At 45.5% G+C, this 130,271-nt stretch overlaps 4 protein-coding genes across 7 annotated transcripts; 2 read left to right on the forward strand and 2 right to left on the reverse strand.

Annotated features, from left to right (window-relative positions):
• Positions 1–10,237: 10,237 nt before the first annotated feature.
• TDRD5 (tudor domain containing 5) lies at positions 10,238–23,964 on the reverse strand. Its single transcript, XM_058030382.1, has 11 exons — positions 23,924–23,964; positions 22,608–22,838; positions 22,029–22,270; positions 20,559–21,098; positions 19,670–19,800; positions 16,558–16,763; positions 15,704–15,910; positions 15,159–15,225; positions 14,024–14,224; positions 13,007–13,166; positions 10,238–10,295 (listed from the first exon to the last, which is right to left on the reverse strand). The coding sequence occupies exons 1-10, from the start codon at positions 23,962–23,964 to the stop codon at positions 13,011–13,013; spliced, it is 2,022 nt and encodes a 673-aa protein (XP_057886365.1). The 3' UTR covers positions 10,238–10,295; positions 13,007–13,010.
• A 1,224-nt stretch (positions 23,965–25,188) lies between these two features.
• NPHS2 (NPHS2 stomatin family member, podocin) lies at positions 25,189–30,869 on the forward strand. The gene is made up of 8 exons (XM_058030387.1): positions 25,189–25,465; positions 27,012–27,115; positions 27,988–28,060; positions 28,369–28,451; positions 28,719–28,922; positions 29,264–29,319; positions 30,132–30,210; positions 30,591–30,869. Exons 1-8 carry the CDS (start codon positions 25,189–25,191, stop codon positions 30,867–30,869), a joined length of 1,155 nt encoding a protein of 384 aa, XP_057886370.1.
• A 15,634-nt stretch (positions 30,870–46,503) lies between these two features.
• Positions 46,504–72,633, reverse strand: SOAT1 (sterol O-acyltransferase 1). 3 transcript variants are annotated; one of them, XM_058030524.1, is made up of 16 exons: positions 72,594–72,633; positions 70,043–70,176; positions 62,758–62,816; positions 58,909–59,057; positions 58,749–58,808; positions 58,325–58,432; positions 56,372–56,654; positions 55,220–55,298; positions 54,493–54,574; positions 53,793–53,838; positions 52,571–52,700; positions 52,080–52,177; positions 51,535–51,633; positions 50,906–51,041; positions 49,875–50,020; positions 46,504–49,086 (listed from the first exon to the last, which is right to left on the reverse strand). In XM_058030524.1, the coding sequence occupies exons 2-16, from the start codon at positions 70,164–70,166 to the stop codon at positions 49,030–49,032; spliced, it is 1,656 nt and encodes a 551-aa protein (XP_057886507.1). In that variant the 5' UTR covers positions 70,167–70,176; positions 72,594–72,633; the 3' UTR covers positions 46,504–49,029. The 3 variants fall into 3 exon arrangements, with proteins under 3 accessions (XP_057886507.1, XP_057886508.1, XP_057886509.1); XM_058030525.1 differs by having other exon boundaries at positions 70,043–70,172; positions 72,594–72,605; XM_058030526.1 differs by lacking the exons at positions 58,325–58,432; positions 72,594–72,633 and having other exon boundaries at positions 70,043–70,372.
• A 16,724-nt stretch (positions 72,634–89,357) lies between these two features.
• On the forward strand, positions 89,358–129,664 carry ABL2 (ABL proto-oncogene 2, non-receptor tyrosine kinase). 2 transcript variants are annotated; one of them, XM_058029851.1, is made up of 11 exons: positions 89,358–89,535; positions 118,761–118,931; positions 119,690–119,985; positions 121,217–121,489; positions 122,214–122,298; positions 123,885–124,062; positions 124,638–124,822; positions 125,086–125,238; positions 126,040–126,129; positions 127,301–127,474; positions 127,965–129,664. In XM_058029851.1, the coding sequence occupies exons 1-11, from the start codon at positions 89,358–89,360 to the stop codon at positions 129,659–129,661; spliced, it is 3,480 nt and encodes a 1,159-aa protein (XP_057885834.1). In that variant the 3' UTR covers positions 129,662–129,664. The 2 variants fall into 2 exon arrangements, with proteins under 2 accessions (XP_057885834.1, XP_057885835.1); XM_058029852.1 differs by lacking the exon at positions 89,358–89,535 and adding an exon at positions 115,223–115,328.
• Positions 129,665–130,271: the final 607 nt, after the last annotated feature.

Here is a 130,271-nt window from a genome sequence, read left to right on the forward strand (position 1 = left end):
GAGGAGGAGGAGGCCAGGAAAAGTGACAAAGTCATTTCCTGGGCTGCCTGGGCAGGATGCAAGGAGGTGATGACAGCCCAGACTGCAGGGAGAGCCACTTCTCCCCTCAGCAAGCGCTGCCAGGGCCACGGGAGGCATTATTACAGCTAATTCAGGAACCGACATTTCACCATTTCCATGGCTGGACATGGAAAAGAGTTTCTTTGGGCTTAAGGACCCGCTTGGCTTACACAGAGCTGAGACTGCCCAGATCCAGATGATGCTCCCCCATCAGCCCCGTGGCTCTGGCCCAAAGCTGGCAGGCACTGCAGGAGATCACAGCAAAGCCAGTGGGAAGCAGCATCGCTCCAGCGAGCAGGTTATCAGCTCGCCTGATTCCTATGCTGGTCTCATTTTTTCCCCCTCAAGCTGTCTTTCCTATTGTTGTTACATTATTTTTTAAAGCAATGCATGGGTGACCAAATAGAACAGAGAAGGTGGGATTCCCACTTTGTGGTGGCTGGGAAAAGCTCAGAAACAGAAGCGCCAGATGCTCCGCAACGGGGAAGAAAATTAAAGCTGTAGTTTTTGTTTTCAGTCGATATGGTTTTAAATAAAACACATGGTTTGGGAGGCTCAGCTGGCATGTTCAGAGTGTTTGAGGTTAGCACTACTGGCAAATCAAGCCGCAGTTTGGTACAAAATACTTGTCAAGTTTTAATTTCAGTTTGTTTTGGGGCAATAGCAACACAGAGCACCTGGAAAGCATCCTGCCTTGTTGGCATCTGGGGATCAGCTGCTGCCAGGCCCCAGGTACACAGGTACCGTGGCAATAGAGGGATCATGAGCCTGCCAGACCCTCACCCTCTGCTACCCTCAGATGTTGCAGTACCCACACGCACAATTGACTTTAAACCTTGTAAGTGTTGCTGCTAATCCTGATTCAGCACGGGAAGTACTTGGGGGTTTTATGAAACTCCATCTTTCCCGTGCTGGAAAGGATTTCACTGACTAGTTTTAAAACAAAACCATAAAATACTTTTGGTTCCTTCTGGGTTTTTCTCTGTTGTAAAAAAAATCTAAGCCCCCAGACTTCTCTTTCCATACCCTTATTCATGAGGATGAACATTCAGGTAAACAACTCAGTGAATCCTTAATTTAGGTGCTTCTTCCACAGCATCTGCACATGCAAACCCCACGAGATGCCCAGGTGTGTGCACAGAGTCCCAGCCCTGCTGCAGAGCCCTGCTCCTGGTGCCCTTGCCTTGGTACACCTCACCCCCTGCACTCCAGCACATCAATCATGTCCTTCCTGTTCAGGGCAGCATTTCCAGCAGCCCAAAACGCTGATGCTGGAGGATGCTCAGGAGCTGAACCTGCAGCTGCTGGCAGGAGAATTTATTTCTTTCTGTGCTAAATCTTGCTTTTATTTTCATTTTAGCAGAAGCCAAGGCTGCTGTATCAATCAGAAAAAGCCTGACAGTGCCAAATTCTGTCCTCACCTGCATCTAGCCTGCTCCTCACAGGTTTCAAACTCTCTAGTTGCCTTGTGCTCTCAACATCAGGGCTGAAAATGGGGGATTAACACATGGAAAGGTCCTCAGGAATCAGCCAGAGAGTGTTTCTGTGTTTCTGGTTGGGGGTTAGTGTATGCAATAGGTTACAGTGTCTTATCACGATCCTGTGCTATCCTCACCCCTCACTGGACCTTCATCCCTCTCATCCCCACCCAGGAGCATTTGGCCACAGGCTCCCAAGCCTGCCTGCTCACTGGGGAGAGCTCAGGGGAGCTAATAATGCCCAGCTTCCCCCTGCACAGCACATTTCCCATGCCAGATGTGCATTCATTAGCCATCCTGCACCTCGGTGGGTTCGCTTTGGCCTGCACAAACACTGAAAATCGAGCTCAGCCACACAAGGAACACTCAGCACCTCCCTTATCTGAGGGATGTGTCCATCCTGCAGCCCAGGGATCACACACAGCCAGGCACCAGGGTCACAGGGGGGTCTCTGTGTGGCTGCACTCCCCCCAGGGCTGATGTGTTTGGGGGATGCAGAGATCCCCTAATGCCAGTGGGTGGGGGAGAGATGTGCTGTGGCTGCTGAATGGGCAGGTGGTTGTTTTCCCCCAGGAGCTGGTGAAGGGAGGCTGCATTGCCCAGAAGAGAATCTTTTTCCATCACTGTAGCAGACATCTTTTTTGAAAAATCCTTTCCTTAGGATTTTTCCTCCTGAGAAGCTGGGAGGCCTCAGGAACAAAATGTAAACATTGATTATCTGCTGCTGTGGAATGCAACATGTGCATCTGTGATTGGTCTCATGTGGTTGTTTGTAATTAATGGCCAATCACAGTCAGCTGGCTTGGACACAGAGCCTGAGCCACAAACCTTTGTTATCATTCTTTCCTATTCTATTCTTAGCCAGCCTTCTGATGAAATAATTTCTTCTATTCTTTTACTATAGTTTTAATGTAATACATATCTTAAAATAATAAATCAGCCTTCTGAAACGTGGAGTCAGATCCTCATCTCTTCCCTCATCCAAGAACCCCTGTGAACAGGGTCACACATCACTGCAGCTATCTAGGAACTGCAGCCTGGTGTGGAGCACCAGGGCTGCCCACACTGCTCAGGGACACTCAGGGCACACAGGGCTGCCCATCCCTCTGAGCTGCAGGAGAGACAGAACGAGCCTTGGCTAATATGGTTAGCCAAGAGTTATGTTTTCTCCTTCCCAAAGATAAGTATCATTAAAGCTCAGGCTGGAGTGTTTTACTTCCAGAGCTGCAGTGATGTTCCCCCGGGGTAGGGGTTTAGAGCTTGGGGCTGTTATTAGGCAGCAGGATGGTATTAACCCCTCACACTCCCAGAGCATCAGCCTGGGAGCAAGAGCTGCTTCCCCTCTTCAGCTGGCTCAGTCTCCCCATCCCAGGGGCATGGGAAGAAGCTCAAAAGTCCAGGAGGATCAAGGGACAGGATTTAAAGCTGTGGAGGGTAAATCTGGGTACTTCACCTGTGTACTCCTAGACCCTGCTAAGAGCTAAGGATGCACTTTACCTTACCTTGAAATGGTTCAGATGTGGGGAAGATATCCCATATTACATTTTGGACTCTTCAGTCTAAAACTGGGATGTTTGCCCTGAGCTGAGCAAACACATCCCTCCAGGTTCATCCTCCCCAGGAGACACAGAGTGAGCCACACAAAGGGAACAGGCTCCCTCACATGGGGCCTGGGCAAGCTGGGATAAAAAAGGGGGAAGGGACAGCACCACCAGCTCTATCCACTGGGACAGCTCTGAGAATGGTGGTGCCTGGAGAAAACCGGGATAAATTAAAAAACCTGTTGATTTTCACCCTCCTTACCCATGAGCACATGTGAGGAGGGAGGGTTTTTCCCAGCCAACACAGGGATCCCATGGGTGTTGCAGACATCTTTTCATGAAAATCCTTTCATTAGGATTTTTTACCTGCTGAGAAGCTGAGAGGCTTCAGGAACAAATTGTAAACATTGATTATCTGCTGCTGTGGAATGCAACAGGTGCATCTGTGATTGGCCCATGTTGGATGTTTGTAATTAATGGACAATTACAGCCCAGCTAGCTCGGCTCTCTGTCTGAGCCACAAACCTTTGTTATTCATTCCATTCTATTCTTAGCTAGCCTTCTGAGAACCTTTTCTTCTATTCTTTTAGTATGGTTTTAATGTAATATATATCATAAAATAATAAATCAAGCCTTCTGAAATATGGAGTCAAATCCTCATCTCTTCCCTCATCCAAAGACCCCTGTGACCACTGTCACACATGGGGAAAGTGCTGATGCCCTTTCCATCACTGGTGGATACAGCTCTGGCATGAGGCACAGCTTTCCTTTTGCACACCCACAAACATGAAGCCTAAATATTTGATGGATCTGAACCACTTCTCCTGGCTCCAGGAGGGAAATGCCCCACCTAGGGGGCAACCTGGGGCTCTCCAGCAAGGAGGTTTTACCCTACTCCAGGGCCCCCTGGGTAGGGGAGATGGGCTGCAGGGAGGTGAGGCTCTCATGAGAGCCAGGGATTTCCTTGGTGCATCGATTGCTGAAGGGTCTCTGTGCCTGCCAAGCCACAGCCCTGCTTGTCTTGGCAGAGGCCCATCAATCACTGTGGGCACAGACACAGCACTGGCTTGGTAGGGAAAACATGCCCAGTGGGATTTGTGGTTCGTGTGGCTCCAAGCTGGGCCAGCAGCAGGCACGGGGAAAAGCCCATCCCAGCCCCAAAAGGGGAGTTTGGGTGGTGCTGTGCAGTAGGAAAGACAGAGCAGAAAATTAACTCCTTGCAGCCAAGCATGGCCTTACCACACACACACCAAGCACCTCTCCAGGCTCATGGGAACACAGGCTCCATGGTTTGGTTGGAACATCCTCCCAGGGACCATCCATGTGACAGGGCAAAGCCACAGGGAAGAAGTCAGGCTGATACTGGCAAGCTTCAGGAGCCACCAGCAAGGAGCAAGGGGTGCAGTGGTGCTACCCCAACCCCAACCAGTACCCCTAAGCCCCAGCACAGGGCAGGGCTAAGACCTCCTCTGGAAGGATTCCTCCGCTCTTTCTTTAGGCACCAGAGCCCTCTCCAACCTTCCTGGCTGCACAGGAGCCTTTCAAAGTCACACCCTGGCCATAATCAAGACAGCAGTGCCTGCCCAAACCTTGGCACTGGCTGCTAAGCCTGGCTCTGCTCTCCTTTGGCACAGGTGAGAGGAGATCAGGGAAGATTGAGCCATTACCCCAATGAGCACCCAGACAGCCCCAGGAGCCTGTATGGCTCTGGCTCTCTGCATTCCCACCTTCCCTGCCCTTCCTCATGTTCAGTGGCCAGGACAGAGATAAAGGACAGCACCTTCTCCTCACTCTGCAGAGCAGTGCAGCCCTGTTTGTGAGGCTGGGAAGGACTCTCAGCCCCAGCTCCCGGCCCAGCAGCTCCCCCTCCGCACGCAGCAGCAGGGCAGGGATGCCCGGCCCCGGCCACACGTGTGCGGCAGCAGCAGCGGGGGGAGGTCGGCCCCGGGTCAGCCGAATGCAGCTGGAGCAGAGCGTGGGCTGAGGCTGCAGCACCGAGAGCTTCAGAGCACCTCCAGTGCCCGGGGAGTGGCTCTCACCACCATCCCAGCTCCTCTCCATCCCGCTCCCAAAGCGGCCAGGCCACCACAACCAGCTGGTCTCACACTTCTTGCAGCCCCTTCCTGTGTCTGGAAGTGCTGGGGAGAGCAGTGGGGGCAGCCACGGCCCCTAAAGCATCCCTGGCTCCCGGCCCCTAAAGCAGCCCTGGCTCCCCGGCCCCTGCTCGCTCCAGCATAGCCCGGACTTGTCCTCATTTCAGGCTGGGCAAACACAGCCCAGCCCCAGAGGTAGGGAGATGATGCCAAACCTCCTAATGGAGCTTGACAGCAGTGGGATTAAAAGCACAAGTGAGATCACAACCCCTCTGCAATCAGCTGCTGCCCTGCAAGAGCTGAATCAGAAGAGAAACCTCCTGGCAGCAGGAGGGGATGAGGAGCTGCCCACGCAGGGTGAGGGCAGCAGGGGCCAGGGGGAACCTCGTCCATCCCAAGCCCTCTGCATTTACCCTGCCAACTCACTGTCAATGGGAAGGAGCCAATCTTCCCCTCCTGCAGCATCACCAGGAAAGGGTTTCACCAGCAGCAGCCCCAATTCCAAGTGGTCCTAAATTTGGAGGCAGAACAGCCCACGCCATCTGCCCCCCTTCTTCTTGCTGCCTGTGAGGTTAAAGCATTCCACAGCATCCACAAGGAGCTCCCTCCTTTCTCCCTCTCCTTTGAATGCTGTGCTTGGAGTGGTGCCACTGACACAGGAAGCACCTGAGCAGCCAGGTCCAAGATGGAGAGAAGATGGGAGACCTCACCTGGGTGCAAGGGGTGCTCAGGAGGACACCTACAGCCCTGTTTGTGTGGGACAGGGGGTGCACAGATCCTTGCAGCAAACCCCAACCCCAGAGCACAGCCCTGGTCCAACCAAAAGGAGCACTGACACATTTCCCACCTGAGGGATGCTCCAGCATCCTGGAATATCTTGGCATTTCCCCCAAAGCCACCCAAAGGGGCCTTTGCAGAGATGCAGTGGTGGCCAGCTTGCATGAGCCATCCTAGGGATGTCCTCCAAAAGGCCAGCAAGGCACAAGCACTGTCCCCATCTCTGCTCATCTAAAACCCAGCAGCCAGAAGCTGCTCTCCTGCCTGGCAGTCATTTTATCCCAGCAAAATGTAAGGCAAAACCAGGGCTTTTTACTGCAAAAAAAAAGGGAGCCACTCCAGGGACTGGTGGGAAGAGCTGATGGGTCTTGGCACAGCGCTTAGGCTGAAAAGCTCCAGCTCCAAACCTTATTTTGCAGTGACCTGTACCAAGATTTGGCTTTTCCCTTTTTCTTGCCAAATGGAAAGCAAAAGAAAGCCTTCCAGGTCAGAGGAAAGACAAGCATTTACTCGTGGGTCAAGTGAAACAATCTGATGCAGGGTTGAATGCACTTTTATCCTCCCCAAACAAGGAAAAGATTCAATTTCCATCTCAAAAAAAACCCCCCATCTAAAAATAAACCCACAAATGTTTTTAGGGTCAGAAGCACTCAATTTTGGTTTTCAAGCCCAGATGATTTTCTCGACTGAACCCCACGTTGCAAAGCATGGCTTGGCTCAGAAGTGCAGAGGGGTGGGGTGAGGCATCGATTTGGAAAATGCCACCCTCGCTGAGATGGCACAGGGTAACACAGGCACAGGGTAACACAGGCACAGGGTGACACAGGCACAGGGTAACACAGGCACAGGGTAACACAGGCACAGCGGCCACTGCAGGGCCAGCCTGGGACCACCCGTGTGCCCAGAGGGGACCCGAGCTCCGCTCCTGCCCCGCTGCAGCGCCGGGAGGGAGGGACGGAGGGAGGGAAGGAAGGAGGGAAGGAGGTTCGGAGGGAAGGACGGAGGTGTTTGGCCACCTCTGCCGCTCGTTGCTCACCCAAAGCGAGCTGTCACTTCCCATCCTCCTCGCCAGGCAAACCCTTCCTGACATCCCGTTTAAAACTCAAAGTACCCGGTTACCACTGCGGCCAGGCAGCCCGGAGAAACTCTTTCATAAACACCTCCCCAAAAAACAAAATCCCTGTCTGGAGCATCACTCCTCACCCTTCCCAGACCCACCAGGGTCCCTCTTGAGGTGGCCCACGTGTGGCTGTGCTGTCACATGCGTGGCCCCAGGCACAGGAACACCACATTTCCAGCCCCTCTTCCCACCGGCCCCACAGCTCCCTCCAGCTGCCGGGGCTGACCCCGAACCTCCCGTGCCCGAGTCCATTAGCAAATCCCCGGAGCACACATCGTGCTGCTGTTCGGCTTCACCCCAGCTTTTAGGGAGAGCTGCAGAGCTGCGTTGCCTTTCAATTTTTAATGTCCTCTAAACATTTTGGTCCTCCCCCGAGGGACTCTGAGCTGATCACCTCTGCTGGCAGCACAGCTGTGGGGAAGGGGGAAACCAGGGGCAAAGGAGGGGAAAGCAGCTCCATCCCAAGCTACTTTGGAGGGGCAGGACCCCTTTACATGCACACCCTGGGATGAGGGACATCCACACCAGGCTCCCCAGTGCCCCACGGAGATGCTCCACAAGGAGGAAGGAAGAGCATCCTCATTCTTCCATCAGACACCTCTGTGGGTCTGGCTTCCCCAAAAATTGACAAGAAGGTTTATCCCAGTGCTGGGCACAGCCACCCCTCCTTCCTCACCACCTGGCACTGGCACACAGCAGTGCCCAAGAGCAAGGATATGAATGCAGCATCACTTTCCAGTCCCTGAGGTATCTTTGTTCTTTTTTCCACTGCCTTAGGCAACAAATGTACAAACAGGGACCTGCTGGGCATGAGGAATGTGAGCTGAACTGCTCTGGGAGGGGAGATGCCAGCACACAGCTGGGAAGAGCAGCTCAGAGCACCCAGAGCAGGGGAGCAGCTCCAGGTGGGTTTTCTGTCCCTCAGGTGCTGGGGGTGGGGGGTTCCAGGCTCAGGGTTAAGGTTCAGATCTTCACCTTTTATCTTGATTGAAAGTGCATGGAAAACTAACCAAGCACTAGCAGACAACATGTGAATGGCAAAGCCTCAAAGAAAAAAAAATCCTGATCAGCATGAGGAAAGGTACATGGAATAGCAGCAAAGCCCTATGTCCCACCTTCAGCAGGTACTCAGGGTGCAAAAAGAGTGATATGCACAGAACATGCTCCTTCCATACTCAAACTGGGTTTGGGAGTTCCCGAAGCACAGGGATACTGTTTGACACTTGCTGGCTCCCTCCCACAAACTTGCTGCCACCTTTCTGCACACATGTAAGCTCCCAGTACCCACACAGCACCTTCCAGACCCCATGGCATCTCCCCACTCTCAATTTCCTGGGACAGCACTTCGGGGACCCACCCCCAAAGCTCCCAATTGTGTGCCCACGCAGCCTGGGGGCCGGGAGTGGGACAAAGGCAGCTCCTGCAGGGCACTGGGACCTGCCCTCTGAGCAGGATGTTCTTCAGCTCATCTCCCTCACCCTCCCAGGGCCCCGGAGGAGCTGGAGGCTGCAGGGAGCTGAGCTCTGAGCACTGGCCTCGGCTGCCACCTAGCAGTGACCCAGCAGCAGCAGGGACACACTGAAAGCTCTGCTGAGATCAGGCTCCTGCTGCAGCCCAGGGAGGTGGCAGGTTGGGGTCTGGGAGAACCCTGCACCATCTGGAATTTGAGGAGGTGGCAGCCCACTCAGGGCCACGGTCACAAACCCCAGCCCTTTCCCATGGGACACAAAACTCAGCACCCCAGTTTGCTGATGTCAGTTTGCAGGAGGCACTTGGCACTGAGTGAAAAGAGGATCTGGGGATCTTCTCAGGACACCCCACCGTGGCCCCAGGTGTCACCTCCCTGACACCAAAAGGGGTTCTGCAGCACAGGGTGAGCTGTGAGCAAGCCCAGGGATGAATGACAAAAATGTGCAGTGAGTGCCCCAACCCAAATGTGGCAGCAGAGAAGTGAGGAAACCTCTGCAGCTGCCCACAGGGTTGGACAGCCCCTAATCCTCAGCATTCTCCTTCCATCTCCTTCATTAGCTTTCCCAGCAGCTGCTTTCTGACCAGCCACAGATTTTTGGTTTTTAGCTGTTTCACATCCCAAACCACCCTTAAATGCTGAAAAAAAAAAAAAAAAAAAAAGGGGGGAAGGACTAATACAATGGTTTGGGTTGGAAGAGAGCTTTAAAGATCAACTAGTCCAACCCACAAATGTCTTATGCTGGGCTTTTACTCATTGCAGTATTGCTGCCAGTATAACTCAGCTTTTCTTAGTGGTTTGCAGAGGAAGATACCCCTGGCATGGTTCAGGTGGGCACAGAATGGCCCCTGAAGCCCTGAAGATGTGAGGAACCCTCCAAGCACCAGCAAAGCAGCTGGATGCCAGCATTCCTAACCAGGGCACTTCTGTTTGCCCAGCTTGTCTCTGCATTAACACCCTTTAGGATCACTTGCCACAAGCAAGGAGCTACACAAACATGGTCAAGCTTCAGGCTCTCTCTCACTGCATTCCTCACAGATTTTATTCCATTTCTTTAAGATGAGATTCCTGACACTTTGTACACATGACATCCAACAAATCACAGCATCTTCTTCTTGGGGAAGGAGGTTTCTTCAGCTGTCCTCACAGCAAGGAGTGTGCAGAGCAGCCACTGTATTAAAAACCAAAATCACATCCCCACACAATGTCAAAAGAGCTCATGCACTGAAGGAAGGAGGGATGGGCAGCCAATTTCCCTCTCTTAAACTTAAAGGATACATAACACAATGTGACACTTGGATGTTCTCCTGAACCATTATATTAAAGAGCAGTAACTCAGTACACCACTGGTACAACAAAAACTTTTACCTGAAAGCAAAACTAACATTTATCACACATGCTGGGCACACCTGAGATATCACACTCCAGGTTTTTTCAAGGATTAAACGTTTCTGAACAAAAAAAACCCAAAAAAACAAAAACAAACCCTGACAGCAGGGTCATACAGAGAGCCTGTGCTGCTCCAGACAGCCTTCCTTGGCAGCAGCTCCAGCTTGTCCCCTCCTATCACACCTTCCTCCTCAGGCTGGGCAGCCACTGAAGCAGGGAAGTGGCCAATCATGCAGCTGCCAACACTGCAGAGAGCAGGGCAGGAGGGACACACAGCTCCTGAGGTGGCCCTGGGTCACAGAGCCCAGAGCATGGCAGAGGCCAACCATGAGGCTCCTGGGAAGGTGTTGGTCTTCATGTTTGCTTCATCTGCATAAAGGAACACAGAAAAGAAAGATCAAAGCTACACAAGCAAATCCAAGAGCTCCAGTGTAGACTGAAATCCCTTCATCAGGCCCTGGAAATAAGATTTGCTACTGCACACCTGTTTGATGAGTCTGACATGGTTTAATGCCAGGACCCCTCTCCTCCTGCTGCTGCACCTCCACTTCCCCAGAGGTGGGAAATCAGATGTGAATCCAGCAGGCTTTGTCTAGGGAACTCTAGAGAGAAACTTCTAAGGCATAAACAGTAAACAGCCACTGCCTTTGGCAAGGCACTTAATCCACCTTGTAAACTGAGCAACTCTTGTATGGGTGGTGTAAATTCTTCCATCACTTGGAAGATGGAAGGCAAGCACCCACACAGGGAACTCACAGGGTTTACAAAATGCTATGGTTGAGAGACTGGAGATTCAGTATGAAATGAACACTGGAGTAGAGAAACAAATACTTCTGCATGCAAGCAGCAAAAAGCCCAGAAAAGAGAACAAAACCCAACAATAAGAGAACTAACCCTCAATTCATTTTGTTCCCATTACACAACCAGAAATCCATTTTGCTGCACAAAGGTCAACCCAATACATGGCATCCAGCTGTTGATTATTGTGGCATCTCCAGCCCACAGAAACACCAACATTTCCATCTGCTCCAGCAGCACCAGCCTCAGGATACCCAAGAGGGGCTGCAAAACTCCCAGCACAGTAACAGACTGCTCAACTTTCTGCCAGCCCCTTTTGACTGATGAATCTGTTCATAGTGTCAAGGGGGCACAGCATGAATGGTCCAACAGTGGGATGGACAGTTCATAAAGTTGGGCCCTGCTGGAAAAACTTTCTATCTGATCTGGGTCATCTTGTCTCATTTCTGCTGGTTGCCTGGAGTAAATAAAGGAGGTGTAAAGGTTTTTCACTGACTTGACTAAGACAGCAGACACTGAGGACTCTCCAAGGGAATGAGGTGTCTGCAAATGTATGTAAAAAAAAATAAAAATGAGAGGGTGCAATTAGTGCACACTCAGCTCATCAGCTGCCCTGACCTTAATTATCTCTCAAAATTTACAAAGAAGTGGAAGGTCAGCAAATGGATAATTAAAAAACCAGAACAACAAGACTACACAACAATAATCCCCCAGTCCAAAGGGCAGCTTTTCCTCCACAGCAAGCTGGAAGGAGCCACAGATTATTCCAAGATACAAGGCATTCTATCTCAGCAAAGAATTAACAGCTGTCTCATCTCTCAGCAGCCCCACGCACAACCAGTGATGGCAATGACAGAGGGAGTTCCTGCAAGGAGGCAGGAGCTGAGTCAGAGGAAGCCCCTCTGCATTTTTGCTTAAGAATTCAAATTAAATGTACATTTCAGGGCTGCTCACTCATGTCTCAGCCACAGATGGGAGCTGATGTTTGTATTTTTCAGCTCAGTATGGAGGAGAAAACTAGTGAAATGAGAGACAAGCAGCAATTCAAGCACAGCTGTTCAAAACCTGGGTACTTGCTGTCTAGGCTGCTTCAGCTGTCAGGGCACAAGGGGACTGTGAGGCACTCCTGCAGCAGCAAGGATGGCTGGGCAGCAGGAATTCAGTGCTGACAGCATGCCAAGACAGGCATCACTAGAGCCCAATTAGCCAACTGCTCAGCTGGATACCAGCAGCCCACTGAAAACCTCTGCTTAACATGCAGGAAAAAATATCAGTGTTAGGACAAGGCTACAAGACGATTTTTAGATGATTTTTATCTCTTCTTGCCACCCACACCATTCCCACTGAGGGACAGGATGCATTTACATTCCTCTAGTCTCCAAATCACCACCTGTGTCTGACATTTATGGATCTTGCTTTAGGCAGCTAGGCAAGGAACTCTCCAGATTCCTGCATTTGAAACACAAGCTCAAGATTTGCAGTCTTCCCCACATTACCTTCTTCCAAACACACACAATAACAGGATGCTTTGTGTCTTTCAGCTCATTTGATAAACTGATAGAGCAAGGACATTAATATCCAAGACAGCTTACACAGAGTTTCTCTAGCACAGAAACCTTAAAAATCCTAAAGAAAATGGGTACTTTACAAGTTACTAGCATTAGACTTGCTTTTACTGCTCTTTCAGAGCAGTGTCAGAAACAGCCCCAGAGCAGCCCCACTGCTGAACACTTCAACATTGGCTTGACATTGGCTTGAAAGGTGTTTTGGTCCCTGTAGTAAAAAGTCTCATGAAAATACTACAGTTTAAATAACAGAAAAGGGGAGAGATCACCTGTAGACAAGTGCTCCTGGTGTTTCAATGGTACTGCCCCAGACTGCACTCAAGACCTGGGGTTTACCCCCTGCTCAAGCTCTGTTCAGCAGCTGATCAAACTCATAAATAGCCAAGGGCTTCCCTTTGAGCTTGCTCTGAAACCCCAGGTGTAAAGCACACACTTATGCTGTACTTTCACCTTTAGAGTTATTTTTTTAACAAACCTGTAGTTGTACAGGACCTTATCCCCAGCAACAACCAGGACTGCAAATCACCTCCTTTCAGGTCAGCTTAGGATGAGCAAGACCCTTTACTGCAAATATTCACCACGGCACTTGTGGACTTTCCCTGCATTTACAGACTACTACCCTGAATTATTACACATCCTTTGCCAAGGAGAGATCCAAGAGGAAACTACACTGCTGAGCCCTGATTTCATGGAATGACAGCTGTGCCAAACTCTCACCTGGTCACAGCTCAGCCCCATTCAGCTTCAAGGTTGCTGTTTCACTGTCTGCATCTCGAGATTGCTGCTGCAAGCGAAGGTCTGGCTCCATCACCTCAGCATTCCCCTGCTTTCCACTGGGCTGAACATACAAGGCTGAAGGATTCAGTTCCTCAAATTCCTAGAACAAACAAAAACCACACCACAACAGTAAAAAAACGTCTCATTGTAATTACCATAGAGAATAAAAGGATGCAGCAAATCTCTAACAGGTCAGCAAATGGGTGAAGGTGCACAACACCCAAGAGTTAGCTCCAAATTCTTGCAGAAATGGCTTCATTAAGAAAATCAACTCCTCTCTTGTCAGCAGCAAAATTTCTCAGCAAAGCCCCTCTCCCCCAAAATTGGGCCTACACATACAAAGATACCATGACAGGATCTAATCCTGCCAGAACATGCATTCTGCATCTGCTGATTAAAACAGATTCACTCCAGGCTGTAATACTCAGCTTTCTGCTGAAATACAGAATCATGGCAGTTCCTTTCCAAGGGTTTGCACAACCCACACAGTTCTTACTAGAAGTGAGCTGAGACATGCAAACAATGCCACAGGTAAGCCTAAAGCACAAATGATCTGGCTTACAACTGGTGTGACAACAGGCAATTCCCATGGTTATGCCATCCAGCACTGTACATTTCACTGGCAAAATATGACAGTTTGTAAACCAAAACCATTTCCATATCAACTTTTAATCCATTGCTAGAAGACAGGCTGCACACAGTTTGTTCTCCTAAACAGAACATCTCTGCTGTACCATCAGACCCCACCTTAACCAAAAAGCAAGCTCTCCACATAGAGTTGGACACTGGGATGCAGTCCCAAAATGAAAAGCTACAGGAAAGCAGGGAATACCAGTTTTGCTCTTCACAAAACCACTTGCTTCAAGGTAAGAATCTTCTCATTAAGAACCTTTACAGACACCCAGCAGGGATCCTTCCCTTCCCCTTCCTTTCAGCAGCACTGGCCTCCTCCCTCACCTGGGAAGGGATGTTCTCCCCACAGACATCAGCATATCCCATATCCCTGAGGACTGAGTGGAAGTAGATATCCTCCTTGGTGGATGTGTCACACAGGAAGAGGTACAGAACACCATCCACGTATTCATCCACCACGCCCACCAGCTCCTTGAAGCGACAGAGGTGCTTGAACAGGAGAATTGCTGCACTGGACCATGTACCCTGAAGAGGAAACAGTGTAAAGTTACCATAAACAGAACAATATCCAACACTTGAGACTTCTCCTTGTGGTGGGCACTTGTCAAAAGCCAGCTGAGCTAGGGCAGGCTAGTGAAAAATACAGGAAAGTCAGACAGACAAGCTTCCCAGCATGAAACTAAACCAAACTATCCAAAGCCTGCAATTCTCATTGCACTGGGAATGCCCTTTCACCCAAAATACCTACTTCCAAACACAGCTCCATGGCATTCACCAGTGATTTTATCCCAATTGCCTAAAATACAGTTGTTTGTTGGGTTTTCTTTCCTAATTCCTGGAATCGCAACATTAAAATCACAACACTTACAAACATTAAAAGTATTAAAAGTCAGTAAGGTGCTGCTAAGCCTCACCACAAGCAAAACTGTGATTAACCTTCAAAACCCAGGGGAAATAACTTTTTAAAAGCAACATCCTTAAAAACACACACAGGCAGCAACTCTGCTCACATGCTTTCCTTCAGAGATTGTATTTCTCAGGCTTCCTGACCAAGAAGTTTTCCATCACGGAAAAACTTTCTTATGACCTCTGTAACTCTGGCTGTGCATCTAACCAACTCACTTAAAGCTCTGTTACAGAGTAAGTTTTTAAAACAGAGGCTTCAGAAGGACCTTGGGGAACTACTGGCAGGGAGAGGAAAATGTTTGCTGTGCTGCTTCACAGCAGCCATCTGTTTCTGCAGGAATATAAGCAGGAATGCTCTGATGGCAAGGAAAGCACTGAAAGGGTGATTGCTCGTAGAGCAGACACCCAGCACACTCTGCTCAATGTCACAGCACTAATTCTGCTGTAAATATCAACAGGACCTGACTTCCTCCAAATGAAGGAGAAAAAGACAACCTCTACTTGATAACTCCTCTACAGATGTCAAGAAACAAAACTGCATGTGGACACCTACCTGTACAGGTTTTACCCATGCCAAGGAACACGGGATGGCCTGAGCAGGGAGCTTCAAGTAGTGCCACCTAAAATACAAAGCAAAACCATTACAGCAAAAGCAGGGATCAATCAGCAGAGGAGCAGAACTTCCTCTCCTTCTGGGTTTTACTACCAGTTTAGGAATGCCAAAGCAACATCAGAAAACACTCCATACCCAGAGAATGGGCACAGCAAAACCAGCAATAACAACTGGTCCCTTATTCATTCCCTGGCCCAAGCACATTCCCATCAAAATCCCTTGTGGAGACAAAGTTACAAATAAAAAACCATTAATTTTGAACTAAATAATGCCAACAGCTAGGCACGAGGAGAGGCAAATGAGGGGGAAGACACAAATATGGAAAATATTCAAAAACCATCTCAGCATGGTCATAGGCAGCCTGTTCTGGACAGCCCCACTGCAGCAGGGAGCTTGGACAGGATGACCTCCAGAAGCCTAATCCAACCTAATCCAATCCAATCCAGCTGTTCTGTGATTCTGCTGCCCATGTGTGATTCACTTACTTGAGGAATCTCAGCCAAGACTTCTGGACAATCTGGAGGTGTCCATAGTCTGCATAGAACACCTCCACCTCGTGGTCATTGATCACACGGTGGATGATGACACGGTACCACCACTTGGAGACCATGACACAGCACAGCTGCCCAGGCCTCACTGCAGACTCAGGCATGATGTATTTATCAGAAGCAACTTTGTGTGAGTAAACATGTCTGGAAAAGATGACAGTGGGAAACCAGCCTCAGGAGGATGCAGGAGATGAAAAAGGACCAAAAGAATTCTGACTTTTTAAAGTCCCCATGACATGAATTTTCAAAATTTGTTTTAATAGACCCTTTATATCTCTGTTCTGCCACACTTAAACTGAAATGGGAATTAAATTGCAACCCCAAACTTTTAACATTTGAACAATACTCTTGGGGTCCAACAAAAAATTAGTTAATGGGTATTAATGAGAGGCTAAACACAGACCTCCTCATCATTACTTTTCTCCCATTACCTTGACACACCAGCATTTCTCATGAACCAGGTTCTGCAGTACTGGCCCAGGTGCAGTGTTGGAGGTGGAAGTGAAAGCCTTAACTGAGCACATTAGCAACAGCTGCTCAGACAAGGCAGGAACCCTCCAAGCTCCTTTCCATAACCCTTCCAGGCTTACAAAGCTCAGAACTGCCAGGACACAGACAAACCACAGCAACTGCTGGTGACCACACTTAGTGCTTGCTAGTTAAAAGGATGCACATTCTGAGCAGTGTTTCAGGACAGCATCTCTGTAGCAAGTCAGGAAGCCAGCAGAGACCATCACCAATGCTGGGTGCCCTGCTCCCTCAGCACAAACACTGCCACAGCATGCTCCCACCTCATCTCAAACATCAGATCCTGCAGTTTATAGGAGGCTTCTGTGCTGCAGACGTGGATGTAGAACTGGCTGGGAGAGACGACGAACTCCACAATGACTCCCACCAAGCACCTGCTCTTCAGAGGAGGCAAACTGCACAGGCTTCTGTCCTGGACAGCATCTGGAGGGATTTCTGGAGTCACTGGAAACTGCTCAAGACCTTGATGCTACAAGGGGATAAGGGGGAGGTGGCACTCAGATGTCTCATCATGCACTGAACACACATAATTGGCCTTTCCATTAATTTAAAAAATAGTTCTGCTTTCCTGGGGACTTGTGAATTACTGAGTATCAGAGAAACACAACAAATTGGGCAAACTTGGATGAAAACTTTCCCTGTGATAGAAACAATCATTTTCACACTCTCTTTCTTTCTTCCCTCCAGTGTTAAGAGGGGTGCAACAAAAATACCTTGCTCATACTCCTGCAAGGAATAAAGGAGAGGAATTGAAGTCAGGTCACATATTTAGACAAAAGCAGTCAATGACTATTGCCTGAAATGCAAAACAAAATCAAACCCCAAACCCAACCCACCTCTTAGATGGATTTTATTGAAAAGGTATTGTTTCTATATTCCATAACCATGAAAAAGTACATGATTGAACCTGCAAAACCATCTGAAAATGATTCTGAAGTGACAGAAGACATGAATACATCCCACTTTCACACTAGAGCTACTTCCCAAAGACAAAACCAGTCAAAATCTACAATTTCTGTTCTTCTCTCACTTTAGACACATTTGTACAAGTGAGCTCTTCAAACAGCTCTCAATTTTTCATTATTCTAACTGCTGAAAACATTCTTTCACTTGAAGTAGTATGGATGGGAGCCTTAATCCAACATCAGCTACTTTCACTGCCTCAAGAGCTTTCCTTTGTGCCAGCAGACAGCACTTCTCCAATGATTAGGGTCAAAACCACTTCAATTTTTACTTATTGTGAGCACGGTACAAATTATCACTGTATCAAACATCAGGCAAGGTGTGGGCAATTCATATTCCAGCACACTTCCTGTTGCTTATTTCTAAATTCAGCTGCAAACAACAGGGTTTTGCAAGGGTGGCTCTCTCAATCACTTTGTAAAGGTGCAGATCACAGAATCACAGCATATTTTGAGTTAGAAGGCACCCACAAGGATCAAAGTCCAGCTCCTAGAGCTGCAATGCACCACCCCAAGAATCCTAGCACGTGCCTGAGAGGATTTTCCACATGTTTCCTGAATTCTGGCAGGCTTGGTGCTGTGACCACTTCCCTGGTGTCTCCTTCTGCAGACTGAGTAAAGCCCTCAATTCTTTTGGAGCTAGAAATTTTGACTAAAACCTTTGAGTTAAACAGCGAGTTAACATTTTTGAGTCTAGGGGCAACTGGGGGAATTCTGGTCTGAGCAGCAGCATCACCTCTAAAAACCCCTTACAATTTCACAGATTTCCCCTTACAACTTCACAAATTTCCTCTTACAAATTTCACAAACTTCCTCTGTGCAGTCCCTGTGAATGGTGGCATTTTTAAGTGTCAGTTTTGCTCTGATGAAGCTCTTCAAGTCAGACTGTTAAGGACACACATGAGCTTTATATGCTTGCTCACATATTGTTAATGACAACAGACATTTATTTGAAAGACTTGGGGGATGTGCACTTGAAAAGAAGCTCACAAAATGCAACAAAGCTATCAAGAGAGAAAGCAAGTGTACACAGTGCAAAATCAGGCTTTGTGAGAGGTATGACTTGCAAGAGAGGCTGACTCCTTGCTCCAAGCTGGACTGGCAGCTGCCAAGAGTGGTGTGGGTGACACTTCTCATGGCAGCAAGAAAAAGCTCCTGAGAGCAGCAGCTCTGTCTCCTTTATCCTTCTTGGAGCTGAGCAGATGGACTCAGCCCTTGTGCCCCATCTGACCCTGAAAACACTTCCAGGACACCTGGCAGCAGGGCAGGGATCAGGTTGCATCTTTCCCCTCTACCTTGCAGCATCCTGATGAACAAATGTCCACTGCACACCCAAGCAAACACATTCTAAACTGCTTTCCTCCTCTTGAGAGCTTTTTAAAAAACAAAACAGCACACTTGTTGTTTCATAACAATGAGCTGTACAAACATCTTGCAAGTCTTGTCTTGACAGGATCTTTAAATGGTCTGCAGTACCTAGGAACAAAAATCTGGGGCTACCTAGACCATACCCCCTCTTTCACTGCCTTCACACAATCAGACTGGGGTTTGACCCAGGGAAATTCCCTGTGGACCTCATCTAAAATCTCTTTAAAGGATCAGAACAGGCTGCCAAAAATCTCACAAGTGCTACACAAAGTCCAGCTCCTAGCTCCAGGCTTCCCAGCTCATTAGAACACAAAAAACCAAAGTCAGGAAGAATCCTTGGGATTCTTTCCCTACCTCTAAGCTCCAGCTGCACAGCTGGGTATAGCCACAAGACAAGCTTGGCAGAGGAAACAACGCTAAGCAGAAGGATTTTCCTGAGAAAAAGAAAGCCTAAAGATGTTCAAAAGAAAAAAATAAAGGAGGGACAAACAAACTGCCAAAAAGATTTGGCAGTTCGAAGCCTCTGCACTGCTATTCTCCAGCCCTTTCTAAAACCACACTGCTAAACAAAACAAAATAATGATAATTTCCTACCAAATAACAGACTTGAGACTGCAAGAATCAAAGTCACTGAGGAACATTCCCCAGCTCTGTCAAACTGGCTGACACTGAAGCCCTGTCAACAGCAGCAGGGGAAATCTCACACAACTGGTCTCACAACAAAGTTATCAAAGTCCAGTTACAAGTAACTGCACCAAAAGGTATCAGCACTCTTGTAAGCCAGCAAGATAACACCTAACTGGCCTGGATGATCTGATAGACCTCAAGATCAGCAGAACACCAGAAAAAGACTGACTCTGGATGGCACATAAAGCCATCCACCAGGTAACTGTGAGTCTGCTTGCCTCCAGAGACATCTAAAACAAAAGTCTGGAAGCAGCCATGACTCAACAATGCAAACTCAACAGAAACAAAGAGAGTGAAAAGAGAATCACCCCTGGAAACTGACGTGAAAAATCTGCAGATCACTTGTCCAGCCACTTACCTGTTTGAGGTGATCACCCAAATCTACTGCTGGTGTTTGCACTGGCTCTGAATCCATCAGAGTTGCTGCCTGGCAGCAGCTCTTTGTCTCACAGGTGGGCTCCAAAGAAGGCACCTCAGCTGCAGATGCTGCTGCAAAGACAATAATTTGGTGTTATTCTTTGTTGGACTGATACAGTGTTGCAGATTAAGCAGAAAGGGAAAACACAAAAAATGGAAGTCTGAAAGCATTAGTGTTGTTTTCCTCAATACTTGTAGCATTCACAGCCACCACACTAATGAGGATTCACTGTGTCAGCAAGTTAAAACAAAACAAGAATCCTTCAGAATCCTCTTGTAAGCAAGCTGAAGGTTAAAATCCATTGCTAGAGTAATGTTAAAATATATTTTCCTTTCAAAAGCTGTGAATTTGGGAGGAACTGTATGTGATTATCCACCCTCTCCCATAAGCTTTATGGGAATGATGAGGGCATCTGCAGTCCTGTCTCTTTCAGGCCAGTGTTAAACCTTCAGTCTCAACAAGTGTGTGGCAAAAGCTTTAGCAGCCTGCAGAGCAGACATTGAGAAGATCCCTTTTCACCTATCACCTGGAATGACCAGAAATTCCTACACACACACTCAGCAAGTCCATACTCTGAGTGGGTTTATCAGCCCTCCTTTCACCCCACACCACAAAACAGTGCCAAAAACCTTCCTGGAAATTCTCTGCTACCAAGACAACTGCCTTGTGAGAGCTGCTTCTGCAGCACTCAACAGCCCTTCTGTGCCCAAGCCCAGGGGAATCAGGACTTCTGCAGCAACTGCAAATGCAGCAACAGAAACCTGAAAGGCAGTTGCTTGGTCATAGAGTTGGCAGAGCTGGGGGCTTTCATTTAAACACACCACCTCACCTTGCAGCATCTCTTCTTCCTGAGGCTCACCTTGAGGCCCCTTTTCCTCCTGAGCCTCACCTTGAGGCACCTTTTCCTCCTCAGCTTCACTCTGAGGCATCTCCTCTTCCTCAGCCTCACTTTGAGGCACCACTTGCTGCTCTATCTTGCTTGCCAAGTACTTCCTCAGGACCAGCAAGGAACCTGCCTTTGTTTGCTCAACAGCAATGGAATCAGACACGCTCCTGAGGACTTCAAACACGGACAGAAACCCGTACTGCCTGTACTGGAACGCCCGGCCAAAGCGTCGGAGGAAAGCCTTGTCCAAGTCTGCCAGCAGGAGTGGTGAGGAGCTCAGCAGGTCCTGCAGCTCAGCCTTCACCATTGCTGGCAGGACAGGAGTCCCAGCACTCAGGGGATGGAAACTCTGTGGATTTTTAGAGTACTTAGTGGGAAAAGAAGAATTTGCCTTTGTGGCGGTTTTCTTTGATGTCTTGCGTGTCTTTACTTTCTGGTTGGCAACCAGCCTGGCAATCCCTTTGGTGGAGTCATCTGCAATGGCTGCAACAGAAAGAAATAAACAACCAGAACAATGAACTGTTAAAAGCTCTACGCTGGCAAAGCTCCTCTTCATCCTCTCTTTCCTCCTCACCACACCCCTTCCAGAAGCACCTGACTCCTTCAAAAGCAATCACACTAAACCATGGCTGATTTCCAGCAACCTTGCCCTTTGCAGACTGGACTGAGCTATTTTTAAAAGCCAACAACCAGTTTGCACCCTCATCCCTAGAAATTCAGACCAGGCAGGAAGGCAGGTCAAATTCTTGGATGCAGGATCACAAACAAAACCAAGCTGCTGAGAGTTTTGCTGGGAAAGCAGAATTACAGTAAACTCTCTCTACAGAGCACCCCCTGCCCGAAGGTCTCCCTGCAGAACAGCTCAGGTCTTTTCCAAGCTTCTAAACAACTTTTTCTTGTGTTACTGTAGCACCCAAAAAGCCCCCAAACCATTTCACCCTTCTCAATCAACTCTTTGCAACTGCCACTTGTTGTCGCAACTTTTCCTCAAAGATAAAGAAAATGAGAAAGGTTCTTTGATACAAGCTAAGCTTCCTATGGGGTCAGGTACAGAAATCTTCACAGCTTCTCTCAAGAAGCCCCATCCCTAGTTTGGGCTCCTGCTGTAGCTTGCATTTACAGGAAAAACTGATACTTATCAGTGTACACATAAGGAAATGTTATGTCAGTTTCTAAACCAAGTGCAAAGTGAAAAAGTGTACAAAAATAACTAGAAGCATGGGTGACTTTTTTAGGAGGGAAGAACATCAAAGTCTTAAAAGACAGATCAAAATACAAGAAGAAATAGCAAAGACAAAAAATTAACCAGAGTCGTATGAGAAACAGATGAAGAGATATGCTCATGTGAACCTCGCTTCATTCCAGTATGAGGCTCCAAACAACTCTCCCACCCATTTGGAAACAAAAACTCACCTTTGAGGATTAAAGCACCATTCTTAGAAGAACAGATCTGGACAACTTCAGGCATTTGTGTCACCAGCTCCATGGTGGACTGGAAGCCCAGGTCACGCAGAGGGAGAGGTTTGCAGACCATGGCCATGTACTGCTCCTCCAGCTGCTCCGGCGTCAGGCCCGCCTTGGCAGCGATCAGCATGGCCCTCACCTCCTTCTTCAGCACCTCCATCAGCTGCGCCTGCTGCTTCGACGCCTCCGTCCTGAAGGGGAACACAAACAAGAGATGACAACTTGCACCACAGCTGTTTGTAACCACGTGCAATTTTAGCTTTTCCCACTTAGCCCCTGAAAGCTGGCAGCAGGTTGACGAACAACTCCTGAATTCACTCGCCGGCACCCCTGGAGTTTAATGCACCCTTAAACCTCTGCGAGCACAGACACCCTGCAAGTCCACAATGCTGCCTGAGGACACCCCACCCACCGCCGGCGACAGTGCTCCTCGCAGAACCCCCCCAGAAAACTCGGGGGATCGCCCCTCAGCCTCGCAGAGTCTCCATCCCCACAGACACCCCCGCTCCCCTCAGCCCACGCCCGCACCCCCGCGCCCACACGCACGGCGCCATCGCTGCGGCCTCGCCGTGCGCCTGCGCGGCGCCTTTCCCGCCTTTGGGGCGCGAGGGCGGGGCGGGGCCGCTCCTCGCCCCCTCACGCCGGCCGGGGCCGCCATTGCTGCGCCGCTGAGGGGGAGCGGTCGGCACCGCCCTCGGCGCTGAGGTGGGATGGGCTTTCCGCTGCCACGCCCCGGCCGGGGGAAGTTGCTCCTGTCTTCTTCAAAAAAAAGAAAAAAAAAAAAAAAGAAAAAACCAAATGATTGGAGAAGATCTCTGAGATGATCGAGTTCGACCCAACACCACGACGTCAGCCAGACCAGAGCACCGAGTGTTATGTCCAGTCTTTCCTTAAACACCTTCAGGTGATGGCCCCGCCTCCCTGGGCAGCCTGTTCCAATGTCTAACCACTCCTTGCCGTGAAGAAATTTCTCCCTAGTTCAACTCAAACCTCTCCAGGTGCAGCTGGAGAGTGTGTCCCCTTGTCCTGTCTCTGATGGCCTGACCTGGCTACACCCTGCCGTGATTGTGGTTGTAGAGGGTGGTAAGGTCTCCCCTGAGCCTCCTTTTCTCCAGACTGAGCTCGCTCAGCTACTCCTCATCAGACTTGTGCTCCAGACCCTTCCCCACCTCCATTGCCCTTCTCTGGACTTGCTCCAGAACCTCCATGTCCTACTGCTATTAAGAATAGTCTTGTATTTTTTAAGAGGAGTCTTGTAAGGAGTCTTTATGGGGTTTTTTGTCCCATCTAAGAGGAAAATCCACAGTGGAGACACAAAAACATGTTAGGAAAGAGCCACACACTGAATAGGACTAGTTCCTTCAACGTAACAATATTTAAAACCAGATGTGGTTGTTAAGAGGAGTCTTGTATTTTTTTCAGTCCCATCTGAGAGGAAAATCCACAGAGGAGACATTGACTTTCCAGAGGTTACAGTCTGTAGTTAAAGAGGGGTTCAATGGCTGTTTCCTAAGGGCTCACAGAAATCTGAGAAACCCACTCAATTGCACAGCTGATTTCCACATAGGAGTACTTTTCAGACTAAAACAGGAGCTGAACCAGTGAATTTTGGGACACTCATCAGCATGTGCTCTCAAAAAAATCTCCTTGTTTCAAAAGTTAGCAATGAAACACATCTGCCAGGCATGGTGGAGTCAGGACCCACTGGTTGAATAAAACATCAGACAAAACCAGCATGTTGCAGGTTTGGAGGTTCAACATGCCAGGGTGATTTTGACAAGACACCAACTGGAATCCAGAACGAGACCTGAGCTGCCTTTTGCTGTTGCTGCTTAAAACACCACCTGCCTTTTCTGCAGCTGGAGACCACCTCTGCCAGCCCCATGTTGGCCAAGTGATAAACACAAAGTGAAAAAGGGTTCTGAAGCACTTCCAAAGAATATATACTGTATGAAATTATTAATTACACCCAACTTTTCTCTGCCTTTCCCCTTTTCCATCCATCACTTCCCTGGTGACCTGCTGACACAGCACCCAGCCCAGCAGAGAAAGCAGGCAGCTGCTGCTCCTGCCCTCCCTGCCTGCAATATCCTGACTCCAGGTGGAGCACAAGTCTCCAATAAAACAGGAATCTGTGGAAAAACAAGATCAGCACCTCCCCAGCTGTCTTCCAGCTGCCCCCAGCCACTCCTCCACACCAGGGACTGGAATCCCTGAGCTCAGCCCTGCCCTGCTTTACGTCCCAGGTGTGTCTTCCTTTCTATAGTGTAATTTCTAGCCAGGTGCTGATTTCTTTAATAGTTGGTGACTTTTTAGTGTTTCTTCCACATATTTCTGCAGATGTCAACAGAGGCTGAGCAGCATGAAAAGAGAAAGCTCCTGTGTTTGCTCTGCCATGCTCCTGCTGTGGAAAACTAGGGAGGCATTTAGGCACCAACTGTTTTGGCAATTTACAGTTCAACAGCTCTAACTCTGTGATGGCCCCCATATTAATATGAGGAAAGCTGGGAATCACCCATTCAGGAAAGCTGGGACCAGTTCCTTTCCCTCCTTGCTAAAATGTGACCCTAGAGAGAGGGGGGTTGCTGCCAATGTCCCCTCACAGTGACAGTGCCAGCCAAAGGGCTTCTGGAGAGCAGAGCAGTGTGGGATGGTACTCACCCAAACACTCCTGAGTAAGCCACTGGCCTCACCAGCAAAGGCTTTCCACCCTGGTGTCTATTCTGGGCCACTCTCACCTTTTCATATCTTTGGGGCCACGTGCCTGACAGTTACTTTTAGGTTGTTTTTCAACAACTTTGCAGGAACTATCTACTAAAAATCATCAGAATGCTTCTGATTGCATTTTATTTCCAAAAGCACAGATGCAAACAGAATATCCTCCTGGGGTCCACCTCGTCCAGGTCTAACTTTCCTTCCCATGAGTGCATGATGAGAGCAGAGCAGCTGGAAGCAGCTTGCTCACTTCACTGTCCATTATGCCTGACAAGCCTGTGATGAGCTTGCAATGAGGCTCCTTGGTGTGGCACCTCCCCTTCTCTCCTCCCCTGCCTGCAGCAATAAATTGCAGCGGGTCTCCATCCTCATCCCTGCTCAGGAGCACACAGAGATGGGGATGGAGAAGAGGTCCCGGAGCTCGCCCAGGGAGCCCCAGAGAAGGCGCAGAGAGTCCCCGGCTGCGCAGGGCAAACGGGAGAGGAGGGAGAGCAGCAGAGAGGCTGGCAAAGGGAAGGGAGATGTGAAGCAGGAGAAGGCCAAGGAGACCAAGAGCAGCACGGGGAGCGATGGTAGGGTGCACACCTCCACCGTGGTGGACGTGGATGATGTGGTGTCTGAGGAAGAAATGGAGGCAATGGCGTTGCTGGATAGTGAGCAGCAAGAGGAAGGTATGGCTTAAAGAAGGGAAGGGGTTGGAAAACTCTGGGCTCTTTGGTGCTGTGTGGGTCGCAGTGTGACTCTGCTCTGGTGGGTGTCATCACACCCACCTTACACAGGTGTGGTTATCCTCAGGATAGGACATGGAGACTCCAGCTAGCCTCCCAGCCAGCTTCTGCAGCCTTATTAGCACCATCCAGCAAAGCAGTGAACCTGGATACAGGCAGTGACATTCCCAGCACGCTTCATGCTTCTGCTTGCTACTCCCCAGTTCTATTCATGCTCTGGTCTCTTCCTTTTCTTGCTTGGCCTCCCCTTTGGGTGGATGGCATTGGCCTTACTGGCAGCTCATAGCCCAAAGGACCTGGCTGCAGGGAAGAGCTGCCCTTGAGGGCACACTTTCCCTCACCTGCTGGATAACCTTTAAGAGCAGCTCCTCTCCACGTGTTTGTTAGGCACATTCCCAGCCTGCTACAATAGAAGGGAGCATTGTGATCCTTTGGGCAATGTAACTGGGCCTGTTTGGACCCAGCATCACCACAGGCATGGCAGGTGTCCATTACAAGAGCCAGCACCCCTTGTGCCCTTCCCTGCTAGCACCTCTGCTGCCCCAGAGTGCCACAAAGGTTCAGACTTGCTCCTGACTCCCTGGGAACAAGCTTTTCACAGCTTCATCCTTCTGCCTCCATTACAGGAATTACAGCTATTGGGCAGTGCTTAGGAGCTCTAGTGGCTACACAGATTCTTGGGATTGGAGGCTCCCTCAGGACCTGGTGGTTCTATAAAATATTTGAAAGGCAGAGGAGCAGGGATGGAAGGGTTGGAAGGGATTAAAACTGGGAAATCCTGACTTCAAAGCTGGAAATCCTGATCCACTCTCTGGCTCCATCTGTTTTCATGCCATACCTGTCAAATTTTCCCTCAGACAGGAGCACAACAAAGGGCAGCCAGAGCAAGATGACCCACACTCACTTTGGGGAGATGTAGAAACTTATAATAATCTGGGGTGACCATGCCAGTCACCCTCCAGCACCTTGGGGGGACTTCTTAGAACACAGGAAGATTTACTGACACCAGAGGCCTTTGGGAGCTGGGATGCAGCTAAAATCCTATTCCAAAACAACCTGAAATACTCTGATAGAGAAGGGCACCTCAGGCTGTGCATGTTTAAAGTCTCTCTTATTTACAATCTTTGTCTTTAGCTCATCTTTCCAGATAAACTTCAGGGATGCCAGCTCAGCAAAGCTGCCCATTCCAAAGCCTTCAACCTTGCTTTGTAACCCCAATGCTTCAAGATAAAGTCTGCAACCATGGAGAAGCATGGCTCAATTTTTGTCAGTAAAGCAGAGACACAATCTGTCCATCCATCCTTGCTACTCCTGGAAATCTGGAGCAGGGAGTGTTCCTTAACTCACCTCCAGAGAGAGCCAAGTGGTTCATTCACAATGAGTCCAGACAAAGGACAAAAGTGAAACTGATGTGTGCAGGCACTTGTCAGGCTCTCAGTATTTTGGGAGCAGTCCCATTCTAACACACTGTTGTTGGGTTTCTCCCTAGGTGTAAAGTCTCCTGGTCTGGGTGTCTGTGAGTGGCTTTTGACCATCTTCTCTTTCCTGTTCATCATACTGACCTTCCCCATTTCTGTCTGGTTCTGCATGAAGGTGAGAATTGCCATGGGGCCTCTCAGGATTTGCTGTCTGATTGGGATGCCACACACTGATTCAGCATGTGTTGGACATGAGCATAAAGGAATATAAGGCCCCTATTTATACATCTTCAACTCATCATTAGTTTTGATTTGTCCTTTATCACATGTTGCTACAGCACAGGGGTCCAACCATTGCCTATCAAATATTCCTGCTGAAATACCAGCAGAAAGGAAAACTTGCCATTTTTTAAAAACAAATTGCAAGTGTGTTCAATTTCAGACACGTCCCTCCAGCCTACCTAGCCCAGACATGGCTGCATTACAGCAGCAGGGTAAAGAGGCTTTAAATTCAAAATTTTAAGAGAGATTGATCTCTCAGTTAATAGCAGATTTTTCCCTCTTCCTCTCATTTTTATTCAGATTTATAGCATGGCCACAAGTAGGCACTTGTAGGCATTTGATTCCTGCTTCTCAGGAAATTTCACATTTGTCTTGTTATCAACAAGAATGTCAGTATTACTGCTTAGCTCTTAGGATGAGCACGTTTGCCTTGGAGGGAAACAAACAATGTGGAACATTTTAACTTGGGTTATTTAAGTTTGGCCAGGCTATAGGGAAGCAAAATGCTGGATCCTCTTGGGAAACCCTGGATGGGTCTAACATGGGCTGCTCTCCCTAAATCTGTCTGTCACAGGGCTGCTCTTATACAAGGCTGGCCAGCAGTTCTGGCCAAAGGGTAAAGTGACTCAGTGACAGGTGATGCCTCAAGCACTGCAATCCTCCCTTTGCAGGGCTTTTCCAGAATAAACTTCCTCCCGTGCTGGTGAGGCTGCTTTCCCCAGTCCTACTTCTTCCTCTGCAGCGTGGGTTTGTGTCCCTCTGCAGGTGGTGCGGGAGTATGAGAGAGCCATTGTTTTCCGCCTGGGGCACCTCCTTCCCGGCAGAGCCAAAGGACCCGGTGAGGTGTTCACTGAGCTCCCCCCAGCCCCTCTGCTCCTCTTCTGCCTGCCTTACCAGAGCTCACTTGCTGGTGCCCTCCAAGCAGACATGGCCAGGCAGAAGATTTGGTGGATTTTGTTCTCTTCCTTTTAAGGGCCAGTAGTTTCTGATGGTGTTTCCATTGCAGAAACAGCCTGAAACTTTGAGCCTATGCATTGCTGTTCTTTTGTAGTTCTGCATGCTGAACCCTCTCCTGTTCTCCAAAACAGAAGAGGTAATTTTTGTAGTTCTGATGATGAACCTGCTGTCTTTCTCTTCCTCCCACAGGCCTTTTCTTTTTCCTTCCCTGTTTGGACACCTATCACAAGATAGACCTCCGCCTCAAAACTCTAGAGATCCCCTTCCATCAGGTATGGCCGACACACCCTCTCTATATTAATTTTGGAATGTTAAATCTTATGCTTCCAAGATGTTAAATCTTATTCATCCTTGCAAAGAAAAATTTCAAAAAACATCTCAAAGTAACCTCTAGTTTGCCCAAGATCAGTCAGTAGCAGAGGTGGAAGCTACAAAGACAACCATTCAGCCAGTCTTCATCATTCTCTCAGTTGTGTGCTTTTCTGTGCTACCTTAGAGCTGCCAGAACCAGCTCCATCTCCCCTAATGTCTTTACTTAGGTGGTGACCAAAGACATGGTTACTTTGGAGATAGATGCTGTCTGCTACTACCGGTTGGAAAACGCCTCTCTGCTCCTCACCACGCTGACCAGCATCTCCAGTGCCATCCAGCTGCTGGTGCAGACCACCACCAAGCGCCTCCTGGCACACCAAGCCTTCTCTGAGCTTCTGCTGGAGAGGAAGAACATCAGCCAGGAGATAAAGGTGCTTCTGTGGGGAGGGAGAGGCAAAGCAAGGGGTGAATTGAGGCTCCAAAAGAAGCTCAGGTGGCCAGTCCCTCAGAGTCAGACAATGGTTTGAAGAAGGCTTCCACACTTGGAATCAGTGTGGGCTCCAGTTAAATCACCCCAAACCCCTGGGGTTCACACAAATGGGAAGTGAGGGCAGTTGGTTTATTTCTGAGGGGCCTTGCCCAGTAGCACACTGAACCTGATAAATCTGCCTTACAGTCCTGCAATTAAATCCCTGCCCTGTCTTGCTCCCTGTAAGGGGCCTAGGCCAGGGCTGCTGTTCTCCCCATGCTCTAAAAATATTTGTCTTCATAGGTGGCTTTGGATGCGGTCACAGGCTGCTGGGGGATCAAAGTGGAGAGAATAGAAATGTAGGTAGGAAGTGCTGGTGGAAGGGAATTGTCTCTCCCTTTGCAAGCACCTGTCCTGTGCTGCTTGCTGTTGCCTGCTCCCCTTCCTGCTCTGCCTCTGGCTCTCTCCCTGCAGATGTTGTGCACAAGGTAGAGCCTCACCTCTCACCTTCCTATTTTCCCTGCCCTCTTCAGCCTCTGCCTCATGTAAAATTTCCACATCTGTTCTTTCTCCTGCCCTGACAGCCAGAGCAGGATCCTTAGCTGGGATCTCATCAGCCTTTCACTGGTGCTGCAGGCAGAGTTTGCACCCAGTTCTGGTAGCCCAAAAGGCACAGCAAGGCACTGAACTCTCCATGTCCCACTCTAGACCAAAGGCCCTGGGGTCTCAGCACTGGTAGGGATGGGCTCATCACTCAAGTCTGTGCAGAAAGGGGGGGCTCACTGATCACACAGAGGGACATGGAAGAGAGAGCAGTGAATGGATAAATCTGTGAACAGAACATTCCTGTGCCTGTCTTGAGAGCTGTCTCCTTGTGGAGTCTGTGCTGCCTCACAAAGAGTGAGCTTAAACTATGAGCCTCAGAGCCACAAAGAGATCTCCCTGCTGGCTGCTGATCATGTCTGGTCATTAGAAAACCAGGCTGAAAGAGAAGTCTGGGAGTGGAGATAGAAGGCTGAAGTGAGACACACAAAGAGTGACACCCAGGGGCAAAGAATATGAACGAGCTGCTCTGCAGAGAGCAAGTGAGCCCATGGCAAGGCTCAGACTGAGCCTGCAGTGCTGCCAGCAGAGCCAGGAGCCCAGCTAATGCCTGTCTTTACTGCCACAGCAACAACGTGCAGCTGCCTGCTGAGCTCCAGCAGTCCCTGGCCGTGGAAGCAGAGGCCCAGAGACAGGCCAAAGTGCGGGTATGCCAACATCTGAACACTTCTCATCTCCTTCCAAAGCATTCCTCCTCCCTTCCCACCTCTGGTTTGAGGTCCCTGTGTGTGCCACACAGGCACACAGCTCTGGGTTGAGATGTTTCCTTTAATTCCTGAGCAAGAGCTGAGTCTAACACGGGGAGCTCAGTTGTGAGCTCTGATGGGCCTGGTAAAACATGCCAGACATGAGCTTCCAGACTTCTGGCAATGCCAGGAGTTAGTACATGCTGTGATCTTCAAGGAGCAGCAATGTTATAATCACACTGACCCCAAAAATTTCGTCATGGCAACCTTCCTCTGTACCAAGCAGTCTGTGCCCCTCACTCCCAGCCTTACAGAACCTTCCTTCTTCCCCTGCTTGGTAGGTGATTGCTGCAGAGGGGGAGAAGGCTGCTTCCGAGTCCCTGCGGATGGCAGCAGAGATCCTGTCCAGTGCTCCAGCTGCTGCTCAGCTCCGTTATCTCCATGCACTGCACTCCCTCACCACAGAGAAACCTGCTGCTTTCATCTTGCCCTTGCCTCTGGATGCCATGAACCTGGTCTCTCCTGCTACCCACAGCTCTCCAGCTGTGAGCAGCCTCCTTGCAGACACCACAAAACTCCCAGAAAATCCAAAAGACAAGAAGGACTCACCCATGCTCTGAGAGAAATGGTTCTCTCTCTCACCTTGCTCCTGCTCAGAAAGGAGCAAGAAGACTGGCCCACCATCAGGTTCTGACCTGGAGGCAGGAGGGAAAGCAGCACAGGCCTGCAATATAAAGTGGATTGTACACGGAAAAAGCCTCTACTTGTTTTGGAAAAGAAAAAATGTGGTGGTGTGCAAGGAGCAGGCCTGGCAAGTGTGTGAGCAGGGGGTTGAGGGAAGTGGGGTGTCATCCCTTCCCCTCCACAGAGCCAGATGCACCTTGACATGTTACAGCCTGGCTCCCAGGGTGTCATCCATCTTGCCCAACATCTTGGAAGGAAGGACAGACCTTCCCCTATGTCTTTACATGCCTCCCATCACAAACCAAACATCCAGGCAGGTGTGAATGGGAGCACGACAATCCAAGGGGGAACAGCACTCAGGCAGGATGCTGGGTGCTGCCATCCTGGTGGTCCTGCAAGGAGGGAAGGGTCCTTGTGGTGCCCTGGATATGGGATTTCAGCAACCACCCACATACATCCCCACAACCAAGGCGTTTAGCCCTCGTTCTGAAGTAGGATGAAAAGGAAGAAGGTGAGAGGGCAGCCTTTAAAGCTTGGTGCTTCCCTGCCGGGCACATCTGCTGTGCAGAGGCAAGGCTGTGCTGCTGCTCGCTTCCACAGGGTGGTGAGGCAGGACAGCGTCTGAGCTCCTAGGCACTTAAAAACATCAGGGCGAGGTGATCTGCTTAACCAACGCCCCCTGCGCTGACAAGGGAATCCGGCACCACTGGCTGGGAGCCTCGGGAACGGTAACGCCTTTGCCCGCCTGCAGCTGCTTTGGTAATTTTCACACATGGAGAACAAGCAAAGTTAGTTCTCATAAATCCTAGAAGCCACAAAACTCCTGTTTATCTTTCCTGCTGTTTTAAATGGCCAGGAACCTACAGGTATTGCAGTCCTTTCCCTTGGCAAAAATCTGGAGCACTGTCAAAGGAAATATCCCTGCAGTCAGATTTTTTGATCCTGGGGCCCTTTATGTGGACATCAGCTCTGCTCCTGCCCTTTTACTTGACCTACAGCATCTCCCCTTGCTTCAAAGCAGATCTCCCTGCACAGCCATTCCCAGCACCACTGTTCTGCTGTTGGTGTTCTGTACAGGTCAAGAGAGAGGGCACTTTGTTGTCTTTCTCTTAATTGCCCCACATTGTTGGTCATGATGCCCGTGCCTAGCAGGGGATACTCAGCCAGTCTCTCTCTCTTGAATTTTCATTTATTCACAGCTCTTTGCCTGCTGGTAACTCTAACTGCTCCCATGACTGCTCCACAGTCTACAAATATTTGCCAGCATTTTTAAGCAAGGACACCTGGCCAACCAGCTCTCTTACAAGCGGCTGGGAAGTGGGAAAAATCCACCTCTGAACTGAGTAGTGACCACACAAGCACCTGACCTGCAGGTGTAACCTCCCACTTACGTAGTTTGTCACACCAGGGTAGGGGGCAGCAGGATCACTGTGGCTCCTGCTGGTGTGGCTGTGGTACATCTCAGTGATGTATCTGCTTATGGGAAATTAGCTCTGGGAAGTTGAACAGCTCTGTCATCTTCCACTGGGGAACATGAGCTGTGCAGTTACTCCTCTAAAGCTGGTTCTGGTTATTTCTCATGCTGCTGGAATAGGCCTTTCTTTGCCAGACTCAAGGGCAAAAGAGCATAATACTGAGTGAGCTGCAGCTGATCCTTTCTCTGAACACTTCTTTGGCTGCATTTCTAACTCCATGTAAAATGATCCATCCCCACCAAGATTATTGGCACAGGAAGGACCAACAGCTTCACAGATAAAATCTCAAAGGAGCAACACTTAGCCCAAGAACTGATGTCAGGAGACACACAGCACTACGTCAGGGCACACCCATTACCCAGTTTGCATTTGAATCTGCAGAAGCCAGGCATGGGTTTTTCAAACATGTCACTTTCTTACAGAAAGGCAAATTATAGCTAAGAGCATCCTCAGTTCCAAAAAGCATGCCTTATTCCAGCAGGATCTTCTCTCTTTTACATGTACAGAGCCAGCAGAAACTTGTCATTTACCACCACTATGCTCAAAAGCCTTGCAGAAGGAAGACCTAGTTTAAAAATGTACTTAAGGATTAGTGATAGAAGTTTCCAAGACAGAATTTACTCTGAGGGAGTTGGCAGGTGCTGTCTGAGCCGATGTGATTCCTGACAGTTTCACTGCCTGCTCTTCCAAGCTGAGAATGGGTCAAATTGCAGTCATCCTAATTCTTGTACATTTTCCTCCTAATCAGTCAGACAGCTGGTAGCTGAATCATCTGAAGCTCAGAGGATGAAGAGGGTGCCCACTAACAGACACATAACCAGGCCATGCTGGCACTGAGGTAAAAAACCCTCTGGATGTGAGAGGGAAGAGGTGCAAACAACTTGCTTGCATGATCCAACAGGAATGAGAATGAAATAAAGCAGCAAGAAGAGAGTGATGAGTGCCAACAGGAGGGTCACAGGCAAGAGAGGTGTGTTGACTAGAAATTTGAAGTAGCAATTGTTTTACAAGGATGACAAACTACAGAACTGTGGGAGGAGGCAGAGGACAGGCAAGACACTTGTGGAAGTGGCAGAGGCGGGAAGAAGAACAGCATAAATGCTGAAATGGCAGAGACATATCAGGGTAGTAAGTAAGGAGTAACAGCAGCAGATCAGGGTGAAATGCTGCTGGGAATGGGTACTAAGACACTACTCAGTCATTGCTGTTCTTCAGTGTTTGCTTTTTCTGGATCTCTTGGGCTGGCCAGAGGTAGAAGCTTTGGGGCTTGAGCAGGCCATGACATCTGAGATATTTCTTGGAAAATTTTCAGGAAGGAAAAACAGCAAGCCAAAGCCATTAAAAATACCACAGAGTTAAAATACGCCCAAGGTATCACATCCTTAACAAACAAGTTAGCCCCTCCTCCTATTTTGAAGTCAAAGGGACAAGATATACTAAAGGACTAAGGGAAGAAATTTTAATTACCACTCTTTCTCCTTCTCCACATTTAAATCATGTGGATCTAGTTAAGAAAAAACACAAGGAAATGCTTTCATGCCTACTAAGCTTGTGACCTAAGGAACTCACTGCCACACCATGTGGGCAAGAACAGTAGGTAAGCAGTGTTCAAATACCTCCTAGAGAAAGCAAGAGTGTCATGCTATAAACACAAAAGATCTTTGGTCTCTGGAACATAATTTCTTTCTAATCCCAAATCAGTGATCCTAAACTGATCTTGACTGTCACAGGGAGCACTCACTCACAAGGAAGATGATGGCAATTACAGTGATCTCCTAGACCCAATGTTACCTGTCAAAATCAAAATTAGTTTCTCTCCAAACCAGACCATGCTCAGCAGTTTTTTCTGCCCTGATCTAGAATCATGTTAAAAGCCTCTTTGCTTGACCACTGACAGAGTTGAGACAAAACCCCAGGACGTGTCCAGCAGGAGAGGGTTCTGCATTAGGGTTAGATGAGTGAGGTGTCCTCAAAGATTGCTTCAGTCTCCAAATCTGGAAAAAGGTTCAGAATATTGATTATCCTGACTTTGCCTTTCCTTGTTTGTTGCTTTTTGGATGCCTTCCTTGTTTTTCTCCAGCTTGCTCTCTAGCTCTTGATGCCCTGCAGAGCTTCTTTCTGCTTCTCTCCAAGACCTCCAAATCTTTCCTCTGCATTCTGAGCACGGATCTGTTTCTTTGAAACACTGAAGCAAAGTCAATCCAAAACCATGAAATCTAAGGAGCTGCTGTCAGGAGACCCAAGAGAAAGATCTGGACAGCTGAAGAGTCCAGTGGGATTGGCTGACTCTATAAAAGATGCTTATGGTTTCAGAGGAGGGCATTGTTAAAAGAGCTAAATGAATTTTACAGCACATCTATGTAAACCTTGCAAATTTAATTAATTATAAAACTCAGTGTTTGCTAGCAGAGGGTGAGATGCTGATCTTCACTGTGAGAGGATAAAAACAGAGCAGAGTCAGTTCTATTATAGGGCTAATGAGATGGGGTTTCCCTGCTTAATGCAAGCTCTCAGACAAAATAAGCACCTGCCTGAATGAAACCCTGCCCCGCTCAGGCCTCCAGCACAGGAGCAGAACTCAGAGCAGCTGCACTTGCACACATTCCAGGGCTGCCAGGACTTCAAAGTCTTCCTGAGAAAAGGAAGTAGAGGACTTGTTGACAGTCACCTCCCTCTGGTTGGAAAGGGAAAAACCTTTTTTTAAGTGAACGTGAAACCAACAATGACACATTTCATCAGCTGCATGTGCCTGGTTTGATGCTCAGTTCACAGTCCCAACCCTGGCAAGAGCTCTGTGTCAGCAAAACATGGAAAACCAGAGGCCAGGTCAGGCACTGAATGCATCTGGACATTAAAAACAAACTAAGATCCTTTTCTGATGCAGATATGAAACTCTCACTGCTCAGTCTTGGATTGCTGGTGCAATCACTGGGTTACAGAGGTTGGAGATGGGTGTAGCTCCACCAGGAGTGAAAGAAACCCCAAAACACACACCAAAGTGTTTGGAGAACAGAAAGAAGCAGCTCCTTACAGGGTCCAACAGGCATAAATCAGCTTTCAACTATGATTTTTCAGCAAAAGTAACTGTTGAGAGGCTCCTGCTCTAAGCCTTGGAAGGTAATTGTGATTTCCAGAGATTTATTTCTGTAAAACAAATCAAATCCATAAAGAAATGTTCCTGTATCTTCCACTGGTATGCAGAACTGCTGCCCTTGGTCAGATAATTCATACCAGCACCTGGCTGCTGCTGAGAGAGAAAAAGAAATAAGAGAAAAGGAAAAAAAAAAAAAGTAGGAGCTACCACTGGCCTAGTGGCATTCAGGGCAGTTGTAGGGCCACATGTCACATCACACACTGTGAGTAATAAACAAAAATGTCCTGCTGTGAAGTAGCACATTGCATCTACTACAGTCACCTGCATAATATCATCTTCCTCTTTTAATCTTTCTTTCTCTGTTACAGATTTCCTATTGGTGTTGGCATCTTCACCTGCAAACTGTTCTTGAGTTGAAGAAATTATACTCCTTAAAGTCCCTGAAGTTCAGCTTTAGTTGCAATTCCTGCACTGTCAGAGTCAGGTTAGTGATGTGCTCCATTTGTCCATGCAAATAACCTAGGCAAAGCCAGCTGGTGTCTGAGTTTCTCTTGCACCTATCTAGACTTAAACTCCAGCCACCTAGGGAGTCCTGGAGTTTAGGGTATAGATATTCCTAGGGTGTAGATATTCCTAAACACAAATGAATAGGCTAATTACTCAACATTACATCAGCAGCAGGAAAAAGAGAGGCAGCATGAGAAGTGCAGCACTGGCTGTACACTGGAGTCATGAACAGCCTTGGGACTGAGTTCAGAACCAATGGGAACAAACTGTCCTGGACAATAAATCCAAATCCATTTCCTTCTCATCTGAATGTAACCTGCTTTTTCATGAAAGCAGACAGTTGCCAGGCCAGCCATCTATACAATGCAGCTCATTGTCACAGGCAGCTTCAAACATCCTTCCACATAAGGAATTAAATCAGAAGCTCAACCTGATCTCCTGGGCAAGGCAACCACCAGGATTGCAGCAAAAGTCCACCTCAGTGGGTGAAGCAAAAACCATCATGCACCATGGGGAGCTGATCTACCAGGGTAGCAAAACTGAGACACTCACAGGACAAGCAGACTGCTGTCACATCACAGCACATCCACCAGCCACAGGATCAGTTTTCTGTGCAGCTCAGTCACCTGCACAAGGCATCAGAGCAAACCTAAACCAGTAATGAACCACTGGTCTTGCCAAGTAAACTGAAGTCAGTGTATTTCACATAAATCAGTGTCCTACCTCGTTCAATTTGCAAACTGATCCAAAGACAGAAATGTTTATTTGTACTGTTTTTTCCTTTATATTCATTACAAACATATCTTTTCCTACTATGGATCTACCCTCCTCCCAGCTCTTGTTTAGGATCATATGCTGCTTATCAGCCATGTTCTCATGTCCAGAATTCAGCAACAAACCAAAAATCACACACCACACTGCAACCCTAGAGAAGCACTCCCTAGGAATCTACAGCCCTAGGAGAAGGAAGTTAAACCACAGAGAGCCAGCAGGCCCAGCTGCTCTCTGAACAGGAAACAGCAGTGTTATTCCAGAGGAAATGCTTACTAAGGGTGAAACAATAAATTTGTGCTTGTGCACTGTACAGGAGACCTTGCAGCTACTTTTAGAGGAGCTCTCCTCTGCTCTTTTGGCTGGCAGACAAAAACCACAACTCAAACAGGAAAGAAAGTGTCGAAAGAGAAACAAGTGCTCTTCACAACTGGCCAGAGTGAGACCAAAGGAAAGACTGGATAGTAGATAGAAAGCTCTTATCCCTAGCAACTGGAGTCTTGTGCTTCCTTTTTCAGGAAGAACATCATTAATTCAAAAATGAAACCCATTGCTGAATCATCTGAGAAAAATATCCCTAGGTACCACCAAAGGAAGCCCCAAATCCAGAAGCAAAGTGACCTCCAGACCTGAAGGATCTCCTGTCTCAAAGATATATTTTGATTCCCAGCAAAACCCCCCAGTATATTTAAGCACACCATATGCTGGAATTGACACAGGCTTTTTTGTTAATGCTCTAGTTGTGGGCAAACCTGGCATTCACAAGGAATCTTGCACATACACATTATGGGTGTGTTCTGCAAATTATTTATTTCTTGATGACATTTACCAAAGACAATGGAGCACCGTGGAGAAGAATATGCCCCCGCATATCTGACTCTGTATGAATCACTCATTTTGGTGGGTTTTTTTCAAATGTCAAGATTTTCAAAGCAGGTGGCAGTTCTGGGGGAGATGGGGGTGTTCCAGGAAGGATATTGAAATCTCCAACTGTTTCCACAGGTGTTGCCAAACCAAAGCAAATGAGAGGCAGTCACCAATCACTTTAACACTTAGGCTGATCACGTTTATCCCACTGCACCATGGGCCCCACAAAAGGACATTTTTCATGTGTAGTTTTCTGTACAAGGCCAGCCCAGATCCAATTAACACCTGTGTCTTACAGGAAGTGTGGTTTATCATCACTCTCAGCTTCCTGCAATGGGCTGGAGCCTGTACAGCTCCTCACTGCATCCACCTGGGCCAGTCAGGCAGGAATCTTGTGATAAAATGCTGGGAGCTTGGCTTTGTGCATGCCAGGACCTCACTTCAATTCACTCACTTGAATACTTCTGCCCAGTGCTGTTAAAAACCCTAGCTGTGCCTGCAGGGGAAGAAAATACAACCTTTAATTATAATTCCTTCAGCCAACAAAAATAAAACTGGATTCTGTGAGGGATGCCAAGAGGGATGAACAGCCTATGTGGAAACAGGCTACACTCAGGATTAAGAATGAGCTGTTTAATAAACACTGGATACAAAGCAAGCTGGAAGAAAATAGGCTTGATGTAAAGCCCTGACTTCTTGTCTTGGCAGATTCGGCTCCCTCATTGCACAAAGGCTTAATGCAATTCTTTTTAAAAGAGCCTTGCAGTCACAATCACATTCTTCAATGATGCAGGTGATGCAGATGTGCAAAATGCCTGGATGAGGCAGTAAATTACTTGTTCATTCACTTATCTAGCCATGCTGATGGATATTCCTGTTTCTTGGGGAATATGCTTGAGATGTAACAGTGCTTGCTTTTGATAGCCAATGTTTAACCTCAGTTAAAATCCTGGGGAGGTCTTGGTCTCCATGACATCTTGTAGCAAAGTTGGCACATTAAGCACGTGATAGTAAGGACAATTTTATATTTCCATGATTTTGATGTATGGCTTGGTTTCCCCTCTGCACAACTGTGGAGTAGGGCTGGTTAAATTCTCTGGTTTGGGAGAAGGGCAATGAAGGAGAGTTGGGATGTCCAGACTGGTAACAAATTGAGTCATTTACCCTCTGTAGGATGGAACTTTTTAGAATGCACAGTGGGAGCTGCACAACCAGGCATTAGTTTTGAATTATCAGGAGGCCAAAGAGAAGCAGTAGGAGTGATTTTTGTTTAAGTTTTCCTGCTGTGCAGCAGGAAAGATAAGGCAGGTGCCATGAGGGCATGGGATGAGGGAGAACAGTCACTTGGGCACACTTCCATGGGTTTGGCCATATTAGCACTTACAAGTATTTCATTATCCTTACTAAAAAGCAGCTAGCTTTGGGAAGGCTGTTTGTGTCATTACATTGATTTTAGCACTTAATTAAAGCCCAACACAAGAGAGACCTAAATGAAGTTCACTGGAGAGGTCACTCTAGTCCCAAGAGTAAAACCACACCTTGTTCTCACGATGAAGGTACTCTGTGAAGGCTTTTAGAAGTGATCAAGGAATAAAATAATAGCTCAGAATAAAAGCTCAGACCTCAAGACAAACCTTATAAATTTCCCATAAGTACTTTCTTACATGTCCTTTCTAAAACAATCTCATCTGTCATTGCTCTTTCTCCCTCTCTCATCCTTGAGATGTCATGTCACAATGTCATCAAAACATTTGTATTTCTGTCACATGCTGCTTGAGACCAGGTAATTGGATCATAGAGGATAATAAATACTTCAGGTAACTCAGTGCTCTTGTCTTACAGGACAAAATTACCATGTTCTCAGTATTGCCTCTTACCTATTCTTTATAATCTCTCTCATTTTCACTGTTTCTTACCAAAGAGCCATGTAAAGAGAAAGGATACCTTGTGTCTTCTGCTGAAAGGCCATTCATTACATTACAATGCAAAAATGCACCCAGGCCATTCAAAACTCGTTTCCTTGTATGGATCAAGAGAATACCTTGCCTGGGGCCCAGCTCCCAAAGTCTTTGTGAAAATGAGCTAAGATTCCTTTTTCTGGGCTCCACTAGCTGAGGCAATTTTGGATCAGATATCCATGCTGTGCCTGTGCTCAGACCATGGCTAACTATGACAATCTGCTGGTGTCTGGTCAATTCTGGCCCCATTCCTTCATCTTGCTCTCCCTTTCTTAGGACAACAACTTATTTCTTTCCTTTAGCTGTCTCATCTCCTTTTGTTGGCTGAAATATGGCATGTAGCATAAGCTAATGCAGGGCAAAGGACATGATAACTCTGAGTGAGAGAATAAGATGACAATATGAGAAGCAGCTCAGCAAACCTGAGTAACACACGTGCAATTTAGTTTTAGTCTGAATAAAGGAAATAAGATTATCAAAATAAACCAGCAGAGATGAAACAGTTTGGACATCAGGAACAAGTCAAGGTCTTGCACAGGCAAAGGGTGAGAAGGTTAGTTGCAAATTATTCAACAATTGTTTGTTATCTTACACAGTAGATGATAAATTTGATAAAGATAAGTAGATGATAAAGATGATAAACAAAGAAAACATTTATTGACATACTTTATTATCAGGATAATTCAGTATCTAAATGAAGATAACTTTGCATTACTGATAAGGTAAAAAAATATTACCCTCAGAGAGTGCTGTCAGGTTAATGATCTTCAAAGTGATGTTTTACTCTACATTTTAAATATCCATTCTTTCCTTTTATTTTCTTTTCCATAAATCATCCACATAATCACAAACCACACACTCTCCCACTGAACATATGACTTTCCTATGTCATATCTGCACTGATGTTCTTTGCACTGGATCACATTTAAAATTACAGGAATTCTTTTCACCTGTGACTGCAAATCAAGTTTCTTGGAGTTTATCACTGGAATGCTCTTGATTCTCAGCACATATCTGAGGGTCATACTATGGCTTTGGAAAAGGCCAGTACACATTATTAAACTGGTCCTATATTACCTATATACTTCCCTGACATCTCAAAGTAAAGACTGAGCTGCAAAATTGGTCATGCCTGACCATTCCCCTTACTTTTCCTTCTACTGGATTCCCAGTAATTTACATGCCCTTTGGCTTGTTTCTTCCAGGGCAGGCTGCCATGGAGACAATGCCTCCCTACTGCTCTAGGTCTGCTTGTAGCATCTGAAAGAAGAGCTCAGGCCTGCTGTGCCCCCAAAAGCTGGAGCAGCCTTTGGCTGTGACAGAAAGGTGATGGAAATCAGGTAAGAGCAGTATGAGGAATCCATGAGCATAAAGATGCCACAGTGAGTAGGTAGCACAATAAATCGAAAATCTGCTGGTGACAGTTCTGAGCATTTCTACAGATTAATGTAATTTATCAGTCACCAGAGCTTTTGATCAGCTAGTGCTCAAATGGGACTGAGTTTAATGCACTGCCTGAACTATGGCATTGGTCAATCATAATTTCTTATGTGGAGACTCTTGAGCTTCTGCACAAAAGGTTTGAGCTGAAGTGGTTTTGTTCACACTGGTGATGAATTTAGATGCCCCCTGGGGCTCAGCTAACATAGGTCAAACACTGCTTGATAATATGTTCAACCCCCAAAATCTTGCATTTATCAACTCCTTGATGTCTTGTAGGATTTCATCCAGTGCCTTTTCATCATCAGAGAGTAGCTAAAGCAGAGGGAAAGAAGGGATGAGAGCTGAGGAAAAACTCTATTAGTAGTCAAGGACTCTTCCAAGGATGGGGCAGCCACAGCTTCTCTGGGCAACCTGTGTCACTGCCTCACCACCCTCACAGGGAAGAACTTCTTTCTAATATCTAACCTGAACCTACTGTCATTCAGTTTGAAGCCATTCCCTCTTACCCTTTCACTTCATATCCTTGGAAAAACATGAAAGATGTGCACACACTCCTGGTTCCCTCCCAGAGAGGACACAGGTTTGGCAGCTGGGAGAGGGAAGCTCATATAGTGTTTTTCACTCTGCTTTTACCTTTCTCACTACATGATTCAGAACCTGACATAAACAATCTACATCTGAAAGCAGATGGAAACAGCCAACCCTGAACTGTGCCAGGGAAGCTGATGAGTTTTAGGATCAGGGTAACACTGGGACACATGTATGAGGCTGCTCCTTTTCCCAGCTAGTGATATCTTACCCAGAGAAAGAGCTGAATGACAGCATTATGGGAGTAAGTGTGACTCTGCAGCAAACCAGTCTGCACTCAGCCTGAGCCTTACAGCCAAGGCTCCCTCCCTTAGGTCAAGAAAGATGGATGAGATCATGTTTTTTAGGCAGATTAAGCTTGCACTGCCTGTGCTTGGCCCAAGAGCATTTTTCAGTCTGCTGCCAATGCCCTATTGCCTACAAACCAAAACATTCCTCCCCTCCTAGCACCATTAAACATTGCTTATGTACAAAGAAGTGTAAAGCTGTTCCCTGCTAAGTCAATTAAAGGCAGGAGAGCTTCTTTTCTTAATCATGGATCACAGAGCATCCCTGCCAGCCTGGCATCCTGTGGAAGGATGGTTCTAAGAAGTTGTCATTTAGCAACTCTTTTGTTGATTAATCCCAAAATGTCTTTCCCTCAGACCTCTTGACCCACAGTCCCACAGGACAGCTGGTCTGTCCATCCAGCCACATCAGGCAGAACAGCAACCTTACAGAAGAGACCTTGCTATGTGTTCCCAGCTCTGTCTTTCCACTGCCCTGGGCTCCTTATCCCTTCTTTGCCTACCTTCCAGCAGCCATCAAACTGACAGGGTGGTCTGTCAGGTACCTGAATTTGCTCCAGCGATTAGGATAATGCCAAAGCTGATCTCGCATTTGCAGGCAGCTCTGCACACAAGGCACACGTGGCTGTCACTGTTGAGCAAGAAACGTGTCAGGGAGTGGGAGAGGTCAGGGTGACCATCTAAACAAGCTCTGTGTTGTTATTTCTTGAGGCTAAAGAAACCAGCATGGACAAAACCTCAGCAAGGGATTGACACAGCACAGGGCGTTTCTGAGCACGTTTGCAGGGAGTGGAAGGGAGCACTTCAGATCTGAGTCAAATGGTGTGGTCAGCAAAGTGATGCAATATAGGAGAAACTTATCTTAGGAGGTCAGCAAACTTTTTGTCCAGGGAACAAACACATGCCCTAGAGAAGACTATTCTACACAGAAGAAAGACAGGAGATGGAAACATTCACCCCAAAACCCCCTGAGGCTCTGGTGGTTTGTGGGGATTTTAAGTACCCTGGGCAATGGAGAGAAGCACTAGTACAGGTCAGGCTTTGGAAACCTCCTCTGGAACAAAATTACTCTCCAGAGAGAAAGAAAACCCTGATGTGGTTAAGCACCCTGGAGGTATCCCTCAGCTTGGGGATCTCTGGAGAACAACACATCAGAACCACTTCAGCAGCATTTACTCTGCTGGTGAAAAGAGAGAGCAAAACTGATGATGAAAAAGGGCTGAGAAAACCTGTGGCAAAATTCCTGAATTCCTGTCACTCCCTTACCCCAAAGCAGCATCTAAACTACAGGCAGCTAATCCTACATTTAGTGCTTGTTAGATCTTTGGTGAGGCCTAGGACAAGTCACCTGCTACCTGCAGGAGATAAAGCTCCAGGTGCATGGACACCAAGGGATATTCTAAATCAAGTTCAGTCTGTGTGTCTGTAAAGCCATTTTCCTTCTAGTGGACTGCTAGCAGTCAGCTTCCTGCAGAGTTGGGAGTGCCCTAAAACACCAGCAATTGCATTAATAAAGGCAAAATGTAATGCAGGGAAAGATCTCAATACTAAATGGCTGCTGTAAGGATGGAGAGTCAGATGCAGAACTCCACAGCCTCCAGCCCAGAGCTACCTGACAAGTCCTCACCTTCTGGCTCCTCTCATCTTCCTTCCATTGCCTTTTGGCCCAGGAACAGGCATTCCACTTGTAGGCATTGTGAATAGATTTTTTTTTTTTAATGCTTAGCCAAGAAAATCTGAATCTGCAGTCATGAATCCAGTAGCAGAATTAATGTAGTAATGGTCCAGATGTAGAATTAAACCCACATTTGTACTTCATAGGGTTAGGGTGTTTTTTTTTTTTTTTGGTTTTTTTTTTTCTGTTATTTATTGTGGAAACCCCCCTTACACCAGACACTGTGCATCTGTTCAGGAGCCCCCAGTGCTTTGCTGTACCCTCCAAGGGGGCACTTGCTTGGTTTCCACCTACAAACTGCAAAAAGCACAACAGCTTCTTTCATAGATCTTACTGGGCCAGAGATTTAATAGATTTAATGGGATTTGTCACCAATTATTAATCTTACCACTTCTTCTCTTACTAATGAAAAAGAAATATATTTCTATTAGTCTCATAATCCCCATGGAATTCTCTTCTGAAGCTTTTCTCCCCCACCAACCTTGTCAATTGTGTAAGTTTTTATAAATGCTTCTACTATGAAGCATTTAAAAGCATTCTCCTTATCAGCTCTATCCCCATACTGTGGGTTTTAATTACATTAATTACATTTCTTTGCTTTCAGACACATGTTTGTGGGTGTAGGTATAATCTAGGAGTAGCCCTGACAGGTAGTTTCTTGTCTTGTTGTGCAAATGGTTCCTTGGAAAGAAAATACAAAAAAATTGCAAAAAAATCTTGACAGAAGTTTTGTTTTCCATCTCATGCCTCTTTGGCAGTACTTGATATTCCCACCAAACCATGGGAAGATTAATGGCCTTGTTCTGTAGCTGTTACAGCTTAAGGACACAGACAGGACTTTGGAGCATGTGGTACACAGCTGGAAAAGTATCACATTAAGTTCTTGGCTCACAAACCCTTTTTCAGGCCCAAAGTAAAGGCAGAAGTCACCACCATGATACACATTTGGCAGCTGCTCCAATTTGATCAGGAAAGGTGAGAAACTCTGGTCTGTTCCTGGAGCTATTGACTCCTTCCCTGTGTTCCTGTCCTGCACCTCAAGGATATCCTTTCCCCTCTCAGTGATGATGCAAAGTTTAGAAAACCCCAACTTCCCTTCTCACCTGGTACCTTGGACATTTCATCCTGGTTTCCAGGATCTCAGGAAGGGCTTGTGTAAAAGTTTCTCCCCACACACCCAGCCAAGATCTCTCCTCTACCATCCTGTGATCATGCCTGGTGCCTCTAAGCCTGGGTCTGCTATGGCACTAATATCTCCATCCCTCTCCCCTCCCTGTCCTTGGAAAGAAAGACACTTACAGCCCCAGCCAGGACACAGCTGTGGGCACAGGCAGCTTCAGGCTTCCCTTCCTTCATCTCCTCTCCTGGAAAAGGTGGCTGCTGTGGGAAACCCCACATATCTGACTCTGCTCCCAGTCCCATCCTCTGTGCCCTCCTGTAACTCCCCCCAAAACAGGTACCTCAGAGAAAAAAACAGGCCAAAGCCATTTCTTTTCCTCCCCTAAGAGCAAAATACTTTTAAACTGCTGTAATACAGTAGATTATAAACAGCTCTTGAATGTGACAGAACATGTACAGGTTACATCATGGAACAGCTGGTGCCAGCTCCAGGGCTAATGCTGGGGTGTCCCCTGCCACAGCCAGGGACATGCCACCGAGGCTGGGGTGTCCCCTGTCACAGGCAGGGACAGCAGGCCATCACAGCTGGGGTGTCCCCTGTCATAGGCAGGGACATACCACCACAGCTGGGGTGTCCCCTGTCACAGCCAGGGATGGGCCACCATTGCTGGGGTGTCCCCTGCCACAGGCAGGGACAGGCCATCACAGCTGGGGTGTCCCCTGCCACAGGCAGGGACAGGCCACCACAGCTGGGGTGTCCCCTGCCACAGGCAGGGACAGGCCACCACAGCTGGGGTGTCCCCTGCCACAGGCAGGGACAGGCCACCAAGGCTGGGGTGTCCCCTGTCACAGGCAGGGACAGGCCACCACAGCTGGGGTGTCCCCTGCCACAGGCAGGGACAGGCCACCACAGCTGGGGTGTCCCCTGCCACAGGCAGGGACAGGCCACCACAGCTGGGGTGTCCCCTGTCACAGGCAGGGACAGGCCATCACAGCTGGGGTGTCCCCTGCCACAGGCAGGGACAGGCCATCACAGCTGGGGTGTCCCCTGTCACAGCCAGGGACAGGCCATCACAGCTGGGGTGTCCCCTGCCACAGCCAGGGACAGGCCACCGAGGCTGGGGGCACCTGGAGAAGGGACAAGGCCAAGGCCAGGCTGGCTGGGAGGTGTGTTGGGAGCTGGTTCTGATGCTGAGAGCCCATGAACTCCTGGAAGCTGCTGTCCCTCTGGCAGCTCTGGGTTCAGCTCTGCACTCAGAAGCAGGAGCTCAGCCAGCTGAGCTTGCCTTCAGCAGCTAGGCCAGGTGCAATCCACACAATATCTCATTGAACAAACCCAGCAGGAACCTCCCCAGCTCCCTGTGACAGCAGTTTACAGACCCAGAACTGCCTCACACCCCAACAGAAAGAACAAACTAGGCATGAGGACTCCACAGAGCTTTGGTCTTCCCAGGAACAAACAGTTTTCTGCATGAAAACCCCAGGATGCATTTTGATGGAGTAACATTGATTTTCATCAGGTTATTGAGCAAGAAGCTGCAGCTGTACTGGCTGCCATTCCAAAGCTGGAGGCTTCCCACCTCACAGCTCAGGGAGTTACCATGGAAGCAAGCTGCACAGTTCTTGTGTTGGAAAGAACCACAGGAAACAGTATATATTGTATTACATTATATTAAGAGCTTGTAAAGGGCAGGTTAGGAACCTTCACATCATCACCACTGACCAGAACATTGCACTGTTCTGGTCAAGTGCTCTGGCACTTGCAGTCTAAGAAACTCAAACGTGGTGTAATTGACTTTTAATTAAATAAGCAATGTGCAAAAGACTTAGTATTTCCCCTCCAGCACTCTTGAGAAAAATGAAAATAAGCCCACATTCAAAAGCAATTAAAAAACCCCACAAAATTGAAAGTAATCCAAATTGTTAATGCCCTGACAGCATGGTTGCCAGATGCCTTGATCTACAAGGCTGAAAACCTCAACTTGTCAAAAACTAAGATAGTTCCAACAGCTGAGCATCCCTTTCTGGTTGCCTTTAGCTTGCCAGATGCTCAAGCCCTCAGGCTTCAAACAGTGATGATGCTGACACAGTAAATGCTGATATTCCTTCTGGGCACACAACAGTGCCAGGTGTGAGGGAAACACAAAAACAGGGCACAAAGTGCCATCCTTTGGTCTCTTTTTGAAAACACTGAAACTGTATCAAGACCTGCCATGGGTTTTAAGATAGCAAACCAAGTCCCAAATCCATCCCACTCTCTTTGAGTGCAGTAACCTCTGTAAGTGTTCTGAGCACCAGACAAAAAAAAATTGGACTGAATCTCATCCTGTACTTTGTCATCCTATACAGGTGACAAAGCTGTTTGGCCAAAAGGTGCTTTTTTTTGTATTTTTGACTGTTTTCTCAATAAGAAAGCTTAGTTGTTCCAGAACTTCTATTCTCTCCTCCCACAAAAGGTATGAGTAATCTGAAATCTCTCACCAATCTGAATGATGATAAAGTAATCCATTTAATTCTCAGGATTTTATATATGAATACTGCCAAATTTGAGCATATAGTTCCTCTGAAATTACTTCAGTTTCATCAAACAATTTTTAGCAGGAAGTGTTGTCAGAGGAGAACCTCACAGAGAAACACTATTTGGCAAATTTGACCTGGTACAATGTCCTTTCTCAAGAGCATCACTCCTTACTGAAGACTTGGAGGAGTTGAAGTATTCCCTAGCTTTCATGAAATTACTTCTGACTGAGCTTAGTGAAAGCAGAAGCCCAAAGGAGAGTGTGAAGTGGCTTGGGAGACAGTTCCACCAATGGTCCCAATACTGCTGGTATGAAATACCCAGGGCTGTAGGTAGTAAGGATATGCTGTTCTCCATTGGCAGTTGCTGATAACATTTGAATAATTCCAACATATTTGTCACCAAAGTTCTGGTGTCTCTATCAGGTGGCCCTTTTCACCCCAGTTAAGGTGTGTCCATCAGGTGACTCTGTCTCCAATAAAGGGAGCTACAGTTCCAGTAAAGCTGGAGTGATGTGTACCCAGACACTCTGCAAGCTCCCTGTTCTGCTTAGCACCTGACAGAACAAGGGAGCTGAAGGAACTCTGACAGGTTCATTGCTATGGAAGCACCAAACTCACACAGGGCCCCTGTCTTTCTTGGTGTGGGTGGGAGGATGTCCTACCTCCTCACCAAGAGGGCAGTACCCAGGAGGCTGATCTCCACCTGCAGCTCCCTCTGGTGTCAGGGCAGACACAGGCAGTGAGAAAGCAGCTCTGGGCCAATCCCCAGCAGCACTAAAACTTCTCCAATACACATGGACAAGGTGTGCTGGCACACTGAACTGCACATGGCCATTTCAAACAAGATCATGCTCTGTACCTGTAAAGTTGATGATCCCATTTTCTTACAGTTTGGTCATATTATTTCAAGTTTTTCTTAGTAAAGAAACCCTTAAGAACCTGTGTACCTTAAAGCACCTGCCAAATCAAAGCAAAAGCTCTTTTACAAGTTAATCATGTTAAAAGAACTGATTACCTAGAATAGGAGAAAGAAAGAACAAGAAGAAAAAGAACTCCTCAAGTCACAAGGGCCATCAGAGAACAGAAATGCTGTAAGGCAGTTGGGATCAAAATGAATACAGAGAAACAAATTTTTGGTGTAAAAAGTCACATAAAGACTGCACACACCATCCTCTGCTTCTGAACCTGCCTCAGCATGGTGACAATCCCTCTTCCTCTGCCCATTTATATCTGTTGGCATACACAGGATGCAGCTTGAAGCCAGCCAGGAAAACTTTGGCCATCTTCAGAGCAAGGAGGTAAACACCCTGTGGCTCTGCCACTTGTCCATGTCACAGTGGCAGGCAGGAGCATGAAGAACAGTAGTTTTGTAGACATCCCATTACCAAAAAAGAGAAAAAAAAATTGCAAATGATGGCTAAGAAAGATGGACGGATACCAACAATGAGCTACCAGCAAATCTGACTAGCTTGCCTCTTGTCCAGAAAAGCAGCAACTTGGGGGGGATCCCTGGATGAGTAGGATTCCAGTAGACTCCACCTTCAGCTCAATGTTTTACTGGCATGGAAATGGCTCAAAGTGGGACAGCATGTTATAGATGCTGCCTTTGAAGTCTGTTGCAATCCAGGTCAACTGGTTTGCTCCAGCAATGTTTAAAAAAATTACAGTTTCTCCCCAATAATGAAGAGGCCCAACTTCCCTTAGAAAAAGTCTGTAGTAAGTTAGATCATTGGTCCAAGTACTTGGAGGACACCTCTGTTTTTCTGTGATGTCATGGCCAGAGCACCCCATTTCACATCTTCACATGACAGGACCATGAGCGTGGCTTTAAATAGTCCAGGAATGTGGGCTGCAAAACATGGAGAGGCAGTAAATTAATCACAAGCCCATAGCACCAGCTGTGGTACAAGCTGCTGAAATCAAGCTTCTCTAACAGGAAAGATCAAACCACATGTCTGCACCCTAAAACCCTGTTCCTTGCCTTCACTAAGCAGGTGACTGAAAGTGTAAGTGCAGCCATAAGTTCTGTTACATCAGGCAAACACTGTGCCTAGTAGCCTGCTGTATCAAGAAGCCAAGTAATTAATGATGGCAAACTCTTAACTGAGGAGAATCAAACTTAAAATAGAGGCTGCCAAAGGATACCTCTGGTTAAAACTGAAATCACCTGGGACAGCAAGAAGTTCTGTCTAGAACAGAATCTGGTACCAAGAAAATGAGTTAGAGAAAACAGCACCTAAACCCCAAACTATTTACAGGTAACCCCTTCTCACCACCACCCACTCTAGCCTGGGAAAGGCATAACAGGCACAGTTTTTGTGGGCCTTCTACAAAATTTCTCCTGACTTCACTGGCCAAGTGCTGCAGTTCCACTGCCACAGCCTAAATGAGGTCTGGCATATCCTCAGAAATGGGGTAGCACCACCCTCAGTTTCAAGCACTGAAATCCTACCAAGCACAACAGGACCATTACTGAACACACTTCTGATAGGCAGCTCTAGGTGAAATAACTCCTAAAGAATGGATGTAGCACACTGCCAGAAAGGTTCATGCCCTTTAACTTCCACTCTTCCTGCACAGCAAGACAGGACAGGCACTCCCAGAGCTGGTTATCCAGGGGAACAACCAGGCACTCACGTTTTCCACGGGGCAGTACTGGCGGGCGTACCACTCCTGGCTGTAGAGGCAGATGATGACTCCTTGGCCCAGGAACAGGGAGGTCCACATGATCACATTCCAGAAGGGCCCTTTCCGACTGTCATTCAGGGTGAAGTTGAAGACCACTGAAAGGGGGAGGAATGAGAAGAATTTCAGAAACAAACTCAAGATTCAAGAATCAAAGATCACCTGATTTTACTGGATCTTCCCCTCCTTTCTACTACTACTTTCTACTTCATCTACTGCATGAAAATCTGATTGTGCTTGGCAATAGAGCAAATACTCTGAGCTGATCCTCACATTTACTTCCAGTAACTTTGCCAACAAGCTGTGTGCCTCTGGGGAATCAACATTATTTCTCTTACACTGGTCACCAAGGCATGGCAGAGGTGGCCTAGAGTTTATTAGAGCACTCTAAAACACAACAAGAAATCCAAGAGCTCTGATTTCTAAATGGGCTCTTCTGTTAGATTATACTCTTTTCTGACCCAGAGATGGGGTAGCAGAGGTGTTTTAAAAATTTTTATTCTATTTTCAGACAAAACAGATATTATAATTCATGCCATCATAAATCCATTTCCCACACTCTTCCTCACTGCAGTAGTGAACTAACTAATAGTTTCCTTATACTGTGAATAGGGGAAGACTGACAAGCTGCTGACACACAGTGATTCAACTACAGCTTGGCAAAGAGGAGGCAGTGCTGTTAAACTCTGTGCAGTGTCACAGGAACAGCAGTGTATAACACAGATCCCTCTTCCTCATCACCAAGACCTTGATCATCTAAGCCCCAAGCTTCCAAATCCTCTGTGTGTCCATAGGTGTGTATCTCCTGAGCTGCAAAAATCCATTCACAAAGCTTGGACTCACAATTGCAACCCTTGGGCAACAATACTGTGTGTTAGTGCTGAGGGAACAGCTGGCATCATTATCAAAAGCACAAAGCATGCTTCTCTAAAAAAAGCCACAAACCCCACAGCCACTCCCACACTCTCCTCCTTGGAGCTTACCTCCAAAGCATGAGAACAGGCAGAAGAGAACTGGATAGAAGAAGCCAAAGCAGATGCTGAGGACATACTCGTGCACAGCAGCTGACACAGTGAAGACAGACAGCATGGCTGCTGCTCTGAACTTCTTCCCAAAAAACTGGGAGAGACAAGAATGCCAAGTATTAGGAGCTACTCTGCTGTGGTTTTTGGTTGGTTGTTGCAACACAGTGAATTTTCTTCCCTGAGCTAAGAAGGTTCTCCTCCAGCCAAGAGGCATGTGTGAAATGCCAAGTGCCTTACAGGGCACCTTGGCCTTTAGGTGTTTCTCTTCAGGTACATTTCTGCATAGGTACTTGTGCTGAGCCCACTCATTAAATACCTCCCACAGCTCATGGAAACAGTGCAACATGAGTTCTGACTGCTCAGGCAGTCTCTGCATTCCTACATCTCAGCCCCACGTTTTGCACACATTAAGGACTTGGAAATGAGTAATGGATCCCTCTAAAAGCACAGTGGCTCCCCACAACAGCTGACATGAAACATTTTTATGCTTCTAAACATTTTTATGCTTCTGCATCTTGACAAATGTACCGTTTTGCCCAGTAGTTGAATGTTTAATTAATAAAAGAATACATCAGCTTGTTACTCACCCAAAGGAAGTCCCTGTAGGCATAGTAATAGAGCCAGTCATGTACCACCACATTCCAGGTTCTGTAGTAGTTTGCATAGGATGTGGAATTCCACCAGTCCTGAAAGCACAATGGAAAGACTGTAAATCTAATTAACTATAAAACATTAAAGAGGGATTTTCTAGGATATCAAATTGAAATATATTCAGCAAAATAATACCAAGCTAACATAACAATTTGACCAAGCTCTCCATCACACTTCCAAAATTCTACTTAGAGTATCAAGGTCTGGTTTTACCCCAAACTGCAGTGGGTGATGTGATAAAAGAACAAAAAGAAAGCTAATGGAGCTATTAGATAGATCTGGTGGCTGCTTCTGTTTGTGCACAGGGTGTTTTACCTTAAAGCAACTCAGACTGCCAACAGAAACCAAATCTATTCTACAGCACAGCTACAAACTTAAGCCTTAACAGCATAAACCAAGCAAAATACCATCCTTGCTTTTTTTTTTTTCATTATCTCAATGACTTTCAGAAGCTTTATAAACTGCAGCTCCTGCTTCTCACCTTGTAGAACATCCTGTCTGCAAAGCGCAGCATCTCGGCAAACGCGTTCAGCCAACAGTGAAGGAACGCAAAGAACACCAGGAAGAGAATCAGGACACCTGGAAACAAGGACAGCCACACCAGTTTGGTAGTGTTTGCTCTCAGCCACAAGCAAGAGCACCTAACACAGTCAAAAACTTTCTTATAGGCAGTGACAGAGATGAGCTCTACTCTTTTGTACAGACAGCACAACAATATTTCAGTTTCTCACCACACCAGGCCCTGCTCTCCCCAGAGGGCAACAGCAAGGCTGCCCCAGAGCTTGCAGCTCGATTTGAAGAGTTAAATTCAAAGCTTTTATTTTGTATTGCTGATTTTGAATTTTTATCCCTTAATGCTGCAGTCTGCTCACAAAATCTCCTTTGCTGATCTCTGCCTGTCATGAATGCATCTCAAATGAAGCACTTCTCCCTTCCACAAAGATGGAAGTCACTCGTGGATCTGGGCCTTACCTGGCAGGATGGAGTTGAAGATACAGAGGACCAGCCCTCGAAGGTTGAAGGTTTCCTGACTACTGTTGCGAAACAGAGGAATGCAGAGTCTCACAAAGATGTAGTAGGCATAGAAAAGTGAGCCAAGCACCTGGAACAAAAATACCCCAAAACCTGACTTCATAACAGGAACACACAATTAACACATCACCACTTGCCAGCTCTAGGAGAGAATGGCAGCTGCCAACACAAGCCAAAATAATTTATTTTACATTGCTGCCAATAAATCTCCCCCAGGATCCAGGCAGAAAGAAAGCCACAGCAATCCCTGGAGCATGCTGAGCAGCCAGCAGCAAAATCAAGTTCTCTTTTCTACTACAGCAGCTGTCAGTTTTTCCCTTTCCTATCAACTCACACATTTTGACAAAAAAAATCCATACTACTGTCAAAGTGGGGAAGATACCCTTGATCTGCATCCAAGGTAAGGGCAGAAATAATTGAAAAATACTTACTGTAGTTAAACCTAATATTAAAGCTTATTTTTATTTTATTCCAAAGTTGACATTTGCAGGCCAAAGCACCTCAGGCTTTCTCTGACTTATGAACTGATGTTGTGGATGTTGAGGTCAAAATGCCAATGTTGAAATACTTGGATGTAAGGCAGGTGCTGTCCTCCTCTTTGTCCAACAGCAAGCAGCCAAAGGCTTGTTCATGCTGCCTTTTTTTTCTTAATTGTTTTGCTTTTTAAAACACAAATGCATTGTGTTACAGCAAAAGTTTCAGTCACACAAATCCATTACTTGGAAACACATCCACAAGAAGCTACTGGAGCTCATGGCCACAAATGTGAAGAATCAGTCAATCTTGAACTCAAATAAGCACTGGGGATTTGGACCCCAGGCCTCATTATTTCAAAATTGCTTTGAATAACTGCAGAGAAGAAGCTGTGCCCCTGCACTACAGTCAGGGTGAAGAAAGAAGGCATTGCTCTACACACAAAGATATTTTTTTTTTATCTGGAGGCTTGTTTAAGCAAAGATTTTTTTCTTTCTTTGGCACAATCATTAGTGCAGCAAGATTGTTGTTAGTCAATGAAAAGTTAGTCAGTTTGTTAGTCAATGAAAAGTATTCTTTATTGGTAAGGCCATGCCAAGTGGAGTGATTTAATGCGAAAGAGAGCTGTTGGACAACACATCTTAGATGATCTCCAAGAGTGTATTCTGCAGAAAGCTGCACCACTCACCTGTGCAAATTTGGTAGCTACATAGCCCCATCTTATTGTGGGATTCCTAGAAGGAAGAACAGGATATCACAGTTAAATAGGACCTCAAAGCAGCAAGCCCCTCCCTTCAATTACTTGAAGGATTTTACTATTTTACTGACGTGTTCTCTGAAAAAAAATAGCTTCTGAATTCCAGAATTCTTAATCTCCTGATGCCCAAGGGATGTCTGCCCAAATTGCTGGTTCCCCACTTTCAACTACAGCAGAACTCCAGCAATTCCATAAATGGGAAGGTATCTGGAGGGCAGCACTGTACAGTTCTGTAGGAGGTGGGAATCTGCAGACAGTTGTGTGAAGGACTGCTGACTTCACACAGCCAAAGTGTCACCCAGCAATGCACAGAAGTGTTTGGGAGTTCCCACTCATAAAGGCTTCAGCCTCAAACTCAGAAACAGGGCTGCTTATTAGCACCACATAAACACACAGGTTCCTACTGCAGGAACTGTCTATCACTACATGATCTGTAGCAAGTTCTTAATTAGTTCAACTTCAAGTGAGTTTCCCAAAGAAATAAAAGCAGAACTCCATGAGCAAGTTCTGCCCTTGCCAGCTTAACCACATCTTTGTGAAAGCTCCAACTCATAAATTGATCACACCCAGGGGTGCTTAATGTTGGCTTCAGTTTTCAGACTGCTTAATGTTCTGTTGTTGCTCACATTACCTGGGATAGTTGTCTCTGTAGATGAGGGTGGGGGCAAAGAGGAAGTACAGGTACTGAGAAATTCTGGGAATATGTACTGTGCCTGGGAAGAGGGGGAAATAAAAAAACAAAAGCAATCTTTTTACTGACAGTTCCATTTTACTGACAGTTCAGTCTCCCCCAAGAAACAGAACGCTTCTCACCTGAGAAACCTCAGTCTGGAACTAAAAGTATGGGATTTGCAGAGAATAAAACAAACTGGACCTTTCAGATGGTGTGCATGAAGGACAGTTAGCAAGTGAGGGTAACCAAACTATCTGCTAACACCTTGCTATCACATTTCCTGTCCTATCAACACATGGGTTCAGTCCAGTCAGCTGCAGCATGCCTTGCTTAAAAGATCTGTTGTTGTTCTATGATTGCTGTCATTTCAACTACAGCACTGAGCTGGAGGTCTGCAGGCAACATCTAGACAACTTTTACTCCTAAAAGCAGAAATAGGAAATCCTGGAGAACAAAGATTTAAGATCCAGAGAGGACTTAGACCTGAACTCCAGTCTAACTCGTTGTCTAATACAACTGAAAACAAATGAAAAGGTTCAGGCTGAAATTATGATGCAAAACCTTCAACCTCCCCATCCAAAGTCACCAATTCAAATCCCACCTCTCCAGCTCATGAGAGCAGCTCACAGCAATGGAAGGAAAGCTAGAGCTGGCTATATAAAATGGAGCAGGGCAAGTTACTCACCAGACTTGTCCTTCACTGAGGACAGGACTCGGGGTACGTTCTCCCGGATGAAGGAGTGAGCCTTCATAACAAGACGAACCTGGAAGGCCAAGAGAAGAGCAGCTCAGTGCTCTCGTTTTCACAACCTTCCAGGGAAGACTGGATCCAGCATTTTACAGCAACTCCTTCAGCATCTTGGTTTCTTTCCCATTTAGCCCTTTTACAAGCAAAGGGCTGCTTCCTCCACCCACAAGCCTGTTTAACTGACATGAATTCCAAACAGCAGCAACTATGGCTCAGGAGACACATCTCATCTACACTTGCAGGACCACCACATCCACAAGGACTGTGAGTAACACCAGCAACTCACTAATCAGCCAACATTAACTTAAAATGGAAGGGAAACCCCTCTCCATTTCAGCAGGCCAGGATGTTTCAGAGTCTAGGTGTGTCCTTGAAGTTACGTGTGTTGAACAGCAATTATCACTACCTGGGTATAAGGTGGTGCCCCACATAAACAGTCCACAGCTATCAAGCAGGTTTTTCTTTTAGTTTTGTTTTAATACTGAAGAACCAAAAGTAGAGCCAGTCCGAAGTTAATTCTTAAAACTTATCCCTGACCATCCTTGTTTTAACCTGATGGACTGACCAGACCTCCACTCTTGCACTTTTCTGTTCCCCTCCACAAAAAACATTCCATTTCCTAGCAAGTCCTGATTACAGAGCCAAGAAATTTACTTCTTGAGAATAGAAATGCCAACAGGAACCACTTCTTGACCACTTACTTGCTTTTTTGGGTTTTGTTTTTTAAAGATGAACATGACAGCTTCCTTACGGACTATGGCACAACATGTTCTTAAAATTAAATATCCACAAGACAACCAGAAATAAACAGAGTTTCAGTAAAACCCACAGTAAAATCTTAAATATTGGGTAAAAACCCACAAGTGGTTTCCAGGTCAAAATGAAGTTATTCTCTACTCTTTCTTATTAGACTTGCTGCATGTAACTAACTGTCCTCAAGTCTCAGAGATGCTGCATCCACAGCCTTGGCTTAATTTAATGAATAAAAACAACATTTGAGTTCTTTAGGAAAAAGGACACTTTCCATTTTGAAAATAAAATGCAATTCAATGTATCCTAGGGTCCAGAGGATGCAGGGTAGGGACTCACCTGTTCCAGAATTACAATGAAGCGGGAAGCTGGAGGCAGGGCATAGGCTACAGCAACATAGGTTGGTCCAAACCCAAGCCCAGCTATTTGGAAGAGTGTGAACAGCATCCCATAGAAGAAAGAGTGGACTGCACGATGGGAGGAACTGGAATAGCCTTGGGCCCACCACACAAAAAGGTTGTATGGAACAACTACTGTGGCACTGAACATGCACAGCCAAGTACAGAAGACAACTGGGAACTTTCCAAAAACAAAGACCAGGAGATCAAATCCAAGGACCAGCCTAGAAGGCACAAGGAAAGAGACAATTTTTGAGTGTCCATTCTTTGATTAGAAATACTTCTACTCCACTAAGTAGCCACAAACCACAAAGCTTCCAGATCATAACTGTTTGACAGTCTGGAGAGAATTGACTGTGGCAGTTTCAGCTCAGGGCTGTCTGTGGCAGCTTCAAGTGGCCACATTCAAGTATCCCAGAAACTAAGAGGAGGACTGATGCCATTAGTGCTGGCAGGCACAGCTTACCTTCAAATCCCACAGGGCTTAAGTGCATCTCTAAGATCAGCATGTGCTTTAAGAGCAGGCTCAAGCTCATCCTCCCAAGAACAAGCACGTGACTGAACAATCCACTGCTGGACGAGGGTCCACGAGAGCTTTTGGGGAACACCCCCAGGACATGATCACTACTGCACTGCAACTCAGCTCTTTCCAGGGGTTTAAGCCTAAAGAGGCTTTTCCCCTGTCTCTATAGTCATGGGGTATTTTAACATCCAGCACTCAAAGCTAGTCTAATCCTTTTCTGTGGGCATTCCAGACATATTCCGTTTAGAAGTTCTCCAAAAGGATCAGGGTCATTAGAAGGTCAGTCCAAATAAGAGCAACTGGTGTGCACCAGGTACTTTAGTCCATTAATCAAGCTTAAAACATAAGGACATAAACAAAAGGTTGATCAACTTCACTGCCTCTCACACTTCCTCAGAGCTTACTCCTACTCTTCTAAACTAAGACCAGAAGACAACAGAACAGAATACACCAACAAAAATTATTCCTTCTCAGGTGGAGGCTCAATTGCAAACTGGATCCAAATTATCAGATCTAGCTAAGACCACAGATATTTTTAAAGTAGTAAGGGTATCCAGCCCTAGCTGATTTTAAGGTAAATACCCATTGTCCCCCAATGTCCATACACAAGTAAGTTAGGATCAGCTAAACAACATTCAATAGCACACCAGCCTATTCTTATAGCCAGACTAAAGGGACAATGATTATAATCAAGATACAGTTCTGGTTTTGTACACTGAAGAGCAGATAATCAGCAAGATAAACATGTAATCCTACTTGTGTACATGAGATACAGCTTGCCAAAATATTATTTAAGCAACAAGTGAGGAAAGCAGTCTTTCACAATCTTATTCACAACTGGCTACCTGCAAAGCACTATCTTAGCAGAGGTTCTGCCAACATCCTTGAGATTTTTCCCCAGGAAAAACAAAGTTCTATTTTTATTTGAGTACAAGTACAATGTTCCAGAACTGTCATTTTTAAACAGAGGAAGGACTGCTGAAGTATTTAAAGTTTTCCTTCTTCAAGCAACACAAGCAGCTGAAGCTGCTGTCTCATTAAAGATACTCAACCAAAGCATTCCACATTCCCTTTTGCCAGCCTCGTGATGAACTAAGCACGTTAGGGTGAGCTGTGTGGCCACAACTCTCCTGAAACACATCAGTTAGCAGTGTTTCCTAATATCCAGATTTCCAATTTGGAATGGTCATACCCTCTCAACAGGAATTCCAGCACATATTCTAAGTATGCCAACTTGAAACCCACACTCCCAGCAACACCCCAAGAAGGAACTCCCCCTTCTTTCTGCACCATTCTGCGGTTTCATGTGCATCTGGCACTCTGGAAGAGCTACTCCCAGCCCTTATCCCTGTCTTTGCAAGGCATTCTTACCTTCCTTCATCAATGAAGTCTACTAGAAGTGTACTGAGGATGAAGACGATGAGAAGGGCGATGAACATGTGGTAGATTGTCGTGATGTGACTCACTTCAAACAGCTCACTGAGGGAGACACAGAGTTAAGGTACAGCTGGGGTGCCACAGACACAGACACTTCCCCATCTTATCCTCAGACAAAGGATAATTAGCCACGATCCCAGTGGCACTGAGATGGCTGTAATTAAGGTTTATATTTGCAAGATGTAGTACAGATATTTTAGGAAGAGAGAAGCTTGAACAGATTAATCCCCATGGATTTGAACATAAGACTGTGGGTGGTGGCAGGGAAAGTACCTCAAAGCACAGGCTCATTAGTTTGCTATCAAGGGTATTTTCAGTGAATTTGATGAAATTACTTTGAAGAAGTTAAGTTACTCACTCCAAGAGGGACCTCCTGGCAGTAAAGATTTTCCCGTGTTCTGGAGGGGCCCTTGAATTCCTGCAAGCAAAGAATATTTGTTTGACATTTGAGCCAAAAAAGGAAATAAGGCTTCCATGAAACACAACCTTGTTATAGCAACAGCTTAAAAGGAACTTACTTAGCTTTGTGCAGTTCCTTCTCTGCACAGGAAGCTGGGAAAAGGGAGGCTGCAGATGAGGAATCCAGGAGTGCCGATTTTGCCACCAAGCTGTTCACAAACTCTGTGAAGTGACTGTCCACCTCCTTCATGAAAGCTGGCTTCAGTTGCTGGCAGAGTAAAAAACACAGCAGCAAACTGTTAACTTGCTGGATACATTTTCATAAAATATTTATATTCCTTTTTATCCTGGAGCAGGACACAGCAAGGCATCCAAAAAACATTTTTGTGCCATGTACCAATAGTTGGAGCCTACTTGGATAACCTGGGGCTTATCCTGGCCTGTTCACATACCTCAGGTCAGAGGACTTTGAATAACATTTATCTTCTCCATCAGATTCAACACAGAATTGCTCTGGCCTTTTAGAAGACTTATCTGAGTTCTGAGAATTTAGTTCCTTAATGTTTAACCTTCAAAATGGGGAGCCAAGTGATGAAGCAGAGCTGAGAGCCAACCCCTGAGCTCCTGAACACTCTGCCAGCCAGCCATCACCTTCAGCACAGGCAAAAGGCAAGTCTCAAAAAATTATTTAAAATCTGATTGCACATTATGTTTTGTTTTCTTAATGCAAGTGTTTACTAGTATGTTTGTCTGACCATCCTTTGCCTGGGATTTTTCCAGTTTGCCTCCAGATTCAAGGTGCAAGTCTTCCTACATGACATCCCAGATCAGAATTCCCAACTTCTATTTACTTTCTCATCTTAAAGGTTGAAAAAAAAAAAAAAAGAAAAAAAAAACAAAACACCCTGTTTTCAAGGAGCTTTCTGGAGGAGAGAGGGTTTTGTGGAGACCTCACAGCACCTGCCAAAGTGTGAAGGGGACCTACAGGGAAGTCAGAGAGGGACTCTTCATGAGGAACTGCAGTGACAGGACAAGGGGTGATGGCTTTCAACTGGCAGAGGGTAAGTTTAAATCAGATATTAGGAAAAAATTCTTCCCTGTGAGGGTGTGGAGGCCCTGGCACAGGGTGCCCAGAGATGCTGTGGCTGCCCCTGGATCCCTGGAAGTGTCCAGGGCCAGGTGGATGGGGCTTGGAGCAATCTGGGGTACTGTACTGGAAGGTGTCTCTGCTCATTGCAGGAGATGGAACAGGATGATCTTTAAGGTCCTTTCCAACCCAAACTCTTCCATGTTCCTATAAAATACATGAACTGATGATGATTTTTACAAAATGCTCCTATTTAATGTGACAACAGCCAAGTAAGTTTAAGTCTCTGGCAGAAAATACAAGGCAATCTGAAGTGAGACCACATACAAGCAGGAGACCTTGAAGTCACAATGGATCAGAATTCTACATTCCTCCCATTTTATAGTGGTCAGATCCAGAGAGCTCTCTTGAAACAAAAACTGCAGTAGGAGAAGGAGCAGATTAATATTTAACGGTAAAAAACATTTTTCTCTTATTTGACAGCTTCCAGAATAGACTAAATAAGCTTTCCCAGTGCTTAAGAAAATTCTTAGGATCTGGCTACTTTTAGATATTGCTTTTCTGGGAGGCAGAGGATCGTCTCTGCAAGAGACATAAACTTGTTCCTTTCAAAACAGGAGAAAAAATATAAACAACAAATATTGAGTACTTGTGAAATAACCTGTAACAGAAGACACTGGTGCTCTCTGATACAGCCTAATTTTACAGCATTTATGCACACATCCCTAAAAAAAGTCAACTAGAAATTCCTACTTCTGTTGGAGTGCTCACATTTCCATGCTAAACAAAGCACTATTCATTCCCATCCAAATATATATATATATTTTTTTTTTTTTTAATAGTGTCTCTCCATTTTTAGCCTAATCTCTCCCCAAGTGAGGCTTTAGCAGATGATATTTCCCTAAAGTACCTCTTCCCTTTGGCTGGCACTCTGCTGAGATTGCCTCCTCCTAACACAGCCCTCTGGGGCTGATACCAGCACGTGCATGTTTGGATTGGGAGAGCAGGACATGAGTTCTTAAAGGATTAAATCAAATACAAACCAGAGTATAGACCCTGCAGTAATTGTAACTAACAGTAATTACAAACCAAAAACCCTTGAAGGAATGTTATGCCATTACAAGCAGAAGTTGGCCAATAATAAAAAATTGATGGCAAATCAGAAAGTTGAGGGAAGTAACCTTTTACTTATAAAGTTGTAACAGTCCCCCAAAACTTCACTCATTTTAAGAGATTTAGTAATTTTTGTCACTGACACCTGACCTAGTGACAGAACACACCATTCTCAGCTCCTTTTAGAATAAATAAAGGACTGGACTTTTAGACTGCAGATGCTTGAACACCTCTTATGCAAGAGTAACTCCCAGCTCAGCTCCTACAAATCTCATTTGGCCAGGCTTTTCACAAGTCAAGCATCTGCCCACAATTTAGATACCCATCACAGAAAAGGCAAACTGCAATCCAAGCCTCTGTTCAGTGGATCCCACAACAAAAGGGCCCAGCACTCCAAGAATTCTCAGGTATTTTGTAGTAGGGTGCTTTTTTTTCCCCCCCTCAGCCTTGAGGCACCTGAAATAAATCTGCAAGCTGCATAACTCAAAGCTTAAAATCTGAACTTTGTGTTTTGGGAGAAAATTCAGCAATTTAAACACCACTGTTTTTCTAGGATTCTCTTTGTGGGTAAGAAAACTTTTTATGAAGCAGTCTCAAAACTGGTAACCAGAAAATAAACAAAAGTAACAAGAGACACTCCTGGAGAAAGAAATCCAAGGTCAAGTTGTCCCTTTGCACCCAGCTAGTGCTCCCTGGAACTTCCAAAGCTACTTGTGCTTGTCCTGCAAACACCCACTGCCAACAGTGATTAGCAACGACTGTTCTGTCTGCAGAGAAGTTACCAGGCTTGATCTCCTGTTCTCAGTAAGGATAAACAGGATAAGACAACATCCAAAATAAAATTCTGAGCTGACTGCCCCTCTAAAGGGCTGAATTTAAGGAGTTTCAGCAAAAAAAAAACAGCACATCTTTTGCAGAAGACTATTTAAATACACCTTAGTTATACCTGTTATAAACCCCACACCACCTATAAAGGTAGGGAGAAAGAGGAAAAGAAAAGTGAAACAGGAAAATATCTCAAAGGTGCAAGGTATTTTTCTCTAAGTATCCACTCCCTACTATTCATGTCAAGCTGGCACAATTAGATTACTTCAGATTAACCACAGAATTTTCTGCAATAAAATTATGCAAGAGTGCAGGGCAATTTGCCCTGGAGAACACGGGTGCCACAAAACAATGGTTAACAAGGAGGGTGCAGTTCATCCTTAGCCAATTTCATTTAATTTGTGCATAAATCACCTTAACATAGCCAAAGACAAAGGCAGCCCACACAGATGCAGATGGTGCCAGAAACACCCAGTGCTATTTTCTATGAGGACATTGTTCACTGACAGAAAGAATGAGACCAAAGCTCAGGAAGGTCATCTCCACAGCCAGGGCAGCAGAAGCTGTGGGGTGCAGGCTCCATGCTGCCCTTTATTCAATGGATAGCAGGGCACAGAGCATTTCAAAGGCTCAATATGCAAGCAGGCTGGCTAATCATCACACTGCCAAAAGTTAGTGGTAAGGCAATTTCCATTTTATTGACAGGTTTCAAAGTTCATTCTTATCTTTGGACTTCAACCTATTGGGGTCAAGCAAGACAGAACCCCATTACATAAGATCATCCCTCTTGTGCTAAGTGGGACAGAGAAAGAGGGCTGGGGAAAAGTCACTGCACTCAATCTAGGACTGAATAGGGCTATTTGTGTTCCAGGGCTAGTGACTCTCCAAAAGACTTCCAGGGTCAATTGTCCTGCTCCCCACCACAAGCAAGTATTGTGTTTACCTCAGCTTCTGCTATGAGCTGCATTTTCCTCATTATCACGTGGTCCACATCAACCCAGCCTAAGGAAGGAAAGCAAATATTCAATATTTTTTTGTTGCATGTCTGAAAACACAAAAGCACAGCATACAGTAGTTCAGACACCAATTTTTCAACAGCATTTCTGACTTCTAATAGGGTCCCACTAAACTCAAATCAAAGCTGCAGGAAGTTCATAAACTGCAACCACACAGTTTAGAACAACAGCACTGTAAGGCAGTCAACAGCTGAGAACATGCTGGATTTTATTTTTCATCAACAACTCTGCAAATATTCCCAAGGTCCCTAAACATATTCAGCCTTGAAGCAGCAATCAGAATGACCCTTAGAAGGTCATTTCCAAGTGTGCTGATTTTTTATCAGGGCTTTATCTTAAGCAGACATAAGCTTAGTTTGTCTGGAGGCCTCTGCATTGCCAACAGACAAGGCAGTCAGCCACAGCTATTAGTAAAATACCATGATCAGCTCTCAGACAGGCTAAATGGCAAGTTGGACAGTTATCCTGTGCTCAAACCTGGCTATTCCCACTCCTTTTATCCCCCAGGAGAAGTGCTAGATATCAGTGACTGTACTCCTCAATATGTTGGACTGTTAAGTAAACAGTCAGGTTTAACATGCCATCAATATAATCTGACTTTTGTCATTACTAACAATAGGTAAAGCCTCAAATGCCACCTTTCTTTCACATTAAAAGCTACACATCTGAGAGGCCTCTGTGACATCAAGAGGAACAACACCCACAGGTCAGACATTTCAGACTAGCTGTGTTTTAGGACAAGCACCAGCTGATGTTTCACTTCTCCAATAACAACAACACAGAAGACAAAGTTACTTAAAACAGAGAGTCTTGCACATGAAGGAAAGTCAAGATTGAAGCAGCAGCATCCATCCCCCTAAAATACCAGTCAGAGTGAAAAGATAGCAGCAAACCTGGCCTTGTTCTTATCCTTTGGCATTTATAGCTGCAGCACCACCTTACACACCAACACAGCCAGCATTACAACTTGCATGTTTGGTTTCTAAGACAACATTACCACTTTTAGAAAAAGAAGGTACTGAAGTGATTCCCTAATAAGATTCCAGAGCAGCATGAGCTATCAGATTTGCTGTAGAGGTGCCAAAGTTGTGCTCCTGTGAGACAAGAAAACAGACTGAGAGCTCTAGCACAGTGCATAACGTGGCCTCTACACACAAAGCAGTTTCATTTTCAGAGCAGGAAATGCTTCTGTGCTGCTCAGGAGCCTGTCAGCTTGTTTGAGCAACTGGCTTTAAGTGTTTTAGGTAGGCCTGCTTGAGAGGTGACTCCATTCCAGTACTGGAAGAGAGTACAACAACACAAGAAACACTATCTTCAGTGCAGCTAAGATCAGTTGTTAGCATTAATTCCCCTTCCCAACAATCAACCAGGAATTTTGATTTTTGTCTGCAGGAATTTTGTTTATTCCTATCTGCTACACAAGCTGTAGATTTAAGGACAGAGCAGCAACAACTGCCTATCACTTAGCAGACTTCTGATGTAACAACAAACAAGGAAACTGCTTAACACCATTGATTTTGGCTGCATCCAAGATCCATTTTTACAAAAATAGAACTCCTGGTTGCTAAGCATCTTACCTCCAAGACAAAAATAAAAAACGACCAAACACCTCAGCATTTAAGCTCATTGTGCTGTTACATTTGCAGAACAACAGCAGTTTGGAAAACAATTTGAGAAGAATGTAAGATACCAGTGACCCACTCAGCTCATGTACTTTGCTGGTCTCAAATAGATTCACCTCCAAATATAAAAAAAAAAAAATTGTTCCACAAGCAGCAGAACTGTATCCCCTTCAGGTGTTCTCAGGGGCTCTACTCCCTCACTGTGCCACTCCAAATTGTATTCCTGGCCCACTCCTTCTATTAGTACAATGGGAAGAACCACCTTCAGCTGACCTGCTAGAAAGCAGAACAGAGCTGCTGAGCTCCAAGAACAACTAACCTTTCCCTTCAAAAAACTAAGAATTTGTGTCCCTTACCCAGCTGCCAATCTTCAAGATGATATCAAGTTTGCTTGAAGCCACCCAACAGCAGCCAAACAGGACACATGGGAGTTAAGGAATTGCATTATCTCCTTTTAAAGATAAGCTAAAAATAAAATAACCAGTTCTTGGACCATACATTTCCTGTCAGATCTTGCCTCTGAAGCCTCAGTCATTAAAAACTCACATTAGAAACTACCCAGGCACAGCTCACTTTGGAAATAAAACACCCTTGCAGACTACAAGGCCTTAAAACTAGGTATAGCTTTACATATACCAAATGTCCAGCTTTAATGGTTGTACAAGAAATGAGGACAATCTCTGACCTGCTGATGCTGTAATTGCTAAATTGGAATTTAAAGTGTCCTCCTGTCACTGTAGTTGGCCTCATATTAGTGTGCATGCAGAGAAAAGATTAGAAATAGGTTTTAAAATCAAGATCTCCATGGTGTCAGTCAAAGCAACTCATATGACAAAGTAAACTCACCTGTGAGATTGTCTTTCTCAACACAGCCTCTTCTGTAGCAGAAAACTCACCCCAAACCAACCCATTCTGCTGTATTGCATCACCCCATAAACCCAGCAGTGTCACAAGGCAGATACCAGAGAAAAAGCACATCATCTTTAATCACTCAACTTCCCTTGCACAAGACACCACTTATGTTCTGTCAGGTCACTGGAGAAGAGATTCATCACATGATTTTGAGTCTAAAAGGAAATTTGCACTGCTGAGAAGTCCAAATCTTCACTTTCCTTTGACCCTGCAAAGGAAGCCTGGATCCCTCTGTATCACTTTGGCACTGCAACAGCATTACAGAAAAACAGACTCAAGGCTGCACATCTTTGCATTTAAAAGAAGTTGAGATATGCCTTAAGAAGACAGAAAATATATTTAAAGTCATGAGAAAGTTGTCTTGAAGACACAGGTATGAAATAGTGGCCAATTTCAGAGGAGGCTTAAGCAGGGCTTGCTTTGGAAGAGCTTTGTTCACAGGGAGAAATTTTTTTATTTAATGGTCTTTGGTTCCCTTCCCATCAGCAAGGACATTAACAAGATCTTTAGAGGCCCACTGGTCTTGAGCTTGATCCTTTTAGAATGTGACTCCTCTGTACAGACTGAATTCCAAGCTGGTTCCAAAGTCAGAAGAAAAAAAATCACAGAACAATTTAATTGTAAGCTTTGTTTCTCTTTGAAAACCAAGCCAATAAAAAAAAATCACCTGAAGATTGAGAAAGCTTCTTAATTGTTGAGAAGTTGAGCAACTAAAATTTCACAAGATTGACAAAGTGCCTCTTCTAAAGGATCTTCTTGTCCCTTTTTCTACCCACTCTTGCACATCTTACAGATAAGTGACATTTGAAATGGGTAGAGCAGAGAATCACTCACATGATGTTGGGGCTGCAGCCTGGGATCCAAAAAAAACCAGCTTTGTCACTTCTTGATAAGACAACTTCCCATTCAAGAAGTTAAAGCAACACAAGAAGAAGGATTTCATTATTGTCAGTCACCTGCATTTAAAGGCTCCCTCTCCAAAAACATTGAAGATGTTATCAGAAGCAAAGCAATATTAAAGCCAATCTAGTTCAGGGCTACTGTAAAGAGGGGAGGAGTTCCATATTGCTACAATACAACACACATTAGTAATTTGAGCTAATGAGCCCTTATTCTTTCTTATGGTAATTTATGTGGCCACTCAGCAATTAGAGGCAAGTTATGAGTAGACTCAGATGGTCTGTTTAAAGAATTCACAGGCCATAGGTGACTGCGCTGCTGGGCAAGCATTTAGCTTAAAAATTCAGTTCTGCAGGGACATGGAACCCAAACAGCCTCTTCACTAGGAAAATCAGCATTCTCTATATTATGCACCATGTCCACAGGCTCTTCACAAGAAACTGCTGAGCCTTTACCCAAACCACAGGTTCCAAAACATGACAGCTCCTAGAATTATCAGAATCCATCTAGACAAAACAGCTTTTTGATCTATCTCTCAGAAACACATCCCAGATACTCAATTCAAGCAGCTGAGTCCACAAGAGGCAGCCTGTTGAAACACTGAACACTCATTGCTGTGAGTCATACAGCAAAGGCTAAATCTCTTTCCAAATTGCTCCCCCTTGGAGAGCTCTGTCCTCCTCCATCCCTCTGCAGGCACACAATTTGTGCATCACCATGAACTTTTGCACCAGGGATGATCGACAGTAACCTCACTGAAGATAACAGCCCTTTTCTAAGATCAGCATTACCAGCCAGGCTTACTCACAGCAAACAGATATGCCACCAGCTTGTTTGCAGATCAGCCTCCAGAGACACTTCCAGCCCTTGCCTGATATCTGGGCAAACAAGAACAGACTCCAAACCCATCTTTTTACTGCTCTGAACACACTATCTGAGCATTTTAGAGGCACTCATGTGCACACTTATGATCCATGTCCTCTCCAGCCTTTTAAGATCTGCCCATTCCAGGTGACTGGTACAGTCTGATACCAATATCCCATCAGGCAGAGCAGTTTTCCATTTCTTTATGTATCTCCTGCTGAAAACATATAAGACTAATCTTATTAAGGAAGCCTGGCTTTTGACAGGGGATTATTGCCACCTAGATCATCTGCTGACTCTAAGCCAAGACCAAATTAGTTGTTTAATTACAACTCTGGAGCTAATTCAAGGAAGAGAAATGATGTAGAGGACTGAAGTTCAGCTACGCTATCAAAGTGAAATTGCAGGCTGAATAATTACAAGACAGAAACAAATCAAGGCACAGAAGAAATCTTCTGGCAATCTTCAAGTTATGAGTATTTCCACACTTCTATAAAATTGGGTATACCTGAGTAAAAACTATTTGAATCTCAGAACCCAAACAGTGTGACCATTTTCAAAAGCACTGCAGAACCAAGAAAAAAAAAAATAACCTGAACTGTACAAAAGGAAGAGTCAGACCTACTGTAGCTCTAAAGCCAATACATGTATTAAAATTATCCCTCTAAGCAATTTCAGATCAGCCAAAGGATTTGAGTTTTAATAAAGAAAGGATTAAGGGCCCAAAAGTTTCTGTAGACTTCTGGAAACAAGTCAGCTGGCCCTTGACACCTCCACTCTTACTGCAGAAAGCAGACTGTGTTTGCTATAACCAGAGAGGATCAAGGGTGGGTAATCACGTTGAAGTTTAGTTTTTCTATGGCAATAACTGCCACAAACACACTACATATTCACTTCTGTACATTCTTGGCCTGGCTAGAACCCCTTGACTACAACAAAATGGATTTTGTCTAAAATTCCTCACAACACCCAGCATGAAGTTGTTACAATACAAAAAAGCTGTTGCCAGACAGCAGACCATTAGCCTCACAGTGCCTTTGTGCCCATCAGCACTAATGCCTTAGAAACAGCTATTCAGGAGAGAATGGCCCGGACAAAAGAAAGAGAAAAAACATCTATGCCTGCTTCTCCTGAGAAATTCTCCCACCTCGGCCATCAAAGTCCTACCTAGTTACACAGGCACCCTGGAGTACCTGAAGAGGCCACTGTCTGCAACTCAGCAACACTTCAGCTTCACAAACCTTCAACCTTTGGGTCACAGAGCTGCTGATTCAACTCCCCTGTACAGAGGAATTCCTGACCAGAGGGATCCATCTTTCTCCCATGCCTCAAGGCATCAGATTCATTCCTCCTACCTCCCTGTGTTATTCCTGTTGTCACCAACCCTGAGCTAAGAAACACTTTGTGACACCTCTGCTCAACTGGCAGCAACCTTGGCAGGCGAGATGCACTCAAGTCTTGACTAACCAGGATTCCTCCCTGCTGTCCTTCACTGCAGTTTGTGTGGGAATTAAACCACATTGCACTGTTCCAAGCCAACCCACCAGGCTCATGGACACTTTCAAGAGATCAACCCCAAGATGTTGGTTTGCTCCACACTCACAGCATCTCACCTGCAGTGAGGTTTTGTCACATCTCAGAGGTGTTAAAATGAACGGCCTGTAAAGACAGACACACCCCCCCATCAAGGCCTAATTATCACTGCTCTATTTATTACTTACCCTTCATTTATTACAATTAAGGAGTTTCCACACATGAAAAGGTTAAAGTGGTAGAACTCTACTCCCAAGCCTAGCATCACTGGATTCCAGTAGCCACCAACTCCCTGCAATTTTCTAATACAGTCCCATTTGATCCAACTAAAATTGTGTGCCACCAAAATCTTAAAATCCCAGTTCTCCAAGCAGTTTGTAGGATGGCTTTCTCTCCAGTGCATTTTATTTATGATAAGAAATCTGACTTGTCCTAAACTTAAACAAGCTCCAACTTCCATTTTAGTTGAAAGAAGTTCTATTGAAATTGTGATGAGATCCAGAAGCATATCAGTGAGAATTATCTCCTTGAATCACTGGCACCAGGATTTTGGATCTTGTACTCACATGGCACATTGTGATAATCTACTTTAGCTTTTTGCTTAATCTATCTCACAAAGAGAAAGGAAACAAGCTGCAGTTTCATCTCTAACCTCCTTATCATGGGCTGGAATGTGGTACAGCATAAACCAGGCATTACAGAGGGTCACACTCATAGTGCCACACAACTGTCCCTGCAACCCAAGGGACAGGGCATGGCAACACTGACCCTTCCACAAAGCTAACTTTAGGCCACATAACTTCTAAGGTGACCACAAAACAAATGAACAGACACAGCAGTGCATTGTTCAGTTTTCTGGTAGCCAAGATTTAGTCTGAATCAAAGGGAGCTCTCCTGACACGAAGAGAATCCCTGGGTGCACCCTACCTGCACCTGTCAGGTGGACACAGCACCTTAGCCTGGCATGTTAAAGACCATTTTCCTCCACCTTGAGAAGTCACATACTTAAAGGTTGTAAAGGAAGTGAGATGAAGTCCCAAAACAGCATTTACCAGGATTACTCAAAAGTGTTGCCAGGAGGCATTTGCACCATTTACAGCACTAATGAACCTCTTCCTCCTGTGACAGTTAATCACTGTTTTAGATCCCTGCAAGCACTGCAGTGCACAGCTCCTGAGGGAAAGCTCTGCAGGACAGCACCCCAAACAACCTACACCTGCTGAAGGGGTGCAGCTGGGACACAGGGAGCTCCACCTTCAGCCCTCCCAGAGACAGCAAAACAGAAATGAAGGAGCAAAGAGGCACAGCCATGAATAAAAAGGGCACCTGAAAGGAAATCACATGCCAGAGATGCAATCAGTGCTGAGCCACTGAGTCTCACCATTGCTTGAGTTTTGAAAGGACCTCTCACTCTCAGGTCTCCTCTGTGTTTCTTCATTCTCAGGGGTCTTGGAGGCTGCAGTGGAGCCAGCCTGGCGCTTCCTTACACAATCATCACCTGCCATGGTTACCTAGCTAGATCTGAAAAAGAGAGAAATCATGAATGACAAAAATCTCATTTATTGTTCAATAATATATTTACATAAAGTTGGACTTTCTTCCCTTCATTGTGAATTCGGAGCAAGAATAAAGGAAATTCAGCACATGCTTGAATTAGTCACTTACTGTTGATCACACTTCCTTTCCCTTACCACAAGGGGTACAGGAACAAAGTAACCGAGTAAGTTCCCCTACCAAACTCGTTCCTAGGACCATCTCAAAACATCTCCTTACATTACCCTCTTTTCCCTACAGATTTTAAAACTACTTAAAATAACTTAAGCTTTTGCAAAATCTTTAAAATGACAAAAAGCCCTTGCAATTCTTTCTGACAGCCAGGTGGACACCAAGACTTGTCTTCCATGAGCTGTGGCAGGTTTCCTTTGTGGAATCACCTGCAATATTTGACCTGAGCCAAGCCCCTTCCTTGTCAAGTTCTCAGCTGCTGCTGGAGCAGCTTCCTCAATGGATCCTTGTCGTTCTGCTTGACCAGACAATGGTTGTGTTGCAAACCAAGGAGAAACAGGAAGAGAATCAGGTTTGAACTACACCAGTTCCAATGACAAAGGTCACTGCTGAGGATAGAGCTGCCAGCAGGGAGCACCTGAAGCACCACATGCAAGTTGGAAACAGAATTTTCAGCTAATGAGAAATGGACAAAAAGACTCTAAATTGGTCACAAAGTGCTATCCCAGAACACTCTCCATAAAATTCATCTCAAGATCCTCTTGGCAATGTAGCTACAACTAGGGACAATTTGCAGATTTTTTCCAGAAAACCTCACAGGCATGTATGTAACCACATTTTCAAGCTTGATATATTTTTTCATCTTGGCACAAAGTATGCAGCAGATGTGTTTAGCTGCTAGTGAACAGCATACGTGCACCAGCACATATGAGCTGTTACAGACAGGCCAGGAAAACTCAGGAACTGGTGAAAAAACAAATTAAGGATGGATTACCTCAGAATAAGGAGGCTGGCACGTCTGCAAAAGGGAAATAAAACTATGACCAGAGCTTTACAGAACTCAACTTCCTGTGTTCCTCCAATAGGAGAGTCTCCTGTTCTCCTTTCAGACTACACAGCATACAGGGGAGAAACACCAGCCACCGCCAAACAACAAATCAGTAATTGGGTGAGTTTTCCAGCTCAAATAGAGGACTAGAAGTTTAACTCTTGTCTCAGGACACTTTTCAGCTCCTTCTTCGAGAGTTTAGGAAGGCATTTCTTCCTCACCGGTGCAGAGTACTTCCAGTATCTAACTGAAAGCTTAACAGAAAGGAGTTAAAAATAACCAATCTCGGGACGGGGGGAAGGAAAAGTCATGTTCGGCATGAACTTTAAAACAATTAAAGAGTTAATAATTCAGATAGGCTAAGTATCACAACACAGCCTTTTTCACACCGCAACTCGAAATCTGCTAGGGGGAAATCTATGAAAACAAATATTTTCCTAGTCTAGTTCCCATATGAACAGAGGTGCAGCATTACTGTACCTAAGCAATTATCAGCACATCAGAGCCTAAAGGACATCAGCCCTTCCCGCCCAGCTCTACTAGAACCGAAACATTCAAGACACAATGCCAGGATAACTCCAAGATGTTCACCACCCCCGTACAAGAGGAAATCGCTCCTCACAATAGTAAACACTCTGAGGTCATCCACAACTCGAAGAAGTTCGTAGAGCTACAAACCCATTAACAGATTTCCGAGCAGAAACTCCCTGATTTCACTGGCACCTGATTTACGGTGCTCGCAAAGGGCTCACAGACCTTGAGCTTCTCCGCCTTCCCTCTGGACAAACTGATAATTAATCAGAAGATGCCTTGGGAGAAAAGCAACACTTCATAGTTCATCTTTGCACTTCAAAAGGCTCGGTGAGGAAAAGCTAAGAATCACGGAATGGTTTAGGCTGGAAGGGACCTTCAAGATCACCTAATTCTAAACCCCTGCATCCAATGCTAATCACACTAGACAACAACCTTAGCCCAAAGAGTTTCATCTCTAAAGCTTCCCTTCAAAAACTCTTGGCCCTCGGGCATAGCCGCATCCCGCAGACCCGAACCCTCGGTCCCTGCAGAGCGAACAGGGCAGCGACCAGAAAAAGTTAAGGTCACTCCACAAACCAAAGTTAAGGTCACCCCACAACTCATCCGCAAGGCGCACGACAGCCGGCAGGAAAAGGGTTTGCGGACACCGCTGGGAGCTGCCCAAAGCACTGCCGAGGCTCCGAGCCAGCCCCTGCCCCGCTACCTCCCCGCACACCCCCGCGCCTCCGCCGAGCCCCAGCCCTAAACAGTTGCGGGAGCTGCTTTCCCCGGGGGCGGGGCGGCGCGAACACGTTCCCGTGGCCGGTGCCGCGGTCGGAGCGGCCGCCAGCCCGCGGAGCGTCACCTCAGGGGCGGCCGAGCCGCTGCTGCTGCCGCCGCCTCCTCCGCCGCCGTTCCGCTCCGCTCGTCCCCGCGCCCGCCGCCTCCTCCTCTTCCCGGGGCTCGCGCACGTCACGGCGCAGGGGGCGGGGCGAGCGGCGGCACCGCCCATTGGCGGAGGAGGCGGCTCCGCGGGGGCGGGGCGGGAGGCGCGCGCCGGGTGGGGAAATTGGGGGGGGGGGGGGGGCGGCACGTGAGGCGCACGTGGGGCGCCCCCCCCCTCCATTCCCCTCACGTTTCCCGCCTTCGCCCCCCCCCCCCCCCTCAGGTATCGCCGCCTGCTCCGGCGCTCCTGAGGCGGGAAGTTGAGTGAGGGAAGAGACGCCAAAAATGTGGTGACCCTGCGTTAAGGGTGAGGGAACACCAAGGTTGGTAAAAGCTCGCAATTCAAAGGGGCCGCGCGAAATCAAAGTTGTATCACTAACCTACACACTTGGCGTGGAAATTGGTACGCTGGTACCTGACCGGCTGTGGGAACAGTGGGTTCTGGATAAAGCAGTTGAGAGTGGGTTTTAGATAAAGGGGTAGGGGAAAAGGAAAGAGAGAGAGAAAGAGATTAATTAAAGAGAGAGAGAAAAATAAAAAGAGATCACTAGTTCTGGTTCTGGCCTCAATCCAGCTGAGGGAATGTCAGTCCTGGCTCCAGGGTGTCGATCCCAGCTGTGACCACCCAGCCCAAGGTCCAGGTGGGCAAGGCCTGTCCTCGCCCTGAGGGCTCCCCTCCACTCCCCACACCCCAGGCACAAGGAAAACTTATTTAAAGGAACCAGGAGGACACTGAAGTCAAGGCTGGGACGTCCCAGTGCTGTTATCTGTCCTTGTCCTTCAGCAGGAACACACAGGTTGTTCAACAAGTGCTTCCCCCAGGCTCAGCACAAATGTGTGTCCTACCCGCTGAGGTTCTTCCAAATAGTAGCCAGGGTAGGTATTTTTACAGTGGAGTAAAAACGGAGTGCCCCCCAATTTGAGTCATCCCCCAAGAAGTGCTGTTTTGTGTCAAGGGGTGCTCTCCCTCACAAATGTTGCCCTGAGGAGTGGAAGCTCAGCTCTACAGCTGGGGGGGAGCTGAGAGCGGGTTTGGGTGGAGACCTCTCCTTTAAGTCCCGGCTGTGCTCCACAGGGACAAAAACTGGGACAAAGGCTGCTCCAGAGGGCCGAAAACGGGCCAAAGGCTGGGGTTTGTACCTTGCTTTCTCTCTCTCCCCAGACAGACACAGGCTCGTGATGGAGGGTGAGTCACAGAACACGTCACCAGCAAACAAACTCTAGTAACCTTCTGTGAGCTGCATTTCACACTGCAAATGGGAAAGTTTTCCCAAAGCGAGGGGAACTTATCCACTAATCTCTTACTGGCGAGTACACTCTCTCCTCTTCCTCCTCACGACATCAGGGCTGTGCTGTGCATGATATGCCCCCAGGTGCACCTTGAAAGGTCACCTCAAAACTAGGTACAAAGTTCAATGCCGTAATAAAACATTTCTGTCACTTTTGACAGGTGTGTCAGACCTGTTACTAAAATTTATTTTGATTAACACACACTTCAGACACACATTTAAATTGTAGCTGCTGAAACTTTCAGAATTTGTTTTAAATATCTGTGGGGACTCTTGAGCAGAGCCACTGAGTGAAAAAGTCTGAAACTGATTTATTTTGCAATGTGTGTTCACACTATTATCCCATCACTCAGCTTTCATGCTGCTTAATAAGAAAATTCTTAAAAATGAAAAGAAAAAATGAAAAGCCTTATCACTGCTGAAATGCAATGGGTGAGAGCAGCAGGAATTTTCACATAAACTCATCCCTGTTCTTAAAAAGTTGACTTTTAACACAGTGCTGTTTAGAGACACTTTCAGGTCAGGCTGTATGTGATCTGTGGTGCCCTCACTCCAAATGTGCTGTGCCAGCTATTTACAATGAACTTGTGGGGCCAGCATTGGCTGGGCAAGCAAGTGTAAACAAAATAAAAATCAAAACCCATCAGAATACTCAATGTACAAAAATATCTTAAGGTTCAACAACTTCTTGTTGAAACTGTTTCATCCAATTACTAAAAGCCTGACTCTGGGTGGTAGAAAAATGGGGTTACTTTAATAGAAAGAAAAGTGCAGCTAACCTTCAGAATAAATTTGCTTTGGTGATTTTGCCCCAAAGAGGCTGTACAGAGGTGCCACCAGATTTATTGGCACTCTTGACAAATCTGTCAGGCCTGTGACAAGCCCTGAGCTCCCTCCCTGCTCTCTGGGATTTTCCCTGGAAGAGCTTTTTCACAGCCTTCCTTCCCTTCTCTTAGAGGCTGTTTGCCTGCAGCTCCCCGAAAAACAAAGTGCCTGCCCTCCTTACCTTCCTTCCCACTATTTACAGGCAGCTGGGAGCAGCCTCTGCCTCCTCTGCTTCCTGCCACTCACGCCCATCATCTGCTATTGTCTTTGCCACTCTAAATTGCTGCATTGTTTCATCGGCGGCGTCATTTACCCCGCTTGTCACCACGGTGCTTGTAATCCTGATTTTCTGGAGTGTTGTACATTAATCCTCATTGCGTTGCTCAATGATTGCCCAAGCGCAGCCGCTCTGAGCACTCCTGCCTGAATCACCGCGTGGTCGTTCCCATTGTTGACACGGGAACCTTGGCTCTGATACCCCGATTTCCTCCCTCAGCTCCAGGCAGCAGCTTGACTTTAGCAGCACTGCTTGTTTCCTTATTTTCCTTTCCTTTTTCCTTTCCACAATGCTCTCAGGCACAAGGTGTGATTTTTGGGGATCTCCTGTGCATGGCCAAAAGTTGGACTCGCTGATGCTTGAGGGTCCCTTCTAACTCGGGATATTCTATTTCCTTCTTTCCTTCTCTTTATTTCAGTCCTGGGTCCTCCTGTCACTGGAGGCACTACTGGAAAATAGATGTGATTAATACTGCCTGCTTTTAATTCTGAGTCACTCGAATTTATTTTCTATTTTAAGAATTTTGGGATCAGTCAGCCTAGGGAGTGAGCAGCTGTGGCTCTTTCTGCTGCCCACATTTATTGACCAGGATGATTAATTCCTTTAAAACTTCTATCTTAGCTTTAAAATCAGTCACTTGAGATCCTCGATGGCTTTCACATATGTCAGCAGATCCTACAATTAACTGTTGCAAAGTGTGGTTTAGAATTTCCCCATGTGCAGAGGCAATGGGAACATCCCGATAGATAAATGAAGGAGCTCCCTCAAGTGGTGAAAAATATTGTTACCTGTTCCACTTAAATGTTTTCCTTTGAAAAACATTAAGAAAAGGACAGCAATGTCAGATTTAGAATGCAAAGCCAGTTATAAATGCAGCATTGAATGAGCTTCCATTTTTACATAACCAGAAACAACGGTGTGCATGTAAGACTGAGGCCAGAACTCGGTCAGGCAAGTGCTACAGTTAGAAAGGAAATAATTCAAGAACCTGTGGAGGACTTCAGCCTGATCTGATAATGCATGACTGAATTTTGGCAGGAAAGCCAAAAAGTAGCTCCAGCAGATATCATATTTTTGAGGATGCCTGAAGTGTTTATAAATCATAAAGTTTGCTTTTTAAAAACTCAGGCTCAAGCTTTCACAGTTTCTGCTATCATCATGTCAAGATTTTGTCCATAAATAGCCTTGCTCCTGTGTGAGGCATAGAGTTTTCAAAATATTTGGTGTGAGAGATTCAGATCAGCAAACTTTGAAGAAAAGGCAGAAGCAGCAGCAGCTACACTCACTTTCCCAGCCACAAAGGTGCTGGTTTTGCTGGCAGATGAAAGAAAGAAATGCCCCCATCTCTCTCAGCAGAGGGCAGTGGTAACCTTACTCAGAATCACATTGCTTGTTGCTACTGAACTGAAATCATCCTTGGAAAAAAAAAAAAAAGAAAAAAAAAAGAAGAAAAAGAAAGTGAAGCCCTACTGCAAACCATCGTGGCTTCCTCTGCCAGCCAGGAATTCAAGTGATGAACTTGCCATGACCAAGCAGGAGGTGCAACAGCCAATTTAATTGCTGTGATTCCATTGCTGAAAGGGAAACCTGCATTGTTTTTTTTTTTAGGAGTAATTAATTTTGCCTTTCCCTACCATTTTAGGTAATAGAATGAATCTTGCCAGCTGGGATGGTGTAATAGCTGGGGTTATATTTGTTTAAGTTGAGGAGGTTATTTCTTCAGAATGTTTAAAAAGGAGGTGATCCTTCTAGTCTGGCTAAACATCAAACTATGAGAGGTATTGAACCTGTATAAATACTGTCTCACCCCACTGAGCTGAACTGTGCTCTCTGAAGCTGTTCTTTACCCTCTCTGCCACACCAGCTTTCTCTTTCTGCTGGGCTTGGAAACAACTTCACCTGGGTCCCAACCACATTATACAATATCATTGCTCTCCTTGTGTCACCAGCTCAACCCAACCTCAGATTTATTCTGCAGCATACTCTGCTGCTTATTAAAAATGCATGAAAATATTGAACTGCCTCAGTGAGAGGGTCTCTGAAGTTCTTTCAGCAGGAATACATGGAATTAAATGTGCAGTCAACCCTGGAAGGGTGACTTCAGAGAGATGCATTCCAGAACAAACAGATCTAGTTACCAGTATTGACTCTCCTGCATATAATGACTTTCTAAATATTTTTGTGGAAACAGGGCACTGGACTTGGCCAGCATCTCCTTCCCACTCCTACAGCAGCAACTGTACATGCTCCTTGTGACTCCACAGACTGCCAGCTGTGCTGCACACCTGGGACCCTTCCTTGTGAAGGTCAGACATTTTATACCTAATTTAATGAAGGCTTACTGCTCTTGTGGCAGTAAGGCAGTAAGCCTTAATGAAGGCTTACTACTCTCTGTCTCTCCATTTTTCATAAGCATGTGCATCCTTTCTCCTTTTCCTAAATAAATACAAACCAGTTTGCTATTGCTCTCCCCACAGCTGCTGAGGTGGAGAAAACAGAGTATGCCAGTATTTTGTGGCAATTCTTTGTCTCCCATTTATTTGCTGCAGTACAAATGTGCTGACTGCTGATGGACATGGAAGAGAATCCTTATGGAATGAGAGATCCAGGATGATTCCCAAGACTGCTGTTTACAGGTAATCATGCAGTTCTACCTTTTCTGAACTTTGCAAAGTGCAGGTTCTGGGGACAAATAACTTTTTGTTTGCAGTAATCAAGTGGGAAAGATGTGAGACAAAAACCACTGATTTGCTATGGTGAGACTGGATCAGCCTTTTTGGGTATGAGATCCTGGGGGTCATCAAGGAGAGACCTTGCAGAGAAATGTCAAGCAGGGAATGTCACATGGGGAGAACCATGGAGAAGTCCAAGAGCATTGAAAAGGCAGCTAGAATCAGAATGCCAAAAGTGATTGGTGAAAAAAGTATAAGGACAGGGGAAAAAAAATAATCTCCATCAAAACCAGGATATATTTCTCAGAAGAGAACAAATATCTCCATTAAGCCACAAAAGATTGACTCTGCTGTAAACTACAAAAGAAAACAGGTTTTTACTCTCAGTATCAGACATTTCCTCTTTTCCACCTTGTTTTAATCTCTGCAAAAATAGATGACATGTACCAAAAGTCGTCCCAAGCAGGACACATTTCTAAATCTGCCCAGCCAGCTCTTTGGTTGTCTCCATGGCAATGAGGCAGCACATCCTGCTGCTCTCCCTTCTGTGAGTGCCTTTCCCAAGTTTGACACGGACTGACAACACTGTGCCTTTGTAGCTCCCCTGCCAAAAACCTCCCTTTTCTCTGCTCAAGGCCTGTCCCATCTGTTCCTTCCTGCTTCTCCCTCAGTTTAGAAACACCTGGCTAGAGGGGAATCCATCCATTGCTTCTCTGCTGCAATGATTCAGGCCAAGGAGGGACTGGAGAGGGCAGTGCTTTCCTGCTTGGGAAGAAGTTTTGGATGATGGTAAGGGAGAACACTGCAGGGGCCAGGAGCATAAACAAAGCAGAAGGAAGGAAAACCCAGAATAGTCTCCCAAAAGAATGTCACTGAAACTTGGCACCATGGGCCATAGCAACAAATAGAGCAGTAAAGAATGTACAGGCTTGGTACAAGGCAGTGCTTATTGAAGGAGATGACAAGCGTGAAGGAACACTTCCAAACCTCTGAATTCAGATAGATCTGTGTCACAGCTGAGTCTCTGGCAACTCTCAGCAGCATTTTGCTGCAAGTGGAGAAAATAGGAGTTACAAAGCTGAAAGAGGCATTTTTGCTATCAGCTGAAGACTGGCAGATATGGGAGGTTCTAACAGAACTACACCAGGAGGTGAAGCAATCTGCAGGGTTTGCTGCAGTTGATCTGCCTTGGGCTGAGTTGATGTGGTTACAAAAACATCTTTGTGCTCAGCACTATTCCGTTGTTGGCCTAGTGCCTTGAGGCTTACAAGCTTTGGAAATATGGATGAGGAGATGAAAACTTGAGCTTGTTTAAAGGATTTAAATCTGAAGATGGCAGGCCCAGGAGAGGGATTCTGAGTTCAGGCATGTAGGTCATGCAAGAGAGGTCTTGTCTTCACCAGAAAGTTAATGTGAAATATAGTAAAAGTGTTCCTGTTAGTTCAATCCTTGCCCACACAAAAAAATCCCTCATTGCAAAAAGTGGCTGGAGAGACATAAATTGACAAAGCAACCAGAGAACAAGGTAAACCTTGAGTGAATTCACTTCATCCTTTACCACTGCTGTTTCTCTACAGTAGGAACCCACACTTAGGACCACCATCAAAACATCCAGCAGTGCTCACTCCCCACAGTTTTTCCACTTGTGCTTTCCTTAGGGGCTGCTGACTCTGCTTTCTATTTGTGAGGTGCAAAAGGCTTCCAGTGTCCTCAGTACAAGTCCCCATCCTCAGCACAGAAATCTTGGGTTTATTATTCTGCAACTGTGTCTAGCAAGACCTCAGCTTCCTGTTGCCTGCTGATCAGACACCAAGTTATGGAAGAATCTCTGGCATGATGCTACTGTAGTCTATGATTTTCAGAGCAAGGATCCAGGCTGAAAGCTTTCTGGTGACATTCCAAGTAAGCTGTCATGAGAAGAGAATCCAACACCCAAGACCTCAGTGCTTAGGGAAAATCAGAGGGTTTCATCTACTCCGAAGAAAAGATTAGAACTATAAATGCTAACTCAGTAACTCCCCAGGAATGAGCATGTGCCATGCTGAGACTGAATGCATCATTAGCAATTCCCTGGGGCCGGATGTCTATTTCAGACTGCAGAGTATAACAGCTCCAGGGAACATACAACCAGAGGATGCTGATAATTTCACAGTTTCTGCTTCCCTGTGAGGCAGAAAATAGAAGTGCTCTGAAGCTCTTTCCCAGGAACACAGAAGTAACGTTTTCCAAAGCCATCAAAAGCAGAGGAAGATAGGTGTGTTCTCTGCAATCTGGGAGAGAGGGAAACAGAATAATCTGCTGCTCTGGCTGCTGAAGGAGGCTCTTGGCTGATCAGCAAGCTGTGTGGACTGAAGTTATGGAACCTGGCCCTTGCAGAAAAGATTTTGGGAAGGCATGTAACGTTGGCTCAGGTAGATGGGTATCTCAGAAGCACATAAGGTCCACAGTGGGCTCACACCACACCAGTGCCTCCCCTCACAGCACAGATTAAAATGCTTCTAGTACATTCATGCCAGGATGACAGTGGAGGCACAACCACCCCCAAAAAAGGCTTCAAGCATCTGCAGCTCTTTATTGTTCTACAGTACAACCTTTTACACTCTTCATCTTACATGCATTACAGCTGTGTGCCCTCTGTACACCATGTCTCATTACCTTTAATGCTGTTCACCTGCCTGTCACAGCTGTACTCCATTAGGGATGAGGCTCAGCCACAGCCCCACTCCCAGTTACCACAAACTGTGTACCTACAGCACATTCACACTTTATCACAGGCAACCCATGGGAAAAACTTCCAGGACAGATGACTCAAGGTAATTTGGTAGTGTGACTGCATCCTCAGAAAGAGCAGACAAAAAGGGAAAGGCAGACAGCCAGGCGGTCTCTAGCACGCTGAGGTCAAATTCCCCTTTCTGTCACTCTCGGCTATGGGAAAGCTGAGGACTACTGAGAGGTACCAGCCACACTCCAGTGTCTGCTGGCAGAGATGGGCAAGGCCCCAGGCAGACTGAAACAGCTCCTGTGAGCACAACCATGCAATCTCTGCCATCAGAAAGATGATGCCCTGGTTTTAGGGATGCTCCTGAATGTCTCAACTTCTCTGCATAGTTTGGATTGCACAGTAAATGCCTCGGCTGCATGGGATGTGCTGTTGGCTCTGGGGAGGCATTATTTCAGGTTGGCTGCAGCTGGGAGTATGTAGCATGACTTCAGGCCTCATTAGATGCACACTTGACAATTTTCTGCACTAACATAAAGGGAAGAAAGGTTTCCTTAACAAAACAAGGCTTGTACAGTTGTCCTATGTGTATGAGGAAGGGCGTGTCTGTCTTTCTGCCCCAGCTGTCTTTTCTCCCAGTAACTTTTGAACTTCTTGGCCAGTTTTATGCAAATTGGATAGAGAGATGAAGATTTAAGAAATATTCAATTCCAATGGCTTTTGTAAAAAATACAGCCTAGTTAGAGGACAGACTTTTAATTAATGCCCTGAATGGAGGAAACTTTTTTTGGAACAGGAATTTCAGTTGGCAGCAATCGCTAGCCCAGTCTCCTGCTGAAAGCACAGCCAGCTTCAAAGTCAGATGAGGCTGCTCAGGACCTCATTTTGCAAACCTCTGAGGTGTCAGGAATCTACTCTGGACCTCAGCTTCACAAAACAAATATACTGAGAGCAACACCTTTGGCTCTGCCAGTCAGAGAATTAGTTTCCCCCTCTTTTAAAGGGGGTATAGAAGTGGCAGCCCATACTAAAGCCTGTGACAATCCCCACACCAGACAGTCCATAAGGCTCTGCTTATGTTAAATATATTTAAGCAGCAGCTACTTACTTTATTTTGGCATTGTGTGGTAGTTAATGATTCCAAGTACAAAGGTCAGGCTCAGAGACACAAGGCTTTGTGTATCCCATTGTTTGATTTAGCAGAAGCTACAAGGGAAGGAGTGCTGCTCTGTATGAGTGGGAACTACAAGCTACACATCCAGCCTGACAAGCTAATGAGAACAAGTCATTCATTAACAGGAGACTTGCTGCTAGGCAAACACACACAGCTGGTATGGGAGAAGAATTTGGATGTGAAATGAGACAGTGTAGTTGGTTTTTTTTATAAGACATTTCCTATTTCAGCAAGTTTACAGTCTAAATAAAGACCACACAGAACACATTAAGCGCCTGATCAGAGTAAAATTTGGGCTTGTGTCTTTTCTAAAAGGTTTGGTAATGAGCAGAGAGGCAGAATTTGCAAGGAAAATGGAAATATTTGCATGTTTAACAGAAGGAACAAGTTTTAGATTTAAGTGAGATTTGATTATAAACGTAAATCCTGCTCTCTTGAGTACTAGTCTATTCTGTACACACACACACACAAATGCATTCACAGAAGCATCTTACAAAACTCTGGTGCCTTCTCCTGCTTCAGTGCCTACTATTATTTTTTTTTAGAGTTTCACACTAGTAAGCATTTTTTACAGGATCAACATTAAAGTTGGAAACTGCAAAGCATGGCTATGTAATAACTGTTTGAGGAAGGAACACAGTGTCATTTATTTGAAAGATAAAGTAAGCATTTACAATTCTTGCATAATCAAATGAAAAAGCTTGTCAAGGAAGAATCTCTCCAGACTTTGTGGAATGAAACAATAACAACATTTTAGAGCATACTCTGACTTTCAAAGTGATTTAACTGTTTAGGAACATTGCACAGAGCATGACACCATCCATGGCCAGAGCAAGGCTGGATCCCTGCCATCCTAAATGTGTTACACAGAACAGCAATCCTGCAAAAAGCTGTATCCTCAGGCTTCCTTATGAGATCAAAGGTTATATTCACAAGTGTCTAGAACTGAAAACAATACTAGGAGTGCAGTCACTGTGGGATTCCTTATTGTAACAAAGGCATCTTCTGAAGATGTGGTTTTCAGCACAACTTAGAAAAGGGAAGTGAAGGTGCTGGGCAAGATGGAGGGGAAGGAGATATCAGGGGAGAAACAAGAAGCAGAGAACATGAAGAGGAAGCACTGCTGACTCCAGAGTCTAATGATCTTTTCCAGCTAAATGGCTCTGATTCTAATTCCATCTTATTTTAGTTTCACATCTTGTTTTTAATGTATCTTTGTTTTGGACTGCCACAGAGGTTATGCTAATGGAAAGCCAGCACAGCAGTCATCAGAGGAATCTATGCTGGGACAAGGCTGCTCTCCAAGGCACTGGTGGAGGAACTGCAGTACAGCATTGTGCTCTGAAGCATTTGCTATCACTTAACTAAATGTCAGCTCTCTGGATACAAACCTCTCACTGAGGGGAAACAGAAAACACATGAAGAAAAGCTTCCATCTGCAAATCAAGAGAACCCCTTCACTGTCCAATGAGCTACTAAGATTTTAAATTAGGAATCATTAAAAAATAGGCTCCTAAACATAAATTAAGGCAGTGCTAGAACTCTAGTGGCAAAACATTCCTATTGACCCACCTGCAGCTGAATGCCTAAAAGCCTGAATCATCATCAGCACAGTCGAGGGACCTCACATTACCTCAGCAAATGTACTTTATCAGTGATCATTGTGCAAGCTTAGTACTAATTTGCAATTCCCAGCAGATGCAGAGACTTGTCATCATTTTTGTTTGGTAGAGGCAACATGTTCCACAGAAAAAGGCAAACAAACAACATTCTTAATGTTCTTATTAGCATACTCTTCTACAGCCTTTGGTGCCTGGAACAGATGCTTGGGAAGGGTGGTGCAGCTGTAGAACTTAGAAAAATATATTGGACAGGAAAGAAATTCCTGAAGAAGTTCTATAATCTCCTTAATTCCATCTCTCCCCACCTCTGGCTCCACTCTGCTGGAGGCTGTGTGAGGTTATGTGTGGTACCCTGATGGGCACAGCTCCTGCAGAACCTCAGCAGGGGTAATGTGCTGCTGCTGACAGCTGACAGATACACGCACAAGCTCCACAGTTCTGATCCGTGAGGGTGCTTAGTTACCCAGCATACCTAACCCCAAAACACAGGGCCAAATAAAAGAAGAATGGGGATGCCTGAGATGCTGTGGTGAGCTGGCTGTCTCTACACACTCATCTTTTCCACTACAACACCGTGTGCCCAGTCCCTTTCCCCCTATGCATGGAGCCCTTCCTTTGCTGGCTCTCCTGGCTGGCATCAGTGTTTAGACTTGTGGCAGTGTCAGAAGAATGGTTTGAATGAAGACAATGCTAAAGCAGCAGAAAAGACAGAACAAAAGGCTGTCTCCACAGAGGAGGGGGATGATTTGGGTGGTGGGATACACATTTGTGGGAGAGTGTACGTGTAGGTTTTTTCATCTAGGGTGGAAGAGAGTTATTGACAGAGGAATTTCATCTGCCAAGGGCTGCATGTGAACCCTTCTGTACTATTGGGCAAAAACTGTTACTTCCCCAGAAAGCTTTTAACTTCATAGACTCTCACTGAAGAGGTATGAGACTACCCCAAGCTCTCCTGCATGCACTGTACATAAACGCTAATTTAAATCATAGTACTGATTCAAAATAACTTTTAAGACAACACTGAAACACTATCTATTGTGCCAGGACAGATCTGGGCAGACATTTTAAGAGCTGTCAGTCAGAGATGAAAGGCTGAGCATTTGAACAGGTTACACCAAGAAACAACACCCTCCTTTGATACAACTCAGCACTTACAAGCTTTCAACATTTACTGCAGAGTAACTAACCTTGTGTCACAGAGCCTTTATCAGATTCTTAAATCGCTCTTTTTGGTTTTAAAGCCTTTTCCCAGAACCCCATGGTGGCTGAACCCCAGAAGCCAGGTGGCTGCCACCTGGAGGGGCAGAGGGACACAGAGCAGCACTGCGCTGGGCCGTGTGGTGGGCAGTACCCATTGCCTTGCAGACAGCCCAGGGGAGCTTCCTTTGTTCTGGCACTGAAGAAAGTACAAAAATCCTGATGTACACAAATATCCCTCAATCAGGCCTCTGCTGTTCTACTCACTTAGCAAACACCTTAACTAATACACCTGCATCTTAAATACCCATCAAATATTTCACAGAATCACAGAATTTTCAAGACTGGAAGAGACCTATAAGATCATCTAGTCCAGCCGATGTTCTAACTGTTCAACTAGATCATGGCAGCAAGTGCCACATCCAGTCTTTTTTTAAATTCTTCAAGGGATGATGCCTCCACCACCTCACTGGGTAAATGATTCCAGTTTCTGACCACTCTTTCTGTGAAGTATTTCCTTCTTACTTCTAACTTACATCTACCGTGACGCAACTTGAGACTGTGTCCTCTGTTCTATCCGTTGTCGCCCGGAGAAAGAGGCCGACCCCCAGCTCACTACAGCCACCCTTCAGGAAGTTGTAGAGAGTGATGAGGTCACCCCTGAGTCTCCTTTTCTCCAGGCTGAACAACCCCAGCTCCCTCAGTCGCTCTTCATATGGCTTGTGTTCCAAGCCCTTTATTAGTTTCGTTGCTCTCCTCTGGACACGCTCAAGTAACTCGACGTCCCTCCTAAAGTGAGGGGCCCAGAACTGGATGCAATACTCTAAGTTCACACACATCTGTTTCTCTGTACAGCTTTGGTATACAGAAGGTACATGATCAGGAAGAAGAGCAAAGATTACTACTGGAATTAATTTTTAAGCTGCCACCAGCATCCTTCTAGCTAATTTTTCCTAAGTTCCAAATAGAAGCTGCCCAGTTAACACTCAGGCTCAGGAGTCTCCAGTTTGTCCACGGGCTCCTTCTGGCACAGAACCCACACTTCAGGCAGAGGACAGTTAGACTGTCATGCTCAGTATGATGTAAGACTGCTCAGCCAGCAATTTTTTTGAGTGTGTGATTTTTGGAGCACATGCATTGTCAGTGCTTATAAGAAGCTTTAAGAAATGGATATACCATTAATATTTAAAGTCAGTTCAGAAGTGTTTCTAGAAATACCACATTTCTTCTCAGGCACATGACTGTAACCTCAGTGCTGCCTTAGTGCTTTTTACTCCTTACTTGAACAGCTCATGAATGGCAGATTGACTGGAAACCCAAAATCACCAGGACAGTAACTGTTACTGATGCCTCACTAACACATGGTGCCAGACCTCTTCACAAGAAATTACCCTTGAAAAACAACCTGTTCCTGATGCTTTATGAGGCTGATAAAAACAGACACATTGGTGCAGGTCTCACCTCTTGGCTTTGCATGGTTAATAACTGTGACACTCTGTGAAGTAAATACTTACTTTAGCCTCCATTTTAACAACAAGGAATGGTGTGGCTCAGTGTCATCAGTAACTCAACAGCACAGAGTCCTTTTCAGTTTGGGGAGTTTGTTGTTTATATCCCCATTGCTCTTCTAGCAGGGACCAGAAGAGCTGTCACCAACCAGGGCATCCCCTGTTTATATGACAAAGTTAATGAGGGGATTAGTGAACCAAGGGGACCAAGTGGGGTGTTGTTATTATATTGTTGATATCATATTTCTAGAGCCCCATACCTTCTGGGTGGTTTTCTCACACACAGCCCTTCACAGCAATGTTGTCCCTGCTTCTTCATCAGGGCTCCTCCAAGGGTCTCCCTGACTGGCCAGCCCACCCCCTTTTATCCCAGTTATCTTCATTAGCCACAGCTGCAGCCCATTTAGAACAATTAGGACTGGGGCAAGGCCACTTGTACAATACATAATACATATATTTTGCTAGGACTCCTATTACAGTGGGGCACAGTCTGAGGGTTTAGCTTGTTTAGAACACATCAACAATTGGCTGAAGCTCTGGGTTTGCCTCTTCTACAGGGTACAGCACGATCTTTAAAAACTATTATACAGCAGCAAAACCTCCATGCTGCTACCCTCTTCTCCTTGCAACAGGCCTTCTTAAAAAGGCTCTGCCTGACCCCAACCCCAGAAAAGATGGTTTTGTGTGTCAGACAAGTTTCCTGCAGTTGGGCATTAATGTAACCCACAGCAAGGTGTTGTATGTGCAGAAGGTGCTGGGAGAGAAAATGAGGGATTTCATGAGATCTGAGGAATAAGAACACTGCTTAAATCCAGTTCTCCTTGGTGCACTTGCATATAACAATCTCTTGGTACTTGTATCTTCTTTTAAAATACTAATAACCTTCCTCTGGATAGTTCTTTGTGATCAGCAAGTAAAAAGCATTAGGAAAGAAAAACAGTATTTCTGTAGATTTTTAAAGAGTGGCTCTATGCTACGTGGCAACTGCAAATGGCACGAGGGAGTTCTGTGTTTGTTGTCTCTACAGTCTCCAGAGAACATATATTTTGTTTACAAGGCAAACCATTTATAAATGCCAAATCCTGCAAATTCTAGCTGGAATGGGACCAGGAAACAGCTCCACTGCAGAGTTTACCATGGGCTGGTTCTGCCCGAGACTGCCCACTCTGTAGGAACACCCTCTGCTCATACCCACATAACCATGTCCGTACAAGGTCCTGGACTTGGCACCGTGTACCCCGTGCTGCACCCTGCATGTTCCCAGCACTATTTTAAGAACTGTTTTGTTGTGTGTTATTAGCAGGTCTGTTTGGAAGTCCTGATCTCCCAAATGTTCTTAGTCCATTAATTTAGCAAGTTAAGGCATTTCTGGTTCCTCGTGCTCCTCATTCCCGTTTACTCCATCCAGCCTGTCAGAGTACACATCAGTCCAGTGGGATGAGCCACCCCTATTTTAGGCAGAATTATTATTGCAGCAGGGCTCAGTTTGGGTTCATGCACCACTGTGAGCTCCCTGGAAGGTAGAACATGAGCTTAGATTCCTGTCACTGAAAGCTGGCTTTCACAAAGCTCTGAGAGAAATATCTCCTCACCTTCCCATCACAGGACAGCCACAGAGGTTGGAAGCTGGTTGGCTCTGAGTGTTACTAAGCCAATTTGTCACTGTCACATCAGTTCTCAGTGGTAAAGGCATCCGAGGGGAGCGGTGCTGCGGCTCATCCAGGATGAAACAACATTACCAAGACGTTGCTGAAATAGTTGCTAGCATGGAGAGAGAAAAAATTCCAACTGCCCAGCTCCTCTAAACTGTGATGAGCACCATTATCTTTCAGGACAGAACTTCCTGCCTTCTGCTTTGACTGGAGCACCTTATGCTAATATTATAAAAGGCAAAAAAAGTTGGTTTACTAATTAGTTACAGAATTGTATGTTCACTCAACAACAAGATGCTGCTGCCAACCACTCCTGATGTTATTCACAGCAGTACTTTCCTCCTTGGCCAGGACAAGTCTAGATGGGAGTGGAATCAACCCAAGGAATCAGCCCGAAGCCTGGCAACCCACGGAGATCAGAGAATCAATTAGGTGGGAGAAGACTCCTGAGCTCATCGAGTTCAACCTCTGACCTGACACCACCATGTCAACCAGTGAGTGGTGAGTGCCACATCCAGTCTTTCCATAAACACCTCCCAACAGTGACTCCACTACCTCCCTGGGCAGTCCATTCCAATGTCCAATCACCCTTTCTGTGAAGAAATGAATCCTAATGTCCAACCTGGCCTTCCCCTGGCACAGCTTCAAGGCTGTGTCTTCTTGCCCTGTCCTTGGTTACTGGGGAGAAGAGGCCGCCCCTCACCTGGCTACAACAACCTCCTTGTGCACAGCTTAGTACAAGCCCATGGTGGCTCCCTTCCACAGCTAGGCACACGGCCCTGGCTTTACCCTCATGCCTGCTCAGCTTTGTAGGCAAACCAGCCCAGCTGTAGCCTAAAGGGACAGTGTTGCTCAGACTGGGGCAGCCTTGAGGCCACGGCCAATGCTTGACAAAGTTCAAGAAGTATTTTGGACGACAGTCTCAGGTTTGGTTCTTGGGGCTGTCCTGTGCAAGGCTGAGAGATGGACTTAAGAGGTTCTTTCCATCTTAGGAGATTCTGTGATTCTCCTGGGCTGCCTTCATGGCCGGGATGAGAGGCCTCTCCTGGGGTGACCAGGCGAGTCACCCGGGTGGCTCTTGCCCCTCAGCCTGTGCCCATGTGCATTCTTTCGTGTGCTGGTCCCCCCTAATGTGTCTGCCTGTGGCAGTGCCAAGAGGACGGTGCCATACTCTTCAGTGGTGCCCAGAGACAGGAGGAAGGAGCAATGGCCATAAACTGAAGCACGAGAAATTCCACCTCAACACGAGTAAGAACTCCATTACGTTGAGGGTGGCAGAGCACTGGAACAGGCTACCCAGGGAGGGCGTGGAGTCTCCCTCTCTGGAGAAATTCAAAACCCGCCTGAACGTACGTGTTCCTGTCACCTGCTCCAGGTGACCCTGCCTTGGGCCTGGCTGATCCACAGAGCTCCCTTCCAACCCAAACAATCCTGGGATTCTGCCGCGGGAGGGCGGTCTGGGCTGCGGGGGCAGCCGCCCTCCCTCTATCCCAGCTTCCCTTCCTCCCTCCCTCCTTTCCTCCCTCGCTCCCTCCCCTCCCTGGGCGGACCGGAGGCGGCTGCGGGAGCCGCTCCGTCCCCGCTCCGCCGGCGCTCTGTGGTTTAAGATGGCGGCGGGGGCTGCGGGGGCGAGCCCGTGAGCCCCAGCCCGGAGCTCCGCGGGAGCCGCCGGGACCGGCCTCGGGAGAAGCGGGACGCGCCTGCCGGGCCGGCAGCGGCGGCAGCGGCGGGATGTGAGCGCGGCCCGCCATGGGGCAGCAGGTGGGCCGCGTCGGGGAGCCGGGCGCGGGGCTCCAGCACCAGCCGCCGCCGCAGCAGCAGCAGCCGCGGGGTCTGCGGGGGAGCAGCGCGGCCAGGCCGGCGGGCCGCCGGCGGGAGGCGGCCGGGCGCTCCGCAGAGGGAGGATTCAATGTCTTCACCCAGCACGGTGAGCGGCCGGGGCGAGGGCGAAAGGGGCGCGATCGGCCTTCCTCCCCTCCCTCTTTTGTTGTGGTGGGTTTACTGGGGGAGGGGAGAGGCAGGCGGGGGGAGCGGGGCAGCCACGTCCCGGGGGATGCTCGCCCCGGCCGCCACGTCCCGGGGGATGCTCGGCTTCGGAGGAGCTTCCCCCCGACCCGCTGGAGTTGGGGATCGGGACTGCCCGCCAGCCCCGGCGGGAGCGAGGCGGCACCGCCGGGAATCGGGACCTGCGGGGTTCGGTCGCTGTCACCGCAGCGATTCCGAGCTCTGGTTTTGTTTACAAAGGTAAAGGTAACATGTGCCTTGTCCGACTGCTTGCCGAGGCGTTTGTGACTTGCCGTTGTACATCTGTGGGACTGTCTAGGTCCTGACAGAGCGAGCAATTTCGTTTTGACTGGGGTATTACAGCTGCCATCTGATTCTAGGTTGAAGTTTCTACCTGTCCACTTCTATTCTTACTGCTATGAACCGAGACCGGAAATGTTTCATGTACACGTTTCTGTAACCTCGCTTAGAAGGACCCACACACCTTCAAATCTCCTTTGTAACCATGTTTCTTCTTTTTTTTTTTTTTTTTTTTTTTTAATATATATATACTTATTTATGCATTATGTTAAGATGTTGCCAGGTTTTGGAAGGAAAGATCAACTGAAACCTGTCTGCCTTGACAAGCATGTTGAGAGTAGATGTGCGGATGCATCTCAGATTTTAAAGACCTGAATCAGCTCTGGAGAGCTTGGCTGGCTTGGCTTTAAGCGGAGAGAGAGTTGTCAGTGTTTATAAAGTAAGGCTGCTTCTGACAGTACACGTTTTCTTTTGCTCAATAGAATGAGCTCAAGCAAAAAGATTAAGGAACGTGCAACCAGCAGTCTAAAAGTAAATATCATCTTCTGTGACTGCTGACCTGTAAGTATCTATCAAAACAAGAGCACTCCACTAAATCTGGTTCTTAAAAATCTCAGTGCTATCACAGCTTTTGAGTTCAGGGAGCAGTATCAGCTTTAAAACCAAAACAGCACATGCTTGCCGAGTGCCTGACCCACAGTTAAACTAAGAGTTGTTATTTTATTGCAACTTCACGTTTTACTCTTTGTATCTTTGTACGTTAAAAGGCACTTTGGCTAAAACATTGCTATCACAGACTGCACACTCACAGTGTTGAGGACATCTCAGAAGTCATGCACATCCCCAGAATGCTGTAGAGACTGCTGTGTCAAACTGTCTTCTCATGCTTTGGCCAGGATGACTCTTTGGTTCCTGCTCCTACAAGGCAAGGACAGAGAGGACGTTTGGGGAAGTGCATTACAGCATGTGGGGATGTGTAGTGACTTCCCAATAATACAGTTGACACTGACTCAAGCACTTCTTTTTGTTGTTGCTGCATGTTTTGGTAGTAATTTAGTTCAGCATCCTGAACAATTCCTTCTAGCTCCTCCCCATACCCTACTAAATTTCAAAGGTAGATAGTAGGGAGAATTATTTACATGTAGTGGCAGGGAAATGGAGAGGAAAAGCTTTCTGAAGCATGCATGCATACTAAGAAGACAAATTATGTGCCCTGCCAGCCCTTCTGCTCTGTCTTCCATAGAATGAGAAACAAGAATGAGCCTGGAAGGCCAACACACTGAATAAAACTGTTAGTGCCACATAAAAAGAACATTGCTCTGGGATAAGAGTGATGGTATCTTTCAAAATAATTTCACTACTATTTATATTGCTTAGGTTATCTGCTTCAGTGCTAAGGTAATGGATGTAGCTTTACTTAGGGTCTTTACTTAGGATTGTTTTTGTTATTTCCCTTGTAGACTGTTGAGGAAGGTGTGACTTAAAAACAAGAAACAGCTTTTTATTCTGTTAGATTATGTAGAAGGGGGGGACTTTTTGGCAACCCAGGTTTTGAGAGTTTCAGAGCAGGTTTCAAACTTCTCTTCCATCTTGGTGAATGCCTCAGCTGTGTTAAACTGTTTCCTGATTCCATTCACATTTTACAAGGAATGAGTTAACAAGTCAATATTAATAATCTGTAGCAAATGCTGATAAAGTTGGGTACCTTTTTAAATACTTGTCTTGGGCAAAAACTAAAATGCATGTAGTGTTCCTAAATCTGGAGTCCACTTCCTTTGTCAGAGAAACTGTTTCCTGTGATCCTGACTCTCCTTGTCTAAGGGAATTTTTTATCATCAACTTGTATTCTTATTTTTCATTTAATGACCTTGCTCTCCTGTTTTACTTAGCCAGCAGCAAGCCAGGTTTTCTTTAAGTGAGTCATATGCTTCTGCTGCTGAGATGCTCTGGTTGCTGGTGGCGTTACTTGATCCAGATGCCTCTTTTCTAGTAATTTCTCTCTGAACTCCACCTTCCATCCTTTTTCTGGGACATATATTCACAGTGTATGGAAAGTGATGCAAAAGCACAGGATTGTGGGTTAGCGCTCTTGGACCAGTGGCTAAACCAGCCAGTCACAGGATGGGGCTGGATTTTCTCCCTTCCTTGGTGCAGTCATGGATGTGAAGAAGACAACCTGTTTATAAATCCCTACCTCATGTTGGCAGCTTTCCTACTACCACATTGTGCCAGCAGCAAACCTTGCTGAGTGCTCCTGCCAAGCTTCATTTTGAGGAGTTGCTTCTTCTGGATTGTTTATGAAAAGGGTGGAAATAAACAATGTTTTCAGCCTCAGACCTGTTTTGCTACAGAATTTTGAAGAGCAGTTTGACTCAAATGGGTGAAGTGTAAAACCCTCTTTGCTAAGCTACTGGAAATCTGAGACAAACATTTTCACCCAGCTGATTTGAACCATAGATGTCCTTGAGAATCAAGAGATTGAGTAGAGCCAGTCTGTTCCATGATTATTTGCTGGGTTATGGTTTGTGTGACAGAAGCTCTACAGGAGAGGCACTTGCAACAAAGAATTTGAAGATGTTTTCTGGAAAGAGCAAGGATCTGCACTGTGGCACCCCACTATTCCATCATGAGAACAGACACCTGGGCTGCTGGGGCTTTCAGCTCACTGTGCTATTGAGTTCTGTGTGTGACATTGAGCAGAAAAGTCCTAAGCAAGCTGATACCCTCATGTGATTCCATTAGTTATGGAGTTCTCCAGGATGCAAGAAGATAATAATGGAATTTGCAATCTCCTGCAGTTAGCCCTTTAAAACACCCCTTTGTGAGCATTGCTGGCATGTTGTCAGTGACTCACAGAAGCAGGCTATGGATTGTAAGCATGCTGGTTGCTGTTGGTGTAGTAGAAAGGGTGAGTGTGAACATGAGGATTGTTCAAACTGGTGTTTCCACGTGCACTCCACTGGAATTCATGAGTGCCACAACTCCAGAGGGAAGAGCTGCAGTGAGCAGTACTTAGAACCAAATTCTTACAGATCAGTGCAACCAGCAAAGACAAGAAGTGCTTGCATTACAGGGTGAGCTTTCCCTTGCAGAGAAGGCTCAGGAGAGTGAAGAGGGAAGTCAGTTATCTCCTTGTCCTTTCAGAAATTTGTTTGAGGAAAGGGGAACCAGCAACAACAACCAACAACCTCCAAGCTGCACGGACTCTACTGAGCTGCTTTGACCTTTGAACAGTGACACTTGTAATTTTCTTTCAGAAGAGCACTGATAACAACCTACTGTACCAAGATACTCTTTGGAATGGTGTTAGCATGCTTTTCATCTCCAAAAAGACTTGCTGAGTGTTGTAGAGCACATACTGCAGGAAAATCAGATTATTTAAATCCTGGCTGGGAAGCCTTTGCAATACCTGTTTGCAATACTGCTACAGTTGCCTTGGTGATATATTTTGGGGTAGTGGAAGGCTCTGCCACACTTGAGCTTTTGATCCAGCAGGCACAGGACATTTGTTCCCTGTTTTGTTTTCTAGAGGAGGAGTTTAGCAACCTTTTATTATGTGCATCAAGGTCAGACTAGATAGGCCTATACTTTTAAAAATAAAATTATCATTAAAGCTCCCCTAAGGCAGTCAGAGTGCTATGACACATGATAAAAACATTCTAAAATAGGAAGAAGCATAAATAACACTGTCCCTTTCAAATTCTGAAACTGAAAAGCTGGATGCAGGAAAATGGAAAGAAGGAGAGAAAATAGGGTCAGTTTAACAACTGCACTTTGTGGGCTGCCTAAAATGTTCTTTATTCTTCATCCCAGTGAAATGCAGCAAGCTCAGGCCAGAGCTACTTGCCCACAGACTTTCCTGTCAGTAAATGCCCTGTGCAGATGGAATATAATCACTGTATTCAGTGCCTGGCTTTTTGTACTCTAAATCAGAAATCTTGTGGGACCACAATATATAAATAACTCTTAACTAATTATTTGGGGAATAAAGGACAGTTCAGCTGAGTGTCTAGGGGAACATCCCTTGTAGAACATGAATTTGTAGGCGTGTTCTCTATTGCATCCTTCTCCATGATAACTAAATTATTCCTGCAGATCCATTGCATTAAATATTGATTTTTATACCTTGTGTTAGTCTGGGATTTTTGTATAATGAATTTTGCAAAAGAGAGGAGGCTACCAGCTGGAAGGGACAATATAATACTGACTACTGATCTAATTCTTTTCACATAGACAGGGAACACAGTCTGAAGAAGGTAGGACTGAAATGAAGTTACCTCAAAAATTTTTTTACTCAGAATCAACTTAAAAATCAAATTTCAAAGCCCAGACATATCTCTAACTTCTCAGTTCTCCTCAAGTAGCAGATGGTGTGGTACAAGTTGTTCTAGCAATATTTCACAAACTTGCTATTGCTTGCAAGTGCAATGTTTTGCAAAAAAAAAAAAATTGCGGGATTTTTTTTGGAATTAAGGACATGACCAAGTGAACAAATCGGTGGAAAATGAACAGGGACACTACGAGCAAATTACTGCAAGTGTCTTAAACCATCCTATTTTAATCTAGTGGCATCACCAGCTCACAGAATTAGAGTGGAGAGAGTTGGACTATCTCCTGGAGATGCTCTAGCAGGCTTGGCTTCAGGAATATTTCATGGCTGGTACTTATTGCAGATTCTGGGACAGTAAGAAAACCATGTTTTCTCTGGTGTTCAGGAGGAGTGAGCTGCTCTGTGACCCACTTCAGCATACATCATGTTTGTTTGTTCCTAAAGCAGGCCAGTCCTTGCCCAAGTCAAGCTGTACTTTGTAGATCTTTGCTTTACAGCTGAAGCCAGAGATCCTTAGCATGATTTATTCTAGCTCATTTCTCTTAGTTGTCACAACTTCATGTTTCCAGGATACTTACTATCCATAAACTGCCTTCTAAGTGCTGCTGACAGCTGGCTGATTTACAGCCATAAGAAACGATCAAAATCCAGCTAATACAAACCAAGAACTTTGTACTCACTCCAGTAGGGATGGGTGGGGAAGTTGTTAAAAGTAACAGAGCTGGGTTTTGTGTGGTGGCTTGCAGAGCTCATTTTCACCTGGTTGTGTTTCAGAAAGCCAGGGATGGGTGGATGGATGGATGGATGGATGAGCACAGACCAAAGCCTCAGGTGCATCCTGTGTCCAGCCTGATCTCCCAGATCCCCAGTCCGTTAGCAGTGCTTCAGCAGCCTGTAATTACAGGTGACACAAGGCTTGCACTGCCAATGGCCCCAGGGCTGGCTCTGCAGGTGAATCTGCAATGTAGGCATAGAGTTTCCTTCATAGCAGCCTTCAGCACAGTATTGACTGGTAAAGAAATACTTCTCTTGGTTGTTTGGGCCAGTGGCAGCCTCTTTCCCTCCCCACAGCAGGAAAGAACACTTGTGCTGGGGTGCAGCAGCATTGACTTGCTGGCTCTGAGGTCACGGATTTCTCACCTTACTGCATCATCCTTCACATTTCTCTGGCTTTGTGGTTATGAAATACTTTATTTTAAAGTATTTCTTGGTATTACCCATAGAGATTGTTCTCTCTGGAATAAGTGACACTTACAAAACCATTGAGGCTTCCTGTTGGTAATGCTGCAAACCACAACAACAAAGCTTCGTTCTATTACCCATATGTGCTTAGGAAGTTGCCTGTGCTTTGTGGGCTCTCTGTAGAGACATGAGCATCTCTCACTATGATTACTTGTCTGCAGCTGGGTGTAAATTAACTTCTTAATAGGTGGCCTTCAGTACCAGTTAATTCAGCAGAACAATTAAAAAAAAAAAAAAACAGCTCTGAAATAACTTTGCCTTTTTTGAAGGGGAGACAAAGATGTACAGAATTACTTCACTAAAAATTAAATTAGTTTTATTTCAATCTTCTGGTGCTCTTTAGAGGTCTGTTAAACATACTTCTTTTTCAAGAATTTCCCCTCCTCTTCTACCATTAACCTTAGAATCTTAATCTTACTAAAATACTTCAATTAAAAATAACTACATGTATTAATAAACATGGAGCTTCACTTACAATAATTTGAAAGTTTTCTGTGACAACAGTGATGCAAGAATTGGGACTACAGTTATGTAAGAAAAGTAGCTCTTCAATGAAGGAACACTCATTTTTCTATAGGACAGCATGCCTCATCCTTCCATTTATAATGCTGCTGAGTTGGATCTTGGCCTCTTTCCTGGTTTATTTGATGTTTTCTTGGCTTTATTATTTATTATAAGTGAAAAGGATGTAGCTGCTTCTTGTTATAAGCTATATATGGCAAAGGCATAGGAACCATCTCCTGCTGCTTCTGGGTCAAGTTAGCAATTGAATTATAGGATAAGAGGATGAGAACATTCTGGATTTGTGACCCTGTGCACCTCCATGTCCATTTCTCCTTTGTTTCTTTAGTGATAATCCCAACAACAAAGCATCAAGCATGTCTTGGCTATTCCTGTTTGTTGTCATCTCAGCTGAGATCAGCACCATGGCTAATTTTGAAACAGGTTTCAGGCTTGCTTCTGGTTGAAAGAAATTGGTTGAATATTGGCTAAATTATATAAATAATAGACATTTTGGAGCATGTAGCATAGACTATGAAGTGTTCCTGTTTTTCAGATTGTGTTTTCAGTTAGACTAATTTTTTTTCAAAAAGTTAACTGCAGAGAGTGGTGCTCCTCAGCAAACACCCCAAAACCTACAGGAACTGCAAAGTGAAGAGACATTTCCCCATCACAAATCTGGCCTGGGCTAGGAGCTTGTTTAAATATTATCATATCCAAGTAGATTGGTATTACCTCCTACATTAACCCTAAATATCAGAGATCTAAAAGGTGTTTACAGAGCACAGATCTGTTTTCTAGACAAAACCCCAAAATATTTGCACATTTGAATTTCATATCCCCTGGATTGTGGAGATAACCCTTCAAACCCAAGCTGGAGTGTAAATTAATATAATGAGGCCTTCCTTAGGCTGCAAGGGCAGCTCAGTTTCTCAAGATGATTTCCAAGCCTTTTCTGCTCAGGGTTGCTTTTGCTAACCAGCAGTGTCACAGAGTTAACAAGACTGTTCAGTTTTGCTGCTGCTATTCAAAAACCCGTGGGAGGCTGCACGACTGATGAGAATATCAATTTTGGGCTGCTGCTTAGGAAAGCCAAGAGCAGAAGCAGAGCTAAGGTACAGCTGTAATGGTATTTCTGAAAATTGCTTAATAATAGAAGGAAATTGGAAAGATTATTTAGATTAGCCTTAAAGGGTTTTTTTAAAAAAGAAATTTTAAATTGTTGTTTCCCACCCAGCAATCTGTCAAAACTGGCCAATTAATGAAAGTGTACTGCTGTTTAGCAGTAAAAAAGCCTATTTATGCCAATCTTTTAAAAACTGATACAAATTGGGTCATCTAGGAAGAAGGAAATGCACTCTAAGAAATGTGAATAACCTTGAAGATGTTTTGAACAGTGACCTAGCTTCCTTCTTCCATTAGGTCACTGGGTGCAGCAGAGCTCAAGGTCATACAGGCCTGACTGGTTTGCATAAACATGGACTTAATGCTTGTGTTTAATGCAATTTTTTTCTTAAAAGACAAGTTTGAATTATAAGGCTTTTTCTATGTTCACCATTCCCTTCAGTACAAGTGAAAGAGAAACAGCATCCATTGTCTGAGAGCCGATTTGTGGTTCATTTTATCTTGTAAATTTAGTTTTTTCATCTATAAACTGACAAATAAAAAATTTCAGTCTAATAAGTGGCAGCTCTCAGGCTCAGTTCCTAGATACTAAGGTTAAAATAGCAAGTTTTAACAGCTTGAACTGTGAATTGCTGAGTGTCCTTTGTGTGCTTTTTGGAATATTGTTGTTTTTAATAAGAGTGTTGGTAAAGTTCCTCTCCCAGTGGCACCTTGATCAAGGCATAAAGGCTGGGGTGGAGGTGGGACCTTGAACAGGTGCTCTGAAAGTGCTTTTTCTGATTATTTTATGAGATATCACTCAATTCTGGTTTGTTTTCAAACCTGCTTTCCACTGACCTGAGTGGCATCAAGTAAGCCTGATGAGCTTCATCATTTGTGGCAGTAAAATAGAAATTAAAACTTTAAATAGTGAGAGCCACCTCTCTGCAGGATTCCTGTGCTCTCCTCTCCTGCCTGGGAAGATGAGCAGGGATTGGGGAGGTTTTGGCATCTCTCTCTGAGGCAGGGAGAGGTCTGAGCTTGGGGAGGGATGAGCAGAGCTTGTGGGATCAATAGCACTGTGAAACCTGTGCTCTGGCCTGATTACTCACTGGAGCACAGCAAAATACTTCTGCTCTAGTCATCAATTGTATGCTCATTATTCAGGGTTGTGTCTGTTGGGTTTGCATCTTTTCATGTTGGAATAAATAGAGGAAGCAGAGGGACTTTATGATATTAAAAAGCCTTTATCTACAGAGGAGCCTTAGAATAAATAGGAAGGTTTTGTAGTGTTAGTGTTTCAAGTTGTATTTAGCCTTTCTTTTTTAAATTCAGGATCTTAACCCTGGGGATATAAGGTTTGAAGCATAGATGTGGGGAAGGAGCTGATTTTTCATGTTAAATAAACTATAATTTAAATATTGTTTTTTACTAATTAATAAATTTGAGTCCAATATTATAACTACAGAAGAACAACAAGCCAATTTTTAATATTTTTTTCTTCCAGAGGTGCATTAGATGCCTTGGGATTGCTTTGCTCACTCAGTAGGTGCCCAAATGCTGATTGGAGTGGCTTGGCCTGCCATGGCTATCCTAAGAGATAGAAATCCAGCAGGTTGAACCCTTGTTACATCCTCTTTGTTAGAAAATGTTTTCATTTTAGGTCATCATAAATAAATCTATTTGAGTTTTTAGGGGGAAAATGTACTTAAAGAAGGCACTGTCCTCTAAATCAGACTCATTGTTTATGTGGTAATTCTTGCACTTAGTTAGAAGTGCAGATGTGCTTTAAAAAGTTGAATTAGACCACAGGGCTTATGTCTGTCAAAGCTGAGGTTGGCTGTAGTTTTGTGCAGAAATTCAAATTCTTGTTTTGAATATGCCTGTATATTCAAATGTATGCCTGTAATATTCCATCGACTGTTGTCAAAGGGTTGAGCTGAATTTGGCTCAGACCCTTGGCACGTGTCTTTCTTTCCATGCCCACACAGGCACCCTGACAGCAGGAGCACAGGGACATTCTCTGTGTGCCACGGCAGCATTTCTGCTCAATAAAACACCTTGGCTCTCATTTCCTGCTCGGTGGCAAGCCTGGAACTGCTCCTGGGTGCAGCCTGGCTCTGGAATAAAGCTCAGCTGGGCTCCCCGTGCCTGCCCTGCCCCAGGTGGGGACTCGGTGTAAACTCTGACATTTTCAGCTAACAAGGTAAAAGGATTGATCTCAGCTGCTCGTTCCAAACGCTGTTTCAGCCTGCCACGAGAGGGTGCTCCAATGCCTTCATTTATCCCTTGCTAAAAGGTTTTTCCCACTAAGAAAAGTGGGGTGTGTTATTTAACAATACTGTGTTACAGTGCAGTGCTTTAAGTAAGTGTTGGGTTATGAAAGCAGGCAGGACCCACACACATCTGCAGAAGGCAGATGTGGCTGTATTGAGATGTAACAATACATGTTTATTTTGTTTTTGCCATTAAGAGCTGGGCTGTTTCCCTTTTAGTTGTTTTGTTTCTGTTGGGCTTCATCCTAAGTTAACTTCATCTGCCAGCAAGGGAAGTTTCCCAACTTGTTTATGTGCAAGCATGCAGACAGCTTTTGTGCATGGAAGGACATTAAATCTGATACTTTTGCTAGGTAATCTGAGCACTCAAATTAAGAATCACTTCTCTTTGCTTCTGTGCACTTCTCATCTGTAAAATTACAATTATGCTTGCTTGGTTTATGGAGCTGTTTAGACTTAATTTTGGCACAAACAAATCCAGGAAAGCTGTCTGCAGGCTAAATTAAATGTTCAGTCATACACTCTTGTCTCATCCTGTAGGCTTTAGAGAAATGTGTTTGTTGTGGCTCTAGCCTGTATTTCAAAACATTTGTGGCGTGGTAATAGGTCCAAGGGAAGGGTAATGTTTGTATTAATTGTTGGACTTGAAAAGGAATCCCAAAGCACAGCACTTTGCTCAGTGTTATCTCTCAAATATCCATAAAGAGACTGAAGCTCCAGTGAATTAAAACAGAGGGAGAGCTGTGGAGTAATGGCTTTGGCTGCCCAGCAGTAGGGAAATGCAAAGGGAATTGCAATAAAGCATTCATGCACTTGGGCTGGTGCCTGGGAAACAGGATCTCTGCAAGGACATCCCAAACCTGGTGTTAAGGGCAGGTAATTACCAAAAAATAAAATCACCTGACAGCAGTGGGGTTAGCCATTGACTGCTAAGTTGTTACACTAAACTGGGATGCATTTGTGTTTTTCTAAAAGTCATGTATTAATACAAGCCAGTGAAAGGCCATGCTGAAAGAAACACATTGATCAGTCCTAAACCAGCCTCCTACCAAGGAGATATGAAAATCTGTTTAAAATACAACCAAGAGAGACTTCCTATCTTGTATATTGTCATGCAAAAGCAAAGGCATGACTTCTGGCATGCTGTAGATGCCCTTTTATTCTCCCACAAACTCTCCTAACTTGCTACAAAGTTGAGATCTTAGGTGCATTTCAGGCCTTGGCATCTGGTTTTTTATTACATCCTCCCATCTATTCTTCCTCTCACAGAAAAATACTCTTCATCACACAGTTACCCCTGAGCTGCAGGGAGATGGGCTTGTAATGTTTGAAACCTAATAAAGGCTATTGGGCAAACAACACCTCTGTTCACAGTTAGTAGAGAAGTGGGCTTAGGTACATAGAATTTACTGTTTTCATACACCAAAGTGAAGGCAGCAACTCCAAGGATTGCTCCTGTGCTTTCAGAAATTAGATAGTGGCCCTTGGGAACAAGTGTCATTCCATGGACAATATGTGTGAAATGAGGGTGCTTGAGGTTTAAGGGGAAACAGAATTGAATGTCCAGGAATTTATGCTGGTGACTAAATAGGAAGAAAAATTCCCTTTCCTCAGAGCATTTAGCATTCTTACTCAGCTGGTGTCTTATTTGGAGCCATATCTATTCTGAAAATGGAACAGGTGATGCACAATGTCTTTCTCTCTGACTGTGTGCTCCTAATTTGTTCCCAAATTCTTTGGCTTTGCTGACAAAAGATGTCAGCTCTAGAACCTGGAATACAGATGTGCAGGAACTGGAGAAAATAATTTCTCCTTATGAGGGTACCATCTCTCTCTATATATACATACATACACATATATATAAGATACTAGCATGAGTAAAAATCTCTGCAGTTAGGAAAACTATTTTCCTCAACAGTTAACTATTTAATTTTTTTTTTCTTCTCTGGCAGAGCAGTCAGTTTTATCAAAGGAAGACTGTTTTGTCACACAGATAAGTGAGTCATGAGCACACAAGATGGTTTATGCAGCACATCTCTAGCAGGACTATGGATGCAGCACCCTTTCCACAGGCCTTTTTTCCAAGTTTGACTATAGAGGCTTTCTGTTATGCTTTGCCCCATGGCAGGTTTTTTAACCTTTTTTGATGCTTGAACTCAAAGCTGTTTATTTTAATCCTACTTCATTAATGTGAGTAAGAGTAGGAGTTTTTGTTTAGGCAACATCAATAGTTGGGACAGTAGCTGTTTTCAGAGTCTTTTATGACTTTGATTGAAAGTGTTATTTATCAGTGTGAAGGTTTTGTAATGAAAGCTCTGAGTGTTGCACTTTAGGTAGGATCACTGATCAACGCCAACTTGAGTCCTGCTCTGGAAGCCATAGCTTCCAGCTATTTAGGAAATTACTTTTGCTTTGCTTTAGACCTCCTTCATAGCAGAAATTTATCCTACTACTCTGTAGGGCTGTCAAAAGAATAAAATACCAAAACTGCAAGACACTCAGTATATATCAAGTGCTACAAAAATATCCTGTGTAGTATCAAGCCATAATATTAGCATGCCCTGACTGAGAATGTTGTGTGGGCTGTGAATTTAATGTGTCTGAGAATAGGCATTTACTGCTGGGTAGAGCCTGGTTAGCAGCAGTGAGAGGAGTCACCCACAAAGCAGGTACAGCCCCAGCAGAAGTCTGGGATTTAATACATCCTCCTGCTCTTCCATCCTTTCATTGCTCATAAAACATTTCAGCAAAACTTGTGGATCTTACTGTTTAGTTACCTGAGCAGGGGAGATGGTTACCTGCTAGAGGGTTTAGAAATAAATCTTACTAGAATTCATATCCTCAATGGAAAAACATCATTGCCTCTTGTGACAAATCTAGAAGGCAATGATCCAGATTTAGCAAACCTCACAGTTTGGGATGAAATACTCCTGCTGCTGTTTCCTGACTGCCTCTTGACTAAAAGAAAATCAGTGGGTGGCAGGTGAGCCCTCTCAGCTTTGTATGGTAGCCCTCATGCAACTTTAAATCTGAAAAAAAATGTGCCTGCACACCTCATTGCAAGGAGGAATGCCTGGTCCTTGCTTCCAGAGACAGCTGCACAGCCAGCACATGTGTCTGCACCATGATCCCACCCCAAAGCTCCAGACAAAAGCAGGAGAGGAATCCCAGCAGCTGCAGAAGGTTCAGTTTATGAGTCTTAATTAGGGTTAGGAGGTGGTGGAGGTGTTTCTTTTCATAATTGTCTAGTGATGGTTGGAAGGGCTCCAAATCCCAGTTCAGGTTGTCTGGGTAATGCTGTGTCTTCACAGGGGAGGAGTTCTGAGCCTGTGTTACTGCCACATCCCTCTAAAAATACAGAATGCTTTTATGGACCATAGGGTTTTTCTGTGCCCTACCAGGGTGTTCTTAGTTCTCCTTCCTCTTTTCCCCTGCCCAAGTCACACATGTTTTTGCACAGCCTCATTTTTCCACTTGTGTTTTTTCTTTGAGAGGAGGGTACCACCCTTGCAGCTCTTATGACATTGGCAAAACTCCCACAAAAACCTGGTTTGAGTCCTCCACACCCAGACCTGGTTATTTTTCCTCATCAGTTTAAAGGAAAAACCTGTATTTTATGTATTTGTCTTAGATTACAGCAGCCACCTTCATGCACTACAAACAAAGCCAAGACTGTCAGTTTTCTATTTTACCTGTCATCATGTAGGATGCCCTACCCTTGCTTTAGAAACAGAATCATTAATCTCATATATTTTGAGTAACTTAGTTTCAACCCTGCTTCTTCAGCATGTATATTTTGTATGAAGTCTGTTATAAATAATCTGCCTGTAATATTCACAATACATAGTTTCTAAAAGATTGACTAGGAATTTTCAAAATAAGAGGAGTAGTTTGGGGGTTTTTTGGTTGGTTGATTGGTTGGGTTTTTCCCCCTGTGATAGGGAGGAGTTATAAGTTGATCTAGGAAGTACCTGATCTCAAAGTAAAGTTTTACAGGATGTAGCCTACTTGTATCCTGGACATCTGAATAGCAATGTGATAAGGCTGAATGGATGGAAACTTGTCAAAAAAGACCAATATTTGTGCCCAAAGAGTCTAGTTCTGCCAATGAATCTGTTAGTCTGGTTTTGTAGTAATTAGGAATGAAGTTCCTACCCTGGTAATCTTTCACTGCATTTTCATGAGACCCAATTCAGATGTGGAAGTTTTACTGAGTTTGACGTTGCTGGGAAGAGGAGAACCATCCCAGATTAGTCAGTCCTTCTGAGGGCTGATTCCACTCACTGCATTTGCTCACAACTATTTGATGTTTGCCATTACTCAGTCTCTGGCGTCAGAGCACAAGGTGTGACCCTGTGTGTTCAAGTCACTGATCTTTTTAGAGGAAAAAAAAAATCAAAATCTTGCTTTATGCAGGTGCCTGCTGGATGTTCTCCAGGCTCTCATTTTTTGTCTATCAGTCATTGATTTGGGTGCTGTTCAGAGGCTTTCCCTTTTTGGGGCACTATTCATGATGAAAGCATGACCTTGAGGGGTGTTGGTCCCACAGCCTCTGCTGATGCATCGTGCTGGAACTTCAGCATCCTTGCTGGAGGAGCTTAGTGTGCTGGGTGCTTCCAGTTTACACCTCTTGGGTCAGTTTTTCAGGGACTGATCATACAGGCTTTTAGACAATTTAACATTGTTATGCATGTGTGGCTTATTTAGACTTAGAGATTTAGCTCCCAAAGCAACAATAAGTCCATATTTCCTTGCCTCGCAATTTTTGACAGTTTTGGCACTTGCTCAGCTCTATAACCTATCCAGGTTACTTCCAAGCAGCAGCAGCTCTGTTATATTGCTTTTAAGTGCTTAAAGTGGCTTGAAAATAGGGAGAAGACAGTTCCTGGCAGTGATGTAGATGAACAGGAAACATGTCATTAATTCTAAAGACCCTTCCAAATATTAATTAGCTCCTGATTCTTCTAAGCAAACGCCTTCTAAGCTAAAAACCCATTTTAAACCAGAAGCACAGCAGCTTTTAGTCAGGAGTTGATGGGATCTGCCTCTGGATGCTCCATGGCTTGCCAAGGAGCAGCTCCTGGGCTGAGGCATGACTTGGAGTTTGCCTCAAGGGTACTTTTTCCAAAGAATTGCCTCAAGGGTACTTTTTCCAAAGAAATTTGCAAATTAAGTACCAGTCACAGCAGCTTGGGATTCCAAAAGAGAACTGCCCTGAAGGGCAAGTTTAGTGGCATCTCCAGAAGCTGGAAGTGGCTGACTGGCTTGTAGTAAATCAGGGGTGTCCATAAGGGTGGGGTAGAGAAGCCCTTGGCTGGAAACAGGATCTGCATGGGATGGTAAATGTTCTGCTTTCTAACTACTGTACTGAGGAGAGCTATGGTCATTTAAATATCTTCAAAATACAGCATTGCCATAGGTAACTGCTGTTAATAATAGAAATGAAACTGAAAGGTCTCTCAAGCTGCCAAAAGCTTTGGAGTGGCTTTAATTTCCAGTACCTGGACAAAAGACAGAAGACAGGATCCCTTTGCTGTAAGAGGCTGAGTCAGAGTGAGTACAAGTTCCCCATGACTTTTGGTTGCTGTAGTAGCTGATTTAGAGCAGTTTGTACTTTGAGAGGCTCAAGAGAGATTGTTTTGAGAGGAGCTGCCTGTTGTCTTGGGATTTCCAGCTTCAAGACAGCACCTGGTGTGCTGGTAGAGCCCAGCAGTGAGCCCTGCTCGCCCTTTGTGTGGCTGGGTCCTGCAGGGATACAATACAGCCCTGTGTAATCCAAGCAGTCAGCTGTCTGACAGCCAATACAGGCCAGCAACAACTGGGAATGTTTTTCTGTGGAGTGGGAGGAAGAAGGAATGAGGTGGAACTCTGTCAAATTAGAAAAAAGAAAATATCTCAGTTGAGCAAGAGAAAGGGACCTTTCTTGGCCTTTCAGACCAGAAGATGTGGGGATGCTGCAAGTTGGCACAGCCAGACTTTGGTATCAATTTCAGTTTTAAATGGACATTTCATAAAACAACACTCCCAAATGAAGCAGCTCCCTGGAGGCAGCTGTATGGCACAACTGGCAAAAGTCTTGCCATGGATGTAGCAATGTCCTTCTGGCAGAGCCTTTTATTGGAAAAGCATCTTGCTGTGCCCAGTAAAATCACCCAAACTGCTGTTGTGGATGGATGCAGTTTAGGAACTAAGCAGTGCTTTCCAGAGCAAGAGGAAACCAACTGCTGAGTGAGGCACAATGTTACACCTCCCACTGGGAATTTCCAGCCCTTTCCCTCTTCCTTCCTCCCTCAGAATATATATAGTAAATACACTAAATGAAGCCCTGAGGGAGGTGGCTCCCAAAGGCAGGAGCTGTAGCAGAGGCTGAGTGGCCCCAGTTAGAAGTGGCTGACAATACCATGGCCAATCCTGGGAGCATCCCAGTCATACCACCCGGCCTGGCAGCAGGGGAGATGTCTCAGACAGCTATGCTGGTATTGAGTGGGAGGAAAGCTCCTTAAATAGCCACCAGTGGCTCCTGTTCCCTCAGTGTGTCAACACTAAGTTGTTGTTTTATTCTCTGAACAGGAAAAAGTAGTCAAGTCATTGTGTGGCAAGCAAGTGATAGAAATGAAATAATGTTTTTTTTGCTTTTTCTAGCTGCTGGATCTGTTTTAGCACACAGCAGATACTTTCCTTGTAATTTTGCATTTCTATTCAAAAACCTCCAAGGAGCAGATGATAACCAGAACAGAAGAGGAATAGATTTGGGTAAAATCAGGAGAGTATCTTTCTATTGAACTTCATCACTGACTGCTCCAAAAGAACTTATTTAGGTTTTGGGTTTGGAATACTTGCATTTTGAGGGGGTAAGGCAGCATTGGTGCCTTCCCCATCATTGTTAATCTTTGTATGTGGTTAAATTACAGTTCATAATCCATTCTTGAAAAGTCTTACTCTTAATATACCTTACACTGTGCTTGTTCTTATTCCAGGTGAATGGCAAGTGTTGTTGTGGTGCCAAATCAATAAAATAGGATTTCATTTAATTAATATTGTCTCACAGCCCATTACAATCCTAGATAATTCCAAACAACTGTTTTCCTCTTTCGAATTTCCCCAGCAACAGGAGGGGATGTTGGCAGTGGTATGGAAAAACAAACCATTAGTATTCAGGTTAGCATTGTAAATTGGCAACAGATCTCAGCTCTTTAGGGGATTTGTCTTTTGACAAATTGTTAGATAAATCTGAAATTGTAACTAGCTCCCTTGTGATGTTTGTTTGTCTGTAGGCCAGATTCTGTCCTTGCTAGCCAAATTGAAGGTTAATCTAAGCATTTTCCATGTAATTTCTGCTTTTTGAAATGGCAGTCATGAACCTAGGAAAGAGATGTGGCCTAATGTGTCTGGGGAATTAAGTCACTCATTTCCACACTGTTGTACTTTGTTTGCTTTTCTTTACTGCTCTGAAAACAAATTAGTAGAAAAAACATCATCTGCAGGATGGTTTTGCTCTCTTGGCATCCAGGGAGAGCCAAGTTTTCCTCCTCCTGGGTTCTTTCTCCCTAGAGCAAATGATGCTTTCTTTAACTAGATGACTTCTAGCATCCTTTGCAAGGTAATTTTTATTTTTTAAAGTGCTCCTCACCTTAGGAGAGCAATATCTGCTGACTTAACCAGACCATACACTACCAACCACTGCTTGTAGTATATTACTTGTTGGAAGACCTCATTTTTTTTTTAGTGAATAGGGTCTAGAAATTCAAAAGCTCTCAAACAGGTATAAAGTCTTTTACTCAGCTTTCTAACTTCCCTTAAATTCAACTCTTTGTTGGTGTTTTTTAATTAAAAGCAGACAAATGATATGAAGAAGAAAGCAAATGGCAAGTGCTAAACTTGCAGGAGGTTGAAGAAGCGGAAGAGGATTCAGTGTGATCATGTAGAAGGTGGAACCCTGAGGAGAATGGTTCTGCCTTTGCATGTGAGGTATAAAGTTCTGAGCTGCCCCTGTAACAACAGGAATCCATTTCTGAGCTGTAATAAGACATATCATGGCAACATTTATAGGCTCTCTTCAGCCTAGAGGAGAGGTGGCTGAGGTAGAATGAGAGAAGGGTTTATAAAAATCATGAGTAGCAGAGAAAGTACCTGCAGGTACTGATCATTTGGGATTTGCCTTGTAGAGACTGAGCATCAGCAAATGAAATTAGGAGATGTAAGGAACAGTCAGAGCCTGTTCTTTGTTCTGCAAGGTGCTGTGAGCTCTTGCTACTGTGGCAGCAGGATTTTGTTTATGTGTGAGGTTAGCTTGCAATACTTCAGACAGCAACTGGACAAAATAAGGCCTGTCAGGAAGTTTTACTGCAACAGCACAAGCTCTGGCTCCAAAACACCTCGAGTGCAACATGTTGGAGGCTTGGAAAGTGTTCTGGAATAATATGATTACCCTCTTGCCAGGCAGGATGCTGGGCTGTAAGTGACCCAGGACAGTGGTTGTTGTGTGCCTGAAGAGTCCCAGTTGTCAGCTGGCTGACTTGCTTTTGACATTTTAAAGTTTTCTGCTAAAAATGAGTGTTCTGCTATCATATTTTCTTTAAATGTTCTATAGTTTTGATGTTAACAGTCAAAAAGTGCTGTACTCCCTAAAAGATAATCCAGAACTTGTAAAGCATCTTTAGTAGCAGACAGATAAAATGTGTATCTTAACTGCATAAAACTCCAAGTTTAATACATTGGCTAGTCTTACCTCTCTTGAAATAATTAAAAAAATATTGTTTCTTCTATTATTCTGTCTTAAAATATTTGATCTACTGAATAATATCCATTACAAACATACTAAATGATATAAACATTTTCAACCCAGCTCCACTTTACTTATGCACAATTTTGTCTATTCACCTGCTGTTATCTTTCTTTGTAATAAAACTGATTTCATTTCTACCTCAGCAAGTCAAACCTTTTGTAGTTTTAAGTACTTTCAGGGGTGCTGAACCTGCTCAGTCTTACATTGGCTTCCCTTCCTTCAAAGCTGTATTAATTCTTCCATAACCCAGGAAGGATTTTCCAAAGACATTATTTCAGGGAGTACATTCTTGACTTCATACTGAATTCAGATACATGGGGGTCAGACACTGCAGTTAGATTTGGAAAAGCAAACGTGGTGACACAGCCTGAAACTACAAAGCTGTGGCAGCGCTGGGCTCGGAATTCTCCCTCTGGAGAGGCTGGGTTTGGAATTCTCCCTCTGGAGAGGCTGGGGCTCGTGTTACCCTGCTCCCTGAGCAGCTGCTGGGCTGGTGCTGGTGAATGGAGCCCCTTGTCTGCTCGCTGGAGCCAATGACAAGTGTCTGGCTTTCACCGAGGGGAAGCGGTTCCGCAGCCGGAGCTAAGTTTAGTGCCATGGATTTGTTCCTCTGACTTCACATTCCCGCTGCCCCCCCTGCAAGGAAATCAGGCCAGAGGGCTGAGGAGGAGCAGGACAACTAAACCTGCCTCAGCCAGGGCTCAGCTGGATGTCAGGGGCTTTCCAGCTTAGGAGTTTTCCCTGGTTCTGAAGTTCACAACACGACATGCAAATTTTTGGGCAAGTATTCACGCTAAAGCTCAGCTTTTCTTGGAGGAAAGGAAACACTTGTTTGTTTTCTAAGACAAATGTATTTCAAAGGAGGCAAGATGACAAGGGTATTTTAGTCAAATGAAGTAAATATTCTAAAAAGGATCCCCCTTCTTCGTTCAACAGAAGAAAATGGCTGTGGACGATGGTTTGAACAGCATATTGGTTGCTGACAAATGAGGTTGAGAGTTTTGTGATTTATTTTTAGCTGGAGAATCTTTTTTAAAACAGAAGTACTCTGTAGCCTTGGCAGTTGCTGCATATTCGGTGTGGGTGGATGGAACTGAGAGATCACATCTGTGCTAAACAAGCATTTTGGGATTCCATTAAAAAATTAAACTCATGTACTGGAAACTGAAGCTGTACCAGCTCACCTGGGGAGCTCTGCCCTCCGAATATCCTCCACAAGGTAAGCACTGCTGCCTGCCCAAGGCACTTGCAAAAATACTTGGCCTCAAGATATGACGTCAACTCAGATTTGGGCTAATAGAGACATTTTCTTTCTCTCCTGACATTACAGGTCAATGAGTTAATCTCTATCCTTTCCTTCCAAGTTTTCCTTCTAACTAAAAAGGTCTAAAAATAAATTTCAAAAAGGCAGCTGAGAAACAGTTTAATGTGGTTGTTGATCCAAGTGCTGAGTCTAAGGAGAGTACCTAATACTGTAAGGTAGCTAATAAGATGTAATTATGTCACTGGGAAAGCAGCTTGGACATTTATATCATGTTAGCTCAAAGGTCTGATCAGTTAGTGCTTTACAGCTGCAAAATAAACCTCTCTCCAGCTAGACTTTGTGAGTGTGGGTATTTCTGGTTTATTCAGGGATCAGCTGAGCTGTGATTTCTCAAGTAGCCTTTTTGCAGAAGAGCTCTTACTGCAAGTGTTTGTGTTGCACTGTGTGTAAATAAGTACCCATGTGATTTGCTTAGAAGTAGATAATATCTGCCTTTGATGTGGCCAGTAGTAGCAACTCCCCAGGAATTCTGTTGCAGTGAAGTGTAATCCCCATTAAGCAACTTCTCTCCCAAGGTACTGATTTAAAATAGTGCTAAATGACTTGCTGTAAGCTGGCGTGTATTTGGCCATCCCACCTTTCCTGGAGCAGGACTGGGTGACCTAATCCTCCTCACCCTTCACACTGGAGAGGTTTACTGGAACTTGCCAGGACAGAGGAAGAATGTCAGACACACTTTTGATCTACAGTTTCCCAGTTAGCTTTGAAACCTGTGTCCCTTCCTAGCACTCCTGTCCCTAACTCTGACATTGTGGCAGTAGTTGCTGTCTGCTGTGGGCAGCATTCAGAGGAAGAGACTGGAGCTTCAGTACTCAATGGAAGGAGGTATGTGGTACAGAGCATTTACACTTGCTGCTCTCTGCTTGTTTCTAGACTCTTGCAGTTGCAAAGCTGACTGCCTCTATAGGAGCTGGGCAAATCCTTGGGAGTTAAAGGAGCAAACACTTGGATACAGTATTCACAATTTTGCAAAAGGGTTACATTTGTAGTTTTTTGTTCTAAGAACCTCTTTGTATTTAATTTTAATTACATTCAAATCTCTCCTCAGGAAAGGAAAAGGTTTTTTCCTTATCTGCTGTGCTGTTGGGTTTTGGTTCCTCATCCAGAGACCCATTTAAAGAAGTCAGACTTGAACTGTGTCTGGTCTGGTGCTTCTGACCATTCCCAGTACCTGTGCCAAGATACAGCTGTTCTACCTTCTAACAGCTGCTAGCTCCAGCTCTCTTGTGCTCGCATGGGAACCTCACCCTATAGTGCTTTGTAAATGTTTCTAAACCCCTGCATCATTTTGCTGGCTGCACTTACCAGAATTGCTTTTCTGACAGAGTTCTGTGAAGATCTTAGAGGTGATGAGAGCCAGACTATTTGGTCAATAGTATTGTACTGAACATGATCTATACTTCATCTACTTCAAAATTCTCTCATAAAACAGCAGAGCTACCAAATGCTGCTGTGGATGGTTCAGTCACAGCCTATACTTTGATCTATGAAGAAATTGATGCATCTTGGTTTCAAGGAATGAAGATTTTCAAACGAAGGCTTGGGAGTTTAAGCTTGATTTATTTCCTACTGGATTCTGCACCAAAAAGCTACTTCACCAGAAATTAGTTGGGGAAGAAATAGGGAAGCACTGCATTGTGTTGATAATGGGATAAATGTGTCACTGACATCTAAGCAAAGAAATTGGCTGAGGGACACCTCTGATTGCATTAATAACAGGGAAACAGAAGACATGCAGTTTTTCTAAAATCTTAACACAGCTAACCCCTTGTAATGTTCAGGTAGACAGACAATGTTTTGAATTCTTCATACATTGGTGGAACTAAATCAATTGAGATCAATATCTCTCTCTCCTTTTACCAATTAGATTCACTAACACCAAATCCCAAAACCTTGTCTTCCCTTGGATTTCTGTATTAAGCTAGCCAAGAAGCCCCTCTCCTAGGCAAAGACCTAGACACACTTTAAACCACTTTAACCCCTGTTTCATATCAGCACTTCATCATGTTGCAAAATTAATCTGTTTGCAAGGGATGAATCATATAGAGATCTCTTTCTCCATGTATTTCTCACCTGAAAACAAAGATCCCTTTTATCTATGTCAGATATATTTTGATAATTGAGGCATGACAGTGCTGCCAGCTTGAACTATTTCTTTTTATATGATGTGAGCTGTTCATGATGCAATTTTGTCACTGACTCTGAAATCTCCTCCCTTTCTGTCTCTCCCAGCCTGGTGCCATAAATAGAAACCTACTCCTTGCCCATCCCAAGTTCCTGGCTTGGAGCTGTATTTCTTGGCTTTCCTCAGTGGGTTGTTTACAATACTTCAACCTTGCCCCACTCTGTGGGAGGCCCCAGGACTAACTATGGGTCTGTGCTTGGCTCTAGCAAACCACATTATTAAGAGTCTGGTTGCTTGCAGGAGAGGAACACCTAGGAATGGCATTTAGGTAGTGCCTGCATTTCACCAAGGCCATATGTGAGCTGTCTGACCCCTTCTAACCAGTGTTTTGCCTGGCCACAGGGATGTCAGCAGAAAATCTAGGTGGTCCATTTAGGTGAAGGCTGCAGTCTGTTCCAGAGTAAAGGAAGTTCATAGGTCTGCTTCAATACTACCACATTATTAGACAGCAGAAACTTGGCCTGTTCAGCACTGGTTGCTTTTCAGTGTCTAACTTGTCTTGAGTATTTTTGGTTAGCAGGAAGCACTGAGACTTGGCTTCAGAAACAAAGCTGCTGTAGAACTTGATACTGTTCCAATCATGTCAGCAAAATAGGAAACCCACTTGCTGCTGTGTTATCAGTTTTGTTTCCTTGTATTCATTAAGGCAGAAATCCTCCCACTACAAAGCCAGTTAAAGATCTGAAGGTCCAGTGGTGTAATGTTTTGTATGTGATGTATGTTTTGAAGGTGCAGTGGAAAATACCAATTATACCAGCACTTATTAAGTACTTGGTGGTCTACTTTCCATGAGTTGATGACCAATGCCTGTTCTTTGGTGGTCTTATAAGTAAGAAAATAAAATGAGTCTGTCTGTAAAACTGCATCCTACATAATTTATTGGTGTTTAGTTCAAGGACTCAAGAGGAAAATAAAATATGTGGCATGTTCAGGGATCTTGGTGGCTTTGTGTTTGAGTTGTCCCTACGTGAAAAAATACACACAAGTCTACACCCTGTGGGTTTTGTTGTATAACATATCAGATTAAGGCTGTATGCAATAGCCAGTATTTACCCCATAAACCTCCTTGTCTCTTTCCTTCCATTGACAAACCAGTCACTTAGGCCTATGGCAAACAACACCAAATCAATTTCAGGGCTGTATTTTCATTACCACATTCTTTTCTTTGATTAAGAGATGTTGAAATTCAGAGTATAGCAAGTTTTCTAGAAGCTCCCTGAACTATACATTACCAAGTAGCATAGTCAGCAAGATTTCCTTGTATTCAACTTTTCCCCACTGCTGGAAGAACTAGAAAAATGCTTTTAAATGGATGACTTAAGTTGTACAGGAAGGGTAACCACTCTCAGGAAACAGCTTTGAAGGGCACCACAGGGAATAGGGTAAAGAGCTGGGAAGAGCTGCTGTGCCTGAAAGGTGGATTCTTCCACTGAGGAAGTTGAGTGTGCCAGAATTAAGATTTTATGTCATGCGCTTACTGCGAAGAGCACAGGAACAGGATGCAGATGTGGTGGATGCAGGTGTCAAAGTGATGGCCTGTTGTGTAAAATATCTGTCTAGGAAAATCAGTTTTAAGAGAGAGAATGGCCATCTAGAAGGCAGAAAGATGCTTGGTTTTATTCTGGCTGGGTGCATTTGACAGGACCTTATGAACTGCTGTGTACTCTGTGTCCTTTCTACTGGAGAGACCTTCAGGAGAGTGCCTGGAAAGAGTGTAGGCACAAAATTACTCTGCTGCAGGAGACTTAAGGCAAAATGTTTCTCACCAATAGTGCCACTGCTGACAACTACATGGTTCCCATCAGGAGCTCTTAGCACACCAGCCAGCCATTAGGCTGTGGCTACAAACTCTTCTGACAGAGGCTAAAATTGACAGGGTAAGTAGGGATATGTGCAAAATACATTATTAATCCAACTTAACTTCCTGCTAATCCTTCTTTCTTTGAAACACCAATTACTCATCCCTTGTACTTTAACTAAGAAGTAAATGTGTTATTTTAGCTAAGGTTAGTAACTGTTACAGCTGAGACTAATCTAGCCACAAATCCATACATAGCTTGCCCTTTCCTGGTACCATTTTAGGTAAGGGTGATTGTCACAAAGCTCATCCATGTCTTTCTGAAGCTGTGCTGGCTTTCTCCACAAATTCTGATTATTCTTTGTGTATCAACAGATATGCTAAGCTTAGTACAAATGCCAGTGTAATTCAGAGTACTTGGAGCAAATGCAATCTGAGAAAACAATAAACTTCAAGAAGCAAAACAAAGAAGAAAAGAGAGAAGGCCTAGGAGCTCTCAAGTAAAGGAGTCTCAGCCCCTGACCACTGGGTAGCATGCTGCAGAATTCACTGAGCTTGGTTTTGGAAGAGGAAGAAAAGAGGTCACCCCCTTGTCAGAACTTAAGGAACAACAATATTCAGGTGTCCTAAGCTAATTCTTTGCCTAGTTAGTTTTCCACAAATGTTGGTTGTTGGTTGCAGGGGAAATAACTCTTGTCAGAAGCAATATGGGAAAGGCAACTCCTCATCATCACAGCATCTCCACAGTCCTATATACACTTTTTCTACATTCACAACCTTACAAAACACAGATATTTGGAATAAGCCTGCTTGCTTACCTTTAGTCTGGTTTGAGTCATCATCACACGGTGCAGCTGCCCCATCACAGAAGGTGAAGTTCACAGATCATGGAAGTGCTGCTTTCTTACCTCACTGGACTGCAGCAGCTCCTCTCCCCCTACAAAAGCCTAAACCACAGACTTCCCTTCCCCTGCTCCCTTTTATACCCCTCTGCAGGCCCACCACCCTCCCAGGTGTGAGACTGCCCTGGTGAGTGCTGGTTTGTTAACCCTTCCATGACCAGGAAGGAGCCTGTTGTGCCACAAGGCAGCTCTACTAGAAAACCAGGCCTTTTAAAGAATTCATCAACCAGTCTGGGGGGTTTGAGAGGTAATTTGATGGAAACTGTCCCAAATGTAATTAAATCAGCAAATGTGCAGCTCAGACTGGGTGTACTGTGCTGGCCTCGCTTTCTGTGTCTTTCTGAGTTCTTGACACGTCCAAGAGTGTTCATGTGCTCAGTGTTTGTACCTCTCCAAGATGTGGGTTTTCACCAACATCCTTTGCTGTTGATTCCTGTAAGTAGAGCTCCAGCAGTGGTATGTGGAGTGGAAAAGTGAATCAATCTGGGCGGTCCCCTTAATGGGTGATCTGTTTTGTAATTTGTGCGAAGGAATTTCTCCAAGGAAACTGTTTGCTTTCTTCCCAAACACTTTGTTACCTAACTCATAGTGGAACAAAACTCTGTCTCTCCAGCTCATCTCAAAGTTGTTTCAACTTGCAGTCCAGTCCCCACATCCTCTGTGTGTTGAGCAGTCCTGGAAAGCTCCACCCTCCCATCCAGTTAATAACCAGTTAGCCCAGGGTCTGATTTTCCAGTCTCTGCTCTGCCTGCCTGGAAACACTTCCTTCCCCTTGGCCCCCGGCCTTGCTGGCAGTGACTGCTGTGTGTGGAGCCCTTGTGCTCAGCCCAAGCAGCCTCTTTGCTCTCTGGGCAGCACAGAGAATGAGTGTGGGGACAGTCCTGTTCCAGTCCAGCAGCTATGGCAAGGAGGGCAGGCTGCTCTGCTGCCTCAGCGAGGGCACCTCTGAACCCACTGTGAGCTTCACAGGTAGGATGCTGGGGTGGAATCCTGTCCTGTCCCTTTCCTGTGTTTGGTCAAGTGCTTCAAGGAGGATGAGGTCCTTTCAAGTTTGTCTTTGTCTTGTAGTATGAGGCCAGCCACAGGCAGGTGTGAGATTGCCAGCTTTTATTGGGATTTTAGGATTAGTGAAATGCTTCTTTTCTATGAGAAGTTACACAGTATTTCAGAAATAGAGACCACTTCAGCACCTAATGTGACTCTGAAATTTAAAATTTAGCATATTCTGCCTCCTGCTGTGAGACCAAAGAGGTTGGTAATTATAGTGTTTGAGACCAAAGAGATTGGTAACTGTTTGCAGCAAAGGTGGGGGACACAGCCCCCCTCACATGGTGGCTGGATAGGAAAGCTTTCATATCCGGAGAGAGGCAAATTGTATTGTGGGAATAAAGGAAAGGAAGGAGATGGATGAAGCATAACCTCCTTGTGTGACTGTGTATTACTTGCTCACTAGGTGATGATGTAAGTTTTCCATTGCATAGGAAATGAAGGTGATAATATGAGATTTATGGTTAGCCTTGAAAAGGAGCTGATATAAAATGGAATTTCCCAGCTCATTTCCTGACTTTTGGTGCGGACTGAGCTCACAAACTGTTCAGCTGGAGGGGCACCATTGGTGGCATGCTTTGGTTATCTCTGTGGTGATCATAGTTCTGTCTGTGATGGATGGTGTAGATACCACACTGTATGGAACAGCGTGGGCTGGTATGGAATTATAACCTGCAAGAAATACTTTTGTAACCTGGTAAAAACCCCTTTAGGTGTTGGGTAACCTTTACAGTTATTTAGGCATTCAGGTCACTTTAACAAGTGAAGGAAGTTAGTGAGACGTGAACTCTTAAAAGCATTTGATTTTTAGGTAATAAGATTTTTAGGTAAGCACTGTAGCTAAGTGATTGAAGCTTCTCATCAAACATTAACTTCTGGCTTTTTTGTACATCAAGTGGGTGTTAAGAACCTGTGCCAGCCTCCCAGGCATTCCCAAGAAAGGGCTAAGAGTCCCACATCTGCTTTGACTCCCCTCTGCCAGTCCAGCACAGCCCCACACGTTTCCATGTGGGCAGAGCCCCTAGTACTGAGCAGGTGGCATTTCTGCTGGCTTCACCTTGCAGAGGGCTCAGCTGGGCACAGGGCTTGCTGCAGCACCTCTGGGGCTGGGCTGGCCCTGGGCTGCTCCAGGCTATCCATGGCTGCATGGATGAACACTTAACTTTGGGCTTGGCTGCTCAATGTGTGAGCTTTTCTGGCTGGAGAAGGAAACTTAAAGGATGCTTTGACTTAGAATAAATGCTATATTTTTGTTTAAAGCCTTTCACTGGTTGGCAGATACATAATTGAAAGTAAGAAGGTAATTAACACCATTAAAGGATTTTGGAGTTGAAAAGTTGGGATTTTTTTGGAAGTTCCCTACTTTTGTGTTTGCTCTCTAGCAGAGATGTGTCAGTCAGGGTTCTCATACAGCACATTTGACTTTGCTTAAAGCACTGAAACACTCATAACACAACTCACTGTGGAGCATAAAGAATGCATTATTTAATTAAATAGTATTTTTACTCCATAAAGAGAGCTGGATTTAGGAACTGGTGTTCTTTCATGGAGCTGAGTATGTACACATCCAGCCCCAAGAAAATACAGTGGGATGTTGGCAGCCATGCTGTAATGTAGGTGGCTGAGCATTGGGATTTCTTATTTTCCATGATAGCTTCCAGCCTGATGGGTTAACATCTTGTAAAACTAATTGCAGTTGAAAGTTAGGAATAAGAAGTGTGTGTAAATATTGCATCTGCAGGCAGTGCAATCAAGGAACTGACATTTTGGTGCCTTAGTCTGTAGGCTCTTCTTTTTGTGCTAGGAGAACCTTGACAGGAGGCTACTTTTAGGTTATTAAGGAATTGCAAGATGAGCAGGTTATGCAAGAAATAGAACTCTGAATAATTACCAGAAATGCAGTCAAAAGCCACTTAGCTAAGTTTAAAATGGAAACAGAGCAAACCTCAACCACTTACTTTCTCATATACTTACAGTACAGTTAAAAAATTACATTTTAGGCTGGAAACCCCCCATAGTCCTCATTTTCCAGGCTTGAGCTCTGGCCTGTGACACAGATTTGGCACATTACTGTGCCTGATACATGGCACAGGCTTCTTCCTGTTTTGTGTCTCACTGACTTCCCAGTTTTCCTATCCTGTGCTGCATTTGAGCTCTTTGTTCCTTTTTCAAGTGCCTCACAGAGCAGCTCTTGCTCATGAGTGTAAATCTCAGGGGCCTGTGGAGAAGGGGGTAAGTGTAGCCATACACACATTCTCTGGCAGTGTCTGCTTAAAAACTTCCCAAGCCTGACTTCTCAGCCATCAGAAATGGGCCAAACCAATGTCTGTTAGACAAAGAAAGCCTCTGATTTTTTTAGAGAGAACTTTTTATGTTTAGTGCATTTAATGAAATCTCTTTGCAGTATACATTTCTCTAAGTAAGTTCAACTAGAGAATTCAGAAGTAGATATTGGGACAGGGACTTAAAACTTGGCTGTCAGAGAAAAAATATATAACTTTAATAAGTATATACCTTTACACCTCCATATGTTGTTGTTCCCTTGAGCAACCCTCATGTATGAAACCACATCATTACTCTTTTTCTTTCTTAATATTGACATTTATTCTACCACATGTTCCTGGAAAACCTTCCCATGACTTAAAAAGCCAGTGATGGTTTGACATAGCACTAGCATGAAGTGTTCTCAGTTTTGCTTCTTACTACAGTTCTTCCTAAACCCCTGTGGATTTAGATTAGTTTTAATAATCACAAGAACTGTAGGGACTTCTTTCTTTTGTTTCTAAAACATGTCTGATTCCTCCCCCCACTCCCTTGTAGTGACAAGTTGCATCAGTTGTCCATTGAAACAGCAAAATAGAAATGCTGCGGCTAAATACCCAGCATCACCTGTACTGCCTTCTGTCCCTGCTCCTGTCAGTTTTCCACCTCTGTTTGCACAGTCTTGAAATGTATTACAAATCACTGGCATTCCTGTTAATACTGAACCAGTACTCTCCCAGCTTACACATCTCATTTGTGCCATAATTCACTCTTACTTGTATTTGTAATGTTGGTTTCAGATCCAGGCTGTGTCCACCACAGAAACAATAACATTTTGTGATTGAAAGGTTTTCTTCACTCCTTCATGTAATTTTAAAAAGTGCTTTTAGGTGTGCACCTACAGGTGTAGATATATAATAAATATTAAATAGAAATTTTATATACATAGCTTGCTATTTGGCTTATAGCAGTTAAATCACCTTCTCCAGGAGTTGGACTGGATGATCCTTGTGGCCACCTTGCAGCTCAGGAAGGGAAATGATTAGAGCTGTACACAAAGTGACTCCCTGCCCTGTCCTTTCCTTTCCCCAGAGGCCCTGCACCGCCCCTACGGCTGCGACGTCGAGCCCCAGGCACTGAACGAAGCCATCAGGTGGAGCTCCAAGGAGAACCTGCTTGGAGCCACTGAGAGCGACCCCAATCTCTTTGTTGCACTTTACGATTTTGTAGCAAGTGGTGACAACACACTCAGCATCACCAAAGGTAACACTGGGAGTGCAGAGCACCTGTGGGCTTGAAAACTTAGCAACAGAGATCAGGATATGGAATCCCTGCCTGCACAGGAATGGGAATAGTGCACTTAGAGACTGGGAATAGTGCACTTAGAGACTGGGAATAGTGCACTTAGAGAATGGGAATAGTGCACTTAGAGAAGGTGGTTCCCTACAGCCGTGGTGGGAAGCAGACAGCCCGTCCCTCATGGTGCTGGAGGGACACCTGCTGGGCAGTTCTGCTGGGACAGGCACAGTCCAGCCCTCTCCTGTGCCAGCTCCCCACATCACTGTGAGGAACCTGCTGTAGGAAGGGCAGAGAGAAATGGGTACATCACAGATGCAGTAACAGAACTCTGCAATTTCAGCTGGGGGCAGAATCAAGAATTAAGCTTGCACAGACACTTTCTGATTCTGGTCAGTACATTTGTCAGAACTGTTAAATCGTATGGCATTTAAAGCTTCAAGAAAACAAACCTGAGTCCTCCAAGAAAATAAAGTCTTCCTATTCTAATAAGCTGGATATGAGAAGCTTTTTGAGTTTAACTCACAGCACTACATCAGTGAACAGTATCCTAGGTATTCTGTCTGAGCCTTTGCTTCATAAATACCTTGTATGTAGCAGTTTATTTAGAAGATGATTTCTTTTGTTAAGCTACAAACCCAGGCTCAACTTCTGCTGAGTTTCTCCCTCAAGAAGACCCAGGAGCTTGCACTGTGCTTATTTTAGTTTTTCCTTTCTGGTCCCAGGTGAGAAGTTGCGAGTCCTGGGTTACAACCAGAATGGTGAATGGAGTGAGGTACGTTCAAAGAACGGGCAGGGCTGGGTTCCAAGCAACTACATCACGCCCGTGAACAGCCTGGAGAAGCACTCGTGGTACCACGGGCCCGTGTCCCGCAGCGCCGCCGAGTACCTGCTCAGCAGCCTCATCAACGGCAGCTTCCTGGTGCGGGAGAGCGAGAGCAGCCCGGGCCAGCTGTCCATCTCGCTCAGGTACGAGGGACGTGTGTACCACTACAGGATCAACACCACCTCAGATGGCAAGGTGAGCACCTCTGGCAGTGCTGCGGGGAGAGGAGATGGAGATAGCATCTTGCAGAATCTCCAGTTGGAGATCCAGGATTAATATAAAAGAACACGTGTGCCAAGGGTTTGGTGGTGACTCCCCAAAAAGCACTTTGGAAGAAGTGCAGACAGTTCTTGTCTGGGCTGAAAGTAGCTGGGTAGGAAGGCAGCTGTGGTTGGAGGTGGGGATAGCCTTCCACTGATCCCCTTAGAAGCAGCAAAGCTTTGGTAAATGTCCTGGTTTAGGGCAAATTTGGGAGAAAACCTCCAAAGGGCACCCCTCCAGAAAGTAAACCCACACGGCCTCTCCCCACAGTCGGTTCAGGAAGGATTCCTCAGAGAAAAGGGGAAAGAAAGAACCTGTTTATTTAAGAGGCACAGCACCCCCAGCACACAAAAGGAACAATACCAGATGACAAAACTCTTTCACTGTTCTGAAAGATGACAAATTCAGAAAGTCTGTCTTGGGGGTGGTCGCTCTGTTATCAGTCCCTCTGGGCAGCTGCTGCAGCCACAAAGGTGCAAACTCTCAGTGTTCCAGGGTCCCAGTCCAGAGCTGGTTTGAGTAGGTCCAAAAAAAGGAAAGGAGAAACAGTCCAGGAAAAATTTGGACTGTTTAGCTAAACTAACTAATGAGCAGGAAGCAAAAAGCAAGAGCAAAGCAGGAGCAAGAGCAAAGCGAAAAGCCAAGCAAAAAGCCAAAGCAGCATCATGTACTGCCCCGTCTGTGGGTCCTGCCAGCTGTGGGGGAGTGGCTGATAGCAAAACCAAAACAAAACTTTCACTCTTCACAGCCAGTCTTGAAGGCACAGAACATAATATCCAGCATAAACAGAACACATGAATGGGGATACAAGCATCATAACATCACTCTAGGACAGTAAGTCAGGATTTTTAACCAAAATGAAGTAGTGGCATGTTCTGTTGAGATACCTAAGAATTCCAGCTTCTAGTCCTGTAAAGCATGAGGCAGGAGACATTTTGTCACAAGAACTAACACAGCTCTTAAGTGATGGCTTACATGTAGTTGCCTTCTGCAGGTAAAAATCCCATAGATTAATAGTTATTTGCCCAACAGGAAGAGAACAAATATTTTAAAGTCCTGGTTTTCTGATTAAAAAAAAAATTAGAATGTTTGTACCTGTTTTCCAACGTTACTGAAAACTTGCAGCTGCCTTCATTTAAGCAGGTTCCTGTTTCTTGCTTTGCAGGTCTATGTGACAGCAGAAAGCCGTTTCAGCACGCTGGCAGAGCTGGTGCACCATCACTCCACGGTGGCAGATGGCCTGGTGACAACCCTGCATTACCCAGCCCCCAAGTGCAATAAGCCCACGGTGTACGGGGTGTCCCCCATCCATGACAAGTGGGAGATGGAGCGCACCGACATCACCATGAAGCACAAGCTCGGGGGAGGGCAGTATGGAGAGGTCTACGTGGGGGTCTGGAAGAAATACAATCTCACAGTGGCTGTGAAAACGTTAAAGGTGAGTTCTCACATTCTGGGCACTGCTCATTTGGTCACTGTTTATGACATGAGTAAGGAAATTGGAATGTTCTCAACTACACCTCGTGATATGAACATCAGAGAGTGCAGTGTGCTGCTCTGCATAAAATCCCTGCTTGGGAGTAGCTTTGCAAATCAAAGTGACCCCATCAAATTTACACCAGTGCACATGGCTTAGAAACAAATTGGAATTTTGGCCCAGCAGGAGCTGCATGGCCAAGTCAGACCAATAGAAATGGTTACAAACCAAACTTCCCTTCCTCCAGAGTAGCTGTGGAGGCTTTAAGAAATCAAAGATGTAGAAAATAGCTTCTATAAGCTGTCCTCCACTCCTGAAAAGATTCAGCCTCTCCATTTCTCTTCCTTTTCAAACCTTGTTTGTTTCAACATTAACAACTGCAATTCTAAGTGGCCCATGAGTAAGTTAATTTTTATAGCTATACAGGAGAACAAAGTCAGTGATCCTGAGTCTTCCTCTCACCAACCACAACACCAAATGGGCAAGCCTGGCCCTGCCAGGGTAATGCAGATGGATCTGCAGGACAGCCAGGCAGCTGTTCAGGGCTGGTTCAGTTTGCTTTGGTAAAAGCCAAAACAACAGAATGGAGACAAAGATGCCATTATTTATATTTAACCAGGATGGGTTAACCAGACCTTGGTCATGAAGGTAAATGTTCCCTTCTTTTGCCTCTCTGTCTATCTAGGAAGATACCATGGAGGTGGAAGAGTTCTTGAAGGAAGCTGCTGTGATGAAGGAGATCAAGCACCCAAATCTAGTGCAGTTGTTAGGTGAGTGAAATGCCTTGCTCTTTGTGTTCTTACTTAGTCTTCATTTTGGCAGAAACTTGCCTGGTTTAAATGCAGTGGCAGCTTTTCTGTATTTATATAACTTTATGAATCAGGTCAGGTTATGGGGTGGTATTTTTGACAGCTTTATGTAATACTGGAGCTAAGAGACACTAATTTTAAATAAAACATCAAATACAGTCACTTACATTAGTAGACAACTTTGCTGTTGAGGCACGACTGTTACATAAAAGTTTGTAATATCAGCCTCCTGCTGCTTTGTGTCCTTGGCCTTAACATGCTCCAGGGTTCAGTGATCAGGTTCAGATTCCTTCTCTGCTCTGTTAAATCAGATTACAGAATAATTTTTTGTGGCTTATTTTCCTGAGAGAATGGGAAAAAATGTAAGAAAATTCAAAGTGAAATGAAAAATTCTGTTGGAAGCACAACAAATACCATTCTCCATACTTCTCAAATCAGAGACATTTACAGAAAAGGCTGCAGTGAAAAGAACAAATTAGTCCATAATTAGGCAGAAGACACCAGATTGCTGTTGCTGTGAGGAACTCTGTGTATCACCAAATAAGTACATGAGATCTAACAACCCAGGACTGGAAAAAATCCACAGGCTTTACATGGTGACTGTGCCCTGTTGTCTCACTGGCAGATGCATGATATGATGATCATTATTAAATAGTTTGCATAGCTGTTAAATCCACATGCACAAAGATTCTTAGGGAGACACCCTAAACCTTTACTAGTGTTTAATTGCCTCTGGATTTCTGGCACTTTCAGAAGCAGAGCTGTCAAGCCAAGCCTAGGATGAAAGGAGAAATGTGAAGAATGTGAAGGCTTTTAGTAATGGCAACTGTTCTGTACCCACTTTAAAAACAGGGCACAGATGAAATTGTGTGCCAGCCCTGTCTGGTTCCAGGAGCAGCAGCTCAGAGATTTGTCACCAGAGAGGTGCATTTTTGCTCTTTCTGATGCACAGTGCTTTACTCCTGAATGTGTAAAGAGCTGCAGGGGGATCCCAGACTGTGACAAGAGTATCCTGTTGCCCTCCTCCTCCGCCTTTACACGCTTTGTACGGTGACTGTAGCAAGGAGTCATCCCAGGAATGTGTGAGAGTGCTGCTCTAGGAGCAGGTCCCACCGTGCTGATTCCCTACCCAGCACATGGGAGTGCCTCACATTACTCTGTAGTGACATTTCAGCCTGGAAATCCTGCCAGCTGACAGGTACCTGCTTCCAGTTGGCCACTCTTCAGCTTTGTGGAGGCAGAGAAAGGAAGAAAAGCTAACTGTGTGTTCATAATTCCTCTTTTTTCATTCTGTAACCTTTCAAAGAACAGAACTACTGCTTCATGAATATTAGATAGCAATAGTGATGCTTTCATAGACATGTTTCTCTCTAGCCATAAAGTGCATGGAGAGAAAAACAGACAGAAGCCCTGAGTCTGGGCTGCACTGACCTGGGTGCATGGGAGTCCTCACTTTCCCAGAGGAGCACTCAGGGGTACCAAATGCAGTGTTGAATCAGGAGCAGTGGTGAGGAAGGGAAGCTCTGTTCACCTGCTGCTCCCTGCAGGTGTGTGCACCCTGGAGCCCCCGTTCTACATCGTGACAGAGTACATGCCCTACGGGAACCTGCTGGACTACCTGCGCGAGTGCAACCGCGAGGAGGTCAGCGCTGTCGTGCTGCTCTACATGGCCACCCAGATCTCCTCTGCCATGGAGTACCTGGAGAAGAAGAACTTCATCCACAGGTGGGGGAGGTCGTGTTGAGCTGCTGCAGTTTCAGATTGCAGTGATAAACAGGCCACCAGAATGATGGGCTGGGAATTCCAGCTCTTGAGGAGGTTTCTGCCACAGCTGGGATTCACACTGGCTCATCCATTGGCTCTGGTGGCTTCACTGCTGTTTTTCAATAGCTTTTCCCCAGGACTTTGATAGCAATCTTGTGCCCAACTGCCTGGCAACACCTGTGTGCAGACAGTGCCCACCCACAGTCTTGTTGAAATGTAGATAAAGCCGTGCCATAAACCTGTTACCAGTGTGTGATGAGCTGCTGATCCCATCCTGTCCCATCCTATCCTTGACACTGTAACAGCCACCATTACTGAAATTTTAATGGAATTTAAAAAGTTAATCCTAATCCAGATTTACCTCATTGCTCCTAAGAATAAATCCACTCAGTTTCTGACACTGTTCAGGGCAAAGCTCACCTTGCCTCTACCTGCTCTATACAGAGAGCACTTCCTCATCCAGGGGAGCAGGGCCCCAAAAGTGCATTCTGAAGCCCTGCTCCTGCTGCAGTGGTGTCCTTTGTTCCTTTGCACAGGGACCTGGCAGCACGGAACTGCTTAGTTGGAGAAAACCACGTGGTGAAGGTGGCTGACTTTGGCTTGAGTCGACTCATGACTGGTGACACCTACACAGCCCATGCTGGGGCCAAGTTCCCAATCAAATGGACAGCTCCTGAGAGCCTGGCCTACAACACCTTTTCAATCAAATCAGATGTGTGGGGTAAGAAAACTCACCTTCAGTGCCCTTTTCTTGTTCATTTTGCTTTTTTCTGCCAGCCCAGATAATAACTTGCTTTCTGGCCTGAGCAGAAACCCTTGTGAAGACAGTCACATGCCAGGCCAGAACTTCATGAATCAATAACATCTTTAGCATGTGATATCTCCACATAGACTGGCCTGAAATACCTGCAAGGAAGGCCACAGAGTAATGAACAACAAGAAGGCAGACTCATGACCAGGAATTTTGTTTTCCTCCTTTTGCAGCCTTTGGGGTGCTGTTATGGGAAATTGCTACCTATGGGATGTCACCATACCCAGGCATTGACCTCTCTCAGGTGTATGATCTGCTGGAGAAGGGCTATCGGATGGAGCAGCCAGAGGGGTGCCCTCCCAAGGTGTATGAGCTGATGAGGGCATGTGAGTATCTTCTTCCACTTGTGGGGACAAAGCCTGGGAAGGTGGGAGCAATCTGGAATTAACAGCAATACCTGATCCTCAGCATATCAAAGTTAGAGTGGATTTCAGTTATGAAACAAAGAAGGTGGGGAATGATGAAGGATATTACTGCTTAAAAACCTTAAGGAAGCTGACAAAAGCCCAAAAGCTGGGAATTCATATGATCATAATGCAAAACAAGCAGAATGCCAGTCACTTTCCAGACCTTGTGCTGATACCAGCAGACAGTGCTTCCAGAATACATCCTTCTAGTGCAGATTTCTAACTGCAGAAATTACACTTTTCATCATGATACTCTTCTGTAACTTCCCAAGCTCCATCTAGGATCAAGGCACTCTCCTCCTCTTTCCCCTAGAGGGTCCACACATCCTTCTTTTGGAAGGGTCTGCCTGAAATATTAAGAGCATGGGAGCAGGATGGTGCCTGAAGCTTTACATACTCAGTTATGTGTTCAGTCCAAGCAGCCAGGGTAGCAAATACAGAATTTTCCTTTGCCCAAACAATTCAGAAAGGGGGATGGGGAGATCAGAAAAACCTGTAGAGCTGGCAGAGAGCTGGGATTTCTAGACTTGGTTCCTTTTTCTCATTATTTGTCTGTGAGGATCAGTAGGGTGCTAACTGCTGCCATGAGTCAGCACCTGTGAATGACTCTAAAGCCTGTTTAACAGTGGGCCAGAGTGTGACAACTTTCTGTCTGCTTGGACAGAAGAAAAGTTCATCTCCCTGTTTCAGTCCCTGAGACTTTGCTTTGTGGCATTGCAGGCTGGAAGTGGAACCCACCAGACCGACCTTCCTTTGCTGAGACCCACCAGGCTTTTGAAACCATGTTCCACGACTCGAGCATCTCAGAGGGTGAGAGCTGCTGTTGTTTTCTTCCTGGAGCACTGGAGGTTATCCCAGAGTGCTGTGTCTCAGGGATGGGCCCTTAAGGCTCATCTGCTGGCAGTGGGGTTGAAATGGAGCTCCATCCCTTATTCTTTTAGCCATAATTGGGATAAATAACTTGTTTCATAAATACTGAATAAAGTTCAGACACATGCCAGGGCAGGGAACAGTGTAATTTCATTTGAGCAGTAAATGCCAAAGAGCTGATTTAAAGAATATTGTCTCCTCTATCAGAGGAAATCTCTTGTTTTTCAGGTGAAGAGTGAGGAATAGTAAGTGATGGAGAGAGAGAAAGATGTATGCATATCACAGTCCCTTGCTAACTGCAGCAATTAGGTCATGAAATATTATTCTACCAGCCTCCACTTTTAACAAAGTGTGCTTTAATCTCTGGATTTTCTGCTTAGCTACTTCTAGGAGCAAATCTGTGCAGCTCAAGTCTGAAATATAATCTACCAGGAGGTAAATACTGGTGAGGAATGTGATACTATTCAGCAGACAAGCAGAAATGTCAGAGCATTCTGCTCAGTTTTTAAATTAAATATGCAACTGATCCATCAACTTCCCTGCTGAGCAAAAAGGCACCAGATGGAATTTTACCAGTGAGGATCTGTAATAGACACATCCAGTGGCCACACAAATGCCAAGCTGGGTGTGGCCAGGAGGTTGTGGGGTTTTTTCTGTGTTTGTTTTCTTTTTGCTGACCTATTGTTGACATGCAATCTTCATTTCTTCATCTAGGAGGATGCAGTGCTTTGCCACAAGCAAAGCAGCTTAGACCAGATCCAGGGAGGACACAACTTTGGGGGTGCATCAGTAGGAGGCACCTTGATTAAAGACAGACAAATGCATCCAGTGCTGCCTTCAGCTCTTGAGCAGCCTTTAATAGACCCCTGGTACAGATCCTACCACTGCTGGGGTTTTTTTCCTGAATTTATAAAGGTGTAAGGAAGGTTGTTAGGAAAAACACCTGACCCTAAATACTTCTAGACTTGAACAAAGACTAAATCTACAAATTATGTATTTCTCAGTCATGGATCTCTTCCTGCCAGTCTGTATTTGCAGTAAAGACCCAGAGTTTTTTTCCCTCTTCCTTTTTCTGATCTCTGTTATTGACTGTTCCCTTTTTTCCTTACAGAGGTAGCAGAGGAGCTTGGAAGAACAGCCTCATCCTCATCCATAGTTCCTTACCTGCCCCGCTTACCCATGCTTCCCTCCAAGACAAGGACCCTGAAGAAGCAGGCAGAGAACAAGGAGAACATTGAGGGAGCACAGGACACTGTGGAGCACTCAGCATCCAGCTCAGCACCAGGTGTGAAACAAAGAACAACCTGACATGGGCATGTTTTGTGCTGCTGTGTGAATTATTTACTAGCAAGTAGTTTTTTCAATGTTCTTTTAGTAAATCCCCTTGTATTTTTTTTCTTTCCATTTCAGTTTTGCTGCTCTTTTTTAAATGACAGCTTCAAAACTGAAGTTAACAATGCAGCAAGAGATTTTCTCCTATACTTAGGGTGTTTGGAAAGGAGCAGAAAATTATGGGAAGGGGGCAATAAACTGAAAGAAAAGAGCAGCTCTTTTCTGATCTCTTTCCAAAGTGGCCTTCTCAGTATAGACAACAGACAAGTCAGATACAGGAAAAAAGTAAAGAAAAGATAAAATACAAGTGCTTGCTTCTTCCCTCACTGTATCTCTGCAGCACCTGGGCAGGTAAATACACCAGGCCTGTAGAACCCAGTGCAGGACAGGGAGGTGGAAATGGAACTAGATTGTCCAGGTTGACACCTGTCTCTCCTGGCCAGGTTTCATCAGAAGCACACAGCCAGCAGGCGGGTCCCCCGCGCTGCCCCGCAAGCAGAGGGACAAGTCCCCCAGCAGCCTCCTGGAGGATGCCAAAGAGACCACGTTCACCAGGGACAGGAAAGGGGGCTTCTTCAGCTCCTTCATGAAGAAGAGGAACGCTCCCACGCCTCCCAAGCGCAGCAGCTCCTTCCGGGAGATGGAGAACCAGCCCCACAAGAAATACGAGCTGACGGGTAACTTCTCCTCTGTGGCCTCCTTGCAGCACGTGGACGGGTTCTCCTTTGCTCCAGCACAGCAGGACACGAGCCTGGCTCCCCCCAAGTGCTACGGAGGGGGCTTTGTGCAGAGGACCTTCTACAGCGAGGAGGGCACTGGGCCCAGCAGTGCTGGGGCTGTGAGCACTGGCGGAGGGTGGTCGGGCATCACCGGCTTCTTCACGCCACGCTTGATTAAAAAGACGCTGGGTTTGCGAGCAGGAAAACCCACTGGCAATGAAGAAGCTTCAAAGCCTTTTCCAAGGTCAAACTCTACATCTTCCATGTCCTCAGGGCTTCCAGAGCAGGATAGGATGGCAATGACCCTTCCCAGAAATTCCCAGAGGTCAAAAATTCAGCTGGAACGGACTGTGTCCACCTCCTCCCAGCCCGACGAGAGCACAGAGAGGGCCAGTGACCTGATTCCCAAAAGGTTTGAAGAAGGCCCTTCTTTGACCAGAGAGAGACCAAAAGCAAAACTCTTGCCAAGGGGTGCCACAGCGCTCCCTTTTCGAACTCCCTCCGCGTCGGAAGAAAAGGAGGGTCCGGGGCCAGTGGCAGCTCCAAAGGGCAAGGAAAAAAACAGCGGCCCACGACAAGGGGCCCTTGAGGATGGCGAGAGGCCGGGGTGGTCATCTCCGGTAAAGGCTGCAGCAATACTTCCAACCACTCATAACCACAAAGTGCCAGTCCTAATCTCACCCACTCTAAAACACACTCCAGCAGACGTGCAGCTCATTGGCACAGACTCTCAGGGTAATAAATTTAAGCTCTTATCTGAGCATCAGGTCACTTCTTCCGGCGACAGGGACCGGCCCAGACGGGTAAAACCAAAGTGTGCTCCACCTCCACCACCGGTGATGCGGCTCCTCCAGCAGCCGGCTGCCTGCTCGGACGCAGCAGAAGAGCTGAGCAGCGCGGCGGGAGCGCAGCACGGACTGGAACCCAGCGAAGGGAGTAAGAAGGCGGCAGCAGCAGCAGCACCTGTCGGTGGAAAATCCGGGAGGCCCGCGATGCCTCCGCCCCAAGTGCCTCTGTCAACGTCTTCCACCTCCCCGGTGAAAATGGCCAACGGCACGGCCGGCGCCAAGGTAGCGCTGAGAAAGACCAAGCAGGCGGCCGAGAAAATCCCCGCAGACAAGATCAGCAAGGAGGCGCTGCTGGAGTGCGCCGATCTCCTGTCCAGCGCCATCGCCGAGCCCACGCCCAACAGCCAGCTGGTGGACACGGGGCACCAGCTGCTGGATTACTGCTCAGGCTACGTGGACTGCATCCCCCACACGCGCAACAAATTCGCCTTCCGGGAAGCCGTGAGCAAACTGGAACTCAGCCTGCAGGAGCTGCAGGTGTCCTCGACGGCCGCGGGCGTCCACGGGGCGAACCCCGTCCTTAATAACTTATTGTCATGTGTCCAAGAAATCAGTGACGTGGTGCAAAGGTAGCTACTGTCAATCTGGGTAAGAGAAACACACACGGGGAGGGCGGGACTGTTTTTCTGTACTGATGCTTTCTAAAGGAAAGACTGATACTTGAGTATGTGAAGTACCTCAGATCACTGAGTTCTCCTCACGTTTACAGGTTCATCTCAAAAAATTGGGGATGGAGAGGGTAGATTAAAGCTGTAAGGGGCAGAACATCAAGGATCTGTCCCTACCTAGCCAGGCTGATCAGCTTGGTATGGCAAGGGAAAGAAAGTTCCCTCTCCTCCCCTGGAGAGGCAGGAGAACCCGTGGCAGGTTCTCCCTCTGGGCAGGTCGGTGGTGACAGCCGGAGCCCTGGGCTGGCTGCACAGATCCCACCCTGGCTGCTCTCACCTGTGCTCTGCTGTCCTGTCAAGGCCAAGGAAAGGCACTGGGGCTCTGCTGGTACCAAGGGCAGAGCAGCTCCAGAGGGGGGTCATGTACAGCTGGGGGAAAGGTCTAATGCACTGACAGTATTCAGAGCTGCTGGAGGTGGATGCACTGGTCTGGATGGCTTAACTTCCACGGCACTGTTGCTGCTGTAGTGAGAACTGCAAGATTAGTTAATATATGGAACTGTCCCTTTTCCCTC

This window comes from Melospiza georgiana, chromosome 9, assembly GCF_028018845.1.
Source record: "Melospiza georgiana isolate bMelGeo1 chromosome 9, bMelGeo1.pri, whole genome shotgun sequence".
In the NCBI taxonomy this organism is placed as follows: Eukaryota; Metazoa; Chordata; class Aves; order Passeriformes; family Passerellidae; genus Melospiza; species Melospiza georgiana.

What these genes read in the sequence shown, in the direction of transcription:
- TDRD5 (XM_058030382.1), bottom strand. Translation starts at nt 23,964, where the DNA reads ATGGGGCTGGCAGAGGTGGTCTCCAGCTGCAGAAAAGGCAG. An exon ending in GGAAGAAGAGATGCTGCAAG is followed by an intron (nt 19,801 to 20,558) that starts GTGAGGTGGTGT and finishes TTGTCTTTGCAG; the next exon opens with CAGCATCTGCAGCTGAGGTG. An exon ending in GATCTGATGTTTGAGATGAG is followed by an intron (nt 15,911 to 16,557) that starts GTGGGAGCATGC and finishes CATCTTTTCCAG; the next exon opens with ACATGTTTACTCACACAAAG.
- SOAT1 (XM_058030524.1), bottom strand. Translation starts at nt 70,166, where the DNA reads ATGGCAGGTGATGATTGTGTAAGGAAGCGCCAGGCTGGCTCCACTGCA. An exon ending in CTCAGTGAAGGACAAGTCTG is followed by an intron (nt 54,575 to 55,219) that starts GTGAGTAACTTG and finishes CCCTCTTCCCAG; the next exon opens with GCACAGTACATATTCCCAGA. An exon ending in TACAGAGACAACTATCCCAG is followed by an intron (nt 53,839 to 54,492) that starts GTAATGTGAGCA and finishes TCTTCCTTCTAG; the next exon opens with GAATCCCACAATAAGATGGG.
- ABL2 (XM_058029851.1), top strand. Translation starts at nt 89,358, where the DNA reads ATGGGGCAGCAGGTGGGCCGCGTCGGGGAGCCGGGCGCGGGGCTCCAG. An exon ending in ACACCACCTCAGATGGCAAG is followed by an intron (nt 119,986 to 121,216) that starts GTGAGCACCTCT and finishes CTTGCTTTGCAG; the next exon opens with GTCTATGTGACAGCAGAAAG. An exon ending in GTATGAGCTGATGAGGGCAT is followed by an intron (nt 125,239 to 126,039) that starts GTGAGTATCTTC and finishes GTGGCATTGCAG; the next exon opens with GCTGGAAGTGGAACCCACCA.
- NPHS2 (XM_058030387.1), top strand. Translation starts at nt 25,189, where the DNA reads ATGGGGATGGAGAAGAGGTCCCGGAGCTCGCCCAGGGAGCCCCAGAGA. An exon ending in TAGTGAGCAGCAAGAGGAAG is followed by an intron (nt 25,466 to 27,011) that starts GTATGGCTTAAA and finishes GTTTCTCCCTAG; the next exon opens with GTGTAAAGTCTCCTGGTCTG. An exon ending in CTGTCTGGTTCTGCATGAAG is followed by an intron (nt 27,116 to 27,987) that starts GTGAGAATTGCC and finishes GTCCCTCTGCAG; the next exon opens with GTGGTGCGGGAGTATGAGAG.